At 45.2% G+C, this 133,670-nt stretch overlaps 1 protein-coding gene and 2 long non-coding RNA genes across 4 annotated transcripts; 2 read left to right on the forward strand and 1 right to left on the reverse strand.

Moving 5' to 3' along the window:
- Positions 1–52,707: 52,707 nt before the first annotated feature.
- On the reverse strand, positions 52,708–74,327 carry GATA6 (GATA binding protein 6). Its single transcript, XM_042798193.1, has 7 exons — positions 74,265–74,327; positions 71,965–72,905; positions 68,163–68,329; positions 64,733–64,858; positions 63,189–63,276; positions 62,988–63,094; positions 52,708–54,429 (listed from the first exon to the last, which is right to left on the reverse strand). Exons 2-7 carry the CDS (start codon positions 72,884–72,886, stop codon positions 54,262–54,264), a joined length of 1,578 nt encoding a protein of 525 aa, XP_042654127.1. The 5' UTR covers positions 72,887–72,905; positions 74,265–74,327; the 3' UTR covers positions 52,708–54,261.
- Positions 74,328–74,622: 295 nt separating this feature from the next.
- LOC116960392 lies at positions 74,623–107,837 on the forward strand. 2 transcript variants are annotated; one of them, XR_004406356.2, is made up of 5 exons: positions 74,623–74,793; positions 74,987–75,086; positions 87,734–87,800; positions 102,758–102,931; positions 107,554–107,837. It is a non-coding gene; the product is annotated as an uncharacterized LOC116960392 (long non-coding RNA). The 2 variants fall into 2 exon arrangements; XR_004406357.2 differs by lacking the exon at positions 102,758–102,931.
- Positions 107,838–115,297: 7,460 nt separating this feature from the next.
- Positions 115,298–120,308, forward strand: LOC122153945. Its single transcript, XR_006165803.1, has 2 exons — positions 115,298–115,757; positions 117,462–120,308. It is a non-coding gene; the product is annotated as an uncharacterized LOC122153945 (long non-coding RNA).
- The last annotated feature ends 13,362 nt before the right edge of the window (positions 120,309–133,670 follow it).

Consider the following 133,670-nt stretch of genomic DNA (forward strand, 5'->3'; position numbering starts at 1 on the left):
CCGACCAGTACTGAGAGGTTAGGAAGAATGTGAAAGTGCATCTTAAACTGATTTAGGTTCTGTTAAGCAAATCCTGCTTGGAAGTATTGACTACCCAGAGGAAACTTGCTTACACAAGTTATTAGCAGCTGAAACCACAGTGAGGGTCCATAATCTGATGTCCAAAAGACTCTCTGGGACTAGAAGCATCATGCTACTGAACTTCTAAATATGTAAAGAAGGATGTTTCATAGACTGGAGAACCAGAGATGATGCAGTGAGGCTGGTGGAAGATAGAAACAGGTCATTATTGGTCTCTGCAAAAATAAGTCGCAGGAGCTGACTTCTGGGTCATATGCATACTTTATTTTCTCACATCCATTCATTTTTAACATATCATTTTCAGTCTTGAAAACTCTGAAGTAAAATTGCCTTGTGAAACATCACTAACACAGTTCCTTAGATGCTGCATTTGAAAGGCAGCCCTTACACGCACTTTGGGGAAAATCACCAGTTCAGTTGACATCTGGTGCTGAAGACGTTGAAGTCCTGCTTCCCTCTCTGTCCTCACAGAGGAGGAGAGGAGAAGCATGAGAGCTATGGAAGAAGGAAGAAAGGTGAGCGGAAGACCAGGAAGGCTTCAGTAAACTTCTGAAACTCCCTTCTTAGGGCAAGAAACTCACTGTTCATGGGCACAATGAAAACATCAAAAATGTTGGCATCTCACCTGTCTGCTTTGTTCTCCATGTTGTGGAATGACATATGAAGTTGCAGCCATGGGTCCACATAGCCAGAGTATGTGAAGAGGAAAAAGCAGTGAGTACTTCTGGGTACTGTCCCTTACAGCAAGCAAATCCTTTCAGGTGTTAACTCTATCCTGAATGGAGGACTGACCTGGATTTGTCCCACAGTCACTTTCTAAATATACAGTGTTGACAAGATTTTATTTTCAGTGTCTTATCTATGAGTAATTCATTTTCTGTGTCTTGGAAAAAGCATATTATTAATAGGCAACAATAATGTGGGAGTGAATCATAGGGCACCAGACTAGAGCCAAGTTTGGTCTATCAGCAGTCTAGTCTCTGCTCTTAGTTTCTGTTCTACCCCAACATAGTCATGTAGGCACGACTATCACTGAAAGAGTGATGATGACAGCTAGCTAAGGGACACTGAAAGGTGTCAGCTGTAGAAGTGGTGAGGGTAGACTTTAGCAGGAGCCAGAGCTTGTGATACCCACTTGCTTTTCATTCTTGTTGCTGTCTGTAGCCTGGGTCCACTCCACGTCACTGCATTTTGCTGGGCTTAGCAGCAGTTGAGGTCAGGCCATGGGCTGGAAGACTGGGCTATAAAGCCTGGTGGAGCTAAGCTGTTTGAGAATTGCGTAAATTCAACCCTAATACATCAAGCAGACTTGGGCTCTCTCTTTTGCAGACTTTGGAAGTTGGTGGTTTCTTAGCATAATCTTGAAGACTCAGAATGATAAGGGTGGTTGAATCTAATGTTGAGAATGATCTTAGAAATACACCAAGCTAACACAGTGGACATGTTCTTGCAGTTTATTTTGTCAGGGACCAAAATTATAGCTGGTGTGAATCCATAAAACTCTATATCCTCCAGATAGGGAGGAGTTTCAAAATGATATGAGCATATTTAGTTCTCCTAATGAGTTTTTAATCATTAGACATTAAAGTCCTGGCAAGTGGAAGACTGTTTGCCTGACAAACTACCAGGTCTGTGACATCAGCATGACCAAAGATACTGAATGAACTGGTCTATCAAAACACATTTATAGAGTTATGAATAGCTTGCTATATATTACTTGGCAGACTGAGAAATAGAATACAAAACCACGGGGAAGTGTTAGCTCTTGAGGAAAAGAAACCAATGAACATGAGCCAGTAGAGACCTCCATATGTGAGATAAGATATAGTCAGTCTCAGGAGCAAGAAGCAGGAATCCCAATTCCAATTGGGAATCCAAGCAAGAGTTTAGGACTCAATGAGGAATAACTTCATTTTTTAAAAGGGAAAAAAGGAAGATCTGGGGAACTACAGGTCAGTCAGTCTCACTCCTGTGCCTGTCAAGATCATGGAGTGGATCCTCCTGGAAACTATGCTAGGTCACATAGAAAATAAGGAGGTGATTGGTGACAGCCAACATGACTTCACTAATGACAAATCATGCCTGACAAATTTGGTGGCCTTCTATGATAGGGTTACAGCATTGGTGGATAAGGGAAGAGCAACAGATGTTGTCTACCTGGATTTGTACAAAGCATTTGACATTGTCCCACACGACATCCTTGTCTCTAAATTGGAGAGATGTGGATTTGACAGATGGGCCACTCAGCGGAGAAGGAATTGGCTGGATGGTCACACTCTAAGAGTTGCGGTCAACTGCTCAATGTCCAAGTAGAAAGCAGTGATGATTGGCATTCCTCAGGGGTCAGTATTGGGACTGGTGCTGTTTAACATCTTTGTTGGCAATAAGGGCAGTGGGATTCAGTGCACCCTCAACAAGTTTTCTGATGGCATCAAGCTGTGTGGTGCAGTTGACATGCTGGAGGGAAGGAATGCAATCCAGAGGGACCTTGACAGGCTTGAGAGGTGGGCCTCTGCAAACCTCATGAAGTTCAACAAGTCCAAATGCAAGGTCCTTCACGTGGGTTGAGGAAATCTCATGCACAAATACAGACTGGGTGAAGATTAGATTGAGAGCAGCCCTGTGGAGAAGGACTTGGGGGTGGTAGTGGATGGAAAACTGACTAAGAGCCAGCAATATGTGCTCACAGTCTGGAAAGACAACCATATCCTGGACTGCATCAAGGGAAGTGTGGCCAGAAGGTCAAGGGAGGTGATTCTCCCCATTTACTCTGATCTTGTGAGATACCACGTATTGTGTTCGGTTCTGGGCCCCCCAGCGCAAGGAAGACATGGACCTGCTCAAGAGAGTGCAGAGGAGGCCATGAAGATGATCAGTGGGTTGGAGCACCTCCCCTATGAGGATTGGTGAGAGAGTTGGGACTGTTCATCCTGGAGAAGAAAAGGCTCCAGGGAGACCTTATAGCGGCCTTCCAGTATGTAAAGGGGGCTACAGGAAAGGTGGGGAGGGACACTTTATCACGACTGTAGGGATAGGATGAGGGGTAATGGTTATAAACTGAAGGAGGGTAGATTTATATTAGATATAAGGAAGAAATACTTTCCTGTGAGGGTGGTGTGAACCTGGCACAGGTTGCCCAGAGAAGCTGTGGCTGCCCCCTCCCTGGAAGTGTTCAAGGCCAGGTTGGACGGGGCTTGGAGCAACCGGTCTGGTGGAAGGTGTCCCTGCCCATGGCCAGGGTGTGAAACTAGCTGATCTTTAAGGTCTCTTCCAACCCAAACCATTCTATGATACTATGAACTCCATTAGGAGCTATGCATAAGAAATTTTAGATCCAGAAAACTTTGGAAGGCCCCCAGAAAAGCAAGGGGGAGTCATCACATTTCAGATTCAAGATGGGAGCCTGAATCATGGTGTAGTTTTCAGCTTGAAAAGGAAGCAGCTGAACCAAGAAGGAATTTCAAATTTCCTGTTAACCGAATGGTTAACCGAATGCTAAGCTCCAAGAGTCCTGAGAATTTTTCAGAATCTCTGATTTCTTTGGTTTGGGGTTTGTTTGTTTTTTTAAGGTCCTGGAAGCATAAATTCAGTTCATTCTAAGGCTCCAAAACCAAAAGACTAAATGAAAAACTCATTATATTCTTCAAATAAGTATCATGACTACGGAGTGGGACAGAGCCGGGAGTGTATGCCTCAAGATGTTTTTTGTCATTTAGAGCTGGCAGTCCTGACATTGAGACAGGAGTTGCAGGTGAATGAAAATTATCAAAGCTTTTTAAATGCATGCTAAAAAAAGTCTGGGTGCATTTGAGTCATCAGGGAGCTAAACTTTTAGGTCAGAGAAAAGAAGAGCTTGAGCCATCTGGGAATTTCAGATTTGGGGTCAGAGCTGCATGAACCGTGGTGTATTGTTGGGAATTTCTAGCTCAGCAAACTGGCTGGAGCCTGGAGGGAGTATTGGGGCCAGCAGCAGAGAGGGCGTGAGGAGAGCATGAGTCATCTGGGACTGCAGACAGGAGAGGGCAGCTGCCAAGTGAGTGGGTGCCCTTGGGGAGGTTTGCATTTTGCAGGTCTCCCACAGCTGAAGTCAGCGGTGCTTGGTACAAGCAAGAGCACTTTCCTGTGCCTGAATGTTAATATTTCCCAGACACACAATAGGAACTGCACCGAAAAGCTCCCCACCTTGCCAGCTATTAGGGCCTCATCCTGCAAACATTCCTGTGGAAGACACTATTTACTGAGGCCACTGGGATTAGTAAGGCAACTCCCTTGTCCATAGGAGGTGAGGTCTCCCAGCAAACCACATTAATTCCTGGTGGACTCCACTGGCTTCATGGCTGTTTAAATCACAGATAAACGTTCCCCCTCTCTTCTGTGCTCAAAGATGCTTGTGATGAGCCGGAACAACTGCATCCATTAAAGATGGCATAAAGAGCTTCCGCTTTGAATATTTTTCCCTTATTTTCTATTTTAATACTTGATTATCTTTGCCTGGCCATCAGCGTGATAACAGTATACCAGTTTATTCAGTAAATATCTTTTCATCTTCCCGAAGAGCACTCATTATTTATGACTAGCAAGAAAACCTTTGCCTCCAATGGCAGAAAGAGAATGTCTCTTTGTTTAATTACCATGTATAGTTAGCTGCATGGTGATTGGGATAAAATAATTCACTTTCTATTCCCAGAAGATTCTTCCTAAGTGCCTTGGGAGGAGAGGGGGAGGCTGGCAGATGAGTGTAATCTTAAGAAGCACGCTGTAGTGGAATCCAGCACTAGGAGCCAGATGGCAAGTTTGCACTGAATAGCACATTTTTTTAAATAGCTGTGAAAGTTCTCTGTCTGCACATGGTTTTGCTGAATGACAGCAGAGAGCACTTTTAATTTATCTGGTGTTACACTTAGGTTATTCCTTCAGAAGGTTTCCCTTGTTTTTCACATAAGATCAGGGCCCAGTTTCAGTACCAAAGCCAATGTTTAAATATCTGTGAGAGTTCAGAAAGCAAAGAGGGCAAAGGTGTGGGAGGAGAAATACTAAAAAAAAAAAAAATGAAAAGAGAAAAAATTAATTTAAGAGAGTGCTAACAGCAAGCAGCACCCTGACCTTGCTCTGTACAATCCTCTGCAAAGCGGGTGTGCTGTATAGCTACCCTGCAACATCCATTGAGTGTGTTGGGATCTGCACACACGTTTCTAAGGATGGGGATGAGAACCTGAGGTAGTTAATCATTTCCCATCTTGCTATAAAATATAGTTGCAGTAAAAAATGCTGTGTAAAGAATGCTGCCATAGCAGTATATACACAGGGGCTTTATGTTAGCTTAGTTCTGAGAGCTTCCACTTGAGATCTAAAATATGTTTTCCATCCATGGAATGATAACAGGACCCCAGATTTCTGACTCCATTCAGACGTACAAAGTCTCAAGAAACCCATGAATGAAGACGGTCTGTGTAAGTCCACAAATGCCCCTTTGAGCACGTAGACTCACCTGAGGCAATAAATGGAAGACGAGACAAAACCTGCCCGTGTCTTCAGACACTCAAGTAACTGGTATTGCTCTTCTGGGCAGAGGTGATGGCAGAATTTGCAGAGACCATGGAGGAAACACACAATTTGAGAAGCATGGGGCAGTCCTGTGGGATTTCACAGTGTGCTGTAAAGCAGTGAAAAAGGACTAGTCTGAGACCTTGTAAGAATCAACTGATACATTAAATCTCCCCTGGAGTGGACTTATGTGCCATGCACTCCTGGAAATTTGGCCTGCTGTGGTGGTTGTGTTGCTCTGAATGCTTCTGGTGCACATGGCGAGTTCCTCTGCTTGAAGTCAGACAGTCCATGCAGCTCCTATGCTTTTGGCCACAAAAAGCATAGGAGGCACTGGAGCAAAGCTCTGGGTTCTGTCTTGCTCATGTAACTTGGAGACCTGGTAACAGAGGTGTGACTCTAAATCACATTGTTTACTGTGCGCCAAGCACACTTGTCAGCATGAACCACTATGTCTGGGAGAATTCAGAAACTTCTGAAATGCAGTTTTGGAGTTGCAGCAGCTAAAACAAAATCTATGTGTTACCTATTGTCTAACTCTGTGGCCTTTTATTCTGTCATTGAATACTCATTGCCCTGATCTTACAGAGAAGGACAGAAAAGATGAATGTAATTCTTCCATACTGTCCACATATTTAAACCTTTCCTACTTTATAAGCATAAGGGTCATTAAAAACCTGCAAGGAAAGCTTTGCTTCATTGGTATGCTTTGCACAGTACCTAACACAATGGGCCACAAATCAAACCCATGATAAATACCCCAAAATAGGAAAGCACATGTTCAGCCATAACATTGCTGCTTAGACAGCGCTGTGATGTCTGTCTCATCTTAAGGCTGTCTGCATCTATTTGAACAACGGAATTCATCCTTTGCAAAAGGCTACCTTCAAAATAGGACTTCTTGTGTCTTATCTGACCCACATACGTTGCTTTGGCTTTCTACATGGGGGTCAATCCTACAAAGTCATCTCTAGAACAAGCTAAAATTTTTTTGTATTATTTTTGCAGAATAGTGCCTGGGGAGAATGGGGAGTAAAATATTTGTTTCTTCCAACATTTCAGGGTATTTTTCAATTACACGTATCACTTCTGCTTTCTCTTTTCACTTTTTTCAGTTTCTGTAGTTTGTGCACATCTTTGCTTCTCATCTTTTGCACATTTCCCATGGGAATGTGGAGGAAAGAGTTAAACAAAAGGCAAAATTCACTTTCTGTGATGTTTCCAGCAGTCCTTTTTCTTATCTGAGTCAACATTTTATTTTCCAGGATGATATTTAATTCTTCTAAATTAAAAAAAAAAAAATCTTTAACAACAACAATGGAAGAGATAAATGGCTCAGTTCGTCACAGATGCACACAGTGATAGCCAGACCGATGATGATGTAAAACCATCTTTTTCCTCCTCTAACTGTTTGAAGACTGCTTATTCAATTCATACTTCACTGACAATCAATAAACAAGTTTTTTAGTGCTGTCAGCGCTATGTAGCCGATGCAGCGCTGAGAGAGAGAGCCGATAGCTGTACTGACTCAGCCACTCTTCAGGCAACACTCAATTCATTTCTGAGCCCAAAATCATTCTGACTATCACACTGAGAGATGAAATAAGGAACCCCACTAACTTGCTTTCACAGATTTTCATCACATTTTCAGGTTCCTTGTCAGACATTCCCACTTTGGATGTACAAATAATCACAAGCTGGGCTCAATAACTTCTCTTGTCTGACACACAACCTTCCTGAAAGATGTCCAGCTTTGATCTAATGACATCAAGCTTTGGACCATTCGCCATTTCCCAGAGTAAAGTGTTCCAGTGACTAATCACCCATACTCTTGATACTTTGCTTCAATAACTCAGGATGATTTTAAAGCACACTTTTTTCTGATTCCCCAGCCTAGCACAAAACCAAGCCAAATTGTATGAAATAGCCCGGCTCTATCTGAAGGTGCATTTCTTAGGATTCTGACTTGAAAGGATCTTCTCTTGCACATCTGAAATTCTGCATTTGAGGCAGAATTTTTTATTTATAAATTGTCAGCTGCTTAGCTAGCTGATTATACCTACGGCTCAGGTCTGTTTGCTTTCATTCTGCTCAGAGGCACAAAAAATTGCATCAAGATAAGTACCCTAGGAAATGTTTAAATGATCCTAAAGCCTATGGTCAGAACTGCCCCACTTTCAGACAGAGATAATCTAGCTGCCATAGACTAATGAACTGTAACCTGGAATTCTGGTTGATCCTGTCACCCTTGGCCAAAATAATCCAAGGAGGGACGTGACGCATGTTGAAATCTTGTTTTGAGAACTGGACATTCAGATATCTTCCAGGACTTCTCTCAAGGTTGTATTGTACTAGCAAAAAAATTGTTTGGGTGAATTTAGAAAAACTTCATGATGGAGAACTATTGCCTGGGCTCTGCTGCAAACAAAAAAAAATGCTAACTGCAGAGGCATTTCATACCCCTCGCAAAGAATCCACTTAGTCCAGGGCATCACTGCTGCAGTGTGAGATACCCTGTTGTTTTACAGCTTACAGCCCTTCTACAGGGCTAATTTTTTGCTTAAAATTAAGCATATGCTTTCGTTTCATCTCTTTTTCCATTGTCTGTGTAATTGAATGTGGCAGATTTTAGTGTTTGTTTGCCTGAAAGTGTTTGTTTTATTAAAGAAACATTTTCCATTTATTTTAGTATTTCTTCCCCCAGGAAGCAACATTTGGAACCATACAGGAAATGATATTTTAACAAGCATTAAGTTGCCATCTTTAAGAGCATAGAGAGAAGCTGATGCAGGAGGGAGAAAAAGTGGCTGCGATGCACCATCCTCCAGCGCAGTTTGTAACAACACCTATCCTGTCCCCCCTGAAAGAACAATTCTTGTGTTTCTGTAAATGAAAACCCAGGGAACGATGAGTTCAAATCAAACAAACAGTCATTCAAATCACTAGAAACCACTGAAAATGAGTGAAAACTGAGTCTAAGTCTAAATTCCCACACAGGGAATCGGCAGTGTGCTGTCCTTCCATCAGACACCACTTCTGACCAGCTTACCTTATGTGTGAGGGAATGTGTGACCTGAGAGCTATGATGTGAAGCAGTAAGAGAAGCTTTCAGTTTTGTAGGAAATAGCCCCAGAGCCAATTCTGGGGCATTTTTCTGCCTCCTGGGGCTGCAGGTTTGTTCTTCTGCCCAGACTACCTGCCACGTGAAAGAAGTTCCACAGGAGGAGACATCACCTCTGAGTGTGGCTGGCATATGACATTTACCTGCTTTCCATGATAGAATGAAAAAACACCTTAGCTTGTTAAAATGCTAAAACAGCTTCAGATGTGAGGGAAATAATTTTACAGGAGAAAAAAAAAAGAGTTTTATGAGCTTGGGAAAGGAAGGGTGACCACAGAGCAGTGCTCCACACGCTGGCACTTGCAGCCAGCAGCCCAGATAACAGCGCAAAGGGGAGGATAGGAGCAGTTTCAGTGAGTAACTTACCATCTCTGGCAGGGCAGCTAACTCAGAAGTCACACCTCCCCAAGCAGGGCTGTCTTTTAGAATGGAGCAGCACCAGGCAGTGCTGCCCGGGGCTGCTGCAGGCATGTGCATTGCCTGCACGCTGAAGGAATCAGCCAGCAGCTGGTTTTTCAGGTGCTTGAGAGCTGCCTGCCCTGAAAAGTACCTATTATCACCATATAATGGAGAAAACTGGGGTGTCTAACAACTGTTGGGCCCATGATTGGTTCTTGCCAGGTGTTTTGAAGTAGAAGACCCAGACCTGGGCCCAAAGGACTGACTTCAGACAATGCTGTCACCAATCCCAAATAATGATTGCCCTGCCAGCTGATGCTAATGGAAAGTAACCTGTTCACCACCTCCAAAATATACCGGAGTTTTTCCTAGAACCAACAATGACACTACCACCTTATGTTTCCATTCTGATCCTGATGAGTCTGGCACCAGAGCAGAGGGTCAGTTAGGGGCATGACGTGTAAATGTTAGGAAGAAAACTGTATTTAGCAATTGCACCAAAGTGGTGAATTCAGCAATTCGCCAAAAAGTCAAACTGAAATTAATGCTTGAGCATGCCTCTAAGCATCATTTGAAGGTAGGAGCAAGTAAGCAGGTCTGTCTTTGAGAGAAAAACACCATAAGTAAGATATGCTGACTGCAGAGAGCAGGTAAACACGAAGAAAGTCTCATCTGGATCTGCAAAGCTCCCACAGGTAGTATGGATGATGCACTGTTTCCTCCTGTTTAAAGAGGAACATACTTGATCTCAGATGCTGCTCTAGATGTCAATAGGCAGATACAGAAAAGTGTAATTTTTCTCTTCCTGTAATTTGCTTTTTTTTAACTTACAGGTGAGATATACCACATGATATTCCTAAGGTTTGCATTTGATACCTGCTGAATAAACACAATGCAATGATGCTATTTCAGCAATATAAAAGGCCATTGTCACAGGTGCTGATTGCAGCTAATGATGTTATATATTATATAGCCTAGCAATGCCTTACTATGTGGTTTCTTCTGGGTTTAAATTCTAGACATAGTTCAAATTGTTTTGTCCCCTTCCCTGTTAGAAAGAAACTGCATCTCGGAGTCTTCAAAGCACACATTTTTAAACTATGTTTGGCTGCACCTCAGCAGCTGCTGAGTCAGGCCTTCAGTCCTTTTGTTCTTAGACGTGTCTATACCTCACATGGCACCTATAGGTCTGTGGTGCCATGGCCGCACCGTGCAAGGAGAGCTCTGTGCTGCCCTGGGCTCCTTCTGCCAGCTCTGCAGCCATGGGTTGCACAGCACTGGGGACCCCAGCCTGGAGGCACCCCCACATCTGGGTGCCAGGTAGTGCAGATGCAAGGAGATGCAAAGTCTTGGGCATCCTCAGGAAGCATGTTAGAGCATCCAGGGCCATGGGAAAGTCAGAGTTTTTCTGTCCATAAATCAGTGCTCTCACTGATCGTGCCATGCCAAGCAAGCTGTTAAACAGCATATGACTTGGCTTTCAGGGCCACAGCACACATGCTTGTAGGATTGGGGCTCAGTATGGGCAATGCCCTCGCTTGGAGCAACGTAAAAGGAAAAAGAGGGAGGTGGGATCACAGTGTAGGCACGGCTGAAAATGGTGGGGATGCTCAGCAGTTCATGTTACCAAAGCATAATAAAGCTGTTAGACTGTTTACATGAGTAAAATTGGGCTTTTTGTTGGGTCACTATGAAACACAACAATCAGAGGAGCAGTTCAAAACCAGTAGTTATATTGAATAACTTAGTGCCAGGAAGAAATATCCTGAAACTAAACAGTTTATGTAGTTGTAATCAGGAAATGTTAAAATAAAATGTACATGCAGCAAACCTCAAGATATCTGGTGATTTTGCAATTACCAAAGGTTTTCAAAGAATACAAAGAACACAAGAAAATGGTACTACAACCCCTCTGCAATTGACATTGGTGTGAAGGAATGTGTCACGGGAAAACAACTCTCTAAACATTTTTGTAGTTTTTCATATATCCATAGAAAAATATATCATAGTTCATATTTTACATACATTCATATATTTTTTTTTTAAAAATATCACAGTTTAAGCTTTCCATTTTAGTTTTTGAATGTTCCATAATTTTTGTGTTCCTTTAAGCTATGTGCTGGTAGCTAGCCCTGGGAAAAGCCTTCTCGCTTCTTTACAATTTGCTTTGTGGCCAGCACAATAAGTCTACCCACAAGACTTTCCACTGCCTGAAGAGTTCACACTGGTGACCCTTTCAGGAGAAACAGCCAGCAGTTACTAATTTAGGGACAGAAGCGATAGATGCTCTGCCTGATGAGCCCTGTTCAATCACAATTCAGAGCAGGCATGTTTGTGTTATACTGGAATTCAGATTAATGGACAAAATGAAGGGGGGAAAAGAACACTCATATTTGTGAAGTTTTTTCCTTCCAAATCTCTGGAGCTGAAAATCCAAGTAATCCGTGACTGTTCACTTTAAAAATACTGCTTGAGGAGGAGGAGAACTATATCTGAGCAAAGAATTCATTGCAAATAATTTATCTAGAAGGCCTGGGTTATTCTGTTTGTGAGCTGTCAGCAAACAAGTTATGAGATTTTTAAGAGCATTTATTCAAAATTATTTTCTGTATGATTTTAAGAAACTTTGGTCAGTGGAAATGTTAACAAATGGTTGCTTATATGTGATTCTACTGAAGGTCCGAGATTAGATCTCATTAGTTCTGGCTGGAGTTGTACATCTCATTTCACTGAGCCCAGGTTAGGAAAAGCTAAATATTATTGCCTTGTTTTTATGTGTTTGTCAGCTTACGTGAATTAAAATTTGTCTTTCCATCAAGATTATCTTAAAAAATTTACTGTTTCAATATAGACTTCTACTAATTAACTATTTGTTAAGCTATTAACATTGAATAAATGCAGAAGCCACAAAAATGATGAACACAGGTAACCCCTCTTTTTATTTACTCGAGATAATTTTTAGGTACTCAGGCAGCTCCAGTGATAAAAATAAAGGCACATTGTTTCTGTACGATGTCATTCATGGATGCCCAGCACTGAAAAACTGACATCGTTGCTGCAAGAACGTTCAGACTGTGGGATCACTCAGTGGGCTGAGCGCTCTGACACCACCAATGGAATGTGCAATGACCAGGTTAGTAAAGTCACTCTGCATGCCCTAGCAGGGAAGAAAACCATCTGTTCTTGTAAACCAGATGTTTTAAAATTATACAATCTAGTAATTTCAGCATTATCTACATAATTAATGTATTAGAGATGCTGGAATTACTACATTTATCCTTTAGGAAAACCTTACACCAAAGAAATCACAAGTTTGGCTGCATGAGGACAGATCCTCCAAACTTGGAAATGGGCATTTCCTCCTCTGCATCTAGAGAACTAAATTTTGAGATGTCCACTTCTACTTATTTGGATAAAATTCAACACAGACCTTTGGATTCAGGATGGTTTTTTCTGCCTAATCGATGCATTTTTTTCATAATTTATTTTTTTCTATGCAGACTGAAAAGCCCCAGGTTTTAAATTCTAGCTGAGAAATGTGGATTCCTAACTCCTTCACTGTTTGGTCATGATTTGGGCTCCAGGCCTATTGATTCCTCGAATGCAATCACATGACATACAAATGTAATCAAAGAATGAGAGCTAGATTCTCAGATACTGGAAAAATTATAACTCGGTTTGACCTCTGACTTTTGACACCTATTAAGCAAAATGCTCTCCTTGGTTACCCAGCTGTCTTTCTAAGACAGAGGGCTTGAAAGCCGTGAAATAACTCCAGATACATACATAGAGTCGAAAGCAAAAGTCATTCACGGTAGTAGCCTGCTATCTCGCAGTCATGGATTTTCCACTTCACAGACCCATGTTAAAAATCTCCTAGGACTTGCGCTTGATACAAATTACTTCAGTTTGCCTGGGAAAAGACAGCATTCTAGATGAACAAAGCTCCCTGATTGAGCCCTTGATGATTAATCACCATAAGAGCGAGTGGGAGGAAAGAGCCAAATGCTCTGACACAACCCTACCAGGCTACTGAGCCGATGAACTGGGGAAACTGGCTGGGGAGCAAGGGGGGTTCTGCCCACACCTTAGTCCTGGAGATTTATGGAAAGTAGGTTTGAGGTACAAAAAGAAAATGCCGAAGGACAAAAAGGAAAGATTACCCAATGCAGTCTGACTAATGGGTTTGCACTGCAGCACACACCATGCGTGCGTTTGGAAGGGGACCAGCCTTGCAGAGGGGAAGAGGCTGATGTTTGGTGTTTGCCAGCTTTGTGTTAGCAACTGAACCAGCACCTCTGAGCACGGTGGCCCTGCGTCAGGGCTGCCTGCTCATGCGAGGGGGGACGGCTGGGAACAAAAGGGTCTGTACCAGCATCCGCACGCTTGGCCGCCATGAATGGCCTTAATTACATGGGCTCTGGTTGTCCCTGTGAGTTAGTACACAGACACCACTAGAAAGAGAAAAAAGCAAATGTTACTGAAACCAAAAAGGGGGAGCCTGGGATCTGGGTGGGTCCCTGGACCAAAACTGCCTTTGGGACGGAGGCCTTATCAAAATTGGCTGAAGTCTCTCCAGAAAGGTCCTCATACTGTGTGGAGATTGCTGCCTTCTCCTGGTGATCTGGGCAAAGCATGAGCTGGAGAAAGCACAAAAGCCCAGTGCATCTGAGAGTCTTGTTTTGAAAGTCCTGCCTCTCTCAGACTCCCTTGCCCTTAACATTATCCCATTTTTATGTTTTGTGTAAAAAAAGGAATACCCCCAAACCTGTAGTGCTAAAATCAGTTGCAGGGACCTGACTGGTTCTATTGTTGTTACACAGAGAATACCCCACCAAGTTTCCTCCCCTCTCCCCCTCTGCCCCCCCCCAAAAAAACAGCTAAGAAGAGGGAAGCAAGTAATACCTACCAAGGCATCAAGGCAAGAAAAATGAAGTGGGCTTTGGAAGAAGAAGAAGGGTGTGGACATCTGTTGGTTACTAAAGTGCTGTCTTTCCGCCAGGGCAAACAGACAGAAGGGGGAAGTGGATGAGGGAAGTTTCTCTGCCGGAGCTCCCTGCTTGCCACGACTGCTCCCAGAGATAAGGAGTGGATCAAGGGAGATAGCACGCTTGGCTCAGCTCTGCTGGGCTCTGCGGGGCTTTGCTCTGCTCTGCGGAGCTCGGCCAAGCTGAGCGCGTGCACAGCTCCCTGCGTGGAGTAACCCCACTGGCAGCCAGACACCCCAGAGACCAGAGAATTTAGGGGAAAAAAAAAAAAAGAAAAAAAAGAAAAAAAACCGCAATTTTTCCCATATGTACTCTGGAGATGAGATTTTCTTCATGAGCAGCCTTGCCTCACTCAGACCATCTGGGATCCCCTGGAGAGCCCTGCAGAAGTCCAAGGCCTCTCGGCTGGCCTGGCTGGAGTGCGGGATGGTGCCCCAGGGCAGCGCTGCCACATCCTCTCTTCCTCGCACCTCTGGCTCATCCCATCGTGCCCACGGCGAGGCCACCGGGCCTGCTCTCACACCACAGCCCACAGGCGTGCCCAGCCACCCTCGGGGAGACCCTCACCCTCTCCTGTCTCCGGTGGTATTCTTCTGCCGAGACCATTTTTTGCTTTGCGAGAGATCAAAGGCAGCGAGAATAAACATCTCCATCTTCCCTCTGAACATATCCAGCCTAATATGCGTGGTATTTTTATTGTGGAAGGGAGCGATTTGTAAGAAGAAATGAAAATCTCCAGCGTGTCAGCTCATAGGAGCTAATGATGTTTACACAGACATACCACACTGATGGAATAGTCCCAACATCCCCTTCTCTGGGAGGAAGGGGGGAGGGGAAAAAAAAAAAAAAAAAAAAAAAAAAAAAAGAGGGTGGGGGGTGGGAAAAAAAGAAAAAAAAAAAAAAAAAAAGGAAAAAGAGAAAGAGAGACAGCGGAGAGAGGAGTGACCCAGGCTCCCCTCCCCCGGCTCTTTCCTGCGCAGCAACCTGTACTTGACCCTCCCGAGCCTGGCTCTGCTCAGCCTCCATCCCGCCCCGCCGGAGCCGCAGCGCTGATACCAGGCAGCTGATGCGCTGCCTCTTCCAAAACACACACTTGGGGGAGGCGCACGCCCACGCCGGGCTTCGGGGGGGCGCCGGGGGCCGGGGGGGGACCGGCACCCACCTTCCCCCCGCCCGCCCGGGACGGGACGGGACGGGATGTGCCGGGCCGCTGCTGCCGCCGCTGTTTGCCAAGCACTACAAGTGGCGGGAGAAACTGGTCCACTTCAGGGTGGAAATATTTCAAATGCTTCGCGGGATGGAGGGGGGGAGCGGGGAGGGGGAAAGGGGGGGGAGGCCGCCCTGCCAAAATTTGCGGGAGGAGAGACCGCCTTCCTACAGCCCCTCCCAGCACGTCCCCCCGCACCCTTTTGAAGGCCAAATTCACGCATATTTGGGTGGGGGGAAATGGCTAGCTCACCCTGGGGACTACGAGTCCTCAGTGGCACTGGTCCCTTTGCTTTCCCATCCCTTCACCCCTCCGTGCACCCTATGGACGTATGAGCCCAGCTCTGCTGGAGGCACAGCCCAGCGGGCTCCCGGCTGCCCGGGGGCGAGGAGCACTGGAAGGGGTCGGTAGAAGACCATACACAGTTATAAAAGCCAAAGGAAACAGAAGGTGAAAGGTCTCCGAGCTTAAAAAATCCTTCATGAGTCAAATTTTCACGTTGTCAGAGTCTTTCAGCCTTGCTAGTTCCAAGCTGTTGCAGCGTTGTCTGATCCCTGATACCCATGTTACTGCTGCTGCTCAAGTGTGTTAGGAGCTGAAAGGGCTGAGTCGAGCAGCAGCCACTCTCTACCTGCCCTGACTGTGTGCTTTCCTCTGTCTTTGTGCTGGAGAAAAACTATTAAAATGCATTTCCATGAGTCACAAATTCCACTGTTAAATATTTATTTTTAAATGCCTGTGAGGTACACAGTTTCCTTGAGTTTTGCCACAGATTTAACAGAGAAACCTAAAGCAAAGCTGCCTTTTTTTTTTTTTTTTTTTTTTTTTTTTTTTTTCAGTCTGGTTGTTTCCTGAAGTACAGCCTTGCTTTTAGCAACAGACCAGGTTGCTCTGGACTGTCCTATTTCCTACAGAGCTGATTCAAAGCCTCTGGCTGGGTCAGGGCACCAATGGAAATTTCAGACTGTGCACAAAACAGAAAGGCTGCAGGGAAGCCAAAGGGACAATTAGTTTATTTTTAAAACAACACTATAGGTAAAACTGCCTGTAGTAGTTCCTCGGCTGCAGAACTGCCAAGCCCTTACACAGCTAAGGTGGCACTGCTGCTCTAAGCAGCTCACTTTGGAAGCCTCTATCGCTGTTCACAGGCCCACCTTTTGAATGGCACTGCTGGTAGAGAAATCGATCCCAGAGCCGTTGAGGATCACAGGGGACATGTTTATACACAAACCTGTGATGATTTTGTCCAGAAAGCCTCTTTTATCTGAGCCTGCTTGCAGGATGCATCGTAAGAGCATTGGCTGTGCGGCTGGGAGATAGTTGCTTCTCCACACTGAGAGCTGAGGCAGTTGCCAGTCTTCTGAGCTTTGGAGCTGGGCGTTAGTTAATATTTTTCTCTCTCTCAGCTTCTATAGAAAACACAGATTTTAAACCCACTGTCTGTCTTGAGTTACTATTGTCTCAGTGCATCCCTAGAGAGAGCACAAGAGAGATGTGATGGAACAAATGGCTGCAGAGACTCCTGCCATGGTGTACCCCAGCCAGTCCTCTCGCATGGCTACATGTGAAAATAGCTATTGAGGGAAACATGTATTGCCCAATTCACCTAGTTTTCAGGATAAGGTTGAATGATTTAATTTTCTCTGAAATCAAGAAATTGTCCTCAGAATTCAAGCATGTGTTACACGTTTAAAACAGTGTTGCTGAAGGCTGGTAACCGCATATTGTCGCTCAGTTCTGAAACACCACGGAGTCACAGGGTGCTGAGTTTCAACTGCGTAGGGGATGCGACCATGGTGGCTTTACCCCGTAGGCTGTCCATTACTTTCTCTGATTTACCTGAGCCAGTGCCCCTGCATGCATTTGCTAAAGAAAAGCCTCCAGAGACTGTCTCGGGACAACAGAGCAAACTCATCTGGCACTGCAAAAGAACAGCACTATTATTTTTCTGCTCAGGAAATGTAAGCAAATGCATGCCAAATGCCCAATTCTGTGATTGTAACCATTATGCTCATGAATGTTCTTACAGAACTAATGCAGTTACTGGTGTCCAGACCTCTGTCTGTGATTTAGTGTCCCGGAGCTGGGCTTTGCACTTCTCTACAGTTCCCCTTATGCAGAAGCCTTCCAGTTTTTCAGATTTCTAAGCAAATACACTCCAGAGTAAAAAAATGTTAAGTAGCCTTATTTTTAAGGCAGCCCCTCAGTAAAACTCAATCTGCATCAAATAAATTAAAGTGCTCTGATTTAAATCAATACCCAAGGCTCCTGATTCTCTCATCTTTAAGCATGCTGTAGAGCTTCTACTAATGTGCTGTGTCCCAGTGTTGTTCACCTCACCGATGAATAGCCTTGATTTTCTGCTCCACCTGGAAGCAGATAAAATCACTACACCTTTTCTCATGTAAGACGACATCATCCTGAACAAGGTATAAGGAAACAGACAGACAAAAACCTCCTTATTATAGGAAAATACACGCATATCTAGTTTCTCTCACATTTAAGACCTTTCTTTCAGTGTGTAACTTGATGCTGTATGCTGCATGGATTATTGCAATGACTGCATGCACAGGTTGAGGAGTGCCTTGTTTCTCCCCTCCCTCTCCCCCAATTTTCCCCTATTTTTACCTTTGTCTTCTACTCCTTTCACTGCAAGTTCAGAAGCTTGGTTGTAACTTATGTTGTTGACATTACATGTTTGCCAAGTTTTGGTATTTCAGCATTCATGCAGCTCCAGTTTCATTCAGCTTCTCCTGTGTGCTTTATTCCTTTTGTCTTTGGCCTTATTAATGTGATTGCCCTGTGACAACAGATGCTGGAAGACATACAGGAGGGCTGAAGCAACCCGTGCTTCCCGGTGGCTGCTGAACGCTGCCTTTGCAGCAATACCCTACCCCAGCAGGAGAGAGCAGGAGAGCCCGTGCTGCTGGCCTGCCCTTTCCCCATGCAGTTATCCAGCTCAGCTCTGCTCCTGGCAGGGAGGTGGGTGTCTTTCCTGGGGAACTCAGCTAGCCCTGCTAAGGATGCCCCAAAACAGCCCAGCAAAGCAGACTTTTGCTGTTCATTAAACAGCAAATTGGCAGGTTTGTCTTCTATTTATTTCTCCTTTTATCCTGCTAGCAAGGGGTCATCAATATGCAGACAGTATTTAACACTCCCAGATAAACTGCATCTGTACAGACTCATTCAGACACAGGCTATAAATACCCGCCGCCTGTGCACAGACTGCCGCCACACTCCCTGGGTGCCTGTTCCAGGGCAGACTTTCCAAAAGGCTCTTGGAAAGATCCCCCCTAGACCCTTGTGTGGTGCCCAGACCGTCCTGAGAGCTGCGATTAGCAGCATGTGAATGCAACTACAGCAGGGGCACTGACCACTTACCTTCTCCATTTTATACCTACATGGTTTCAGTGCTGTGATTTAAGTAGGTCCCTCGTCAACCGGGACATAAATTACAGGCAGCACTCTGGCGTGGGACTCTGGGAGACATTCAGGGCATTTCCCTTTCCAGAGATTTGTTTCCTCCAGAGCAACTTGCTAAAGTAATGCCTTCCTCCTTCCCACTGCCCTCGGCTTCATGTTAAAGACACTGTTAACCTGGTGCTGCCCTTTTCTAAATCCTGACATAGGAAAATGGAGCACGACATGAAGGAAGAGTTAAATAATTAATTTAAAGGTATCTAATTTTCAAAATCTTGCCTAATCCAGCTTTCCAGTTTAGCATTCATTTTCCCCACCCTTTGTATATACCAGTTTCAGTCCTTTATCTCTCCCACTTCTAAATATTTTACTGGGGTTTTGTTTTATACAGCTGAGAGGAATGCTGTTCTGATAAAACAGGGCTATAATCTCCTCAGGCTGCATTTCCTTAGTTCCCACTCTTCATCTGTAGCTTTTAAACAAAAAATCTTTACTAGATGAAAATAAAGACGGTGAATTTCAGTGGTACATTTAATAATTCATAAATCAAATGAAGTTCAAACAGGTTCAAAGTTTAAAAGTTTAAAAGTTTTGCTGAAGCTTTAAAGTTTAAACTGTCAGAGACTTTGACAAAAAACTTTTCCTGTCTGGAATATTTAAGATTGTTAAACTATATTACATGCAAGGCTATTGCTACATCTTTTCAACCAAAAAGTTGTCTTCTAAAAGAATACTGATATTATGTTTTCTTTAAACAACTATTACATATGCAGTATAAAGAAGTATATTATTAGGGTAAAGAAGATCACAGCTACATAACCTGCATATTATACAAATTTTTTTCAGGCCAACTTACTTTGGCCTTCTAGAAATCACTTGATTTATTAATGTTGCTACATGCTAGAGGGGTAGAAAAGGTCTCCTTTTAATGGCTTGGCCATTATAAAAGAAGAATTCAGACGAATGTATGCAGCTACAAAGTCTGAAAAGCATTAAGTTTTAAGCATGATGTGTCCTTCGAAACTTTGGAAAATATTGAGGACCCGATTCTGTTCTTGCTTATACCAGTATCAATATCAAAGTCAAAAATAATGCAACCAAAACCAGTGAATTTGTATGTGATCTTGTTTATGTTGACTTAATTTTATTAATGTATTCAAGGATCTCTTTATTCATATTTTTACAACTCCCAAAGCATTTCAAGTATTTTCAGAAATGTATTCATTTAATTCATTGCATTTCTGAATGCAATTATAGCTCTAAATGAGATTCTGTTAAATAAATATATTAAAAATAGCACATTAGGCTGATGCTCGTACCTAAAAAGAGGAACAAATTTCCCTTGGGGAAAAACTGGCATGGCATCAGAGGAACCTCACCAGCATCCAGTGGCTGTGGCCCAGTCACAGCTCAGACGTAAGCACCACGAGTGGGCTTAGAATTAGATGTCTTTCCTTCAGTAAAAATATCACACGCTCTATCTGTCATTATTAGCCTCTAAAATTAATTTTGTTTTCATGAATGAGCTCACAAAGCAAGCTGTTTATTATGGTAAAAGCAGAAACATTAATGGCTTTAAATGGCTTTAACTGATAATAATCTGATAGATGGGTTAAATGGAAATAGGCATTATACGTCCCTTAGTTTCTCAGAGAAATCAGGATTGGAGTGAACAAAGTAAGGGAGAAGGGCAATCTCTGGTTCCTGATGTAGCATATGGTGACAGTAAGAAATGTATGTCTCAGGCCACTTCTGAAACAGAGTTATTTTTGACTCTCAAACGCAGACCAGTTGCAATGCTGAGAGTTCAAGAGAGAGCAGAGTCATGTTCTTCCATCAGTCAGGAATCCCTTACTCCTTCTAATAAGTGCAGATTTTTTCCAGCGAGCAGCAGGGAATGTTATGCACATGTCACAAGACTTTTTTCCAGCCTCTTGGACTGTCTCACCCTCGCTGAAGTTAACAGTGAATAAAGGACAGTTTCCCAGCATCCTACTCTAGTGGATTTTTTTTCCCCCTAGGGCCCATTGGAATAGCGTGTGAATTGTGGTGTGAATAATCTGCAATATATGCTTACAATGTGTCATTTTGCCTGCCAGGAGATCATTTGCAAAAAGTCAATAAAGGAGAGATACCAAACTGGTCAAATAAAGTTATTTAAAAACATGTATTTGTGTGATAGCATTCACTCAATGAAGTTAAGAAACCTTAGAATACATCCAGTGAAGGGCTAGGTGCCCACAAGTTATGAACATGTAATGGGTAATAGTGGCAGAACACTGAATGCGGCATTAAGAGTTAAGACTGAACCTATCTTGAAGGAAGAGAGAGAGGTATTTCCAAAGGGCAGTCCAAAAATACCTCCATGTTGAGCTCAAAGCCATCTGTGAGCAGCAAGCACTCACACAGGTTGGATCTAAACCCTAATTCACCACCTCCCCCAGCCCAGGAAGCTTAGATATTTGACTTAAGGTTGGTAATGTGATGCTGCTACCCCCACAAGGACCTCTTGAAGATGGGTGCCTGCAGATCTTCAGTTACGGATTTCTAGGCATCTGAATACGTGTTTTCCATTTCACAATTTTGGGTTTAAAAGCTTGAGGTCCCTCTATGTTCATTTCGGAGCTGTCACTTAAGCATAATAACATGACTTGGAAGTGTCTTGCCCATAATAGTTTTATCTCATTTCAGTGATAGTTTAGCATCATCAACTTAGAACTGACTTACTTTGCTATCCTACATACCAATGAATTGCTGAATGACTCTTTTATAACTTGCTGCCTGGGAAGAGGCAGTGGTCATCTTATGACAAGAGTATAAATAAATTGCAATTCATGATTTCTGTCAGCTAAAGCAGTCAACATAAATAGGTTGTATGGAGCTTTTTATTTCAGGGGCTGCTAACTGGTATGGCCACTGCCCCAGCTGCTCCTTGCCGGTTGTGCTAAATGAAAAGCCGCCACAAGCCCTGCGGTGAAAGGAAATCCAGCAGCCATACAAAACAAACAATGCTACAAGATATCTTCTGCCTAATTTCCAGGCCACAGCTCTTTGGGGACCGCTCTGTATTCTTCTGGTGCCTTGCCCCTTTGGTACCCTCCCTGCTCCGCTTCTCTGGGGAGAAAAAGGGCTTGTTCCTACACAAAAAAGTGGGTAGGGCCACACCAGAAGAGTCATTTTCACTAAGGAGCTCTACAGACATCTTTCCTTGGTGGAAGAGGGAACCCTTATATTCCTTTCCCAGATTATAGCTTATTTGATTCCCGTGTTTTGAAGTTTTAGGCATCTTGTGTCCAAGCCTGAACCAGGAAAGGGGCCAGTTAGTCCTGTGACAGGTCCAGTACCAGAAAGCATAGAAAGCATGAAAATAGCTCTAATCATGGAGAAGTTCTGACAAAATTATTTGCAATGTCTAGGCCTTTTCCTTGTGTACTTGTTACCAGCCCAGACGGGGCTCTCAGACAGGTTGGGATGCAGATCCAGTCAGGCCTGGGTTAACAGTTTAGGGATGAATAAAAGGTTGACCCCAAGAACTGTTGCACAAATTACTTTCCTTTAGGATGTTGAATGAGAAGAGTAATCTGGTCAAGCTTAGAGGAACAAATAAGAAAAATGGCTTCTTGTGTGCTAGTCAGCACCATGGCACCAGGCTGCAGAAAAGAAAAAGCAAACACCTGCCTACTACCCTCAGAAGCACTTGGTTTCCTCTGGGAGATGTTCTTCAAGAAGCCTGAAAGCTCCTTAATCACATACTTACTGCTTTTAACGCCAGTTGCATCTGTCTAACAGAACATGATGCTGAAGAGCATACAGGAGGACACAACTCAGCCATCCTTCTGGGCTACTTACTGTTCCCTGTCTATCTGCAAGGCAACCTTCAGACCTGACAGCTTCCAGCAGATCCCTTGCCTACATGCAGTAATGGTTTTGCAGTGCTCCTCTGTTGCTGCCATAGCAGAAACGCAGGAGCAGCAGGAGACCAAGGAGCCAAAGTGGCCCTTGAGTGGATGTTTTAGAGGAATTCTCCTCAATGCTACTCTACTCACAGTCATTGCCACTGGAGTGAACCTGGGAATGTTCCCTGTGCCCAGGCGAGGAGCAGGAGGAGTTCAGCTTCGCGCTCACTGCTGGAAAACTTCACAACACCCAACTTGTAGCTAACTTCTGGCATTTAAGAGTTTAAGGATGGGACTATCCAAAACTAATGAGGTTACTTTGAATGTCCCATGAATGGGTCCTGTTACTCTAATGCGCTAACAGATGTTGGCAATCTGACATTAACTAACCAGTTTATGTGATACGGGCTTTGGAGCATTATTGTCTTTTTTGCACCGCATGTTGAGATAGAGCTGTGCCTTCTGACTACTTTTAATGAAGCAAATGTCTGAGATCCTGTTTTGAAAATGCTTAGCCTATTTTAATATAGCACAGTAACATGGTTGGAGCCTCTGGGTTTTGAAGACAAAAAGATAGGTTTCCTGGGAACAGTTTTGATTTTACTGGCCTTCTGAAAGGAAATAAATTCTGCAATTTGTAACAATCATCACCACTATACTTAGGTGACAAAGCCAAGCAAAAACAAAACCCACAAATATTCAGAAAAATCCATCAAATCTGAGACAAAGAAGAATGCAGTGACAGAGAGTTTTACTGATGTGGCCCTCAATTACAGTAAAACATGGAGTGCCTTATCATACCAGCTTACACCATTGTATTTTAGCAAGGGAATTGTACTGTAATGTTGTTAGGTTAAGGGTTTTTTTTATACTGCAGTGAAACCCTACACATACCCAAAGACCCCTATGTCATGAGACATAGGATAAAGCTGAATTAAGGAAGGAGGAAGAAACTGCAGAAAAGGAAGCCATTCTTCTGATACAGTGAATTTCTGAGCATGCTTTACTAGGCTGAGCCATCAGAGTGAATAAGGAGAAGGTGCTGCTGATCACGGCAGTGTCTGAGTTGTCCCACCAGCAGTGCCCTGGCCTGTCACCAAAAGGGCTCGGCGGTGGTGCACAGGGAACTGCAGATCTCTTATGAAACCATCCTTTCTCAGCAGAACTTCAGCTTTCAGAAGCTGGCTGCTGGATGTGTCGTTCCTGAATTTCACTAACTCCTCCCCAGACTTGTAGACTTCATCCATCCATTATATCCTGTGGGGAACAAGTGCCATCATTTAATTCTGCATTTCTACAGGAGTAAAGGATGTCCTTGTGTTTGTTTGATGCGGGACTTTACAATGGGTGTGTTTGACAAGGGGTTTGCACTGCTGGCTGCCTGGGGGTTTCACTGCCTGCTGTGGAAGGGTGGGCAGGTCCCGCCAGTGTCAAGGGGACAGGCACCAGAGCTGTGACATCCTGCCCTTCTGCCTGGCCCGGGCTCAGCCACATACAAGCTCAGGAGCTCCTCATCCAGCTCCAGGCTAAGATGCTTCATGGAGCTAGACCGGCAGGATACTATTCACTTAATTTGATTTCCAACCTAGTGGGAAAAGACAGGATGGCCAAGGCCTGTCTTAGGTCAGTTTAGGCTGATGTGGAAATGTAACTTTCACTCTAGAAATGTGATAGTTGTTCACTATTCACATTTTTCACGCCAGTCACTTTTCTGAAGACTAATATAATCTCTCTCTCACTTGCCTGTGTTCCCACTGGATGCAAATAGATTTCCAAACAAAATTCTTCTGGAGGGACATCGCTGGTTTAACCTCAGTGCAGTGCTGCCAATTTTAATGACCTTCGGTCCCACATGCTGAAAATAGCCTCCTGAAATCAATGGGATTCCCTGCAGAGCTGCACTCGTTCCAGTGTTAATCAAGATCTTGCTTGCAAAGTGCCACAAGCAACGCCAGACGTCTGGCTGCGTGACCTCACTGAAGCCGGTGACACAAAACCAAGGGTGAGCCCTGGAGTATGCTGCAGCCTTTTCTGCCGTCGCTGGTGCTGTGCTGCAAGGCCGCATCGCTGCTGCTCCAGGGAAAATTTGAAGGTGGTGCTGCCACACACGTGTGTAAGAAGCTTCTGGGCAGTAGACTCTCCATTTCCAGGGGTAGGGAATAGAAAGAGTCCAGATGGCTGTCAGGCTCATTTTGAGCCCTCAACAGCTTTCCTATCGTCCCCTCCATCTTTTAAATTATCAAAAGAAAAAAGCTGCTGTGGCGGTAACGCCTTTTCAAATTGACAGGGTGGTCTTCCAGATCTCCCAATCTTTCTCTGCAGTAAATTTGTGCCCCAGTGCTCAGGGCAGCTGGTTGGAGAGGAACTTCATGAACACCAGGTATCAGAGACCCCCCCTAAGTCTGTTGTGTCCCCACAGTCTATCCCCTGTTTTTTTTCAGGAGAGTTTTGCCAGATCTTCTGGGCCAGGGCCTGTGGTTTTGGAAGAGGAAACATTATTTGTCTCATAATACAGACATCAAATACAAACAAGGGAGCTGCAGTTCCTGGCATGAAAGCTTTTTTGTAGCAATTTACTATCTAACATCCTCATAATTAATGAGGGCTATAACCACTATTTTTAGTGCAGCTAAAATGAGCTATAAGTTATTAGAGAAAGACATGTTGTGTAATATGTGACTAATGTATCATTTTACCAAGAATTTGTATTAGATTGCTGAAAATTGCAGGGAAATGATTTCCAGAGTATTCCAACTGCTCTGGATGCTCTTTGAACGTACAGTAGAAAGCAATCTGCAGCTTAGCTGGCCTGACTGGCTAATTATGTCAAAACTTTCAACAAACTGAATTACTATAGTTTAAATCCAGTCTACATATTGCAAGAAAGATGTGACCAAATGTATTTCAGGTGTGAGGAGACTGAAGTAATTGAAATTAATTGCTGCAAGAGGTGGAAAAGGGAAATGGGAGAAGATTGCTGATGGCAGAATTGATGGAATAAGATGTTGTTTTTAATGGAGGGGATGAGATTCGCTGTTAAAGCCTGTCTAGGGCATGGAGGAGATGGAGGGGCTAGCTGGAGGGGCTGGGAAGGGCAGGGGGGTGCAGGCAGGACAGGGCAGGGCAGGGGGGTGCGGGAGGTGAGGTGCGGGGCCCCGGGGCGGAGCAGGGGCCAGTGGGGCTGGTGCGGGCGTCGGGGCGGGCATCGCACCCCGCGATCCGGGTGGAAGGGGAGGGAGGTGCCAGGAGGGGCCCGGGGGCGGGAGGTGGGTGAAGCCCGGGTGGGTACTGGGGGAAAGCCACTCTCTGGGGGTGCTTTTGGTTTGTTCAATGTAGGGTGTCCTCTCTCTGCCGCTGCTGAGGTAGCCGAGTATCTTTGCCTCTTCACCTGCTTTTGCTCAACTGCATTGTCACACGTTACTCAGCATCAAGTGCCCATCCTGGAAAATGGAGATCCAGAATCCAACTTTCTGGGTGTTTGATCAGCCGTTTCAGCATCAACTGCCCCGATGCGTGCCAAAAAAACCCGACCAAAAAAACAATGCCCCCACACCAGGTAACACCCTTCTTTTAAAAGAAGTAGTGTACAACTTTTTTTGCTCTTCTCTTGAGATGGGGCACATTCTTCCCTACATAAAGATGTTGTTTTCTTGTCTGGCAATGTTGTACACACTGTCACAGCTATTTGCTATGCAATTCATAAAAGTCAGCAACCTGTTGAAGTGATTAGCCATATTTGCTTAAGAGACGCCCAGTACTGGAATTGCTGGGAGAGGGCATTACAGGTCAGAGTTACAATATTGACCAGGATCTGGGGGAAGCTTGTATAATCACATTAGCCATTCCTATTTATGACACCTAGCCTAGTTAACCTAAATACAGCTACTCTTAAGAGATACAGGTGGGAAGTCTTTCTATATAAACTTTATACCATATAAACTTTATGTGCAGCCAAGTTGAAAGTGGAAAGATGGGGGAGTGGAGCCTTGAGATGCAGATTACTCCAGCTGCTAGACAAAAGCACTGGTGCTGGCTGGAGCATCAAGTGTCCCAGGCCAGACATCGACATGTTCTTGAGGGAGTGCTTCAGCAAGGAGTGTAAGGTCACCAGCGCTGGCTTGGTGCCTCACTGACTGGAGGATTTCTGTCTGTGCCTGGAGAATTTTCATCTGCATCTTCCAGGCACTTCCCAGCTAGGTGGCACAATGTGAGGCTGGAGCACATTTGGCACAGGTGTAAGAGGCAAAACATGCAGGGAATCTACATTACTCTTTACCTTTACCAGAAAGTAAGTCAAAGGTAAAGAGAGCAGGTATTCATTATGGGAGGAAAAAAAAACCTCTGTGATGGAGCACAGCCCTCAGAACACAAACTGGACAATGGAAACGGCAACGGGATTTTTCAAAGCATGCAAGTAGCTTAGCAACATGTATTTATTTCCTGTTTTAGAAAAGGTGTTATGCAGGCATGAATTCCTAGGAGATGAATCATATATAAAAGACACGCATTCTTTAGCTTTGAAATTGCATGCAGAATACCAGTGAGATAATTCAGCATATAGTGTCCTCCATTCATAAAGACCTGGCATGTTGATCACCTAACACATGTGCATCCAAACACAGGATGAAGCTGAAAAGTCCTTGTGAAAGATATTTTAATGTCGTTCCCCTCGCATTTCTGTTAGTGGCACAATAAGTAGCAGTTATAGATGCATCTTACAGGAAAGTAAATCCTGTCTGAGAGATTATATTGGTACATGAGAAAAATTAAGTATGAAATTTCATCTGTGTTCCTGGTTTAGTAAGTAATCAGGTAATAACTTAGTTCCAGGAGTCCAAAATATAAAGAAGATGCTTCTTACAGTGTTGTTTAGGTTTGGAAAAGTGTAAAACTCAGTGATTCAGTGAAATCAAAAAACCCCCAAACTTTACTAAGATAATTGCCAGTTTTTAATTCACCTTAAAACCTTTCTGCTTTCACAGTGACCTTCAATTTTCAAAACAAGCAATGCTGTTTCTGAAAAAATCAAGTCCAAGAGGGCATAGTTTTACAGGTTGCATTGATGACATTTATTATTCAGCTGTAAGCATGAGATCTTTAATGGTCTTGAGCAAGCTAAACTCTATAGTTCTGTCCATAACCATACAAACATGGTTTCACCTGTGTTGAAAGATATTTATTGACACTTAGCAATTTATATGAGATCATCAACCTTTCAAGCAGGTCTCTTGTTGAAAATTTTATTGCCATGTTACATTGCTTGACAAAAAATAATTAGCTTTCTACAACATTATTTAATGACACTGCCAAACTACCAACAACAAGGTGGAACAGGAATGGGAGACCTTAGAAAACTCTAGCTCCTGCACATGGAGCTTTTTTTTTGAAAAATAAAAGCAATTTTTGAAAAATCCATGAAGGTATAAAAATATCCTGGTTCTATTCCTGAGGGATTTGTATAGTCCAGTAAATGCAGTATCCACACTGCCTCGTAATCTTCAACATATTTGTCCTCCCAACACATTTGTGAGAAAGTGAAAGGACTTTTCTTCTTTCAACAGATGGATATGGAGACTTGGAATAAATAGGAGTGGACATGGCATGGGCATGGACTGAATCGTGAGATACTGCAGGCATTAGTATAAATAAGCAGGAAAACATTCTAGAAAACAATTCTTGCAGCAAAATTCCCAGGTATGTAACAAATTTTTCACCCCACAGACAATATTCAAATCAGCTCTTGATAACTGCTCAATGCTAAGTGGCTTGCTTTCCCTGTCATGGAGATCATTTTAAAAATGGACCTATCTACATCTGCAGCTGTCTATACCTGGGTGTATCTGGGCATACATTTAGTCCTCACAAAATCTGCTGTCCGTGGCATCATGATGGGAAACTTCACTGTGGCAAGCACTTGCTGGAGCTTTGCAGGAAGAACCAGATGCTGCTTATGGATAAATTACGAAGGAAGGAAGCACAGCCAGCAATAAAATTACACTAGGGAATTTTAGCAATTGATAAAAAATAAATACAGTACCTTACAGCTGACTGAGGGTGTGGAATAATGCTCTTTTCAAGATCTCCCAGATGGCTCAGTCTCATTAGCTGTGTTGAAACACATGAGAAAATGAGGTCTTTACATGTTCTCCCACTCCTCATAGTTTTCCTCGATAAACCTGTACTTAAAATGGAAATAGGAATTCAGCCTGTCTTTTGTATTGACCTTCTCACTTGTAGAATTAATAGCCCAGTCTTAAGTAACAAAGATTCATTCCTCCCCAACACCTTCAGTCTCTCCTGGCGCCGGGTGGGAGGTGGGAGACGGTTCAGCCTAGGGCAGAGCTGCGAACTAGGGCTTGGGCAAGAGAACTGACTGTTTCTTTTGTGTCTTACCTTGCCCCAGGGCCCACACCAGCCATGTATGTCCATGGTTCTGTAACCAGTAAGAGAGCTCAACAGCCATTTAGAAAATCAATTCCCAGGTTTACTGGCTTGGTCAGTTCTCTGCAAGTTAATGTGCACACAATTTCACAGCTGATTTCAAGCCAAGACACTAATGATGGTAATAAATGTCTTCCAATTGTATGAAGCCAGATGTAATCGGGTATTTCAAAGAAACAAAGGACAGATTAAATCTATGAAGATATGAGATTAAACTCCTCTTTCACTTGTAGCAGCCTTATTTGAGTGGCAGAATTGGTATCTGTGTACTACTGATTTACATATATCTGTATTTACCAATAAACTAAATATCTGTGCATGTATATAATAGACCTTGTTATTTTTAAAAGCAGAGTTTGCCTTGTTCTTGAAGGAAATGGGAATTCGCCGCTCTGTTCGCACATGTCCCCGAGGCAGCGGCAAGCACCTGGGAGGTGTTCCTCACTCTGCCTGTGCCCATCACCGGGAGAGCATTTCAAAGTGGAAGTTCTTCTTTTTGGCTGAGTTTAAGGGAAAGCAAATCCAACCGCAGTCTTCACACATGTTCACAGGAGATGGACAGCATTGCTCTGGCTGCAAAGCATGCTCTGAATGAAGAAGGCAGCATGAGTGTTTTGTGGTGGGTATTAAAACTGACTTTTGGGTGTTCTGAAGACACTGTGCTTCCTTACCCTGCCTGCCTATGCCAAGAGCCCCTTCCCAGTGACCAGTCACTATCTACAGAATAAGTACTGCAGATACCTCAAAGCATGCATTTCTCCCAAGGAATAAAGCATTACTGACGTGAGAAACAGAAACAAGAACAAATGCATGTTAACTTCAGGGCTGGCAGGATTTTGCCATAACTTTACAGAGACAGCAGTCACAGAAATAAAAGCATGAAACATTTATAATATGTTAATAGCAGTATTTCTCCACACAAGCCAAGTCAGGTGATGTGATTGCATTTTGAAGGGGATGGCTAATTTGACAGGCTTCAAAAACATTGATAGCTGTGCAAATGGAGAAAAGGTCATGCTCTGTAATCCCACTCAGATGTCAGGAAAGCCCTGCGTAGTGCCTCATGCCTATGTACATTGAAAGTTAGTCACTTCTTAAACTCACAGAGCCAACCAGACTGGAAGGGATCCCTGGAGGCTGCCTGGCCTACTGCCCAGCGCAGGACCACTAAAGTGCAGAACTGTAGGTAGGAATAAAGATGTGGCAGAGCAATAGCTTATTCTACTGAGGGTCCTAGAAGAATTAATATAAATGGCAACTACAGCATGATAATAAACTATATTCTTTATTAGAATCATTTAAATTATTCAAAATCAATGAAAGTTGGGAATTATTGAGATTTATTAGGCTGAAAAATAAATGGAGTAGTCAGCCTAGCTGGTGCTTGAACAGAGATGTTGTACAACAGGGTTACAGATATCATATGCCCATCCACACCAGATCCTGCCCAGGTCTGAGTCTCTGCTGCCTCTGAAAAAAAACATGAAAGATGAAAATGCCCAAGCAAGCACCCAGCGTAACTGCTGCAGAAGTCTACATGACAGTGAGTCACAGCAATTGCTTTCAAACGAACTGGCTGTTTCATCTAAAGGTAAGTCACAACATCATCAAGCTACTTTAACGTCAAGACTTAATTATTTGAAATAGTGTCACAGAATAAAGGCAGGCTCCTGCAATGGAGTCTGGACCATCCCTATCAAATCCATTTTAGCACCTTGAGTGGCAAAGACTTACCATCACCTACATTTTCCTTCAAACAAGGACACAGGCTGAGGACTCCAGGTAAAGTTCAGCAAAAAATCTGAATGGCTCTAAAGGAAATTTCTCCCAGGGAGTCTGGTAGCCAATCAATACACTATTTTTAATATCTGTCCAGCCCCTTGTAAGTTATTATTAATTCAAATATATTTTACAAGTATCTTTTTCTTTTTTTTTTTTTTCCCCACCTTGCTTCATTTTGACCACTGATTTGATATGGCATATGCACCAATTTGTAATACTGAAGTTCCAGAGTGAATTGATTTGTTTGTGCCCAGGATACAAATCTTGCAAGGTCCTATGCTGAATGCAGACTAGGTAAAATTTTTGCAGTGCAAGAAAAAAAAGCAACTATAAGGCTGATCGCTTAAAAGTCTGAATGTTTTGTTCCTCTTCCTTCAGCATGAGCTGCTCTAGCCAAGAATATTAACCCGAGTAACAAAAGGGATGGCTGAAGGGGAAGTGCAAGATGAGGCTTAACATCCTCCAGGCCTGAACTTTCTGCAGCCAAAGCTGCTATTGTTGCTAAAGAGCCTGTTGTCAGTTCAGGGACACTAGAACAAGCCTGCCTATATTGCTTGAAATTCAAGGAAAGTAAATTACTGGAGTTGCAGTGTGAAAAGAGTGTCTTGTCACCCAGGAAGACCCAGAAGATGGTCTCATATGCACCTTTATGAAGGTCCGTATTTTTCTAGATGTTAAAGATTCACTCCTTAGCAGTGAGTATCCTTTGAAAGACCTGAAAATGTCTGAAGTTCATGCAGTCAGACAGCTCTGCTGTCTGGAAGAGTGGAAAGGAGTGGTGCGGCCAGCCTTGCTGGCTTGCTGTGCCAGGGACAGCTGAGCCTCGGGACACTGCAGAAGAAAGAAAAAGTCGCAGCTTGCACCCCTCTTCATCCCCATGGGACAGGTGCATCTTTCCATTTCCCATGGGTAAACTCAGAGCCTTTGCTCGAGCCCAGTTACAGCTTCATTGATGTTAGATGAAGTACCAAGACAGGAACTAGCTGAAGACCTGCCCTGTGTAATTGCCCTGGCGTCAGACCGCAGGGGCGTTTGTCCCGGTGCGTGCCCACGGCGGGCGGGCCGGGACCCGCTCCACCCTGGCTGCAATGCTGAACACTTCTGGGGCTGCTCACCGACCTGCAGAAATGGCAAAAATGGTGACTCCTGCAAAGAGTAGCTGGCCCTCCAGTCAGAAAAGCTTGATGGTTGCCGGGCACAAATAAACAACCTAATGCATGCACTTTTGTTTCTTACTGCCCGCCATGCACCAAAGAAGTGATTTAAGGCTCAGAGAGCATTTCCCACGAAGGCAGAGGGTGGTGGGTTAGCCGCTTCCTTCCTTCCTGGGCCACGGGGCTCCCTCGGCTGTGCCGTGGCGGGGAGCAACGGAAGGAAGCAGATAACACAACACAACACACGGCCCTCCTGCACACACCGGGGGGGCGCGGAGGAAGAGTTAGAGGTTGTGAGCTGTGAATATCTGGGTTGGGGAAGAAAAGCCAGGTGATACTAATCTCCAGATGGGGCCAGAGCTCCGCCCCAGTGCTGCTTCTGGGTCTATGGGCGCAGCTCAGGAGCTGAGACCCTCCTGCCCCTCCAGGGCAGCACCTGCCATCCTGCTGTCCTGCTGTCCTGCCGTCCTGCTGTCCTGCCGTCCTGCCGTCCTGCTGTCCTGCCGTCCTGCTGTCCTGCCTCTGACCCAAGCCATGGGGACAGGCCGTTCAGGGAAAAACAGCATGGCGAGTCCAGGCCAGGCTTTAGCAGACCCCTGGATGCAGAAGGGTAGTTGCTTCATTTGGTGTCACAACAGGAAAAACACAAGCAGGAGACAGGAGAAAATTCAAAATTAAGTTAATTAGACAAAAGATGCTCCCACAAAAAAAAAACAATAACAAAACAAAACAAAAAAAAAACCACAAAACAGGACACTAGTCATATCCACAGTTTTTCACTTTATCTGTGGTGATATACCTATTATCTGTCCTAAAAACAAGTAGAGTTGCCACGTCAAAGTATTATTTATTATCTTCTATACATAACCTAGCTTCTATATTCAGCCTTACTATTAAACGAGCAGGGAGGCAGCAACAGTCATTGGTTTTGATGGCAGGCATAGAGATTCCCAGTATTACAGATAGTCTTATATTTTAAATAATACAGAGAATAGGAGAAACATAATGCCCCAAAATGCAGTGAAAATTTCAACCTAAGAATTATTCCAGTATCCAGTTATACTGAATTAAAAAGGAAATGAGGTAACATCTGGGTCAGGTGAATTCATCCCCAAGACTCTCATTTACTCTGGTGGCAGGTCTTTCCCCCAAAATATACCAGATTAATTGCAGATACCCCTTAAAAGAAAGGACGAGGAACAAAAGAAAGTGGATAGAAGTGGCAGCAAATAAATAAAAAAAGGAAAGCTACTAAGGTCTTGTACTTAACACAGCCCTCCACTGGGCCTTAGTTTGGTGCAAGAGAGATCGAGAATACTTTATTTTTTTCATGTAGTTCATGGTTCAAAGATGAAACACTGGAAACATCTGTGGTCTGCTCTGCCCTATTTAAATCACTTCAGGATAAATCCAGCTCTGTTGTAAGTGGGTGTAACTCTGTTCAAGCCAGTGGAGTTGCACCTGCTTACACTAAGGCAAAATTTGGCTCAGTTGGGATCCAAATTAACTCAACATTTGGAAATAAAAATGAGAAGCTTGGCATATTCCAACATTTCATCTGGAATCTCATAATGCCTGAGATTAGTTTATCTAATAGATTTACAGCTTGAAAAATATTTTATTCTGCTATCAACTCAGTCCAAAAATCTCCCTCTCCCTGCTCCCTTCATCCTTCTTCCCCCCTCTCCCTAGGCAGGAGGATCAGTCCTGCCTTGGCCCATGTTGGCGGGCTGCAGCCGGTGGGGAGCACAACTAATAACAGCACATCCTTTTTGATCTCCAAAGTGCTCCACAGGAGGCAGATAGATGGTTCCTGTTGGTAAGGCTGGCCCTGCTGCACTCATCTGCCAGCTTCTCCTCAGACCACAAGGATGTGAGTGCCTGAGGATGAGGGACGCTTCCTGCACTGACACTGCCAAGCACTGGGCCGGCAACGTCTGGCATCACTGTGAAGGAGGAAGTCTGGTTTCCTCCCTTAATTACTAAAGAACTGGTACAGAGGCTTGTGTGGGGAGGAAAGTAATTTCTCTCTCTCTCTTTTTTTTTTTTTTTTTTTTTTTTTTTTAATTATTTTTGCAGCTTTGTACATTTATCACTTTTCTTTAGGCATCAAAAGGGACAAGTAGTTAATCCTGGAAACCAGTAAGCATTTAATTGGGTATCTCTCAAAGAAATGAAAGCGTGAGGAAATGTCGAAGATCCTCCACACCAAACCCACCCGTTCAGAAAAAGCCTGAGTAAATAGATAGCCTGTGCAATGTGTTGGGAAAGTCAACAAACTCAGACTCTCTCACACGAAGAGGGAAGTGAATTCCTGAATCAAGGATTCTCTCCTGAGGACACCCTACCAGCAACCCTGGGAAGTACAGAGTTACAGCTTGTTAATGCAATTTCTTGCTTAATCTTCTGGAAAGAGTAGTCCAAGAAAGCACCCTGGAGCCTAAGAGAATTTGGCTCAACATAGCAGAGTCACTTGCATTATGCATGGAAATGAGCTACAAGACCGATTAGTCTTTACATTACACATCAGTTATGTTTGAGCATTGCTATATGTGCATAGATATGTATATGGTACCCCAACCTTTCAGGAACAACCAGGTAAACACACTGTCATGATCCAGGAAGGGCTGTAGAAACACCAGTAGCATTTGCAAAATTGGTAGGTGGTATGAAACGCTGCTTGGAGAAGAGGAAAAACATATATGGCTCATCTGGGAAGGTAGTGATCTCTTGGATTAAGTATTTGCACAGTCACAAAGTGACTGAGGTTGGACAGGACCTCTGGAGGTCACCTGGTCCAACCCCTTTGCTCAATCAGGGCCACCCCTAGAGCAGGCTGCCCAGGACCATGTCCAGACGGCTTTTGATATCTCCAAGGTGAGAGATTACACAATCTCTCTGGGCAAACTGTGTCAGCGCTTCATCAATACTGCCCTGGTAGAACCTCACAGCACAGCATCACTCCATCTTTCAATCACAGGATTGCCATTTCAGCCCCGCCTCAGACTGGCAAGGGAACTGAGCTGCTGCCCTGTCTGTGTGGGATAGCAAGGTGCTGATGCCACCACAGGGCACACGTCCCATTGCTTCCCTTTTCAGCTTCATATTGACATGGGTATACAGGTTAGATCCATCCAGAAGACAGCACAAACCACAAAACAATTAATAATCCAGACTTTCTCCAAGTGAAAAGAAAGAAGCAACTCAAACAGAGCTTTATCTGACTTTCATTAATAGTCATGCTTCTGTCACCTCAGGCTTCAGAGCAGTGTCTCCTGGTAGATGTTTGAGAATTGGCATTCCCACCACACCTTCATCTCTTAAGGGAGGGAAAATAAGCACATGCTACAGCAACATTCCTCATCTACCCCAATCTCCAGCCAAACGATCTACCTTGGCTTAGTTTATATGCTTCTTTTGTCACTATGTTTTTTACAAAGACTGTTTTATTAAGCCTTTTTTATCTAGCTGAAGACAGAAGCTTGTTGATAATATTGTCCATGTCGGGATAAGACTGAACACATTATTTGTAAAATGGTGAGGCTTGGCTTTTCTGAAGGAAACTGTCAACAGTTGCCATGGAAGCTGTTCGAAAGAAATTGCTATTCACCTATAACTGTTTCATCATCAGCAAAGAACCTACTTTCAAACCACAAATAACAATCAGCTCACCTTCCAGTTCCTTCTTGAGTTTTCCTATTTAAAGTACACTGGATTATTTCCTAACAGTGTGCAAATAACAGAGCTTGGATCAACAAAGAGCTAAAGAAGAGCACTAGGAAACAGAAGTCTACACCACCCAGACAAAGGTAGCAAGAACCAAGAAACCTTTATTAAAGCAGATATAAATTCCTGTTTTGTGAAAATCAGTGGGAAATTTGCCACTCATATCAAACAGCTGTCATTTGATCCATAAGATTTTGAATCTAAACACAAAAAATATCGTACTGACAATTTGGACACTGAGAACAAGATAAATTAGATGGTCAGCAGAAATGAGATATTAGAAATTTTTTGGCTCTGTTTGGGATCTTACAAAGGTGAGAAATTTTATAAATATACTTACTGTTATATTTTACTTTGTGCAGGAAACAATCTAGCCTTTCATTTCTCCTTCAAATGTTCAGAAGTGGTTTTTACACCCAGTAAGTCTGCAGTAAGAAGGGATGAAAAGTCAAGTTGTAGTGTGCCTGAGACAGAAGATTATCAAGGATCAGGAAAAAATTTAAAGAGCATCATCAGATTGTTAATTCCATGGTAAATCATAACTGGGAGCTAACTCCTGCCTTCAAGAAATCAAGAAGTACCTCTTCTTGTCAGTTATTGTAGTATCTCTGATTTTTCTCCCTATCACATGGACTGGTATCAAGATCCAGCCAGTGTAACTTGCAACAGTGACTACTTGTGTCACATTTCTTTACTGAGTAAAATCTAGAAAAGAATTTGTTCATGTTGGCTTCTGATGACAGTTGTGTTGGTCATGTCATCTAACTTAAGTTTAGAGTTTTTTAATATTTCATCAAAATGTGAAATAGAGCCACAAAGTTTCTCCTGTCATTGGAGTCCAGGTTCCATTGAAACCACATATTTCCAAGTCTGGAATTTACCCAGAAAACAGGAGTATTTTTGTCTTTCCTGCAGATGTCTGTGGGACAAGCCTATCAATCTGTACAGTTGCTTGTGATTCCACAAGCTTGTAAAAATGCTCAATTCTCATAGTTGCATATGGTAGTTACTTTGTTTGTTGTGACCTCCTCTGTTACTTATTTTCTTTTGTCTCCCAGTCAGAGAAAAATAAAATTGCTTAGAAACAATACTACTATGTGACATAAAGTATTCAGAATTGTGAATGAAAGAAGCTAGCAGGGAGGGAGAAATAACAGAGAGTAATTTTATCATATCTCTTTGACCTGAAGCAATAATAAATGTGAAGTCTGTATGATCATGGGTGATGTTTTTATATACGTATCATATTTTAGATTGGTTTGAGAGAGAAACACATAAAATTGATTGACTGGTGATGTGGCAGTAATTATGCAAATAGAGCAGCTTGACCATAAAACACTTTAAAGGGAAGAAGGTAGCTCAGTAACAAGTAAGCATAAAAAATGTAGTTATTGTATCTATTCTAAAGCCCTTACATCTCTCCTGTCAAAGCATGAAAGGAATGGATCTTGTGTAACAAAATTAAAACTTTATAAAATGTCAGATGAAACTCATAAATAACTTGTCCTTATAAAAAACGTGTCTTTAATTGTCGACTGTGTCTTTGTTACAATTTTGTTCAGTCTTGGGCAAAGTTCAGTTTTATGAGACCAACCTTATGCAGCAAACACACCTTTGCTCTGCTGCTTTACTGCAGCATTTAATGATTCGTTTGCCTTTGGGGGTAGGGGAAGGTAAGCGCTGCTGTTCTAGCCTTTACCTTATGCTGCTCAAATTCAGTAATACTAGCTCACTGAATCATTCCATGGATTATTCTCAGTTGCTGTGATAGCAAGTAACGGCCCACTCCACAGTCCCTGTATTTTTGCAGCTGCATGAATAGTAAGTGAAGCAAAATGGTAGATACTTGAGAAGGGGAAAAGAAAAGGAATTATGCACATTTTCATCCTGACTCACAATGAAGCCTGAATAGAAGTACTGTCTGTTCATTTTTTGCTTTCTTGCCAGTTGCTTTCTTGAGTCCAAGATATTTTGACACTACCCCAGGCCATACGTGACTCTATACGTCATCATGACCCCAAGCAAGTCAACCCTGGTCTGCAGTGCATGCACCAAATCCCCACAGCCCTTCCAGCCTTCCTCAACATCAGCCATGTGTTAGTGGCATTCCCCTTGGGGAGGAAGGTTTAGCCAGCAGCCACCTCTCCAGCAAGTCCCTGGCTGATCCATACTGATACCTACAGTTAAATAGTTACTTAATTTCTATGGGCTTACTATATTTGTATTTGCCCTAGTCCTACAGGTCAGGGCCTGAGGCATCTCTACCCTTTAGCAAAGAGCCTGGACCCTGGAAACCACGGGTCAGGGATGGATGAACACTCATCTGAGCACATATTTGGCCTTAATTTGGCCTAGATTTGGGATGTGGGTGAAGAACTCTCTAATACCTATGAAATCAGAGATGTTTGTCCAGGGGTATTCATTTTATCAAAGCAGAAATTGCCCACAGGGACAGACTTGTGAACAGTAATCCATAAAGGACACACAGAAACATGCAACACAACAGAGAGGGTTGAGAGCATCTCCCAACACAGACTTCTACCTAACGAGAGCTGTCAGCAGATAACTGGAGATCCTGGAGAGATATTTTTTCAGCTGATGTTTTATCCAGACAGAGTTTGAACTCCTCCCACATCAGCTCTGGCATGCCCTTGGCCAACCGTTCTCCTCAGCAGCAAGTCCAGTGCCTTTGGGCAGGTTCCGTGTGTCAGGCAGTCTCATTGTGCCTGTGTTCTTGGCCTGATGTTTTTGGATGTCCCTGGGAGATCTGCTGTACACAAAGAGGCCAGTTCAGCAGCACAGACTTCTTTATGGACAAAATCACTTCTCTCCACTTTCTATCAACTAACTCTTCCAAGCTGAACACAGCCTTTGTGTGTACCCCTCTGGAGGATGACCTAACACTGCACAAAGGCAATTATAGTTCTCTCAAATACCAATAAGCAGTGTCAACATGATGTGGACAGCATGCTGTTGGGAGACCCCGGTTCTGAGATATTAGAGACAGTCATTTATGAGAAATGGCTTGACAGGGATCAGCTGTCCACAGTATCTTCAAAAGATGACCTAGGAACCATCAGATGAAGCTAATAGGAATGGGGTTCATGACAAGCCGAAGAGGGTGGTTCTTCTTGAAGCAGGTGTTAGATCTGTGCAGTCTCTTGTTGAAGGACCCTGTGGATGCACACAATTTACACAGACTTAAGAGTGCAGAGGACCAGCACTGGGCAAGAAATCCACTGAAAGCTACCATGTAAATAAACTGCAGCACCTAGGAAAGTCCAATATGTTCTGAGCTGAAAATGGTCAGAGTGTGCAAAGGAATTAAAGGAAAACATTATACATACATGTCCTGTTCTCATGCTCCCTAAGCATGTAGCCAATTCTTTGTAACCAGTTTTAGAGACAAAGTATTGGGCTAGAAGGATCCTTGGTCTGAACCAGTACATTCACACAGGTATTTTCCCTACAATTAAACTGCTAAATGTTTTTTTTTGTCACCTAGGTAGGACATAATAAAAATACAAAAACAACAAAAGAGGGCTTAAATCTTGAGCCTTTTACTCTCTTAAGTACAAAGTCACTCCCACCCCCATTATTTCACAACTAGTTATGGAGACTAGCTGAAGCCAAGGCTGAAAAGGTGAAGGTGAAGAATCTCAGCTGCTCTCAACAGTGTTATAAGGTGAGATCATAACCATGCTCAAAATGTTTCATGATCATACATTCCAATATTCAGCATGAAATTAACAGATGTTGATTTCTCCCATGTGAAGAAACAGTGATTTTCACACTATATGATGAGGTCAATAGGTCATCAAGCAGCAAACACCATGTGAAGGTCTATCTGCTCTGGGAAACCAGGAGCTCCTGCCCTGTACAGCTTTCATGGTTACTGTGGACATATACTTTTTTTTTTTTTTTCTTATTTGGTTATTGTGCAGGTTTCTGAAGCTCTTGTCAGGCATGAAGTCTCACAGATAGACAGCCACAATGATAACAACTTCCATGGCTCCAATAAAGACAGTAGCTTAGTGCTACCAAGTGAGACTTGGCAAGGCCATGCTTTTTAGCCCTAGTGTTGGCATCTGAATTTAGTCCAGTGTCCAGCTGGACTAACACAGAATTAGCTAGAGATAGGAGAGAAGTATTTATTCTCTAGCATTAACAGCCAGTATACCCAGGCCATGGTTCTTCATCAGAGGACACATCAGACACCAAAGAAAAGGCAACATTTCAACCCATGTCCTGCAGCTAGTACAAACACAGAAGCATAATTCCTGCTGGGGTCATTTAGCACTTGAGGGTAACTAGTAGGCAAGTGAGAAAAAAAATGTCCATCTCTGATTTAAAAGCAGTGCTTGAACCCAGCACAGCAGAAACAATAGGCTGTTTCCCAAGTGGAGATCAGGTGTATTTATTTTACTGAAATATATGGGTTTGTGACAATCAAAAGCAGATGTTCATTAACAGGCAGAGATGTAGGTAAGTTTCCAAAGCATAAAGCATGAGGAGGAGGGCAAAGAGGCAACACATTCAATCTCCTGCCTTGCACCTGAATCTACCCAACCCCTTAAATCAGTTTTCAACAATGTTTCTTGATTTTCATGTTTTTAAATAACAGCTATGGAGATGCTGCTCCTGCTAGCCTTGCAGAACAAGTACTTTGGAGATCATTTTGATTCCTATTTCAGGATATTTCCCCTTTGCTTGCCTTTAACTTGACCTGGGAACTGGAACTAAGTTTGAAATCCGATGTCTAAGAGGCCTCTTTTATAAACCCACCACAGCCTTCAGTCTGTAACTGAGTTCCTGCAGAGCCTGTGTGTGCTCAGATCCCATGTTCCATACAGAGGGATCCCTGTGGACATGTTACTCCTTACATAGCTCCTACCTGCCTCCTAACAGTTTGAAACTCCTTTGCTGGAGGTGAGTGATGTTGCACCAGACCAGGGCAACCTTATTCAAGCAGGAACTGTCAGCAGAATCAGTGCAAGGTCAGCCACACTCGTTGTTCCTTTCAGGAAACTACTCCTCCCACAGACACCCTTACACTAAACAAACCCCCTTAAATACGTGTGCTGTAGCATTTCTCCATTCACTGGCGTCATGAAGACTGGCAAAAAATGCCATGGCAGCAAATGTTAGCAGGCTGCCAGACCAAATCAAGCCCCATTTTCCCTTGTACAAGGACAACTCCAAGATAACTTAGCAGTTGGCTGAGTTTCTCTTTCCAAACAGCATGGCGGAGTATGAGAAAAAGAAAGTCTTGGGAGCGTTTCTGCCAGGGAAATTGAGGAATGGAACCTGTAACTGGATTCAACACACCAGCAAAATAATGATTTTCATCAGCTGACCCTGAGCATGCTGGTAAGATCATGGTTTTTGTCTACAAGAGCATCTGGACTGCAGTTCCAAACCAAACTGAGGTCTACACATTGCAGATCAGCTTTAAAAATTAAAAACAGACAAAAGAAACAGGGTGGATTTTGACTCATAAAAATTTCCCAAATGGCACTCTGCATTCACTTTCCTTTATCAAAAAGCCTGAGACACCTCTGTCCCATGTGGTTCACACTCCCAGAACACATGCTCTCAGACCAAGGTGTATGGCTGCCCACCAGCCTTTGTGACCCCCGAGTTATCCTCAGTGGAAATGCTCATGAACCCACACTGCAAAACAGCTCTGAAGCAGAGGGGACACAGCTCCTCAGCTGCTGCATTTCAGGGATAATGGTCACAGTAGCAGAATCCGAGTCCTAACTCCTGCAAAAACCTTCCAGCTAGACAGTTATATAACATACGATACCTCGGACATAAAAGGTAATAATGTTGGATATCTGAAGTGGTAATGCCTAATTAGAGTTCTCATCAGCAGAGGCTCCTGGGTCCCTGCTACCCTGAGAGGGAAGTGGCAGAAATTAGCTTGAGGACAGCCTGGAGAAGGACTCCAGGGACAGCAGTGGGCCAAGGAGCTCCTCGATGTCCCCCTACACATAGTGCAGAGAAGCATGTTTTGTCAAGGTCAGGGAGCAATGGGCACGTAGGTTGTTTGCCCACACCTGGCACAGACCTCAAGGCCATATGAGTGGCAGGTACGTCGTCCACATCCACAAGGGATGTAGGAGCTCAAGTCTGAGCTGTGGGGAGGTCTCTGTATCCCCCTGTTATGCTCTGCTTCCATTGCCTAATCCCTGCACTGCAGACCATGGGAGGGCGATAACAAAGTTAAAACAGGTATTTAACACCACAAACCTTATTTCACCGTGTTATTAAAAGTCACACAGGGCAGTCTTTATTTCCCAGCTCAGTATTCAGAGCAAACATGCTGCTGTAATCTTTAGCAAATACATTTTTGCTTGCACAATAAATCTGTTCAGAAATCACACATTTCCATTCAAACTAGTCACTAAAGAGTCACGTGTTGGGGCCTATCTCTGCTTTGTGCTGACACTGCATAGGCAGAGAATCACGTGCCTTCATGAAAAAATATCCCCAGTCTTAAGACAGGACTTGGCTCAGGGTCACATAAGACTCATCCACATTTCATATCATGTTTCCTCTTCTTTCTTCTCCAGCCAGTCTTGAAATATGTCACTTCCGTGAAAGCAGACCGACATGCACCACAAATACAACCAAGAGACTATCTATGCTGGGAAATAAAATGGGCCAGGGAACAGTCAAAGGAGGAGTACTGCAAATCACAGCCTATATCACTGCAGCTAAACTCCTCCACCCTCCAAAGCAGGGAGGGGCAGCAATCCAAGCTGGGAGCAGTCCCTGGCCCAGCTGCAATTCCCTAACCATGGGCAGGAGCTGGGAAAATGCTAGGTAGTCCTGACCAGAACCATGCCAGGAAGTCACCAATATGAGCTGTCACACACTATTGTCCATGTCCTGGTGCTGGTGAGATACTGCCAGAGTCCACCAGCTGGGACATCGCCTGGGACATGGAGGATACTCAGTAAATATTTTCTCTATGAATGACTCCTGCGAGATTTCAGGAACACTATAGAGGCTTTCTCATCCCTGTTGATCCATAAAATGAGAATAATAAGCCCCACTATATATCTCAGCAGTGGAGGGAGGGCAGAGCATTTTCCACCTTGGATAGTAACAGGAAAGTGTGTGAATTCCCTGGTTGTACAACTGAGTTTATCCCATTGTGTCTGATAATTTTAGTTTGAACAGAGAGTAAGTACTGATTGCAGTGGGTCTGACTCCTGATCAGAACAGAATTTTGGCCACTGATTTCAATTACAAAAGAAGGCAGTCATTGGAAACAGGCATATTTGAGATAAACAGAAATACATAGTTAAAAATATTTTGCCATATTCTGAAATGAAGTGTTTTGCATTTTATTTCTTATTGGTATATATATTATTTTCTTCTTTCATTTGTGTAAGTGAACGATAATTACCCATTCTATTTTTATGACCTACTTATTGCTATTACCTGGAATGATACCACTACCCAAGCTTCAGTAAAGAGAGAATACCACTTCCTTATACTGAGGAACCTAATAAATGGAGTGGAAAAATATCAGGAAGTGGTTTCATTCAGTGCTGTGGATTTAAAGATTTTTCTAATCCCTCAGTTATTCAGAAATACATGGGAGACAGCCCTGTAGTTGGAAAGAAACAAAACAAAATGCTCAAAATAAAAGAGGGAGAGGGACAAAAAGAGAAAGAGGGAAAGAGAGAAAGAAGGAAGGAGGGAAAGCAAGCAAGAAGGAGACACTTGGGCCGATGCCCCCTTGCTCGCTCATGAACCCACATGCCACTACAGCATTTACAAGCCTACAGCTCTGCTGGATGCAAAGCACCCCTGATTTTCAGACTGCAGTGCTGAAGATCCTCCAAATTTTGCAGCTTATATGTAGAGTGACATGGAGATAGCACGCTTGAAATGCATAGTTTAACTACAGTTCCTCCGATCTAGCTGGCCTTCCCCTTATGCATACAGTAGATCTCCATTTAAAACCTGAAAGGCGTATACCATCTATGTTGCCCAGCCAGGGGCTGTATTTCCACCTTCAGGGAAGCTGTAAGTGGAAGGGAAGTGTGGTGGAAAACTATTTTCTGAGGAGTTCACCACCCTCAGCAGGGCTTTACCTCAGGGTAATGTAGGCTATATAGGTGTAGGCTCTCCTTTGAAACTCACACACAAGACCATTCTGCAAAAAAGCTTCTGTGCGGTGGCAAGGCTTTTGCAAAGGTTGGTGTATGAAAGACTTTCAAATGCATATACTGCATGGTCATGGGAAGCCATAAAGGCAGGACTACATCCTTTGCTGCCACAGGTCCACAGAACTGCAGTGGTGCTGGTAGATGAAGAATGCTCGACACCAGGTGAGGGTCAGCTGCAAAATATCTGTTTTTCCATGTGGAAGATTTAACTGGAAAGACGGTTAAAGAACAATATTCCATGACGTCAGTGGTGTTTATGACATGCCCTTTAATTACCCTTACCAGTAAATCAGCGTGTGCACTTTAGTACCGCAGAGTGGGGCATACTTCAAAGAAAATTATAGCTCTGTTGATTAGCTAATGAATATGCTATCAGAGAACTCAAGGAGCCTTTTCACTATTGCTCACTTTAAATAATAACGCTAATTAAAAACATAGTGCCTGCCTCAGGTCCACCACTAAACTTTTGAAACAATTAAACTCTCGTATTCATTCTTTCAATATTCTGCTCAGTATTTATTAATAGAAGGATGCTGTCCTGTTCCCTGGCTACATGTTTTAGTCATAGAAGCACAATAGTATACACAGAACACAGGAGTGAATCTAATCCTATCTGTGGTTGGAAAATTAACCCCCCCATCTCCCTAGGGCCGGGGAAGCCCTCTCCATACGCACTCTGTCCAAGCCTTCTGGCTGAGGCACAGCCTTGGAGTTCACGTATCAGGTGCCATCCTGAAGCTGAGGGTGACACCTCAGAAATCCAGTGTCAGTGGCTTCCTTTTCCCCATTCATCTTCTATTGAGTCTGAAGACAATGTGGTTAATGAGGTTAGGTGATTAAGGGAGCTCATATAGCCACTGTTGCCTCTTCCCACTACTTTTACCTTGTTTGCTTACATAGCAAAGCCCCTTCTCTGCTTAGAGTGATTTTACCTAAAAGATCCATTTAATCCAGGTTCATTTTCCTCTGCACATCTCTAAACTCATATAGACTTTACGAGCCAAGTTCTGCCCTTCTGGAGGACTCTTTCTTGGAGGCAGCTGTCTTCAGGACAGCATATAGCCACAGTGTCTGTGGGTGCCTATAAGTATTCTCTGATGCAAGGAGGGCAAGTGCAGACCATGCCAGAATTCCCTTAGCTCCACTGGGAAGTTTGCCATTGGAAAATGTACAATGCAAGATACAACCAAAAATTCTAGAGCATTTTCTCAGTCAAAGAGGCTCTGCAAAATGTTTGTATTCCTATCAAATGAGCCTGGTCATGATGGAAATTCAATTTTTTTGAAAACCAGATACTTTCAACTCATAAAATGAAAACAGCAAACGGAATTTCTTCAAAAACCTTTGCTGAAAAGACTTGATTTTCTGAACACACTATAGCTTCTGGTTCATCCTGCTTTTCTCTTGTACTGCAGCTGTCCTTAATCTTAAATCTTATTCGTAAAGAGGTATATTCCTACTGCCTTCTATTGCAATGTCTTTTATTATCAGAGCTCCATCTGACTGTTTCTACTCTGCTTCCCACTCATCCATGCTGAGTAGGTAGCACACACTGATTTTTTTAACCACAGGGAGTATTCATTCTCCTTTAAACAGGCCATTTTTGCTCAGGACAGAATTTCTGGGCCCAAAGTACATGCTCTCTCAGCAGCAACCCAGGGGGGCACTGCTCTCCTGCACCATTTCTTGGGTGGTAGAGGTGGAAGCATGATGCCTGATACCCCAATGGCAAGGGGTTGATGTGGCCTCCCCCAGGTACGGGTGGTATCCTGGGCTTTAGATGACCGAGATTGCCTGATAGCTCCGGCACCTGGCAAGCCCCCGAAACACAGACTGCCCCACTCAGACTGTCTGGAAAAGCTAGCTGAAGCCTGTCCTGAATTCCTCTGCCTTTTACGAGGCTCCTCCCAAAGACTGGGGCTTGATCTAGGTGACTGCCTTAGGTAGTCTCATTAATTACAAAGGTGTCAAATACATACTCCTTGCCTTTGTTGCTAACACACCTTTTACATCGAACCAGACAGCTTGCCTCCTCCTGTGTGCTTGCCTGCTTTAGCTGGCCACAATTTAGGGCTGGGCTCATGTCTTTAAAAGGTCCTTATAAATCAGAGTTCACCTCTGCCACTGAGCTGTGAGGAGTTTCACTCCTGCCTGCAAGGGGAACAGGAGCAAGACTGGGGCTGGGAGAGATATGGAAGATCTCAGTGCAAATCTGTGGGAATAGAGGCAAGGTTAAGATTTCTCAGAACCATGTATGGCTGAAACCTCAGAGTTAATATTTCACTCCCATAGGTTTCCCCATTAATGCAGTACCTCAAATCACGAGTGAAGCATCCTGACCACCTTTTAGGTTACTTGGAACAGGGAAAGCAGGGTGTACATCAATATCATAGTGCCTCAGTACACAACAAGTGTGAAATACAAGTTTCAGCTTTCCTGAGTTTTTGATATGTGGCTCATTTCAGAAGTGCTAATCCTTTGCTTTAGATAAGAAAGGGTTTTGCAGTGTGACAGATTTGACCCTGTCGCACAATGCTGAAGCAACCAGTCCAGTTCACACCCCCTACCTACTTGCACAAGGGAAAACTGCATGCACCATTAAAGGCAGTGGGATCAGGACTGGTTTACACTGGAGAAGGGGTACAGCACATGGCTATCAGTGCCTATCCATGTCTTCTCTGATGAACTCAGCCACAGAGAAATAGTAAGATATCAGTGAATTTTTTATAAAGCCTGAGTCTGCTGGGATCTGTGCTTGGAGTTTCTTATTTTTGCTGAAAGCTGATCGTGGAGACTTAGAAAGACAAGCTGTTTTTCCTGAATTTCCTGCTTATACAAAGCCTTCATTTAGTCCCAGGAATTTTATCACTACTCTAAGCAAAGCATAAGACTGGGCAATAAAGCGGGAGCTCTAACTTTAAAGACACCACTGGCCTCCTTCTGCCTAGTGCACAGTTAATCCTAACAATACTTTGAGAAAAGTCACTTTTTTCAATTTTCTGAGAGTCGCTAAATTGGACAGAGTATAATTTCTCCATGCCTATTCTGAGTGTAGCCACAGTTCTTTTAAAAACCTTGAAGGAATCACTTGGTGATTGCAATAAAGAATAAACATTTTGTCAGTCAAACTTTTAAGCAACACCTTTTTTCCCATTGGGTAAAATAGTAAAGTTATTTTCCAGTCTCCAGGCCCTCACCTTGATCTCAAAAAAAAAAAAAAAAAAAGGCAAGTCAAAGTTACTGGAAACTACAGGACATCATCTTGTTATAAGGAAGGGAATATTGCTGTCTTTGGGACCCTGTTCCAGGCTGAAATGTCCCTACTAGTTTAAAATAAAATAAAATAAAATTAGCCTTGTGACATACTTCAATGATTCCGTGAAGAACAGAGGGTATGGCTCATTGCTTGTCCAAGCCATGGAAACTCCAAGAGGTCCCCCTGCCCTGGTGTGTGCAGTGCCAGGGCAGGTGGGTCTGCCCAGTCCTCACAGGCGTTGCTCCTCACCTCTGTCACGGATCTGGAGATGGCCCATCGTCCCAGGGCTTCATTTTGTAATAAACTTGGATTCAGGAAAAACGGAACAACTACAGGCAAGTGTGGGTTATGGTGGAAGAAAGACAGAAGAGTAAATCTCATTTTAAGAAAATGAAGGCATGTGCACAGACACATATAGACACACATGTAGAAGAGGGGTGTTCCCAGCCTGCCAGAGGTCCTTGCAGGCTTGGTGAAGGCCAATTTCAGTTTCTTGATCCTCAGGCACCTCGAGTCAGACCGAGCAGAGGCTGCCCAGAAGCAGATCCTCATGATGCTGCTATGGCCCCGTTGCTGAAGTTGAAGCATAGTAGGTCTCCCCTACACTTGGCCTCCTTCCCCCTCCCCTCCCCAGCCTCCTGGCCAAATACCCACACCCACTCCTGTCAGCAAGGCTGCTCCTGCCTCTGGTGCAGGAGACAGAGGAGGCACGTCTGTCAAGCTTATGCAAAACCTCTTCAGTGTGTGAACGCTCACTGGGATCTGCCCAGCTGGCTTGGGGCTCCTCTGTACTGCAGAGGGGTTGGATAAATGACCAGTCAAATAGACAAGGCACATCCTCTCCTTCTCCCTCTCATGCCACAAGACTGGGTCCTCTGCAAGCAGGGGACAAACAGCAGCATTATATTTTTTTAAATGTTATTTATTCCCATTTTTAACCCACTGAGGTTCAGTGCACTACAGAAACCTACCATTTCTCCCTCTTTTTTAAAATTGCCACATTTGCAAGATGATCCACACACCTCTGTTCATTCTTCAGGCTGTGGTCTTCACAACATCAAAAGGTCACAGACAGAAGACCTCCAGACCGCAACCTTCAGAGAAGGTTTCCTTCCTGTTTCTCCAAGAGCAGCAAGCTGCTTAGCAGCCCCTACCCATGTGCCATGCCGTAAGAGGTGACAGATATTCAAGTCATGTTTGTTCAACTTTGAAACACAGCCTTTTCTTCTGTGAAACTCAGGATGTATTTAACAGGAAACAATAAAGATGCAGGACGGTTTTGGAGAGGAAGTAGGACATTTTGGGTAGGCAAAAAATAATTACTTATGCTGAAACTGGGTCAAAACACCACAGTGTTTACCACGTCTCTCAGGAAGAGTGCCATGGGGTTTTTAATAACGACAAAAATTCAAGATCTCAGCATTGGGTCTCATCCCAAAAAGCAATACGGTTTCAGACCAAATGGAAACTAATCCGACCTATAAATCACAATGCAGCAGATGTAACCCGCTCAGTCCGAACCCAGTCACTTTTGGTCATCTAAAGCTGATTTTCCAGGCAGCTTTGTTGCAAAGGCATCAAGAGATTGAGAACTCATCTTTGTCCCTTGCTGTCACTCCCATTGCTAATTATGTTCATTGTTTCAGCTGAAGCTGGAAATATCTTTTGAGATTAATCTGGCTTTACCTTCTGGCCACTAGATCTTGTTATGTCTTTGTCTGCAAAATCCTGTTAGTGCCTACCATTTTCTCCCCGTGAGGGGACTTATTACACCACTCACCTTTTAGTCTTCTTTTGGATACTCTAAGCGGACTGTGGTCTTTAAATTTGTTTAAGGCCAGATGTTTTAAATAATTTCTGTGGTTCTTTTCCCTACCCTTGCCAATTTTTCAACATCCTTTTCAAATGTGGATGCCAGGTCTGGATGCAGCATCCCAAAATAAAATTACCTCCTTACTTCTACTCAGTATTTTCCTGATTATTTGTTCAAGGAGTACATTATCACTCCTGGTTACAACATTGCTCTGACAAGTCTTGTTTGACTGCATGTCCACCCAAGCACCTAAATCCTACTCCCCTCTTCTATACATTATACCAACTTTCATCAGATATCTTTAAGGAAAGATTAAGAAGTGATTCCAAAGCATATTACAAACATGTAACAAAGACCTCAAGCCTTTTGCAACATGTGGAGCAGAAGGCACTTGAAACTACTCTTCAAGCCCCCAGTTTCCTTCTCGATGGCCCACTGCAATGACCCTTGCCCTGTATTTTAATACTGAATTCAGTGTGTTTGACAGAACCCTAGAACGTCCAGTGTATACAGATTTAGGAACTGGAGGATCTGTGAGGAATGAAGTTCAGGACAGTTGGATAAGGAAGAGCTGGAGCTGTGAGCACATGGGAAGAGTTGAAGTCCATTTGGGGTTTCTGCAGCCAGTGCTCAGCTAAGGCTTGTGGTAACAGGGACAGGGTGTCACTCCTAAATCCCTTCTTCTCTTGGAAAGAAACAGAAACTATACTATTTTTATGCAGGAACAGACAGTAAATTTCCCAAGTTCTATAAGGCATTGCTACAGGGCTGGCACATGGCTCTGTCTATCTTCGCAGCAAGAAAAGCAAAATAAATCAGCTACTTTGGCTCCTCACTTCACACCCAGGTCTGTGTCCTCTGATCATCCACGTGTAACAAAGGCCACCTGCGGCTCTGGAAACAGCCAGGCACCTCTTACTCCCATTGGGCAACCTGTCCAAGGCTTGTTCTCTCCTCTTTACCCAGATCACCAACCCAAGCCCAGCAGCTGTTGCACCTTCACGTACCTCCACAGCACTCGTGCCACACCAGTACACACCCTCAACGTCATGCTGAAATATACCACTCTGGACCACAGTAGGGATCTCTACTTAATATTTCGAGTGCTTTGAACATAAATAATATGATTATGGGTGAGGATGACAAGAACACTTCTAAAACAAAACCTGGGACCTAGGGAAGACTGAAGCCCAGGGTAAAATATGTGGCCAGGAGCAGTCTGCTCTTGAGGGGCCACAAAAGCAAATATGAGCCCTCTAGTATTACTTAGTGGGGGATCCTGAAGCAGGTGCCTTGAGACATTGGCTATTTGACTTCAAATGTTTCCAGAGAAAAGGTGCTAAGGTGAGAAATAACCATATATGCTTTTTTCCCCCAGATGTCAAACCTGAAGCTTCATTCTGGTACTAGAGAAATGCTCTGGGATCAATATGGCTCATTCAGCATCACTAGCAACCAAGACTTATGGTCGAACTCTTTCTTTGCTCTTTCTCAGCCCATCCAAGGTCCTGTCACTGAAGAGAAACAGGGATGAATAAGGAAAGCATCTGGCCAGCCTGTCCATCAGTATCAGTGCTATTGATGATGTATGAGACAGAGCAAAATCCAGCTCACATATTCAGAGTCATGCTGGCTCAGCAGGACTAAAAGGCAATTTTATTATTTTTATTTTTTTTTAAAAGAAACCTTTATTTTGTTGAGCAGAAGCAGCTCCAGCAATCAGTACACATGGAGAGTAGTTTTGGCGAGTAGCAGGGCACTGTTCTCTACAGTCTTTTTCTATGTAAAATCATAATACAGAACCTGTCTTTGAGCTGCTTGGCATCTATACAGTAAGGCAACATGGTACTGCAACCCCTCTGCTTCTTGCAGTGGGATGAAAACCAGATGAATCCCTGCTTCTGTTCCAAGGAGACAAAGTATTTAATTCCTGATATTTTTGCTGATAAGAAATAGTGGGAAACACCTTCCCTACAAAATACTGTTTTTTCTATTTTTTTTTCTTTCTTTTTTTCCTGATATCACCTAAAAGAACATTTCCAGCCTCAGATCCAAGAGGAGTCTTTTCATGTAGGACATCTTTTTACAGCCCCTGCAAGACTTGCTATCTGCAGGAACAACCCTAAACCAGATCCTGGGTTAAGGTGGTGCTGAGAAGGGAGCACAGCCTCACAGAAGCCCTCTTAAAGTGTGCCACAGGGTTTCAAAGCAATGTGGCCTTCCACAGGCTGCTGGCAAGAGCGTCAGCAACCAGCTGACTTCTTCTGCTGGGTCAGCAGCCCAAAACTGGGACATGCTGGTCTAAATCTCCTGTTTTATGATAACTCTGAGCAACACAGCTCTGGCATACCCAGCAATGAGTTTTGTATCAGGATTTTCAGAAGTGGAACACCAAACTTCACCCCTGTGAGAAAACAGGAAGAAAAAGGATGCTGACCTTTTTCTGAAGGCTGAACACCCTTCAACAGCAGTTAGCGACAGCTTTTTTATCCATTTTAGCATCAACACTGGAAAACCACAGAAAATGGCATTTTAACCAATAAATGCTTCAAAAGGAAAGATATTCACCCTCTTCTCCACACCTTTTGTTTTTTAAACCCAGTGTTTCTCTGCATGGCTCACTTTGCACTTAGATAAGCATTTATTTTTGTAGATCACAAGATCCAAGCCCACATGACCCCAAGGCTAACAAAGCTGGGGTACCCAGCCACGTTAACTCCCAGGGAGCGAGGACATGAGGTGGCCCAGCACCAAGCCTGGCGTGATAGCCCCACCAGGAAGGGTGAAGGGTCCCCACTCCTGGCTGGCCAGAGCAGCCCAAACCCCAGACGAGGCTTGGCCTGACCCCTTTTTGATAGAAGATGTTCCCCTCCAAGGGCTGTGCTTCAGCATTCACCCTGCGGTCCTCACAACACCCTCAGCATAAGGAGGTGGCCTCAGCTGTCAGAGTTGGAAAACCAAGGGACAGATTCTCAGCTGGTACAAATCAGCATGGCTTCACTGGAGGCCAAGAAGCTATCCCAGTTCACCCCAAATGAAGGTTTGGCTCAGAGATGCGAGGAGACACATTGCAGCCACTCCACGGGTCATTGGGTATGGAGGTTGGGCACCCCAGCTTCCCAGTTCGACAGTACTGCCGATGTAGCTGGAAATCACACCCAGCAGTAAATCTTGCACTAATCAGCCAAGCAATGCAGAGGACCCATCCTCAGAGCCAGCGAAAGGTTTTCCACTCCATTCAGTACCTAAAATTTACCGTCTTCTCTTTTCAGCAGCAGCACCTTCAGTTTTTGCTGCCCTTTACCTTCGGCTACCAGAGGATGCCAGCAGGCACACGATGGCTCTGCCACCCAGTTGGCCTTATGCAGTTATGTCTGCAGTGGGTGACAGACAATTTGCATACACAGGGGACCTGGGTGAGTCCATTTAGCTATGGTGTGAAGGCCAAGCAAAACCACGACAGTCCTCACAAGGCATGGGTTCAGTTCCCCAGACTTTCATCAGAAAAACCTCTCATGTGCCTGCGAGGGGCTTGTGTTGGTAACTGGAGACTCTAGTTTTACATATCATCAGAAGACAGAGTGAGAGGAGCTGCAGAGAAGCCACATGCGATGCAGACTTAGCTAGCCAGAGCAGGCACTTCAGCTGGAGACATTCCTTGCAGCCATCAGACACACGGGCCATATCAGGTACATTTCCATAGCTTTTAATGCAGCTTAACAATTGCGTTGGAGACAAAGGAGAAGGCACAGTGTACAGGAAAAAAAAATAAATCCCAAAATGATACCCTTTTATTTGTAAAGCTCTGATGAAACAACTTTCCAAATGACATCCCACTTAAAAACCAATGGAAACCAACCTAACTATGCATCAGTCACACTATACAGATCGCATCCTACATTTTCAAGATGCCTAAATATCTTATGGAGTATTTACATATGTATCAGTTAGGTAGTAAAGTTTCATTGCGATTTGTTTCTTTCCAGCACATACTTATTCAATGGCAAAAAAAAAAAAACGGGGATTCATTTGCATTTTTGTACAACACTTCCAAGCAAACAGCTAGGGCAATTTTCCTGAGAGAAGGCTTGTTCTTTGAAACTCTTGCTTTAATAACTGGAAATACAGAAAGTGGATGGGGTTTTTGTTGTGCTAAAAAGCCTAAGGATGCCTAGTTAAGTTTTTATTTTAAATTATTTACGTACCATTAAGTTAAAATGTTTACATTCATTCATTCGTATAAAAACTGTTGTTAAATCTTATGCAAATGATTTAACACTGATTGCTGCAACGCAAATTGCACTTCTTTAAAAAAATTATTGTATATATGGAAGAAAAATATCTGATTGCTACCCTGTTTACAAATTTCGACTGACTCTATACAGTTCAGCCAGAAAATATGAACTTTCATAAACCTCAGTCACAGTGTACTTTAAAAAGTTATATTGCAGTCTTGCAAAGTGAGTAAATATTTTAAACCAAAAAAAAAAAAACCAACCCCAAAATCTCCTTCACAAGCTGGACCTTGTGAGACTTGTACCAAACATCGTGATTTCTTCCAGGGGCATAGCTGGGCTCTGAATAGCAGAGCAAGGCACACTGAAGATGGAGGGAGGCAGAGGAGAGAACCTTCAGGGCAAAGACATCAAATGTTCAGTGTGAGACGTCTGGGCTTACTCAAGCCATATGCACTTCTGATGCTTGTTAAAAAGTATCACACTATCTCTAGTAATTAAAGCTTTTGGTACTCCCTCTCCGACACCGACGACTTCCGCCAAATTCTTGGAGGAGAAGGCAATGAGAGAATGAAAACAACTATACAATCAGAAAGGCAGCGCTGCTGGGTAGGTCGAGGATGTATTTCTGGAATCTATTAATAGGCCTAGGTTTATTTCTTCTTTTTTTTTCTCCTTTTTCCTTTTTTTCTTTTTTTTTTTTTTTATGTTTTCCTTTTGTTTTGGTTTGGTTTTGGTTTCGTTTTGAGAGTGTAAGGCTGCATTAGCTATCCCCCGGTAGGCATTTGCTTTCCCTATATTTTTCTTGCATAGATGAGGAACTGGATGCTTCGGCAGAGCCTCTTTCAGAGGTTGAATAACACCTCTGCCGCCAAGGCACGAAAACAATTTCAGAGGAATGGTCTATGCCAGCACTCTCGCTGCCGCCGCGACCGCTCGCAGAAGAAACTGTGCGCAGACGTCTGGGGGCTGCCACGCAGCGCCAGGATCCAGCCTCCCTCGCGCTGGGTCACGCCAGAGCCAGGGCACACCAGGGATCCTGTCTCACGGATGCCGTCACTTCGGCCGTGGAGGTCAGGCTGACTCCTGTGTACAGCCCATCTTGACCTGAATACTTAAGGTTGCTGCTTTCGGGACTGGTGCTCTCTCCCGGGCCAGACATCACCGACGAGCTCGTCTGGAGAGGGGGGAAGAACAAAGAGAGATTTAATTGAGCAGGTGAGCTTTGCACGCACCGGGGTGTGAGTGGGAGCGTGGCGGGCTCACAATACAGCCGCTATCCCAGGATTTCTGTGGAAGGCCAGGGTTTTCCCTCTGCTTGCCCCTGTGCCTCAAAATCCTGAAACTGAAAAAATGTCTCAGGGTCAGCCCGCTCATTAAGCCCTGCTGATGGGAGTGATATCTGCATTTGGAGATCTGCACATGGTTATCTTCACAGCAAGGTGGGAAAGAAAGCGTGTGATGTGCAGAAAAACCTGGAAATCAGACCATGATGAAGGTAACATGTGTGTGTGTCCCGCTGCCCCCTGCTGAAGGGACACAGATGCCAACAACAAAAATGCCATCCAGGAGTGCTGGCACCTATAGTTTTGCTTCCCCAGTGGGAGAAGCCTGATACATCCCAATTCTCCAGCAGCAGAAGTCAAGCACCTCCTGGAAATCAGCCTTCTTTGGATCCCTCAGACCTTGAAACACCTAAAATCATTCCTCAGCCTTCAAAATGCTAGCGACAACCATTTCATCCCTGTAAAACTGGCCACACGCTTTTCATCTCAAGTGGAGAAACACTATGCCTTTGAAGAAGAAGTCTTTTTCTTCCACCATTTACATGCACAAGATAACATGCAGAGGAGCCCTGGGAGGCATGAAGATGAATCTCTGAACTACACTGGAACCAGTCCATTTATTTTAATAGAGAAACGAAGAGTTACAAAGACAAAGAAACAATCATTTTTTCCATGAGGCTGAGCAGATCCGCCAAAGAGGAAAAATTCGCAGTGCCAGACAGAGAAGGGGCAACGTTTTCACCTGATAAAGGAAATATTTAAGAGCTGACTTCATGCAAAATTAACTCTTGGATATGTCAACTTTAAAACCTTAATTTACTTGTTAATGGATAGTCTTCAGACTTTTCTTAAAAAGAAAAAAAAATACTATCCTAAACTGTGACTGCAAAAGCTTCCTGCCTGCTGTTTAAGTGAAAATTATACATCTTTAATCATTTTACAAGAGTAGAGCTCTTGGCTCTCCTGGAGTTATGCCAAGCTAGCAGTCCTGACATAGAAAAGCAAGGCTTCATTTATTCAAAGGTAATTTCCAAATGGTAAAATGGTGCTGTGCAAGGTTCTTGTTGCCATGCTTAACCGAGGGAAAACCTCACCTTCTGAAAGAGATGCTCTTTGCCAGCAGTCACTTTTGTCTGAAATAACTCAAACTCTGACATTTTCTTTAGCTTTTATTAAAATGGCTGATTGCCGCTATTCTTCCACCCAGTCACTGACCAGGATCCCACTCTGTCAATCGCTACCCAGAAATGCAGTGAACAACTGCTTGACCCCAAAAACCAGCCAAAATAGCTCTAAACCTAAGAACTGTGTTTTATCACTCCCTCAAATACACAATTACCAAACAGTAACAACAAATCTCTGTACCTTCTTTCCCTGTGACTATGCACAGACATTTCAGTGAGGCAGGCTTCAAACTAATCTTTGGGTCCTGTTTTGGTCTTGCATCAGCTTAGTTTTACAAAAAGGTTTTTTTATTACTAATACATCAAATAGAGTCCTGCTAGCACAAAAGACTTCATTTTTAACAGCCTGAATCTCCCCACAGTGAAAGAAGGATTTAAATTAGAGTTGAGCAGTGTTTGCTCAACCTGGGCTAAAATTACCAGGAGCTGCTTTGAAAGGTTGCCGTTTGCCCATATTTGCTGCTGTTGTTCCGGTAGGCAAATATCTTATCACTACCTGTTTTTTCCGGGCTTGGAAAGTGTAATTCACCCTTTTCCTGATTCAGCCCTACAAAGGTGGGGCGCAGGGACCCACAGTTTCCATGTGGGGTTATCAGCTACCCCTCCCTCGGGCACCCCAGAAGGGAGGATGCAGAGGCACGTCCTGTTTGAAGACTGCCCATCCCTGTCCGACCAAGGCGGGATCCCGGCCCCATTGAGCCAGGGCGGGCAGGACCTGGGCAGGACTGCCGGGCCTGGAAACCCCACCCCGGTAATGGCATGACAAATCCAGGCAGCTCGGGCAGCTCCCAAAGTGAGGCATGGAAAACAAACTTTAGCTCATGAAAAGGATGCGGCTGAATCACGGCTCTGCTCCTGAGCCTGTCTACCTCTGCTCTTACTTCTCCAGCTTTAAGGGACGAAAGATAGAAGTTACGATTAGTTATTACAAGTCATTTGTCAGCTGGAATAAATAAGCTGAACAATGCTGCCGAAGTCAACAAGCTCTTCTAATTCACAACGGCTGGCTCTATCAATAAAAAGGTAATGGATTTATTTTTATTGATGAAATCTGATAATAGAGTAGATAATCAACTGAAGGTCAGCTTACTGAGGAAAAAATAAATGAAGCCTACTGAGAAGATCCCGCCTCCCAAACAAACAAAGGAAGGTTGTGTTTATATCTACAAAGGGTTTTTTTACCCAAATCAGCAGGAGCTGTTCCTGGGGCAGTCCCTGGGCAGATTGTCTGGATCAGAGGTGGCCTTTCTATAGAGGACCTGCCTACCACGTTCACAGGGAGACCTCAGCCAGAGCCACGGAGGCCCTTAGACACCTACACCATACCAAAACTTGCCATCACCACCTTGGAGCCAAATTTACCCCTACTAAAGCTGGCCCAGATCAAAACCAGGCTGCTCAGTCTGTGCCAGCCAGCACTTGGGGCACAGCACCAGCATCTCTGGCTGAAGGACTCCTGCTTTCTTCTACCCACTCCTTCCTGCACCATCTGCCCACCACAGAGAGCAGGGAGAGGGGAGGGACACCCCCACCCCATCCTTCCCCCACTCCTCTGCAGCCAATAGCCAAAAGCTCTGGGCAAGGAGTTGTGCTAACAGCTGGAAGGGTTGGCAGAGGGCCTTGATCTAGACCTTTGCTCTATCAGATAGACCTTTGCTCTACCCACTTCACAGGTTCAACATGCTCCATGAATTTTGGACATTACACCAAGTCTGTAGTAAGCTGAGTCTCAGTTGACACTCTCTTCCTTTTCAGTTAACCTAGTTTAGTTTTGCTACGCTTAAATGATAACCATAATCAGCTGAAACACACTTGCAAAAAACTTATTTTGCATGTAATGTGTTGTGGCGAACTGTGGTCAAATTCTTAATTTTCCAGCCTCAGCCTCGCTGCAATAACTGCCATCCCCACCAAGAGCACTTTCTCCCAATACTGTCTCTCTTTGGTTTCTGAAGAGCAAGTCTTGGCACTGCAAAACCACAGCTTTTTTTTCTGATTTAGTGACCCTCTTAGTACGCAAAGTTTCAATGTCTTGCTAGTCCCATTGATCCTTTTGTTTATATTGCAAATGTGTAAGTTTACGTATCTTCTAATCTTTCCTTTGTATTATAGCAACATAAATCAGTGGTTAATACCTCATTTATTTCCTATGGGAGGCAACATCCAGTGTGGCTTGGGAAAGCTGACGACCCCACTGCTGTCGAAGGCTGTATGAGTAATTGGCTTTATTGCTTTGGCAATAAAACAAAACCAAGCAAAATGTATGTGTCTGTATGCGTATAGAAGTTTTGGGTAGAACAAAATATACTTTTTCCTTGTTTTTCCCTACTGAAACAAAAAATCTGGATTTCTTGATTCTGATCAATACAAAATGAAATGCTCTCTTTCAGATACATGTACACGGAGCAAAGAAAATGGATGGCTGAATGTATGAAACTAAGTGAAGAGAAGAAAGCAGCATCCTATTTTGTCCCGGAGTGAGGACTAATGCGGAAGAGTTAGGAGACCAAGAGAAGGTTTAAACTGGAGTATCAGATCTCCCATCATAATGCCCTGGCTACTAGACTATTCGGTATTTTAGGTTGCCATGTTCCTCATGACTCCTGTTGATCTTTTCCACCTGGTTTAGATAAATATTTACTCATACCAGAACTGAGGCACAGTGTTCCCATTTTCCAAGTGAAAGTCCTGCCAACCATGCTGGTGAGCCTTTCTCATGGAAACTCTGTCCTGACAGCTACAAAATTATTCTATACCAACTGAAATCTTATCATCAGATATCCTGAAGGACCCTCAGACATTCAAATTTCTGATATCCAAGTGGTTAGGAGATTTTTTTTAAGAAGTCGAGTCTCTGGTTCATCCAGACTCTGGGAGATACTGTATGGAGGATGGTTCCCCCCATACCTGCAAGAACGTCCTACCAACCTGCTGCCTAAAAAGGAGCGAAGAACACCACCTCTAACCATCTCACAAACCCTCTTCTGAAAACAGAAGAAAGCAAATGCAGGAGAAGCTGTACAGATAATTCAGCCCAGGTTGTCAGGGATTTTGGGGACAGTTGGAACTGCATTTTCCTGATAACTCACCACCTGCTGAGGCCATTTCAATCAGCTCTCTCACTTTCCACTCTCAACACTGAAGAGTCAGTCCTGAACCACTTCTCAAAGTAAACCTCCAAGGGAAGTAAGAGTTTTACCTGCAAGGCAACTGTCCTAAGATGTTCTATGGTGTGTGGTTACAGTCCTTCTGAGAAAGCTCCAGACTGGAGGCAAAGGGCGCAGTAGAGTCTTCCGAAAGAAGAGCTCCCCTGGTGCTGCTGAGCCTTTACTGACATCAGCCCTGGCTCAATGAGCCTCCATGTCCTGCCATAAAAAGCAGATTTTACAGCAGTTTTCATACTGCCTTTTATCCTAATAAGGGAATAAAGTCCTTCTGGTAATCACAGTAGTTGGAGCCCCTGCATGGAAATGGACGGGTGTGCGCTACAGCCCATGCCCTTCATTTAGCAACTTATTCTGCATAGCTTTCCTCTGTATGGTTTCAGCAGCATCAAAGGGAGAGCAGGTATAGATGCAGATTCAGGCTGTCTGAAACCCTCAGATCTTCTTTTTATGGGGACATAAGGCAACTTCATATATCATGCAGCTGGACCTTTTCCATATTAGTAACACAGGACACCCAGCACTTATACTGCTTAGGAAAACAGAAATAGGCCTAAATCCTAGAACCAGATGTGAATTTGGCAAATAGCCGCTTTACAATGGGACAACGAAATATCTCCGATCCAAACATTTCTATATTTTGAGATGTTTGAAATCAACTTTGCACCCACAGCAATTCATTAATCACATCTTTCAAATGTTTAAACTTCAGCTAGAATCTAAAATCAACATTTAAGGTTCTTGTTAATTTGTCTCAAAATTGGCATCATACAAGATTCCCTTCATGAAATGGATAGTCTCAAAGACATTTCCAAGAGTAATTGCTGCCCTTCTCTTTCTCTGCCCTCCCCTCTCTATTTTACTTTAAAAGAGATAAAGAAAGATAGGGCAAAAAGTGAATATTACTGACACAAATGAATTCTGCTGAATTTCATTTCCATTAGATTTCTACATAACTGGAAACTCTTTTGGCAGCCTCCCATAAAAGGCATAATAAATCGCTTTTGTACCAGTAGAGGAATTAATTTTCTGTTTCATTTAGCAACAACATTACTGTGAATTTCACACAACAGTTTCTAAAACGTCACCAGATTTCTCTGCCTAATGTCAATTTGGCATTTTTTCCCTCTTCACAGAATAAAGGCTGGAGAAGTAAAAACAGAGCAAAACAAAAACAAGTTGCCATGCCAGTTGTATAACACGTGGGGAATGAGCCAGGTTCACTCCTCCAGCAGGTGCCCGTGTTTCGGCAACGTCACCAGCGCCGCTGGCAAGAATCGACACCATTCTTGTTAAAGCAAAGAAAGCAAAGGCAGGAGAAGCTATTCAGGTAACTCAGCCCAGGTCGTCAGGCTTGTTAAAGTGACCAAACATTACAGAGCCTGGATTCATCCATCTGGGGTTTTTTCCCCTCCTGACATGGCCCAGTGAAGCTTATTCTCCTTATGCAAAGCCATTACCAGTTTTAAGAATAAATACAAATCCTTGGGCTATTGATGGGTCAACTCAAATGGGGAAAAAAAAATAATTACGGAAAATAGAAGTCTAGTAGAGTATCTTTGCTTCAGCATGTGATCAGATCACAAGCTACCTTGCTCTAAAGTGCTGACATCTCTTCACTCCCGACAACTTCAATGGCCTATACGAGTGCTCAGCCCCTCCCATGGGATTTAGGCCCATAAGAAATTGTTTCATTTCCTTCACAGCTAGTGATCATGTTCCCAAATGATGTCTGGGGCAACAGCAGCCAGTCTCAACAGCCACCACTTTCTACTTTCAGCCTCCATCCTCCCCCATCCCCATCCCATTGAACTGCTGATGCTTGGGCAAAGCCAGGAGCCCATGGGAAGGATGTGGCCATACCCACGACATGCCCCACCAACAGTTCCCCTGCAAATCCCATCCTCATTTATGTACATCTGGGGCTGGAATGCAGGCGTGGGAGATCACTAGCCCTTCATGTAAGGTGGGGGAGAGTCAAGGGGATGCCCATGTTTGGTTGCTGCTGCAACCTCCCTGCTTCAGCGCATTTCACAGCCTCTCTCCATCATTTGCTTTTATTGAAATTTTTCACGAGAGGTAATTTGCAAGTGCTTTGCATATGCAGGGTACATCTGATTGAACCACAGTGGGTGGGGAAAAAGGCTGTGCAGATCTTACTGTGCTGCTTGCTGGACACAGGCGAACAGATGTCCCTGGCCCTCACGCAGCTGTCCTCTCCCAGCCTGATCTACTATGGAAAAACCAGAGAACTGAAGTCCTGGCACTGGGGAATACCTGCCTTCGTGTAATTAAGAGCAGCCCGAGGGTCCCTGGGAGTTGCCCTTAGTTGCTCTCAACTAGTTTTCTGGCTCGTGCACTGTGTCCCCACCCCGCTCTCCTCCGGTACCCACACAACTCCACCTGCCAAAATTATATTACAAAGGGTACTATTAAAATTATAACATACAAGTTATTAATATCAGGTTTTATATACTGTCCTAGGGAAAAGGGCTACAGAAATGAAGGCAGACTTTAGCCAACCAAGAAAGCAACGGCACAGGGGAAATGGGATCTCATCTATATGGCCTCTCCCTGCCCGAGCAGCACACGGCTACGCTGCCTACAGCCTACACCACTGCCCTGGCCGCAGCTGGGACTGTGCTTCTAATGCAGTCCTTTATATAAATCTCATTACATTCCTCAGGTAGGTAGTCCTGCTTAAGGCAATTTAAGAAAAATTTAAGGAAAATTTGGTTGCAGTTTTTTCCTTTGCAAATATTAGGGGAGAGCCTAAAACAGTGCCTAGTAGTTCACTGGGGGGAGCCTGAAACCCAGTAACAGCTCACTTTTGGTTGGTGTTTTTATTTTTTTGATGTGATCTGTTTATTTTATTGGACTGACAGGGTTTTCTCATGTCAAAGCCCTTTTAGTAATATCCTTGTCTGGCAGCATCCAAACCCAAAACCCAGTGCCTCTGAAACTGGGTGGCCCTGTCAGTCCATGAACAATCGCGTTTGCTAAAAATGTTTTTTTTCCTCCTCTTGTACAATGAAACTTTGTACGTCAGGAATTAAACTATTGAAAGGAATTTGGATGTGGGAACACCGAGACATATTGAAAAATAGTTATTATAAACAATGTCTTCTTTTTATTAATAAAGGAGTAGAGAAAGACACATTAGGAAAGCTTTTCAAAGAAATGATGTGGCAGATTAAAGGATACAGAAGTCCCGAGGAGTAAGTGTGGATATGGATATGTTTAGCCAAGGGGTTAGGAATTAATCTACATTAAGCTTCCCAACTTTAGCGGTAGCATTTGTTATCACACATGCTAACCGAGTGAAGAAAGGAAGTTTGAGGTGGTTTGATTACGTGATGTAAAATAAGGATCAAAACTAACGCAGGAGATGATCAGCACTCCTCTGGTGCTCCGCTGGAGCTCGGTGCTGCCAGATGCTGAGCATCTGGCCCCTGAAGAGCCCTCTGCGGGGCGAGGGCAGATCCCCTTCGCCCTGCTATCAGCAGAGCACCCCAGCCTGCTTTCAGATGAGTCTGGATCAGGGTTTAGGTGCACATCTTAGTTTAAAAGAAAAGCCTTTCCCTTCATGCACCAGGACAATATTTTGCTGGGGTTTACCAGTCATTTGGGATAATGCGTAAAAATTCATATGTATATTAAACAGCTTTTGAAAAAGGTGAGAGCAGAAGTGCCTTGAATAAATTATTATCAGATCATTTCAGAAAAAGAAAAAAAGGGGTATATGCACAACTGTTTCTTGAAAGGATCAGTTGGGTATGATTCATTGTCTTTGCTCCAGAAGAAAACCTTTGAAATGGAAGAACCTGAACATTTCAAAACAAAATGTCTGGGGTTAAGCCATGGTTAGTTAACTTAATCATAAAAATTATATGGATCTTAATTAAGAGGTTTGTAAAGTACTTCAACTTGTCGTTCTGTTTATAGCTATATGTAATATCCTCCGAAAATCTTGTTCTGGTATCAGCTAACAAAACTGGAAAGTTTGTTTAGATTATTGTTCTACTAGATAAGATAAAAGCTGTGATAACATTGCACAGTGATCAGCCTGCTTACAGATATGGACACCAGCTTTTGGCTTACCCCGGAGGCTGCAGGCTGTGTGTTCGGAGAAGCGGTTTTGCTACAGTCATCTGAGTTAGTAGAAGACGTGGATGTTGGAGTCATAGGAACCGCAGTAGTACTGTTACCTGAAAGATCAGGAACTGATATTAAAAACAAATATTTTCCAGACAGGGGAAAAAAATCTGTTGCAGCTCAGCTGTCTTATCTTTTTATATTTACCAGAGCATGCCTTTGATTTATTTATGTTCTTAGGTTTTCGCTTCCTGGTCTGAATTCCTTCTTTTTTCATAGCAAGGGGTCGGGGAACCTGAAAAAATTAAATTTCCACACCAATCACAGAGCTGTACATGTACCCCAATATCAGATATAAAAATATACTGCAAGATCAAATGGTGATGTTGAAAATGCCTGTATAGAGAGTCAATTTTTCCTGTGTCACAACACCAATTCCAAAAAATCTTTTTGCCTTTTATTTGGGCAAAGCAATGGACTGTTTGAAGGGGAGTTTAAGCTGAATGAAGAAAGCAGAAAAACTTTTTTCTTGATGTTTACTAAACATTTTTTGTAACACCTCAGTCAGTCCACAGATAGCACGCACTTAGGGAAAACCAGCCTCATTCGGTCATATATCACACAAAATTAAATTGGGCAGAGTATATCTGATCTCTGACTCCTTATTCCAGTCAGATAGGAATTATCTTCAGTGACTGACTCTGGAAAGCAAGAATGCATATGAGGGGAAAAAATACTCCTCTTCCTGTGGACCAGCTACGCAAACCAGATCAGCTCCTGTAAGTGTCTTAGGTCAGAAGCTTTAGGCCATAATTGATTTAGTATTTGTCTTATAAGCAGCTCTGCCTGTAATACAGCTTTATAGTATCCAAATTTATATTTATAGGGAAAACATGCTCAAAAATCACCTGTGTTCTGTGTCATCGCAACAATAATCATACAGAAAACATTGGTTTGAAATATATTTTAACTTAGTGATAACATGAGTTTTGGAAAAGACAATTCAGGCATATGCTTACTATCATTATGATGTTTAAACCTGTGATATAATTTACTTTTTTACTGAGGTCTAGACCAACTCCCAATCACTCCTAATGCCCCATTCTTCAAACACTTGTGCTTTACTGTAACTTAATCCACATGGGCATAACAGGCTCCAAGTCTCACCTAGAACATACTCCATCACATTCAGGATAGAGCTATTTTCTTCCTCTGTTATTACCTAGCAAAGGCTGAAATGACATTTAAAGATTTTCTGGCATAGTTATGGCTTGAAATACATTTAGAGTTTTGATGGTGCAGCTATGTCTGACCATGAAAAACAGTCTTACTAAAGGTATAAGGTTGGTTTTTGTTTTTTTTTTTTTCTGCTGAAGAGCTGGTTTAAATCCCGGTGGCAAAAAGACCTGTGCCACTCACCCAGAGGTGCTTTCTTTGTACAAATCTGCCGGGAGAGCTGCAGTGGCAAACACATGACTTGTCAAAAGAATAACTTGCTAAAATGGTATAACCGTTTTGTAATGGCACGCATTTCTCAGTCATTTTACACATTTTGTTCATCGTTTTTTAACTCCGGGGTCCAAACGGTGAGCCGAGACCATTAATATCCACAGAAAGGTCACCCCGACTTGAGGAAGCCCAGTGCCACCCCCCCCAGGTCACCGGGCGCCCGCCAGCGGGAGGAGCACCCCTTCCCCAGAGGAGCATCAGAGCCGGCGGGGGGAATCTCCCTCGGCGAAGCGGCCGCTTACCCCGTGGAGCTTCATGTAGAGGCCGCAGGCGTTGCAGACGGGCTCGCCCTCGGCGTTCCTGCGCCACAGGGTGGTGGTCGTGGTGTGGCAGTTGGCACAGGACAAGCCCAGCCGCCGGGACGAGGGCTGGAGGCAAGCGAGGGCAAACACAGGCGTAAACAGGCAGGCAGGAGCAAATGATTTATGTCTTTACGGTTTATAAAAAGTACTTCTAACACGCAGCGGGGACAGTAGGAGGGTTGTTTTGTTTTGTTTTGTTTTGTTTTTCAATAACATCTATCAGCGACATCGCAGAATTAAAACACGATTATTCTCATTTCAGAGACTGGAAAGCTGATGTGAAACAGTACTGTGAGTCTGCAACTCTGGGCAGTCGTGGAAGAGGCAAAATTCACACTGGGGAAGCTCTGTTCAGGCCACCGGGCACTGGCTGTCCTCCAGCAGGACACCTAGGAAATATCTCCACTGCAGCTCCATCCAGCTGAGGAGAAGACACATCACGCCTCTGGCCAGTTCAACGCCCTCACCCCTGCCTGGTGGGCAAAGAAGCAGCTCTGAACCTGACACCAATAATCCCAACTCGTCGGAAGAATCAGCCACTTTAATCACCTGCCCTTGGTGGCACCGTGGCTGGGGAGAACTTTCCCGAGCGTCCCAAGGGTAACGTGTAACAATAGCGGCATCTTTGTAAAAAAGATCTTTTTATCATCACCCATTTTATACTTGAGGGAAAAACAACGTGCCTCGGGAGTGTGTTTTACAGAGCAGGGCTTCCCCTCGGCTAGCAGAAAAGCTGGTGGATGACAACAAGGTCCCCACCGCAAACAAGCCATTTATGACACTCTTCCGTGGAGTTTGGAGCCAAGATGAAGCAACCTTGTATCAGAAATAACCGTATAACCTGGAGCTTTATGGCTGCAGGCTGTATATCATAAGTGAAGGCAGTCCTCATAAACATGTGAAATGAAGGTGAATGGGTTATAAAAGTCCCTGTAACAAGTGGTCTCTTTTGCATTCATCACAAGCAAAGAATTCCAGCTACATCATAAATCTAGTCTTTTTCAAAGTATTGCATTGTCAAAAAAAGTATAAAAAAGTCTGTGCCTCACTCTCTGTCTGGCAGCTGAACAAGTTTACATGCAGAAGTCAGTTTTAGAGGATTGCATTAATCTTATTCTGACTATAAAGCACCCATAACTGAAATTACTAACTTAAGGGTACAATGCCCTTTCTCTTGAATCATTTACTGCTGGGTTGTTAGATGTAACTCGGTCGTCTTTGATACTGCAGAGCTGCCTGCCACTTGGGAAACCAATAGAAGTGTTTTGAGAATGAAGAATATTCCAGAGAAATAACCCGGTTTCTTGAATTTTATCTGAATCTCTTTAGCAGTAAACTGTCATTTTACACCACAGCTCAGAAAGAACTCCAGATTAAATACTAATTTTGCAACTTTGAATCAGTAATCCATTATTAATTGCACAGCAAAAATCCCCCAGCCAAGTGTAATATAGGCTGAAGTACACACATATACTTGTTAATCTTAAAAATACAGGTCTTGTGAAAACAGAATTTGTGATCCCATTATTAAATACGCATGCACACAGAGACTAAATCACACCCCTTGATTCATTCTGAGTTTTACATGGATCGGGTAAAAAAAAGCTGGTCTTAACACATATGCTTTGGGGTTTTTTTCCGTTGCAAGTGAAATGCTGTCAGACGTTTCACTCTGTTAGATCTTTCTTTCTTTTGTATGCAGTCTGGTATAAAACTTCATATATTCTATTTCAATAGTTTTTTCTCATTCCCGTATGTAAACAAAAGGGGATTTTTTTGGCATGTTTTGAAGCTAAAATGACTTTTCTGCTGCAGGAATTTTATCAGAAACTTTGGGGCAATCTAAACATGTTTAGCATTTTCAAAACATTTTCCCTTCTCACCTACATATTTCCAACTGTATGAACACACAGTCATGGTTGATTTATAGTTATGGCCAGGGTACTCGGTAGGGATTGTTACGCAGAGCTATTTCAGAGTTATTTCACTGAGGTGTCAGGCTGAGATCGGGCTGCAGTTTGACTCTGTTTTAGACACCTCACCCCCACCCCTCTTTCAAAAAAAAATAAGAAACAGAGAAATGCCGGAGCTGGGTATCAGCTACTTGAAATCTGCATTGCGCCAGACAAGCGGCAGATCTGACCCGTCTGCTGCGTTTGTCCCTGGCAATGAGATAACACTTTGTGTCATGCAATTTAGTGGATGACCAGCTAGAAAGAACGGGAACCCAGCAGTAATTAACCTCTGGCTTAAAGTTAAATTAACTCTACTTTTTAAAAAAAGGTCTTTACACAGAGGTGGGGTTGGCTCATGAGTGCTCACTGTCTGCTCTGATCATCCCGTATTTGGTTCTTGGTTTTGTTTGGTTTGGTTTTTTTTTTTTTGTTTCCCCCCACTCCCGTTAGGGTATTAAATTCAAACGGTTGCAAAATAAAAGAATGGGATGTGTTTTAACGCTAGGAAAACAGTCACGGATCGAAGCAGCTGGCGTGATTGAAAGGGGCTTGTAAGGCTGATGGGTTTGATACGCTGTCTCCATACACAAGGGTCCAAACATCAGCTTGGATTATACGGGTGTGATTTATTGTGGCTTGTTCAGCAACAGCCATTACTGAAGAGCGTATTCTTTCTCTCTGCTGACCTCCACCCAGATTTGCTAAACATAACATGCAGTCCCTGCTTGTTAATTTTCTCCTTGCCTATTCAGTGCTAGTCTGAGTTATAAACAGGGGTTCTGGTTTGTACTATTTATTTCCCCCCCCCCCCTAGTTTTAGGAGTATATTTTTAGAAAAATTGCCGCTCATTTCTTAAGAGTAAAACAAAACAAAGGCTATTATCATTGTTTAAACAATTGGTTTTCTTTGAATTATATACAAAACTTGCTTACATTCCCAAGGATCGAGCTCTCAGCAAACAAAGCAGGTCTGGAGAAATTCCTAACTCTCCGAACAAACACTTTCCAACCTTGATTTTTTTTTTCTTTTTTTTTTTTTCTGTTGGAAACATCCAACAGCAGCAGCATAAATTTCTTCCAAGCTGCCAGTGTCCCCTCACTGACAGGGTCCAAAAAGCCAGGCCAGCCCTGCCCGGTGCACGTCTCACGGGGGGGGGGGCAGAGGACAATTTCGCCAGCATAGGGCCCGGAGGTGGGCCCGAAGCGGTGCCCAGAGGGCTGCCGGGCCTGCTGCCCCTCACCGTGGCCTCCAAACCTGGCCAGGAGCCCCGCTTTGGTTTTGCAGCAGGGGGGATGACCGGGCTAACACACTCTGACTGCGTCCTTGCCCCCGCTTTCCCCTTGGCTAGCGCTGCCTGGGGGTCTGTCGGGGCGCAGCTCCTTTTGCCCCCCTCTTTCCCTCCATCCCCACTCACCACTCGCTTCTGGGGCTTGATGAGGGGCCGGCTGAGGCCGTTCATTTTGGTGTAGAGCCCGCAGGCGTTGCACAGGTAGTTGCCGGTGCCGTCCCTCCTCCACAGCGGGGTCTGGATGGAACCGCAGTTGACGCACTCCCGGCTCTCGGACAGGTCCTCCAGCAGCTCTGGGGGGGCAGGAGCGGAGCGGAGAGGCGGTGGGGCAGGGCCGCCGGTGGGCGCGGAGCTCCGCGGAGGCCCGCGGAGCGCTGCCCCGGCCCCGCCGCGCCGGGACACCGGCCCGGCCGAGCAGGCGCCCGGCGCCGTTCAGCCCTCGGAAAAGCAATTCCCCGGCACCCATCGCGGCCGTGCGGTGGGTTTTTACAAAATCCTGTTTCTCTTTTTTTCCTTTTTTTTTTTTTTTTTTTTTAATGTATTCGCTGCCGGCCCCGGCTCAACCTTTGCTTTACAAAGCGGAGCGGAGCCGGTGCTCCCCGGGACGGGCTGGGGGGCACCGGCCAGACGGAGCAGCGACCCCCGGCAACCCTGCAACCACGTCGGGATTTGGCCCTTCGGAAATCTGGCTGGAGCCCGACTCCCCCTGCCCACCGGCAGGAGAAGGGGGGCACTTGCCTTTTGGAGGGGGACAAGGGGAATTAGGTGCCCGCTTCCAAAGCCGCCCTGGGAGCCGGGCCGCAGGGGCAGGGTATAAGGAGAGGGGGTTTTGCCCAATATTCCCTCGAGTGGAATCTGGGCAAGGAGTTTTTACCCCGGCTCTCATTCCAAATGCCTCGTAACTAGTAAAAACTTCAAATTTAGAGACAGCGTTTGGGACTCTGCTGTGCCAAGGGAGTGACCGGCAGCAACAGCTTCGCCTCGGCTATTCAGTCAAATTCGAGCAGGCTGGTAGGAAACGGAGGAAATGGGAAAATAAGCCGTATTCTGCCTCCTGCTCTCATGGCTACTGAATACTGGGTGGGGGGAAAGGGTCTAAAAGCATCGCAAAAAGTAAAGAGAACCCATCTATAAAAGCAAAAGCCTTCACCCCTGCAAATCCTTATATTCTTGTTCTGACTCACCTCTTCATTTTTCGGGGGGGGGGGGGAATAAATAAGGATTTTATATATACCGTGACACGTTGAGCAGAAATAATAAAAGGGGGTGTCTGGATTTCTGCAGCAGCTTTCGAGTCGAGGCTGGGAAAGTCTGTCTCAGACTCAGAGATTTTTTTGCTCCCTCCATCCCCTCCGCTACCTGCCTTAATTCATCACTGGGTTATTCTTTTACCTTTCGCTTAACACCTTTGCGCTGTAAAGCGAAAGAGAGCTTGTAAATGTCAGGCAGCTTTGGGAAGAGGGGCTGCGACGACACGGCGGGCGTTGAGCTGAGAAACGAACGGCCTTTTGGCCCGCACCCACCGAAACACATTTCTCTCCTCCCTTCGTTTGCAAATTATTAGGAGCTAAACAGGAACGGGCACACGGCAGAGTCCAGAGAGCACAGTTCAACTTACGTTGTCAGCTTATAGCTCTTAGCACATCGCTAAGATTTATTAATCTTTGCACTAAAAGCGCCATTGAAGACTGCAATCAGGAAAATGCTTAAGGCTTCAAGGACGCTGGAAGTTAAACAGTTATTTGTCTCAGCTATTTACTTGATAACGCTACCTTCGTGCCTGCAGACAGAAATTCTGCCGTGACAATATTTCTCGGGCATTTAAAAATATTTCCCCCTTTAGAACGTGAGAAATATATTTATCTCAAATGAAAGCAAAATAAAGTTTTCATTTCAGATATTGTTTCAGTAACTCTACGAGTAACGTTACGAAAGCTGGATCGAACTGTCCGATATTTCGTTATAAAATTATATCGCGGCAACCATGTGCAGCTCCCGACCGCTGCCGCGACTATTTGAAGCGGGAACACGCGTGGCTCCGGCTTCGTTGCCGCATTTTGTCCTGCAGGAGCAGAAACCTCGCGTGGGCCGGGGGCTGCGGGCGGCTGCTTCGCCCCCGCGTTACAACGCGCTGGGGCTCCCCCGCCACCCGCCCTTCCCCTCCCTGAAACACCAACCCCTGCCCCTCCGCTCCCCAGCCCGGGGGGCCGGAGGCACCGTCCAAGGAAAGGTGGGGAAGGCGGGACAGCGCCGTGGCTGCCCGCGCCTTCCCCGGCGGCACCAGAGCGGGCGAGAGCCCCCGGGAGCCGGGCGAGAGCCCCCGGGAGCCGGGCGAGAGCCCCCGGGAGCCGGGCGAGCTGCCGTGCCCCCCCTCGGCTGGCCCGGAGCTCCTGCCCCGGCCTTCTCCGTCGCCCTGCTCCTTCCCTCCTCGGGCCCTTCTCCCTCGACCCTCTCCCATCCGAGAGATGCTCCAACTCTTTCCCGAAAAAAAAAAAGAAACAAACAAGCCAACCAAAACAAAAAACAAGCAACAACAAAACAAACAAAAAACCACACACACACAAAAAAAAAAAAACCAAAAACAAAAACAAAAACAAACAAACAAAACAAACAAACACCCACGAATTTTTCCTCTTCATCATCTAGTTTTACACTGTAACTTTTGAAAACTGCGTTAGAAACGCCTCAACTTTCAGATTGCACTGAGACACGGCTTCTCGGCTTTGCTCTGCCCTTCTCCTACCACCACTACTACTGAGTGAGTCTTCTCCCCCCTGTCATGCTAGCAAACACCAAGTGGGAGGCTTAAAAAGTCTAAATCTACCGGGAGGCAGGAGGAGCATCCTCTGCACCCCTATAGAAAGATGAAAAGCCATCGAGCAATTTTCTGCAACACTGCACTGAAAGAGAAAATCACAGTGTGTATAAAATATACCTACCTGGTGGGTAGCTTATGATTATATGATTAAAGCACATGCTGATCAAATGTGTGAGTGAGCGTGTGTATACATACATATATATATTTTAAAAAGATAAATATACACAAATACATAAATATACATGAATGTATATAAATATACATATATACACACACATAGCCACACACACACCTTCCTACATCTGTATTTATAAATACATACATATATTCTAAGGCTGAAGAGACTGCGGTAATCGTTAATCTTTCTACCTCTGACTAAATCATCGCGGCTCAGCCTCCACTTCTACAATTAATTTAATGACACCGAGAATTTCCTAAACTAAAAAACAAGGACGAGACACCTCGGAAGCGAAAGTAAAATCCGATCAGGAGGTGCCGTATTTTAACGGCGGTTTACAAACGGGCTTTCTCGTTCATACCCGAGGTCTAGCTTTGCTGCTTTTCTCTTTTAACGAAGCAGCGAAATTGAAACAATCCAGTAAAGGTTAAGCGAGCCGCTGCGATTTTCCTCTACGCTACAGGAAGGTTAATTCACAGTGAATTTGTCACCATTTCGAGGCCAGATTATCGCATTTGGGGGCAGCAGAAACGTACCGAGACGGGAAGCTGAAAAGCGGCGCTTACACCGGGACGTTCGTTTGGGGAATGGCCGGTCTGCAACCCCGACTGCCCTACTCCAAATCACGCCGCTTTTGGGGGGAGGGTCATTTGTTGTTTCTTCCCCCCCCCCCCCCCCCCCAGCACGTCCAACGCGAACGACGAGAGCCACCCCCGCTCCACACTAGCCACGGGCCCGGGCCCGCCGTCCTGCCACCGGCACCGGAGCCGCCCCCTCGGAGCCCGCTCCGGGGTAGCCCCGCAGCCGCCTCCCCTCGCCCCCCGGCACCCCCGGGGCCCCTCCAGCGGGCAGCCCCGGTATGCGGCGGCCTCCATGCCCTGCCCGGCCCCCCCCGGCCCCCCTCCGCGCCCCCGGTGTGCGGCGGCTCCTACCTGCGCTGGGTGCCCGGACGGGGATGGGGGCGGCCCGGCCCTGGAGGCAGTGCAGCATGGAATTCTCGAAGGGCGCCGTGGGCCAGGCAGGGGTGAGCTGCGGCCCCACGTAGGACGTGTAGGGCCCCGGGTAGGAGCCGTTGAGCGGCCGGGCCAGGGGGCTGTACTGGTCCCTGGCGCCCAGGCTGTTGCTGTAGGCGCCGGGCTCCCGGGAGGCCCCGTTGGCCACCGGCGGGCTGGGGGAGTAGGGGAAGCGGCCCGAGGGGTGGGACCCGCCGCCGGTGCCGTACGAGGGGCTCTCCGCGGCCGGCTGGGACCAGACGGCGTGGCCGCCGCCCGGGTGGCTGGGCTGGGCCGCCCCGCTGCCCTGCAGGTACGGCAGCGTGGGCAGCATGGAGCCCACGCGGGTCGTGGGCACGTAGACGGGCGAGCTAGGCGTGGAGTGCATGAAGCCACCCGGAGATCCGTCGTAAGGCGTGGGGCCCTGGGCGGCCGAGATGGCCAGGGTCTGGTACATCTCCTCGGGCTGCTCGGCGCCGAGGGCGCTCAGCTTGGGGCCGCGGCTGGACCAGATCAGCTTGTTGGTTTGGTCTAAATCCGCGAAGAACAGGATGTCCTCCCAGCTGGGCAGGCCGGAGGGGTGGGGGGCCCCGAAGTGCACGTAGGGGGCGAGCAGCGACCTGCCCTCGGCGGCGGGGGGCGGCGGCGGGGCCGGCCGGTGGCTGCCGTCGGGCTCCGGCAGCGGAGTCTTGGAGGAGCCGCGCTCGCCCGGGGAGCCGCCGCAGGAGGAGGAGGAGGAGGAGGAGGAGGAGGGCGAAGGAGGAGACGGGCGCGGCTCCCTGGTCGCGAAGGGGCAGGAGGAACCGCCGGCGTCCGCAGCGCACCGCTTCACCGCGCACCAGCCGCCTTCAGCCACGGCCATCCAGGTCCCCTTCTAGCCGCTGGGTGTGGATGGGGAAGGGGGAGGAGGAGGAGGAGTGGAGGGGGGGGGTCCGCAGGGCAGGGCGGGGAGGGAGGACACAAAAGAGGGGGGGAGGGGTTGGGGGGAGAGAGAGAAATAATAATAACGAAGTTAGCAAACAGGACAGCCCGTCTCCCTCCCTTAATGAGATTCATCAGGGCTTATCTGGACCCTCTGAGCGCTTAATCAGTCATGTCGCCTCGGCGCTGCTGTCCCTCGCCCCGGCGGTGGGATCAGGCGGCCCAGGTCAACACGGGCCGGCAGCCGGCGGCCGCGCAGCGCCCCGCGGAGCGCGTTCCCGCGGGGGCAGGGCTGAGCGCTCCGGCCACGCTCCCCGCGACCCCAGCCGGCTGCGCCCCTCTCCCTCCGCACCCCGGGCTGAGGATCTGAACGCGAAGCACGCCGGCAGGAAGGTGGACGGGAGGGAGAGAGGGGGGCGAGGGGGGAAGAGGGGCATTTTCCCTGGTTTGTGCCAAAGCCCCTTCCTTGGCTCCTGTCGTTGTTGTTGTTATGATGATTATTTCAATGAATGAGTCATTTGACTCGGTTCCACCAAGAAAACAATTAGTAAGGCGATCCCTTTAAGTTTACTTCTCCGGGGAGAGATGTTAGCTTTTCCGCGCATCGCCTCGCTTGTTTGCTTATTTCCAGCCCAAGGTCACGGAAAGGAGGAGGAGGAGGCGGAGGAGGGAAAGGCACCCGGGAGCCGGGAGATGCGAACGGGCCGGGCTCCGACGTGTGCGCCGGGGCCGGGGGGGCTGTGCCTGCCGCATCGGCCGGTGCCAGCCGGCGGCCCTGGCTGGGGGCCTGCCCCGAGCCCGAGCACACCTCTGCGGGGTGGCATCCATCCCGCTGCCAGCCCCCCCGTGACCGGAGCTGCCAGCATGAGAGAGGCCGGACAGCCAGGCAGACAGACAGACAGAGAGCCGCCAGTGCCCAGCCTCTTGGAGAAGGGGCAGAAAGCGAAAGGGGACGCAGAGGAGTGACAGCAAGAGAAGCGGGCGGCGAGGCTCTCCGCTCTCAGCCCACCTCGGGGCTCTCCAGATAACCGTAGGCACATGCACACAGGACACACACACAGCCCCCCTCGCAGATAGGCACCAAACACGTCTCTCCCTCCTGCGAGATAACTGGGAGATAAGGCTCCGGCAGATAAGGGCTCCAGGCACCGGCATCGGATGTTTGCCCACAAAGCCTCCCTCGGGCTCCCCCCGCCAGGCGCAGCCGCCGCTTTCCTCCCGGCGCGGCAGAGAGGCAGGAGCAGAAGAGCGGGGAAGAAAACGGGGAATCGCGGCGGAGGAGGAGGGGTGGAGAAAGAAGGAGAAGCGAGGAGCCAAACCTGCTGCCGGTGCCCGGCATGGGGCCGGGGCGCGGGGCCGCGGCGGGCGGTAAATCCGGTGCGACGGGGGCGAGAGGCGGCGGCGAGTCCGGCGGCTGCTGCCGGCGGCTCATGTATAAAAAGGAGAGAGGAGGCGCCTCTCGCAGCCCTGCCGGAAAACTGCAGGCAGCCGGCCCTGATTGGGCTCGGCGAGCCCTAAACAAACACGGAGCTCCGCAGGGGTGCCAGTCCCGGCGGGCGGCCGGCCCGCAGCGCGGCCGCGCCGGGGGCGGGAGCGGGAGCAGCCCCGGGAGGGGGGCGGGGGGGGTACCTCGGGGTGCCCGCAGAAAGGAGGGGGGGGTACCGCACGCCCTGCTCGGTGAGCTGGGTAGAGCAGCGGTGGTCTCGCCCTCCCAGTTGCCCGCGTCTTTTCCCTTCTTTTGTCTTTGTTTTTTTTTTTTTTTTTTTTAAACCCAGAAATAATACACAGTTCCCCCCCCCCCCACCCCGTCCTGGATAATACCTTCTTTAGGATGCATACTCACCTTTTGTAAGTTGTTTTGGTTTATGTTGTGGGGTTTTGGTTTTTTTTTTTTTTTTTTTTTTTCTCCGCGCCTCCCGGCCTCGCAGCGGAGGGTCCCTGCCGGCGGCCCGGGAGGATGTGTGCCTGGCTCTCGCCCTAAGCAACCAGGTGAACGTCTCACCCCCCTCAGTCCCCTTATTTTTTTGTTCATTAAAATCAGAGCTATCCGAGGGGAAGAAATGTGGCTCCTCCTTAAGTTACCCCAACCGTCAGGTGAAGCCAAAGCAAGCTGTGGGATGCGTCCACCCCAGCAGCAGGCGGTAGGCATTTTTCCTCTATTTCTTTCTTATTCTTCTTCCCCCCCCGCCACCTCCCCCCCCCCCCCCCCCCCCCCCGGCCCTCTTATCTCAGCTGTGTACAAACTGATATGGTACTTAGCAGGAAAGTGACTGGAAATTAAAATAACTTCGTTCACCAGAGGTTATCAGCTGGATATCTGTCATCATCAGTTTGTACAGAAAGAGTCATCTGCGGCAAAGGGCTGGACTAGAGCAGAGCCCGGCTCTCGGCAGCCGCCAGGCATGAGCCCGCCCGACAGAAACCGAGCCCAAACCTGCTGATGCGCGGTGCTGTCGCTCCTGGGGTAGGCACGGTTTTTCTTTCCGTCTTTCCAGGCAAGGTGATCGGGAGGTGCAGTATTTGCAGTGCTGGGGGTACGGTAAAATTCTGGCTGTAGCCATCCGCTCTGCCGGCGTGGGTGAACTGATTGCGACCTCGAAGTTTTATGGTGCTCGTTAATTTTTGTGGTATAGGGCGGCACAGGGGTTTGATCGGAAAATAACCACGTTCCCGGTAAACCGTTTCTCTATTAAATTGTATAATTAAAGGCGATGCGTCTTTCTTCTCAGTTCTCTCTAAATAATATTGGTCTTTTGGTCACCCTGCCAGGTTGAAGTGATTTTTTTTTTTCTTTTTCCTTTTCGATGTATTTTCTTGGTCGTAACATTAAAGAGAAAATAAGCTTTTGCAAGCGAAGGCAGCGCTTCGTTGCCTGTAAACGTGCGCCGTGTTTTCCAACCCGAATTTGCAACGTAAAACGCTTTCCTGTGTTTTTTACCTGCAAAAGCGCGACAAGAGCAGGGGAAGCCAAGGGTATCGATGCCCACGGCGCTTCTTCCCTGCGTGGGTGCTGCCACAGCACATTTCTGCGCTGAAAAGCGACGAGCTATCGGCTTTAAACCCCGCGTTTCGTTTAAATCTTTTGGGTGTCCCTTCTCGAGTGAAACCCGAGGGTATTTCAAACACGTGTAAGGGTGGATGTAATGCGAGAGATGCCGTGTTTTTTGTTTTTTGTTTTTTGTTTTTTTTTTTTTTTTTCCAAGCGACGGACTTTACTCACTGGGAGTGGGGTTTCCGCTCCCCTGTTCCCCCAGGGTGGGGGGCAGAGCCCCTGCCCGGTCCGGGGGGTGCCCTCCCGAGAGGTGAGGATGGCGGGGAGGAAGAACGGCCGCGCTGGCCTGGCAGGCGCCTCTTTCCCTGTCTCCAAAGTGACCTGTGTTTTACACTTCAGGCGCCTCGGGTTTTTTCTCCGCTGATTAGCCTGTTTACGTTATAGCCGGGCTACAAGTTTCATTTTATTTCCTCCGATAGACCCGATAAGAAAATCCGGCTTGAACTGGGACCGGCATGGGAAACCATTCCCAATCATCCCTTTCCTCTCCACTCCTTTTCGTTTCAGGTTTGCTCTCGAACCGTTCAAATCATACAGCCCTCGGTTCCCAACTCTTCATGACGTCACTCCCTTCCCAAATCCCACTCTTCTGACGTGTCTTTCACCCCGGGGCTCCGGGAGCCTCTCGGGTACCTCCTGCCCCGGGGCTGGGAGAGTGCAGAGGCATTTTTGCAGAGAAAAGCCGGGCGGGGGGATGCTGACGGGGTGGTGCCAGCGAGGTAACCGCCGCTCCCGCTGGCTGTGGCCAAAGAGGGAAGGAGGCAGATTGTGGGGAAAAAAAAAAAAAAAAAAAAAAAAAAAAAAAAAAAAATATCCCACCAAAAAGGTTTTTTATCCAATTAAGGCAAATCCCCTCATAGGCACTTCAACGTCCCAAAAAAGGGTTGGGGGAAAGCCGTGTGCAGGCACGGTGTGGTTGCTCCTTCCCCTACTCCCGGGTCTCTGCAAATCTGATCCCGTACGAGGGGTGCATTAGGGAGAGGAGGAAGGCTCCGGTCCGGCCGCATCCCCGCCGCGCCCCCCCCCAGCCCAGGCAGCCCCGGGAGCCGCGGGCATTGCCCGCCGGGCCGGGCCCCGGTGCCCCCGGTGCCCCCGGGGCGCTGCTGCCGTCGGGGCGAGGCGGTACGGGGGGTCACTTTGGTGACTATCGCAGGATGGAGTGTATTCTTTTCCGAGCCGTGTTTATGTAACTTAATGTACTTTAGAGGCTGCTGGGGAGTTTAGGCCGGGCTGATAAGCGCAGCGGCTATTTCAGGCGACGTGTCGGCAGCTCGCTCCCTCTCTTCTCCTGTTCGCTTATCCGCGCTACTTAAAATACACTTTTATCAAGGCCACCTCACGATACGGAGTGTTTCCATTCCCCAGTGGCTGTGACATTGAAGCGGAGTTATCGACCGGGGGCACCGGGGAGCTGCCGGCCGTGCGGCTCGGCGCTTTCCCCGCCGCGCGGGACCCGACCCCACGCCACAGGCACGGCGGGGCAATCCGCACCAGCCGGGGAAAATGGGATTTCAGCGGCAGCCGAGGGAGAGGGGCCTTTACCACCGCCCATCACCTCTTTCTCGGGCCGGACGGGACAGCCGCGGGAGCTGGGGCAGCGCTTCGTGAAACTCGACCCCCAAAGCAGCAGGGTCCTGTGTACACCAGACCAAGAGGGGAGAGGGGGCACGGTGGGTGTCCCCTTTGCCAGCGATCAGATGAGTCCCACGGCGAGGGGGGAGCCCCCAGTTCACAAGGATGATAAGGGATTGTTTTTTCTTTCCCCGAAACTCCTAGCGGAGGGCTGCCCGGGTGCCCAGAGGCCGGGCTTGAGCTCCAGCCTTGCTTGCTGGTTGCAGACAGCAGGCTCCGGGCCCCCCCGGCTGCCCCCGCCCGGGGCAGGACACCCTGCCCCAGCCTCGGGGAGCCCCCCCCGCTCCCGCCCGCTGGCTCCCTATCCCCCCGGTTGGAGCGGGGAGGGGGCAGGAGGTTATTTCTCCCATGCAATGAGCGGCCTCCCCGTCATTGGTGACCTGCCGCCGCCGTGATTTTGGGTGATTTCCACGGTGTATTTCAACCCTTGACGCTCAAACAAGCCGCAGGCAGCAGAGAGCCCTTACGGACTTTTATGCAATAGGTGGCTAAGAGTGTGGAGGGTTTTTTTTGTTTTGGTTTGGTTTTGGTTTGTCTTTCTTAAATAATGATCTGCAGCTTCTTTTTATCTCTCCTTCGTCCATTATTCGAGGTCCGCCTGGTTAATGATTTCAGCCTTTTTTTTTTTAAAAAAAAAAAAAAAAAGTTTTAAATCAATCAAACGCCCGGAGGAGAGGCTCCTCTTTGCCGCATAACGTGACTCCCGGAGCTGGCGCTCCGCGGTCCCCGCACCGGGTGGGTGAGCCCCGGCGGGAGGGGCAGGGCGAGGACGGTGCCCTCCGGCTCTCGGGGTGACCGGGGGGCGGCCGGGACCCACACAGCACCCTAAGAAACACGGTTATGACTTAGGTGCCTCTGTCCAACGGGCGTGTACGCACTTTGTCTCTTTTCAACACGTACAGAGAAGCTTTGAAAATGAGGAGCTAAGGTTTGGATTTATTGCTTCTCTGAGTTTTATTGATTCTCTGAGTTTTTAAAGGTTTTTACGGGCCAGCCTTAAATGGCCCAATTTTGATGCTTTTATCAACGGGTACCTCATTGCCCTTGCTACGAAGCAGTGGGGCGGTGTTTAATGTATTCCTTGCGGTGATGAATATTATATTATCTATTATTTCTAATTGCAGGGTGAGGCCAGAAGGAAAGCCCCCTCGCCTCCCTCGGGGCCCCGCCGCCTCGCCGCGGGGGACAGGGCCACGGGGTGGGTGGGAGCCGCCGCCGAGGGGGGAGCCCGGCGCCCCCCCAGGCTCCCTCCCCGCTCCTGCCTGTGTGTCGGGCAAGGCTTTCAGGGGTCTCTTCTGCTGGATGGGACGCGGAAAGCCCGGGGGAAAGTTTCTCGGGCTTCTTACTGCGACAGCCGGTTGTGGGAGAGGGCTGGGGCCGCTCCCCCTCCCCACCGCCTCAGAGCAGCGCTTCGCCCCGGCCCCCCCCGGCCCTTAGCTCGAATGATAGGCAATATCAAATCCCATCTGCTATTAGCTATTCTGCCTCCGCCCCCGTCCCCACAGCAAAGATTCCAGAGACTTCATTCTTTTTCACTTAAAAAAAAAAAACTAAAAAAAAAAAAAAAAACCAAACCAAAACAACAACAACAACAAAAAAAAAAAACAACAAAAAAACGAACCACAACAACCCAAAGCCCAAACCATACCCGAACCCCCACAGGCAAAATCCCCCATCATCGAGTATTCCCTGGGCCGGTGGTTGCCACTACCGTGCACCGTGAAGGAAATACCGTTTTTTTCATCGAAACCTGCCTGACAAACCACCCCCGCGCATCGTTGCCTTCTTATTTCTCTGACTAGGAAACAAAATAAATCATAGGAACTGGTCAAAACCTTCCAGCGAAATATTTTCCACAGGACAAAAACGAATCCGTCCTCCTGGAGGCATTTTGCGGGAGGAGCTCCGTTTCACTCGTGTCCGCTGAGCTCCGGTGGAGCCGCTCCGTTTCTCTTGGCATCGTGGCAACCCCTCGCCTTCCCTTTTGGAACCGTTTCCCCCCGCCATTTACCTGCCTTACTGAAACGTCTGAGACCAAATAAAAAAGTCAAAAAGCAAAAACGAAATTCGCAATCTTAGCTAAGCAAAACGCTTCACTCGATTCGAATTTGCGATGTTTTCAGTTGCTGCTTTCGTAAGAAATGTCAAAACTTGGGGACTTTGGTCCCGCTTGGAATGAAAGTTGATTTTTAAAAGTTAAAATAATATCTTCTAGAGCGAGTCTGACCAGTTCTGTAAATGCAAGTCCTACTGGATTGGAAAAACAAATCAAAACAACCACATCACAGAATTAGAGACTTCAGCATGAACAGCTCGGAGTAATTAGGTAGCCTATTAATAGCCTCGCTCCTCTCTGCTATAAGAAGTAGGTGGCTGGCTCCCGCCTCGGCAGGTATGCGCAAGGAGCCCACGGGAGACAGGGATAGAGACCGGGGAGATGGCAGCAAGGTTCCGACGAGACGTGTGGGGCCCCACCGACGGGCAAAATGCGTGTCCCACCCCAAACCCCTCTTCCTCTCCCCGCACCCCCCCCTCATTTTTTTTTTTTTTGTTGCCCCCTCCCGCGCCTGCAGACACCGGCTTTTCCCTTCGTTTGAGCTCCCGGGGAAGGTCCCGGCCAGGCGGGACCCAGCCCCGCCGGCCCACAGATAAGAGATGCTGCTGATTCACCTCCGAGGAGGCGACACCTCTCTTTCCCTTTTGCTTTTCTTACCCTTTATGTTTGGGTTGGGTTTGATTGGTTTTTTTTTTGTGGTTTTTTTTTTTTTCTTCCCCCCCCCCCCCCCCCCCCCGTGTTAATGGCTTCGTGGACACAGCCCTCTGTTTGCAGTTAAAAGTATAAATATATACGTTCGCCGTGTGAATACCGCAATTTCCATTTCGTTTATGTAATCACTAGCAGTGTTTAGCCATTTCGCTTAAGCCTCCAGGACCAAAGAGGCTGTGCAAATAATTCGCGCTTTTCGATTACTTTAGGGAAAGGTTGGTTTTGGAAAGCCGTTATTGCTGCCTATGTTGAACTGATAATTTGTTATTAAAGGACACAGGTATTTTCAAACATTAAAAAGAAAATTACAAAGCCGATTGTCCCAAAAGATGCTTAAAACTAGGTGGCTATATTATGTTGTTTCACTGTTGTTACTGATCTATTTTAAAAGGTCATAGATGACTGAATTTAATGAGTCAAACGACTTTATTTTAATTCCAATTAGATGAATACGAGCAAGAAGTAGTGTGGTCTGATATACACAAGGATTGTTTTCTAACAATGTAATAATTTCTTATATTTTTTATGTACATACATTTTATATACATAATTTCTTAATTTATTGTCCTTGATGGGTGCAATAGTTTTAGTATTTAAAGATGTAACACAGTAGTAGTAAAGTAGATGGGAATAATACAAATGTTACTGGGTTTGGGTTTGTTTTTTTTTTTTTTCAGTAGAGTTAGCAGCCTTTTTCTGATGTAACCAGTTCTCAGAGTAAATCAGTGTAATGTCAGGCTGTACAGTGACTACTATTTTAAAGGGAGAAAAAAAAAAAAAAAAAAGAAAGCCTAGGCATTTTTCAATAAACTCTGAACATAATACCATGCAACAGTATTACAGGATAAATTAAAGGAATTACTGCTAATATCCATCAGAAACCAGGATGGTATGTGGATCATGCATTTAGCACTTTCTGCTGACAATCAAACATAAGTTTAGCCACACACAACTGTGATCACTTGTGAAATAATGCCAAAAAAAAGAGTTTCACTATAAACTTACATCTCTTATTTACTTTGCAGCAGTGCATTTTCATTGCGACACTGCTGTAAGCTGGTTTTCCTAATAGTGAATTATACACTGGTTTGAGTGCATGTGAATAAGTGCTTAGAAAGAAGCCCTGCTTTTGTGTCTCCACTCATTTATCCAGATCTTAAAATGCTCTAAGCCTACTCATTCAGCTGGAATTCGTCCTCGTTCATGATGACCAAAGCATGAAGAGTGAGTTCCACAGACCTCCATGGAAGTACCTGTTGAAGCAATAAACCTTGCTAATGGATCAGTTCTGAGGTTAGCAACAAGAATTACCACTCAGCCCTTCAAGTCATGGTTGCAGCTTAACCAAGCTGGCTTTAAGCAGATCCTGTCCCAAAACCCAGATGAATATTTGGACAGAAAACGCAAAACTTTCTGCTGTCACAGCATGGAAGCCATTGGTCCCAAACAAACCCAGTCAGCACTGACTCAGCAGCTACCATAGCTCCTGTAATGAACTTAACAAGGGTAAGGGTGCTGTAAATGCTCTTTGTGTTTTGTGTCAGGCTCTGTCAGGTTTAACAGCATCTCTTTACAATGCAAATTCCATGTCATTGACACTAAAGATGGCATATCCCAGCACCATGGCCACCACAGCCCTATAAACCTACATTGCCCTTACTTCTGGAGGCCAGTGGCCCCAGCAGAAAGACAGCCATGAGCAGTTACAGCACTAGCATCTCATGGCATTGCAGCTAAATCGAACAGAGGCAGACTATCAGAGCCATGGGAGTGTTGGGAGATGAAAACTCAGAAGTGCTCAGCTGGCTTGAGGGCTTTTCTCTAGCTATTTTTGGCTTTCCCTCCAAATGCCCCTAATGTCACCCCCAACGCAGTGCCACTCCCCACAGACCACCAGCCAGGCTGGAGTGACCACAGCTTTAGGTAACATTACATAAATCAAAGTGTTTCAGCTTCTACAGTAAGACAAACTCTTTTCCTCCAAAAAAGTTCATATCTGTCAAATCATTTCCTTTTATCCAACATCAAGTTTTCCATGCCGTTTTTGAATTAATTAACCCTTTAAAGGAAAAGATCAACTTGGACACAAATTAGCAACTAGATTCACCTTGAGAGAGCAGACAAAGTGTCTTGCATTTTCCTCAGTCTCTCAGTTTGGTAATGGGGTCACACCTGGCATGGCAGCACTGGTCTGCCATGCCTGGACCAGAAGCTAAGGTCTCAGCACCTCATCCCTGCTCAGCTGCCAGAAACTGCAGCAAAACTTTTTGTTTTCTGCCTGGTCAGCAGGGTACAGAGAAAGCAACATCCCCTGAACTGTCTTAAACTGCTGTCTGTGCTTTGGGTTTAAGGCTTTAAACTTTTTCTACTGGAAAAGGTAAGGGCTAACATGAATATGGTCCAAGATATTTCACTTATGGAACTGGAGGGGCGTGTAATTCAGCCTAAAACTAGAATTTAAGCTATACTCTTATTCTAGTTCTTAGTCCTACATGAATAGTTACTACTCACCTCACAAACTGTGTCTGTGACCTGTTCTAAGTTTTTAAATCTATTCGGTTTTGCTTTCAATAGCTTCAATAGAATTGTTGAATGACATTTCCTTTAGCAGGGATTTTCCAAACAAATTAACTTAATTTCTGCTCGCAAGAAATGGAAAAAAACATATTTTGCTAGTGACTGCTTAGAACTATGTGTGCCTCTGAGGTCCAGAAGGTGACACATCTTCCACAAGTGTTTCCTCTAATAAGCGTAGAAAGGAGTAACTAATGATTGTGAGCTGTAGCTATTAGAAGGTTAAAAATATTCTGTACAGAAATGTGCTAACCATAGCTCAGCATTTGGACTTGTGGAACATAGAGCTGAGTAGGATGAATCTACAGAGAGAATTAAAAAGCAAGCAATTAAACCTCAGCTGAAAAAGGAGACCCCTGAATTTAGTGGGATTGGACCAAATGAGCAGGACCAGCCCTAGAAAAGATTGGCTGGATGTTAAATGTGAGCATTTTGGCTGAATTCTTCACGTCATCTGGGCATTTTGGATACAGCCAGAATTATTACAGCAAAAGCAGAATATGTTGACCATTTTGTTATGATTAAGGATAGAATTGGAGAGAACTGTTAAGCAGATGGGGAAGGGTAGGCTGATGGGGACAACCTCACTCAGGGCTCCATGACTGTTTTTAAGTCAACAGAAGAAATGCAAGTCTGGAGTCAGCAAGTCGATGCAGCAAGCCAGAGCTGCAGTGACAAGGGGGGTGCCATTGCCTGGGAGCAATGCGAGGGGAGAAGGACCTACCCACCTCCCTGGAGCCTGGGAGGCAGGGTACGCACCCCTGTCCCCACGCCCTAGCGCGGCGGCAGGGACCAGGAGGCAACAAGGCCCCCAGATCATTATTCCAGATCAGACTTCTTCCTCCACATGAGGAAGAAGCGCTGCCCTGGGGCCATACCCCCAGAGCAGGCATGGGGCTATGGCCATCCACCCCATGGGGTTTCAGAAACTGGGACTGGCTCACAAGCTGCCTTGAACCCACCCAACTCCTTGCATAAAAGCAGAATCCATCACACCTAGAATTACACTAAAAGGAGTAACAACATATATTCTTTATTGTATTCAGCATTACAATGTTTCCCAGTATCTGTCAGTTGGCATGTCAAAAATACACCATCGAATGGATTAAATTATTTTATCAGTCCTCTATTTGGAAAGCAGAAACCTGCTGTCTAAAGCTCAAGAAGTAAATAAAGCCTAACGACGAAGGACCAAACTCCAGTGGGAGTTTTGCTGGAGAAAGGCCTGCACAAGTTGGCCTAATTAATTAAAATGCAATAAAATACAATTTCCTTTACATCATTACACTCTAGTGTCAACCTTAGAGTCACAAATTTGTTAAAAGCTGAGCAAGTGATTCATCTGTGGTTACCTCTTGGTTAAAAAAAAAATGCAAAAGGATGCCTTTAAGGAAGTGTGTTAATAATTAAAAATTAATGGTCTAAATGAAGAGTACTGACAGTATTAAAAAGGGTAATTTTGTTGATGCCAGTTATTCATTTGTGGGCCATCAAGCTATAAACTGGGTTAATTTATTGACTGCAATATAAACTGGCTATGTGCCATATTATTCAAGAAAAAACAATACACTGCAAAAACAATACAGAGAAGAGGTAATTTGTACAGAGTTCATGAGACAATTATATCATCTAATTACGAAACTGAATCACTATGCCCTTGGCTCTATTTATTAGAAAAGAATTGAAGGACATATTAAACATACTGAAAATCTAGTAATTTAAATTTAAATCCTGCCTGTACACCCAAGCATCCAGGATCTGGTGCAGTCCAGCACATGGATCAGGAGTCCTGAAGGAGGATGCTTCAGTTTGGGACTGAGGATACTACTTCACATTTCTGTGCACTAGAAATGAAACTACTGCCCCATTTTGCTGAAAATTGTTTTGAGGTTCAATCAAGGTAACAGAAAACATTTAATAATGTTAATACACCAAAAAAAAAAAAGAAGTAATTAATTACTTATTTCACGACTTGGCAGCAGTTTGAAAACTGTCTGTATTTTACGTGCTTCACTGGTGTGGTGCATCTCTGGAATAATCCAGCAGAAGCATTTGGGTGCAGGTGGATGCATTTCATGTTCAAACACAAGCAAATCACTGAGGTGCCTGAGCCGTCAGACATAACCAAGGCTCTGTGATATAACTCATTCGCTCACAGCAAAGCTCATCAAAGCACAGAAATGACCAAGACCAAAACAAAAGCAAGTTGCTGAATTATTCTGCGAATTTCCAAATCGCATTGTGCTGCAACCTTTTGAACTCTTTTCAGATGTTTTTCCTTGAACTTTTAATCTTATTTAAGGAACGTGCAAACATTTTCTTTGTTGATTATGTAATGAACTTCATTAAACTATTTTTTTTGCATCTCTTCTGATGTTTTTTATTCTCAGTTTACTGTGCATTTTGTATTTGAATAGATTTTAATGGGTCACATCTAGACATACTATAGCAAATTGTGGAGGAGGCTAATATTCAGAATGATTATAAGGAGTATTTGTTTATAAAACAGGAAAAAAACTCAGTGTCTCTTTATTTGTTTTTATTAATAATAATGCTGGCATGCACACAATACTTTTAAAAATGAATGCTATGAGGATCTAGGAGACAGAATAGCAAATGGAGAGCCTGGCAGACCTGGGTCTGACTTTGACCCAGGTAGGGAAAGCATAATTATGCATGTTGGAAGGTGCAATTCTACATCACATTGGCCCTGGTACAATCCCGACTTAAGAAATCCGCTCCCTCTGACAGGAGGGACTATTCTGCCTGAGGGAGTCACCCTGGTGCCAGCACAGCAATCCACTGTCTTCTCCCAGTAGTGTTAATGAAATTCCTTGTGGGACCACACTGGAAGAAAGACCACTGAAACGATTACAATCAAAAATAACTCTCCCTTTCCTCCTCCCGTGAACAGTTTATTTTTAACTTCCATCACTTTGGTGCTCTGATTTAAGCAGTGCTCTACACGCAGTTGTTTTGGCATGACCGAGGAGGTGACAAACTGCAGGCCAGAGGTGGGAACAAGCATCTGGGCAGGAGCTGGTTGCAGCAGCTTAGCTGCCAAAGGCATCATGTCATGGGACTATGATGTGATAGTTCATTGTATGAATGTAAACTTTGCCTTTCCTGACTTTTCTTGTAGTCATGTAGCATCTCTGCCACAAATCCCTAGTACAGAGATGCTGGACCAGTGTTGCTTTCCTACCCTATCCTGGTTTGTTTACATTAGAGATTTGCAGTCACGTGAGTTATATCATGGAGAAACACAGTATAGGCAAAGCCTCGGCCAAATCACAAGGCCTATATCCTTAAAGGCGTTTATTTATCTGGTTAAGTTTCAGTCAGTAAAAAGCTTAAATGGACAGGATTAGGAGCAGGCATACAGTTGGGGATAATGCCTTGGCCATAGGGCAACAGCCACCTACATGCCTCAGCTGTGTTCCCTGGCGGGTCTCTGGTCGCAGCCTTATGTGTTCTGCTTACAGGATAAGCATCAAGTTGTATATGTGATTCAGAACTGAGTAAGAACTTCTGCTGGGTCACTTTGGCCGGGATTTGGGGTTCTTCCATCTTTTCTTTAAAGCACAGATCATGAGTCAGTTGCTGAAATCTCCTTTCTTATCTCTCCAACTTCCTGCCATTTCATGGACCTCAGGTGATGGTGACCCTTTGATTTCTTCTGTCCTCTGCCTGTGATTTTTGTCTCCCAAGGACTCAGAAGCTACAACCTAATTTGAACTTTTGGATACAGCTATGTAAGCACTTGGGCAAACTTGCATGCATAGCCTTTAGCATACAGGAGGTCAGATAACATCTAATCTTCTCCCCATTAGGGTAAAAGTATGTCCCTAACACATTATTCACCAATAATGTCAGAGCAGACAACACAGGATATTATATAACACATCCTACAGTTCCCTATACTAAAAGCAATCATCTGACTTGTTCATGTGTGACAGTGTCACAACATGACATCATCCAGAACACACCAAAGTCAATGGAAAAAATACCAGTTCAGGCAGATTTCAATCTCTCCTTTAATACCTCAGGTAACTCACCTTACACATCACAGTCTGGGTTTTGAGCCTCCAGCATGGTCATCAGACATTACTTTTCCTTCCATTCTTGACCTGTTCTAGGCACCCAGGAGATTTTACTACTCATGACTGGTACTTTAGGCAGATTTAAGACTTCAGTGTCTAATTTTTCAATAAGAAGACCTTGTTTGCCTGTACAGGCATATTGCTTCTCTTTTGCTCCACACACACAGTTCCAGCACTCCTTGAGGTTAGTAGGCCTTCTTGTAATGCAAACAGATTTAAAACAAAATAATGTTGTGATGGTTATAAAAGAGAATTTCCACGGGACTCTACTGTATCTTGATGGCATAAACAAAATACCTAATGAAAAGTGACCCTTGAAAATCATCTGGCGCACAAAAGTGTGATTTTGTGATGGAATAGGGTGGTCCAAGCTTGGCTGGATCAGGTTGGTCCACAAGGACCTGCAATCCTTCAAGATATCTGTGGAGCTTTAGTTCATCATGGTCTGCAGAATTAGCCTGGGAATCATTTCTTCAAACTATGGTGAGATATAAACTTCCTTACATGTTCAGCTAATTCATGTTTATCTGCCATTTCTAAACTCTTTTCCATCATGCAGGGAGGATAGGGTCTCACTGAATTCAGTGACTTTACCTGTACTGGAGTATTTTTCTCTTTCTCTGGAACCTCATTCATGTCTTTTCTGTCCTCATTTCCCAGATATGAAGCATCAACCTATACAGAGGATACAGAATCTACACACTCACTCTGGAGACCACAATATATGGTACGTAAACATTTTTTTGAAAAAATAATGTATATTCCTAGCAACCTTTTCATATCCATCAAGCTGCCAGTAATTTCAGAGAAGACTCATGCTACTTACAAAATCCATTACCAAAGTCAGCCAAAATTCCCAGAAAAGGAAATCGAAGGGCAGGCAGGTAACTAATCCAGTTTGGAGCCGTCAGGGTGTGACCTGAGTCATGCTTTCAGAGGAAAGGCAAAATCAGATTCTTTCCCAAAGAGGAACAATACAATGATTTAAATAGAGAAGGCTAGATGATGAGCAAGCAGTTGCTGCCTGTGCAGAAAACATTCCCAAGAAGAGGACTGATGTAGTTGTAGTGGATAGTTACACAAAGCCAGACAGGCAGTATTGACCCAGATATCCCGCTCCTGCACTCCCTTTCCTGGCTGTAGCTTATGTAAAAGAGTAGAAAGAAGGAAAACCCATGGAATAATGAAGATGAATGCAATAAGTGTACCCGAGCCTGTCTGCTTGTTTTAGTGGTTAATGCCACTAGAGAAACCCTGCAGGGCTTTAAGCAATTATTAGTGATGAAGATTTATGAAGCCCTTTTAAAAACTTCATTAAGGGGTCAGAGAGATTTAAGTGGCCTCGCAAGCTCTGCACTGAGCCAAGAGATTCACTTTGCAGAAACTCGGCCAAAGGCAGCGAGGGGAGAACTGGCTTGCAAGGACTCTTCACACACTCTGGCCTGGGAGGAACGATGCCAGGTACCCTATGGATCTGGGCAGTACGACATGCTGCCAAAGTCCCAAGCAGGGTTATGGTGTGTAAGGTAGTTAAAGGAAGCTGCTTAGCAAAAGTAATTGCTCTGAATATTGTTAAGGCCAGCATACTCTGGTAAGCAAGCCAAGTCTGTATATACTGCTTGCACATCTCTCTTCTTCCAGCTTCCTTCGGTTTGTCCAAAATACAGTAGAGCATTTTTGTAGTTCGGATGTGATGTGTTTTCTTCCTTCTGATGACAAGCACTGCCTGAATTCCTTCAAATCATAGCCCAGAATCTTACCTTTCATACTGATGCCTTTAAGCAGTTGTTTAGGTCTGTGATTATTTAGATATAAATAGCAGTGCTCATTAATCTGCCAGTCACTTACTCCCAGCTATGAAAATGCAAATTGGGTTGGCTTGTTTGTGTTTTCAAGAGAGAAGGTGGTGTCGGTAGGCGGGAAGGGGAAAGTTCCCTGGGTGCTGCTGTTATCACCCTTTTGTCTCACAGGGAACGTTTCATCTGCACCCCGGAGAGCTTTGCTGGGCTCTGTTCTACCGCCACCGAGGTGGGTGTGCATCATGAGCATCTTGTAAAGGTGGTTCATGGACTGACGGATTGGGTCAACCCCATAAAAAAACAGCTCCTGGGCTTTTTTTTTTTTTTTTTTCAGTAGGTGTGTAGCAGAATAAGCTCTGGTAACTGGCAAAGCCAGCAAACCTTGACAGAAGAGATGAAGGCTGCTCTTGTAGTGTCACAGGTAAAACTACCATTCCCTTTGGCTTGCTGAAGCTCCCCAGTCATTAGGAAACAGCCATGATGGAGCAGACATCATGATCTGTTATAAAATTCAGTATAAACCAAAGCAGTGGTGTTTCAGCTTAACTGTCCACCTGAAGCAAACACCCTTCACTAGATGGCTTACAACCCAATACAGGGCACTTCAGATGAGGTGTGGGAGGTGTTACACAGCCTCAGTGCCTATGGAGGAGGTGAGGGCCTGCCCTGGAGCTGGAAGGAAGGTGAAAAGAGAAAGATAGTAGAGGATTCAGAAAGAGAGGGACCTGAGAAATCTGCAATATGAAGATAAATGCTGGATGGAGCCCTCAAAGACTTCCCTCAGCTCACATCCCATCCCTAACAGCTACCAGAAGGCACCTACAGAAACCTACCAAAAATGACTATATAAAGCAGTCCCTCTCCTGTTTTTTCCTCCAAACCCCAGCATGTTAAATACCTTCAAATCTAGATGCCTTCAGCATGAATTGAAGTAGGCTCCTGAGTTTTAGTGGTGCATTAGTAGAAGGAGGATCTCACAATGGAGTCAGTTTAACAATTAATCTTAATTATTTTGGGGGTGTTTGTTCATATAAGCCCTCATTTAGGATCACACTTTTTACATTTGCAGAGCTTAAAGTACCCGCTTTACACTAAATGAGAGGGATGGAGGGAACCACACACTTGTGGACGGGGTTCCTCAATCAGGTTTCATGGCAGAATGGCTCAAGCCTGGGGTAGCCTCCAGTAAGGGCTGAATTTCTGAGTGATGCAACAGGCAGCTCTCAGTCACCTCTCTGGGTGACAGCACTATCTGGCACTACTTTAGCATCTGTTAGACACACAACACTGGCTATAGAGTCTCCAAATTAAGCCGTGACAATACTTCCCAAACAGTTATGAGGTAAACAATTCAATATTAATGAATAACATAAGGAAGCTTATCTACCATTACCTCCATCCTGCAGAGTTTCTTAAAGGAGAAAAGGGCCTTGCCTTGCTACCTTCATTTGAATACAATCATTTCTGATGCATTCCTGAAGTTGGCAACAAACACAAGAGGTGTCCTCCCATCTGCAGGAGCAAGCAGAGCCCCTGTAGTGAGCAGATTCCGGCTGGCAGGGGCTGGCAGGAAGGAGAAGCCTCCCGCATGACAGTGAGTCATGAGATCTTGGTGTTGACAAGGAGAACAACTACAGAAGAACCAATTGCATAATATCCCAAAGAAGAGCAATTAAGTGGCTTCATTGATACAAGTTTTGCATGAGCTATACACTACAAATAGCAGCTTCATTCAGGCCATTTCAATGACACACGCCAGAGATAAGAAGAGCCAAGATAATAATGTTTTGCCATGGCATTTTGAGAAATTGAGATGAAGAATTTTTCCAGAGCAGGAAGCTTGTTATTCTCACTTTGTTTTGATTTTAAGCGCTGCTGACTATGCACTGTTGACACACTTTTTTAGATATTTTTTTTTATTGCTCCCTAGATTATAGGGCACAGGGAGATTTCTGCAGTAGGCAAAGACACTTCTGAGGCATATGCTATAAGAGTGGAAGGAATCTGCTCCAGACCTTCCATAAACACAGGGTTAGCTCACCGTATCTAAGTGCCTCTATATCAGGAGCATTGCTCTTGCATATCCTGTGGAGACTGGGGATATAGGGTGACAAAGAGAAGTGGTGGGTGGCTCGGGCACCCAGTGCCTGAGTCCCTGGGTGCCGGTGTCAGCCCTTGGTGCCTGTAGTTGCCTCCACAGCCCCGAGGTGCGGCACATTGTGTCTCTGATGTTCCTGTCCAGCTGCCACTCCTTGTGAGGTGTTGCAATGGCTCAGCTAGGAGAGTAAAGCAGTCCTGGGGGCTGCTATACATAAGCCCATGTCACTCCAGAAGGCAAAACCCTGGCCTGTATGGCTTAGGGTGTTAGCAATTGCAGAAAGTAAAAGCACTTGGAGGGCTTAATAACAGCTCCAGAAAAAAAAAACATTCACAGTAAAGTGCACCCTGATCCTTCATCTGGAACCATATTTATAGGCTGCCAAAGTAGGAAACATCTGAGGTGGCAGGAATCCATGAATCAGGGCCCATTTACCATTGTTGTTTGGTGTTTGTCTGTTTGTTTGTTTGTTTCCATTTTCCACATGCAGAACAATGCAGGTCATCATAAAATTATTTAGGGACTTGTGCTGATCCCCAGTTAGCACTCCTAAACCTTCTACTTGCCTCAGGTTTGTGAGTGAAATAAAAGATAAACCAGAGCAGAATTCAGCCCTGCTTTTCCTTGAGCTAGTGGGAACTTTGCCAGCATTTGATTTTTTAAATCTGGTTTCCTCAGCTAATTTATTAATGCAAAATTAGCAACCTCAAGAACGAAAGTGTAACTATGAGTTTGTTACTACTGTTATACCCAAAAGTGGGTTACATTTCCCATCAGTTCCCCCAAGCAAAACCCGTACACCTGTGAAGCACAATAATTACTTTTTTCTCTCTCTGTGGTGAGACTTTAGCAAGAAGTGAGCAGCAATGTTTGTTGCAAACCTTCTTCTTTTGGGCTCTGGCTGCTGTCCTGGCTCTTACCTGGGGGCTGCCAGCCCGGATGCCACATCCTCTTTCTACAAAGGGGAAGGAGAGCATTTTTCTTTCCTTTCCCTCCACATTGTAAAAAGCCATCGGGAACCACAGACCTGTGTCATCCTGAATTGCTGTGACCAGATTTGCCAGGCAGCTTTTCCTACTGGAAACCAAAAGCCCTGCGCGCGTTCGTCTGCCTGAGCAGGTACCCTGGGCTGTGCGTAGGAAATGGGGGTGGGCAGAACGGCTCCTGCCCAGTACAGTGCTGTGTGTGGTCTCCCAGTGCCATCCCGGCTCTGGGGGAGCACGGAGCACAAGCAGCAGCGAGGGCATCAGGCAGCCACTGCAAAACTGCCGCACGGGCTCAGATCCCACCTGCTGCTTCATCTGGAATGAAATTGAGTATTTCAGGGCCACTTCATCCAATGAAGGAAGAAGTAAGTGGGGTCTTCAGGTAATGGACTTCAAATATATAAATTAGGCTGCTGCAAAGAGAAAAGGAATGGATTTTTTCTCTGTTGGTAGACAGAAGTGATGGGCTGCCCGTTTAGCAAAGGAACAGGCAATGTTAAAGGTCTGCCAGAGAAGAGTGGCAAATCACCAAGACATGTACTTTTAAGAGCAGGTTAAACACCTTTGGGGAAGGCAAGACAAAGGAAAAAAAAAAAAGACTGGGTAGCCCTCTGAGATCTCCCCCAACAGAATACTTCTCTGGCTCTGAAAATGGATGATGATCCACGACTGCCAGTGGACAGTGTGGTTGCGAGGGAGAAAAGTTACATTCCTCAAATAAATGATTCATTAAAAATCAGTGACCAGCTCCAGGAACACTCTGCTATCAGTGTTTTGCCTCACATTTAGTCATGAAACCAAGAGGAGTTAAAAAAGACATGGCTGTGGCTCAGCAATGAAACCCTTTCAGCAATTACACCCTACCAATAAATACTCATGAGTGCTGGAACAAGCCTTTATTTCTAGAAATGGTTTTAGTTGTGGAAAATATAAACTGTGTCTTCACTGCAGACACAGCCAAAACTAATCAAAATACTCCTCATAACACAAAGGAAATACCTTTGAGCTGTGATAAGGAATATGAATGTACTTCTTTTACGTCTCCACTAGCTAATAACAATAAGATGGACTGGTGGCACCCTTTTCAGCACGGAGATTAATAGTCAGGGAGAAACTGAGAAGGAGAAAGTACACTTTCAGTTTTCTTTCCGATGGCTAATTAAAAAGCCCATATCTGAGAGGAAATGTTGTGGAAATGAGAGCTATTTGGATGTGCCTTCCCCCGTATACTATCATTCTGCTTTGTGAGGAATGCTTTATTAATGCTAATCTCATCCCTGTGCTTTGACAGAAGTTACGGTTTCCTTCCTTTGTAGCCACTAAGGCTCAGTTCTATTACAGGGTTTGTTTAATGGGAGCTTTATTATTTTACTAAATTACCTCATCTTCTGGGAACAAACTTAACCTTGAACTATGAAGCTAAATGGCTTTTTAATGATGCAAGTCTGTTTGGAAATTGTGCTTTGATGACTCTAAATTTTCTTCATTCTGCATGTTTAATATGTGCTATATACATAAAATAGTGACTCATTTCCGCAGATTTTCCTGATTCACTATTTAAAAATCAATTTGCTGCAATTATTAGGGTTAAGACAAGTGGAAACATTCTTAATGGTATTCATGCACCAGACAGGAGCCCCTTGCATCACTAGGGAACCCATCTTCAGTAAGCTGTGAAATTATACCAACATTGATGCTTAAATATCCAATATTGAAATGTTTAAGTTCTAAGATGATTTAAATATCACTCCTAGGTGCATTCTGGGATGGTGCCTTCTTGTGCTGCCATGACATTCAATGAGAAACTATCAGAAACAATGAGAAACTTCCATTAACCCAAATGAGACAGTGATTTGATCCGGAGTTTGTAGTTAGGCCAAATGAATGTGATTTTCTAGAACAACCTGTGAGATGGTGGATCTCTCTGACCCCAGAGAAACTAGGCTTTTGCTCACAGGGTGATTGTCTGAGTGCAGAGGGTGAAACACAGTACGGGGCTATTTTGTTAAGATCTGATGTACACTAAAGGAATTACTGTCTTGGTTCCTGGTTGATTCCTTCCCAAATGCCTGCAAGTCACTGCAAACCCACACAAAAGACTTCTTGACTCTAGAAAAATGTGTGTCTATGTTTAGGGTGTGTGCAGTTCGGATACTTCTGAGACTGTATTGCCCAGAGGTCACCTTTGGGCTAAGCTGGGGGCAGTGTTTTTCCTTTGTGTCAGACTTGAGTGGGAAGAAATACATGAAAATCAAACAGAAATATGCTGTTTGCAAATGGGTTAGCTACACTGTGACGACCTATCTATTAAGGAATATTGTTGAAGCTTGTGAACTTCTTTCCATGTCTCCATTCAGAAGAACCCTGCATCTTCCTGCATTACGAGCAGAGGTCTGGGCACTGACTCCCCTTCCTCATCAAACTGCCAGACCCACACAGCCAGGCACAGTCTGTCCCATGCTTCCTGGGGACACCGAGGTGCTCCAGACCCGCTGCATGTACGCACACACGCGTCCCTTGCCTGTCACCTGGGAAAAATGGTGCAGCCATCTGGGATAGTTAGGGAACCAGCATTGGAAAGGTTGACCCCTTTGGGGAGCAACAATTTCTTCCCAACTCCTACATCTCTGAGTGAAAGGGGCCCTGAAAGAAACGGCAGCTGTGGGCAGATTGCAGCACTGGAATAGCTCATCCAGACTGCCAAGGGATTCCCAGGAGAAAAAGATACTAGTGCTGGGGGACAGCCTGTATAAATTGCTCCAAGGGCTCCAGGCATACCCTTGCCTACATCAAGCTTCCAGTTTTGCCCCACGCTGTTGAATTAAAAGCACAGTGGTCATGACCAGGTCACTTCTAGCACATTTTTCCTTCTGCCTTTCCCATCCTACAAAACAGTCCTTGCACATCGTGTGAAAAGAGGTGTCTGTAATGACAGTGTCAGAATTGGCACCAGTTATTTCATGTGTTGTTAGACACCTAAAGTCAGCTAAAAATATTTCAGAAGAGAAACCAACAGTTTTGGTATCTGATTTTCCAGTCCGTAGAAATTACTAAGCTTCTGTCTGAGTTTTGCACTCAAACTTAAGAGCAGAGCCTCTTTCCCTGGATGCTCTCATCAGATGACCCACTTCTAACATAATGCATCCAAGTCACGCCAGGACAAACTCTCCATCCTTTTTTGGTGTCATCTCAGTAAAATCACCTCTCATTCTCTTATTGTAGCTTTTTATACAGAGACCTCTCCATTTGCCACAGGGAAAGGTAGTTATTTCACCTAAAGAGACCACAGACAGCCAAGTGCCCCCCACCCACAAACTTTTATTCCCTCCAGCACCCTCATTCCTGTAGTAGTCCTGGGCTCCCACATTATTATGAGTCTTTGTGAAAACTCTTGCCCTACAAAGCAGGATGGCCAACTTTCCCCCAGGCAAACCTTCATTGTTATGTGCCATAATCTTTTCCAGGCGAGAACTGTGGGACAACACAACACTGCCAGCATCAGAGAGCTGAGGGAGGCGTTCTGGCAGGTCATTATTTGGGTGTAGGAGAGATTCCCCACTGCTTTCCTATGGCGTGGGGATGATCTGGATGTGGACTGGGTTACGAGGTGATTTAGCCATGTTAGTCCCAGTATACTCTGCCTGTTTGCTTCCCCCCAGCACCTGGGATTGCCCAGGAGCCCCTGTGCCAGTGCAGCCCCAGTGTGCCTCCAGTGAAACAGCTGAGCATGGAAAGAGCATCTGCCTTGCACAAGGGCTCCTCATGCCTTAAAACCTGCAGCTTGACCACCTCTGCTTTATTCCATCTTTATTGCCTGTACTGTGAAAACAAAATGCCCTGCAAGAAGCTACTGAAAGTGAAAAGTCTGTGTTTTCTGCAGATCCTTTACATGTTAAAGAATATATTTTCATACTTCCTTCCCCCCAGCCCTCTGGTTCGGTACAAGTTCTACCACCATAAATTTATGGCACTGCTTGGAAATCCAGTTGACAGACAAGGTCCTGCTGTGCTACTAAACATAAATATTTCACCTTCTTGTTGTGTTAAGCCTTGGCTGGATTTTTTTGTTCACCAATATTTTTTTTCCAAATGGGAATGCAAGCAGCTGAAGCCCAGTGAGAAAACATGGAAATAGATTTCTAGGAAAGTAACCAAAAGGGCTTTACCAGCAGGACAAGTTACTTATCAAGAACTATTTTAGGAACGTGAGGAAATGAAACTTTGATGAGAGAGTTCCAAGAGGGAAGATTTACTGAGGAGCTGAGGGTTCAAAGCAGGATGACAGCACAGATATCAGGAAACCTTCTCTGCACCTGTTTCTCCACCAGCTGTCTTACTATACTCCCCCTGCTTTCTGCTGGCAGCTGAACGGCCGAGATCTGCATCCTCTTTTGTACTAATCCGCTCCACCGTCTGTCTGGAAATGTTTGCCAGTTACTTCATCCCCTCCTCTTCCTGAGCAGAGACATAAGACACAGTTTCTGATTTTAATACCCAGCTGTGCTCCAGAGACCTTGTATAAATCCAAGTCACGCTCTCAGAAAAGAGGGTTACAGCATGCCTCAGTTTCCCATCTGTACAAGGGAAATACATTACAGCTTTCCTTCCTTCTTGTGTATATTATCTAGTGAGGCTTCGGGCTCCTTAGGCTGGGAGCTGCTTCTTTCAGAGTCTATATCCAGCATTTAATACCAAGGGACCCACCTCAGTTTCAGCTTGCAGGTGCTGCTGTGCCTTTAACGGTGCTTGAAGCATTTCTATTACGGTGCATTCATGCAAATTTACTGTAAAACAAAGACCTTTTATGCATAGAGATTAAGTGCAGTCTTCCCCTGTGCCACTGCTCTGCACATGGGCATTTTCTGCAGGTCTCCTCGAAGCTGTGTGTCTGAACTGTTGGTTTCACAAGCAGGAGTCTCGCCTTCTTCCTCCACGCTCTGCCCCTGGAGACATGCTCCAAAGCTCTCACTTGTTGCGCCAGATCCCAAGATCCTTGAACATCACAATTCTGCCCCCGTGCTGTGGTGAGACAGCAGGAATGGGTGGCTTTGCTGAAGCCGGCAGAATATCGTACAACGTCTTGGTTTTACACGTGATTTTGGAGTCAGTTTAGGATGATGAAGCTAGACACATCAGCACACAGACACCAAAGTAGACTTACATCCTCTTTTTGTGTCCACAAGTGCTTCTATGTGTAGATGAGAGAGACTGGGAGCACTTCCCAGCTCAGCCATGCCCCAGTTCTACTCCCAAATGAATTGCTGGCTTGCACCAGCTACAGCACCAGCCATCTTTGCCCACTTTTTGGCTTTCCAGGAAGGGAGGATTTGTGGAGCAAACATATTCCCAACAGGCTTCTTTCCTACAAGCTCAGGGCAGGGTAACACAGCCTGGTGTTCCTCAGCAGGCAGGTCCAGGGACATCCTCAGATGCTTTCCCCACAGCTGCACAGCAGTGGCCCGGGCTGCATCACAGGGTGGATGTGGTCAGCAAAGCTTCGGACTGTAAAACCTGCTAAGCAAACACAGCCACAGATGCCGCCTGCATCCCTTGCGGGGAAGCCATCTCTCTGATCTCTCACACCAGCATGTCTCCACTTTGGGTCCCAACAACCCTGTGGAGACCTTTCTTTGAGGCACAGGCCTGCTGTTTTCATGCCATGCATTGCAGCAGGCAGAGGGTGGATTTGGCTCCCGGCTAAGCTTGGCCCAGAGAATCAAGGAAAAGGCCGATGAGACTTCTCTCAGAAAAGTGCTATCCTCCCTGAACTTGAACTGTATCCCATAATGATGGATTTCAAATAAAGGACAGCCCATTTAGCATGTAGCTGAGGAGCCCATATCAAGTTTCCAAGCTTCTCCTACTCCCTGACAATGAGAAAGTCGGTTTTAATGTCTCTTATATATCACGTTCATGACCCACTTAAAGAAAATAACTCTCAGTTTAACATCTGTGGCTGAAATGTCTTTAGCAGCATGTGACCAGTACTGAGGACAGAGCTGTTGCCACATTAAGCTCCACTTTACATCATTTCTTTTCTTCTTTTCCACCCATGCCCTCCCTCTGATCACAGGCCTTGCCCTGGTTGTTGGTTACTGTAGGGATGGTACAAGCGGGAGGAGCAGCTGATGGCAGAAGTGCGGCAAGACACGGGCTATGCACTTGGAAACTTTGGTAAGATGTGAATCCTGGAGGATTCATCACAAGTCACAGGCCTTCTGAGTTAGGGAGAGAGGTACAGGGAGAGTGCTACAAGAGTTTCTAATTTGAATTAGATGCATAGTGCACAGAAATTTGTACCAGTTAGGTGTATATAGATATATACACACACATGTTTTTTTATGCATATGTATTTTACATATGAGCATGTGTGTGTGTGTGTATATCTATCTATATATACATGTATGGATGTCTCCTACCACGCACTGTGCAGCCCTCTAGGAAGCAGCACTGTGCTCTCAGTGCTTGGCCACAGTGAACATGCTTTCAGTGTCCCAATTGCATTTACAGCCAGAAGCAGGCGTCCTGGGGACTCCCCAAATTTTGGGGCTCTCATGACCAGTCTCCCCATATCTGATTGCACATCCAATGGCTGATAGCAGTAGCTGATCTCTACTTTGGGCCTCTTTTTTGCCTGAGCAGGGAGCTCAGCCTGGGCTACAGCCTGACCCAGGCACCACAGTGACGTCTTCGACTGCAGTGAAGTCATAAGCAGCGGGGCTGTGTTTCAAGCTGAAGTGGCAGACAGCACAGAGTAGATGTTATCACACCCTTTGTAAAAAAATCCTGGGAGAGTGGGACCAAGCTTTGAAGCTTTCACCCAACAAGCTTTGACCCCTTTGGAAAAGTCTGCTTCTTCTGTCTTTCCTTCCCTCGCTCTCAGCACAGTGGCTGAGCCTACACCAGCCCTGTGGCATCAGAGCACCACGCCACGCCGCCGCGGCCACCCCGTGATGGCCTGGCGGGGTCAGTAGGTGTTCGGGGCCAAGAGGAAACCCAGCACCTTTGCACATTGGAGCCGTTTACAATGACTTTTGTTGCTGATGGCGCATGTTTGGTTGTACTTGTTAAATCTTGTTAAACAGGAAACAGGTTTCGAGGCGAGAGGGTCCCTTAGAGTTCAAGCTCCTGCTTTCAAATGTTCTTACAAGATGCACAATTGGCACTGACTTACAGGAAATATTTAATTGGAGTCGGAAGGCGCTGGCTCCACTGACCTTGTATTACATTCCTCTGCGTGCTCCTTTCACAATGATTTTCACCTATAGCTTAAATCAGTGATTTATTTATACCATCCAATGGTGAGTTCAGCAGCATCAAGGGGACGAGTGGATCCTGGAGATGCAGCAAGTGAAAGGGAGGAGCGAGCAGCAAGGAAGAGTCTTACAAAGCAGAAGGGGCTGCCGCAAACCTGAGAGTGACATATTTATGAGTCCAGTATCGGTTGCCTGCACTGATAAGCCACAGTCATTAAAGGAAGGAAAAGTCACCTTTGTGTATATAAAATATACAAGATTCATAGTCTGAAAAGACTCGACAGGAAAGCATTAGGTAAATAAAGGATATCCCATAAAGCATAATGTGAAAATTAAATTACCTCATAAGGGAGGAAGGCTGTCTGTCCCAGCAGTGAAAGTGAGGAAAAATGAAATTCCTCTATTCCATCCCAAAGCTGATTTGGCTTTGGGGTTTTGGGTGGATCTAGACACATTGTTACTGATGTCTATAAAAAAAGGCATTAAAGTCCATTACATTGGACTGGAAATGCTGCAGCTTCCCATAAATTTTCAATGTATGCTCACAAGGTGGTGAGAAGCATCCTATACATCGCTGCTCATGGTGGCCAAATAACAGAAGTGCCATTTTAGGGGCAAGCTGGACTTTCAACGTTATTTCCAGTTTTCAGGTCTCACCAGATTTTCTTTTCAACTGATTTTGGGAGCTGTACTTGTGAAACACTTGGAAAAGTTTTCTTCCCTCTTCCCAGGACTTTTCTCTTCTGGTGAAACGTATCCAGGATCCACCTATTTTTGCTTTAACTGTCTCCAAAGCCAAGGAAATGTTGAAATGTCAGGGAGAGGCTAAAGGAGGGACATTGAAGGAGTTCGCTTATTACACTATCCAGCAGAAGAGATAATGGGAAAAAAAGAAAAGAGAAAGAGAAAACCACAAAGATAATATTTTCAAAGCTTTATAATCAAATTTCAAAGCTTTATAATAAAAAAAGCAAATAAAAAAAAATCCTTTTGTTTTTTACAGAATGAACAATTTCACAAGTAAGCGGTCTGCTAGCGGCTGTCCCGGTGGAAGGCATGCACAGCCCCTGCCTTGCATACAGGTGGCTAACTCGTGAGCAATGTGTAACTTTGCAGCCTCAGCAGCGAGTCCCTGTGGATACAGCCCTCAGACCCTCCAAAAGCTGTTAACTAAAAGCCTCACTGATGCCTAGTGTCTCAGCACAGTGTTTTTGCTGAGGAGGAGCTGATTTGACCTGAATCAAGCCAATCTCCTTGTTATTGCAGACTTTGATCCTAAAGACACAATCCCCACAGTGGTTAGGTAGATGCAAATAGCAGCTTGTAGCCACTATTAAGGTCAGATTTTTTTTTTTTCCCCAGCAGAATTCACTGATTAACATCTATTTAAAAATGTGTCTGTCTACTTTGGTGCTCTCTCTGCATGCCAGAAGCCTGGGGGAAGCCACTTCCCCAACTTGCCATGGGATTTTGGAAGGATAACTTAAGCAAAGAGCTCAGCACCAGTTCCTTGGGTCTTGATTCCCAGGAACATGTGCCAGAGTTGCTGATCCAACAGAAAAACATATCTGACTTCTCTGGTGCCTCACATAAGCAAATCAAGTTGTTCTCGTGCCCAGGCAGGGGCCCGGGAGATGGACTTACTCAGCATAGCCTGCTTTTTGCCCTGCAGTTTGCATCAACACTTCTTCCCACCCACTCTTCCACTCCAGATCTTTACAGATCTGGGTCATATTGCTGCTACATTTCGTTCTGCCTGTGAAGCCCTTTGCTCCTCAGGAGCTGACAGTTTCCTCTCCAGAGCATCTCTGCACCTTCAGGCCTCTATATCAGACAAATGTACCAAGCATTAATATGGGCGACCACCAAGCAACAGAAGGGAAGAAAGCAAGCAAGCAAGAAACCTATTCTGAGCAAATGGAATTGAATCAGGGGGGGTGAAAGTTAGTTATCTTTGCAGACCAATAATCTAATGGCATTGCTCTTGCACATCAGTACAGCCACTAAAGGGTCACCATAAACAGCTCTTCTCCCATTATAGACCCATGATGATAAACTTAGAAGATCCTTTTTCAAGTCAAAACAAATATAGGGCCTGGCTCTCTGTTCTCGGCAGTCAACATTGCTCCAGTGACCTCCATTGACCTGTTTTTTACCAGACAGGGCCCTCACTCTTCTGGAGCTGCCTTCTCCTTTCAAGTGCATGGGAAGGGAAGAGTGCCTCTGAGCAAGGCAATCAATATTGCAGCCAGGTTTATGCCTAGGAAACTGTGACTAAAGAAACATTAAACTACTGATTTGCCACCTCTGGAAATGCAGTTTAGTCCAACTCTGTCATCTTTATCCATAGCCCTTGGGGACATTTCTTTATTTGTAAGGGGTTTACTTTAAAAACTCTGCATGTGATCCCCCATTAGATAAATAAAGTGTGATCTAGAAGCGAGAAATGAGAGATTAGTTTTGTGAAAAGCCTGTTAGACGAAACAGCTTCATTTCATTTGATTTGGGATTTTTCCTTTATTCACTCTTTCACCCTTTTCTGGTGTCTCAGCTCCTCCTCTAATAAATAACTAGTCCACATCACTAAACCACTGCACATAACTCAGAGCAATTTGTTACTGTTGGCAATGTCTGTGCAGTGGGGGCCCAGGAACAGGCCAGCATGGAAGCAGTAATACCTCCCACTCTTCAGGAGCATGATTTCTGCCTGATTACAGAAGGGGTCATTGGTAGGACAATGTAGAGAAGGTCGTATACAATTGCCTCCACACAAATTGTATGTGCTGCATGATCCTTGCACAAGCTCCTTTACCCAGGAGTATCTGTCAGGAGAAATAGGTCCTGTGATATCAACACTGCAGATGTGAAAGGACATTAAAAAAATTAATACATATTCATAATCACCAGCATACAATGAAAGTGTCTGAGTATTTTATATAGCCCTGGGCCCAGAGGATAGTTTAAAATACAGAAATTCCTCTAGAAACAATGATATAATAAATCCACTAGGCCTAAGGTCCTTCCAAAGGTAAGACTATAAACACAGTCCAAATACTTGGCGAGGCTGTAACATTAAGAGTCATGTACAGTTTTAAAAGGAAATGAGAAAGGACTATACATGTTTTTTCCCTTGACCCCCATCTATCTATCCTTCATCAACACTGAGTGGTACAAAGAGGACACCTTCTCATGGTATGGTTATTTTGATGGTACCTACTACAAGATATTACCTGGGAGTCAAGCTGCAGGCAAAGAAGGAGTTTCAGGGTCCTGCCAGGACAGGAGAGCTCAGCTGTCCCCTGCGTGCAAAAAGGTTTGAGGGTTAGCTAAGGGCATGTGGCACTTTGCAGAAGGGGCACCCAATTTTCTTCTTCCCAGAAATCTCATGAGGGCTGAGGGAGGAGAAATAGAAGCTCCTCATCTTTGGAAAAAAACCCCTCATCCTAGTACATGCTGGTTGCTTCAGCTTAGTGGGATCTTTCTCAGCCTCCCTTTGTCTATACGCTTATGAGCATATAGTGTCTAATAAACCTTTCTCATTATAGCCACCTTCCTCGAGAGACCTTTTAGATAGCAACATGGAGAGAGGAAGCAGAGGAAACATCATTTCTATACACATTCCCATCTCTCACTGCCAATTAGCTGGTCTCTGTGGATGTTGGTACTTAAGCCTGGAAACCTTGGGGCTCAATGGAAGAGCATCAAATGGAAAGTAAAAAGTAAGTCAGCAGAGCATCTGGAGGGCAACTGCGGTTTACCTGGGCTGTAACATCTGGTCTCAGCAGCACCATGTGCCAGTGCTTTCCAATTTCAAAGTCATCTTATTTGTTTCTGTGGGGATTTGGGGGAAGTTTGTTATTTGCTGTTGGTTTTGTGTTTTTGTTTTGCTTTTTAACAAAGCAGGTCTAGAAAGAGTACGCTTTCCAAAAAAGGCATTGTTTAAAGTAATAATACAAGAGGGAAAATGGGGGATGTGGGGGAAGGCGAGAGAGAAGCAATGAAGAAAGAAAATCTCCTCAGTTGCTCTCAGTAGAAAAATACTGTGTCTGTAGGATGTGATGAGTTAAAAAAGAGAGAGCCTCCTGGAATTTCTCAGATACATTTAATGGAAGACAATATATTCTGGGAAAAAAAAAAAAAAAACAAAAAAAACAAAAAAAAAACAAAAAAAACCCCAAACAAACCCTCAGTTTTTTCTTGAAATGTTATTTTGTCATTTAAGTCCATCTAAGAGCTAAGCAAGGCAGAATATCAAACTTCCAGAGCTCTCATGCAAAAAGCAGAAAGGGCTGTGGCAAATTGGGTTTTTGCTACAGCCACGCTAATGACCAAAATAAAAGCCATGATGACCATTTTCCCAAGGGAGTTATAGGAGCCTTGAATAAGAGCTCTAGGCTGTCCAGGACCTTCACAGACTCCACCACTTGCTCTTTGACAGAACTGTGTTGCCCACTTCTGAGGAGGCAAAATCAACTGGAAGAGGAAAGTGATATAACTTGGATTGGGGAAATGAAGGTGATTTGAACTGCTTGGCTCCAAATGCAACAGGAGACAGCAAAGAGACGATGAGGGTCCAAGGAGAAAGGTTGGGATGCAGAGGAGCATCCCACAGCCCTGCTTTGTGGGCACAAGACCAGATTTCCTGGCCTGTATGCCACCACTTTGGCAGATTTTGGGACGGGCGAGAGCATAAAAGTTGGCTGTGCTGGTGATGTGCACTGCTTACCTCACTCATCTGTGAGAGACAACAAAAAGTGAGTCTGCTATCTTTGGCATCAAGCAGAAAGATAAACTTAATACCAGAAGGAACAGGTAGAGGAAGATTTTCACTTTCTCCATCCCTTTTAAGATTTGCCTTGGTCAGTTGATGATTAATACTAATATGCAGGTACTTCAAGTAATGTACAATGTTCAGATAGCCCTGTTAGTTACCAATTAATTGTTTGAAGGCAATAACATACTATGTTATTTTTATATGCATAATTCACATTAGTGGCATCTTATTGGCCAAAATGGAGAACCCAGGCAGCTTGCAGTGATAACAAACTTCACAAGATGGTGGCATCCACTTCATTCTGGATGTTTCACAAATGCCTGGATACCTAGTAAGATCACATGAAGCAAGGATTTTGTGGGGTATATCTCTACCTGTGTAATACCTTCTGTAACACTGAGCCTCTGCATTAGTCTCCCAGAAATAACGGAGCCACTCATACACTTAGAAGTCAGACACAGCTACTTGTCTTGCTGGATCAAGACCAAATCTCTTGTGTTTCCAGAATGGAGCTAAGTATCCACCACAAGTTCTCATGCGATTTCCAGTATTTCCATTTCAAGGCAGGCTACAAATCTTGCCTGAACACTTCACAGTGCTACATCTTGCAAGTCAATTCTGGTCAGACCCAGCAATGACACCCCTTCCATAAAATGGAAAATAGTTCATATATGATATCTATGCACATTCAAACTTCAAATTTCGATGTGAGGTTGGTTGAAGTCTGGGCTTTTAGATTAACTCTGCTTGCTTACTTATTTTTAAGATGTATTAATTTGCCTCCTCTTAACATGTTTTCTGTCATGCTTATCCTTCCCTGCTCTTGCCTAGCATTTCCAGACCTGATAAATCTGCACCTTTTACGTGACTTTTTTTGCTGGAAAGAATGAGTCCCTCTTCCTGACTCCCCCCTTATCCCTGTGTAAGTAACATCCATCATTGTATCAGCACCTGTCTGAGCAGCACTAGGGAAGGGTCAAGGTATTATTTCCTACCCTTGACAGGTGTTATAACAACTCTGAACCACCCCAACATATAAAAGTTTCCATTCTGCAAAGTGCTGCATGTACTTTTCTTCCTGCTATTCCATCCTCCCTGGAGGCTTCTCAGCTCTGCTCATGCCAAGGCAAAAAGGCCACTCACACTTCCACAAATGAAAAAGCAAAAGACAGACTTTACCCATATTTCATGGTGTTGAGAAGAGCCAGTGCACATGAGCACAGCCTCAGAGGTCTTCTGCAACTGCCACGGCTGGCATTGCCCCTCAGGTCAGGCTCTGTCTGAGACATGGTGCTGGGAAAATGTCCCGCCAGGCAGGGTCATGCTTGGGCTGAAATAGGAGACCCAGAGGAGCAAAATAACCACACAGAGGCACAGAAATTAATCTCAGACACCAAATAGTTAACCCTTGTCCAGGGAGTCAGTCAACCCATGCATGCACCTACATAGCTTACACAAGCAACACTATAAACAGACCTAGGAAGCCAGGACAAGGACTGGGCCTTACTGTAACAGAGACTAGGCAGATAACACAGAATTTGAACTCTTGGGATGCCAGCTGGGTTGCAGCAGGTAAAAAAGCCAGAGGAGATAACAAAATGCCAGTGCTGAGTAGAAGCAGTAGTGCAGGCACGCACAGCACAAGCACTCTGGAGTGCTCTTCAGAGAGATGCTGCATCCTCTTCTCTCCACATTCCTCACTCTCCTTTTCTGGACAGATGCACACACATGCACAGTCATACCCACTGTACGCGCATAAGCCTTCTGCTCTCTCCCTCCTGTAATATGCAGAAAGTGAGATAGTGAGAACAGTTTAAGGAACGAATGATCTATTAAAGCCACACAATGTGTGAGAAATGTGAAATATTTGGAGAGTGGATTCTCGGCCAAGCAGAAGTTACACACCTAGCCAAATTATCTGTCTTTTTTATGGGGAAATAGACATCTCTGCAAGATGACCTGTTTCATCCTGGCATAAGTGTTCAGACTAAACTAGGTTAAATCATTCCTTGCCATTAAATCTGGACAATTAGCTGAAATTAAACATCTAACTTTCAATTAAGTGGGATGAACTCCCTCCCTTGGGTTCCAGCTGCTCAGCTGTGGCTCAGAATTTCTCATCTTCTACACGATGCATTTCCCATTAGCTTGAAGTTCAGAGAGACAACACATCAGGTCATTCATCCAAGGAAAAGAGGAGCTCCCTGAAGAGGCTGCTTTTTGGGACCCTCAACTCTCCACCTTGTGTACACCCTTCCCTTTAGCAATGACATATTCCATCTTCATGCAAATCAAACAATTACTGCTGAGTGCACCAATGTCCAGGCACAAAGATTATGCCTGGTCTTCCCTGAGTTACTCCAGGAAATGCAAGGAAATTTGTATATTCAGATAAAAGTGCAGGGGGAGGGCATAATAGAAGGCTACAGGGGAGGGGAGAAACTTTATTTTTACTAAAACTGTTAATATTATTATATATTAGTCTACATCCTCCATTTTTACATGGTTTTTGGTTGTTTTGTTTGTTTGTTTTTCTTTCCCCCACAAAGAAGCACTGTACTTTAGGAGTAACTAACTACATTTTCCTGCATTCAGTTGCTGATAACTGTTGTGGAAAAGCTGCAGACTTCCAGTCTTAGAGGCACCTGAATAGTTAAAGATTGATTGAACCTATTCAGAGGTAGATTGACAATATTTCTGGCATCCTGAGGCTGGCAAGCCAATGGAAAGGACCACAGCACAGTGCCAAGCATTAGTTATTTCTACTCTCCACTTAGATTCCTGCAGACTGAGAGGTAGAATAAGAGACATTACAGCAGCCTTTGTCCATCAGAGGCATCCCAGAAGCAGTGAAATCCTTGCAAAGACTGAATTTTTTTAAAAAAATCTAATTAATTCCTTAATTATGATTAATTGTTTAACTTAGTTTGCCTATAAATCATAACGCAAGCTCGGGTATTTATCCAGCAGAGACACGCACTTCTTCTTTGACACACCACTGGCACCGAATATCCTGATTCAATGGCAAAAGTGTTTTCAATAAAACCCAGAAAAAGAAACTGCAAAAACAAACAAGAGCAATAAAATAATACCCTATGCAGAGGATAAAGAAAAGGCTAAAGTCAGCATTTTATCTGATAGTCTGTCTTCAGGAAATGCCTGTGAAAACAGTTTTGGAAAGTAATAGCTGATCTGGCTGCAGATATTCCCTGAAATAAGAAAGGTGAAAAATCCCGGTGCTGTTTTTTTTTTTAAAGGAAACAAAATAGTTCTCACCAGAAGAGAAGAATTCTGCCATCCCACAAAAGGAAGAGTGCCTTATTAAGGGTAAAGTATTAGAAGATACAAAGCTGCCAGAAGAAGGATTCATATACTTGTAAGAGCAAAAGGAAACAGCTCTGCATGAAAATGAGTGAATGGAAAGGGATAGACAAACACAGAGGAGGCCACTGTGGTGATGAAGTGTTTACCTAGCTGGGCTCTCTCTGAATCTCTGAGTGCCATCATCACAGTTTTCCTCATTCTCAGAATTTTATATGTGCTTTTTTTTTTTTTTTTAATTGACAGGCAATTGCACCCATGAAAATCTGAACCCTGCTCTGCTTTGCTTCATACCTTCTCTTCTCCACTCGCATGATGGCATATGTTCTGCAGGAGAGAGAAACAGACGGAGAGCTGGCAGGTGTCATACTCCCATTAAAGACAAGAAATGTAGCCGCAAAGATTTCCCTACTGTTTTAACATCTTGCCTAACCACTCCAGTTAAGCAAGGCACTGTAAGTGTTGCTTCTATGAGCATGCTTCTGTTCTTTCCTCACATTCACACTTACTCAAAACATACATGCCTCTTGCAACGTCAGTGGAATTAATCTCACTGTGTCAATACCTTTTTCCGGGGACAGAAGTTGAGGGCAATGCAGGGAAGCCACACATCTGCAAGGCAAATGATATCCTAAACGTGTCACCAGCGAACAAATGCACAACACATGGGAGCCATGGCAGATGTACTCTCCTGAAACCTGGTAGCCACATAAATAACGATCAACCTCACCTTCATCACCCAAAGTCCTGGGGCAACACTACTGCAGGGGCACATTTGATTGGGGGGGAATGCTTCCCAGACTGACACATAAGTGGGTATCGTCGACTTCAGTTTATGGTTTATTCTCCACTTCTTTAAAGACAGCGGGAGGCTCCTGAGGATGAGGTGTGGAGAGGTGGCCCCATGCCTGGAGCTGGAGGAGGGGTTCGCAGCGGGGATGGCTGGAGGATGCTGCACCTCCTGGCCTACTTGGCTGAAATGGAAGCTCAAACCTCTGTGCTTCCCCTCAGTTGTAGTTTATGGTTCTTTGGGAGGAGGGGCTCTCGAGGGGGAATGGAGGAACTGATATTATAAAACAGGCCATAAGTCAAATGTTAGCTTTTCTGGCCAACGTGAGTATTTGTAGAAGCAGCTTCCAGATTGCCCAGACTGTTGGGCGGTGGGATGGCTCTTATTGAACTGGGCAATACTAGGATCAGGCAAGCAGCGTAGTGAAGCAGGAGATCAGACACATGACAGAGAATATTAGGGTTGGGATCAGAGGGGGTCAGACTAAGATGGGTGTTTGCGGGGCTGTAGAAGCATTTTAGCCAGCTGTGACTAGCTGCCAGTCATCGTCATTTGTAACTACTGGGTCGCAGGTGAGGGAACCTGGAGCAGTGCTCAATAGCTTTGGGGAAAAAAAAAGACAATCAGTAGGATCCTTATACCTGAGCCCCTGAAAGTGTCTGGTATATTAAATAATAGTAAACTCAGGTACTGGATGCAGCATGCCTGGAAATCGTACGATAGAAATTAAGTGGCAGCCTGCCATCCAAGCCAGCCTCTGCAGAGTCCACGTCTTCCTCACATCTAGTGCCAGAATCAATCAGCCGATCCTGATCAGATATAGCTGTTCCTGGCATGGAAATGGGAAGGAAACCATCCCAAACAATAACAGCAAAATTAGTATCTCTTTAGAAACTGCCTAAGCAAACAGACACAATAACCTAATCCAACCAAAAATAAAAAATGATGCCTCTGAACAGCAGCAAGTGGAAGATAAGAACTAGTCTTTTATCAAGTACAGAGTCCTCCTGGACAGAAGAAAAAACAAGTGGAAGATCAAATGGATTGTGGGTCAAGTAAAGCACTAGGCAGAGAGGTTTGAAGCCAAACCACAGGACACATTTGTCAAGCTCTTAAAAAAATAGAAATGCAGGATCAAAGCAGAAGCACTTTGCAAATATTAACATTTGTCACCTACTTTTACTTTTGATGTACTTCATTTTGAAGACATTTCTCCCTTTTCTCTTTTTTTTTAAAAAAAACAGGATAACCTAATCTTTCAGTACACACACTTGCCTCCTTCAAAAGAAACACAATGACAATATTACTGAAACATGGAAGACTTTAATAAGAACAGATTAAAAGAACCAACATATGGAAAACAAATAATAAAAATATATTAAGCAGCAGTCCGGAGAAATGTTGTTGACACTGTTGTCAAATGTTCTAATATAAAGGTTTTGGTAGTTTTCCCAACAAAATATAAATGAAACAATAACTCTTTGTATTCCCTCACATTTGAGTGGAGGAAGAGCATTCCTGTAGTGCTTGAGTCAGCAACAACATAATTAAAGAAAATCACATTAGCACCAAATGGATCACATTATTTACTGATGTGTATGCGTGGGTTTGGAGATGCTACTTCATTGATTAACAGGATCGAACTATGGATTAAAAAAGTGAGATAAAAAAAAAAGCTTGAAAACTTTTTCTGGAGCATTTTAAGCTGTGTGTTTGCCCCTGCTACACCAGCTCTGCAGCTCATGTCCTTCAGACAAAGACAGTGAGATGAGTCCCAACTCAATGGTGGGCTGATAGTCCTGCAAGACTGGGTGGCAGTTTTGTTTTCTTCCTCCCTTCAGTCAGAAGGTTTTCGCGTCTCCACTGACACCCCAAGCTGCAGGACTGTAGGGGGAAGCAGCATTCGAGGACCTTCAGCATGCATTGAGAGCAACCTTCTGCACGCTGAGAGATTTACAGCTCTGCAGCCGAGGTATTGCTTTGCACAGTGCAAGATACATAACAACAACAATACCTCAGGCTGAATTTAGGAAATTCGGTAATTGTCAAGTGTGGTAAATCATCTTTAAAGCAAACACTTTTAAAAGCAGAGAGATAAAGTTCATTCCCCCGCGACAAGGCAGTAGTGAGGAATACAGCAAGGCTGTGGGCAGGTTTTCAAAGCAGCCCAGTCACGTTGGGCGAGATACTGCCGCCTGCTCCTGACGGGATTTCTGAGACTGCTGGCACCAGGGTGACAGGCCAGTAATCGTTAACAGGGGAAGTCTGTCTGGTGCCTGCTCTTTGTTCCAGCCCCACTTTCATATTTGAGAACCCTTATGGTATACCTTCTATTCACAGCAGCGTTTTAGCCTGTCGCAAGTGTGGCCCCAGTGATTATAGTTAGGCAAATACAGTAAGAACCCACACATGCTTGAGCCCTTCAAAGTATCTTTTTTTTTTTTCCTCAGTTTCCACTTGTTAATATTTGACTGAGTCTGTAGTTTGAACAAGTACTTCCCAAATATATTTCAGCTTTCAAAAAAAAAAAAGAGAAAAGCCACCGAACTTTTACGGAGCTCAGAGCATTTATGGCTGAAACTTGTTCTGCAGGTTCAGCCATCTGTCCTGCCTGTTCTTGCACAACTGTACTCTTGTAAAATGCATTTGGTCATCTTATTGGGGAACTTGCAATGCCCCAGGCACCATGTTTGGTTCCTGGATATCTCACGAGGATGACTTCTTGGAAACAGTAAAAATAAGGAAGATGCTAGGAAGATGTGGCTCGAAATGCTTACAGCTGCAAGGGGGAAGTAGGGATTGAAATGCAGATAACTGTCTCTCAAGGGATCCACCTGAAGGAAGAACATACCCAAAATGAGGGACTGTGGTCATCTCCATAGAAAAATTATGATGGGACACATGCTTCTGACTACATTAAAGTGAATTGTGGTACCAGTAGGAACATCAGAGCTGGACCAGCGTGATTATTACTCAGATTACCAAGTGCAGTGATTACCATTACTATTATCCACATAAAAGAGCTTGTCAAAAGGATCCATTCTTGCTATTCACCGTTGGGGAAATGTAACCTGTATTTCACAGAAGTTGAAATAAACAGAGTCCCATCAACTCCAGTACCTGTTCTTCTGAGCACTTCATGAAGGTCTATGCAGTCTTAGCGCAGGTGATGCGATGTGAAGTTACACAAAGGCTTCTTCATTCTGCTTCTGGCAATCTAAACCATTTTAAAGAGGATATCAATTATGCCATTCTGATGGAAGTTACAACAATTGATCTTATGTGAACCTGTTCATCTGTTTTAAATCTTCTTAATCCTATGCCGGGACAAATGTGAAATCAGAGAATTTTACATACCTAGCTTCTTTTTTCAGCCGTGCATATATACTGGTCCTGGATTTTGTATTTCTGTACACAAGAGTATTCCATGTATGGTGATATTGTTTGTACACCAAGATGAGGAAACAAGGACACTGCAATAATAACAAGGAAGCCCATTTTCCCTTTGAAGAAAAGGTCTTTGTTTTTTTAAGGCTTTATGATGGATGTAAACAACTGTGTGTTCTTAGAAACAATAGGTATTTTTTAACATGCCAATATAGCATTATTGTAATAACCTTCAGCAAACCTGAAAGGCTTTCGCATGAGCAAAGAAGGAGATTGTGGGGTTCATCTCAAAGCTTGTCTAGTTAAACAGATGTACAGGAATTGAGAAAATAGGGTGGAAACTGCACTGCATGATAGCAGTTCCACTTTCATTATGCCTTGCTTGTAACTGGAACAAAGTTATTATAGGTGAAGCTCTGGTCTGCTATGGTAATCAAAAAAGTCTGATCTCACCTGGTCACAGGGGGGAAAAAAAGTGTTGGGAAGGCTGAAAAAGGGAGAGAATGTTTTCCTAACAGGTTGACTTTCAATAAATACATAATTAAGGTTAATAACATTTATTAGAGGTGCAGAATAAGTGTTGGAATCGAGTAAATTTTTTTTACCAGATCTGTCTCACTTTATCGTAAGAAACCTCAGAATCAAAGAAACCCCTGAATCGAAGAACAAAAATTAAAAACCACTGCTGTCCTGCCTGATGCTGTTTCAGTGCTGATGAAACCATACCATCACAGTCTACCCCTTGCAGATGTCCTGGGTGAAGTCCCAGTTCTGTTGCGCTGGGTTTTACATGGACACTTAAATGTCAGATTTTCCATTGGTTTCTTCCCATTCTTCTCTAAGGAGCTGTGTCTCCACCTCTGGCATTTCCTGGACTGTAGATGTTAATGCAACATCTCCATCACCTCTCCTCTGTTAGCCCTTTTTCCACGTGTCATTTTACCTTCATAGGTGTTTGTTCCACTGTATCTTCTAATCTTCTTCTAATTTTCCACTGGGAAATCACAGTTGGAGCTGTCTTGTCATTTTCTCCCTGGAAGACATCACTTTTGCTGAGGCACATGAAAAGATCACAGCTTTTCTTTCAGTAATAACATCTCACCAGCTCAAGCAGGTAAGCAGAGGCAACCTGTCCGCTCTTGTCTATAGAGTCTATGGCTGCTGCCAAACACCCCTCTTCATAGCACTTCTTCCTCCTGGAAATGCAGCCATGGAGCAGTTCACATTTTCAAAGTGTAAATCAGGCTCATATCCTGGATGCAAATGGTACAGTTAGAGTACGGTCTGTTTAAATCAGCTCAGAAAGTGAAAACCAAATAATGAATGAGCACAGAAAATTAGCTTGGCAAAACTCCACTGCGATGATTTGTTTTCCGGAGTGCAGCTGATTCACAGATTTGAGGCCTCCATTGGTGCTGTCTAGGTTTAAAGCAAGATATTTCAACAAAAATTATAGCTGAAGAGCAGTTCTGCTGATGCAGGAAATGTTGTGAGGGTGACAGTGAACACTTGAGGTATGTGCAAGAGGGGTATAACCCAACCAGTACTGTTACATCTCTGCACGAAGCAGCCAAGCCAGCGGAGTTCCTGAATTTACTGGCTTTCCAGACCCCTGCCCTGCCCACAGCCCCACAATCACCCCACTACCCCAAACCCCAGAAGTGGGTTTAGCCAGATTCCTGTAAATTCCCACCAAAAAAGGCACTCTCTGGCTGGAACGGGCATGAGGAGGCTTGGCTGACCCTGCGTAGCTTCCAGCTACCCACCACCGAAACCATTCCTTTCCACGGGGGCAAGCTGATACCCCAAATAGTTTTGGGTGCTGGGGTCGCATTTGCTGCTCAGCCTGGCCCACAAAGGGTGAGGACCAGAGCATCTGATTTTAAAGTGGCCTTTTTTTACCCAGCGGCTTTGCTTGTCATCATTACTGCTCGCTAGCGGGATGGCTGCTGCGAGCCAGGGCACCGGTGACTGTGTGCAGACCCTGCGACAGGTCCCTCACTGCTGCCACACCAAAGAGGGCACAGGAAAGCCTTCAAGAGCTAAACTATACATAACAGCCCTCGGAGGAAACAAATGCTAAACAAACCGCTTCTTCGGGCTTGCTGCCGTTTTTCTTACACTGATAATAAAGGGAGAACAAGATCTCCGTGTGCTCGCTTCTATCTGCTTTCCACACCAAACGTTTAACATCCATCACATTCCTGAGAAAGGAACCAGCAGTTCTCAGAGAGATTGACCTGCATGCGTAGGTAGGTCGTAATGGAAGTTCTATCCCTTAATAAACTGGAAAGTGACTCTTTTTTTGAAGACAGAGGCATCAATAGCTGACATCAAGTGGAATACCCGATGGCATGCCTGCCAGCTGTGGGAACCTGCCCACAAGCATTTAGGAGCTCTCCAGGATGGATCTTTCGTTGTTTTGTTGTTGTTGTTGTTTGGTTGGTTGGTTGGTTTGGTTTGTTTTTTTTTTTTTTTACTGCAGCATGGAAATAGACAATGGAGATTTAAACTATCTTAAGACACAACAAAGTGCCCATCAGAGATTATATCAGCAGTACAACCCTATTAATTTCAGTGTCCTGAACATAAGGATTTATACCCACCATGTCTATTCAAAAAGCAAAACCAAAGCACAATGCGAACTCAAAAGGATAGATTGTGTCCTCACTTCAACTCCTATACAGTAATTAGGTCATCTGGCTTATGGACATGATGAAGGGGGATGATCTGTCTTTTAGATGATGTGGCATATTGGCTAGGAAAGCACTATGGATGTTTACTAACAGATTCCTCACAAATAAAAAATGGGGAAAAGGCTTCATTAAATTTTTAAGCTTTCAAAATTAAGATGACAAATGCAAACCATTATTTCATGATGTAAAGAATGAAAAGAGAGAGCTCTTTGACCATGGGAAGAAAGATGGCTTTGTTTCTGGCACACTTGAACTCTAGAAGTTATGAAGCAACAGAATGGCAGGTGATATTTCAAACTATTAATTTACCTGGGTCTACGGAAAGAGAAGTTAAAAAGTTCTGCCACAATATTTGCATGAGCAGAAATACCAATAGTTGTCAAACCATCCTCAGGAAGCTGGGGGAGGCTTTAAGAAGAAGAGCTTCGACAGGACAAAAATTGGAAGGAGACACGCTCAAATTACCCAGAAATGACTTGGCTGCAAGAGGGGCTAGTCAGAAATGTAAATTCAGAGTTAAAGGCATAAGATTTTCAAAGTGGCATCATGACGCCTTGCACAACACTGCCTGGACCCCTGTGACATGCAGATTTTAGTGGTGCAAAATGAGCAGTGCATGGGGAACCCTCTGCAATGAGGCGATACAGAGGTGGGTGTTGCAGAAAGCCCTGTCCTGACGCGGGGACGTCCCTGCTGAGTGGACAGGGGGCAGGAACGCTCAGGGGCAGCCGGCAAACGTGCACAGCACCGGCCCACCTGGGCAAACAGGGCCTGACCCGCACCCTGCCTGCCACCCAGCACCCGCACAGAGAGGTATTGGGGGGTTAGGAGAGGTTTTTTGTCTTTTTCTTAGTAAAAAAGAAAACACTGCACATTTTTAGTTTTTTGGTTTTTTTTTGTTTTTTTTTTTTCTTGCTTCACTCTCCAGCCCTGGCTACTTTCATGCTACAAGTTCTTCCTCTTTATACCATCTCCACGACTTTCTTTTTCTCACAAACAGAAGTGGAAAAAATTAAAGAAATAGAAGGGAGCAGGGAAAGGTGATAAATTAAAAGTGAGAAAAAACCCATCAAAACCCCTCTATTTTTCAGTGTCAGATTTACTAGCATAGAAAAATGTTTGGGGAATAATAGAGATTTCTCCAATCATTTTTTTTTTCTGAAGATATTCTGAAGTTTCTTTTTCTCTTTATTTTCATTTTCAAATTTTCAGCCTGGCTGTTTCCTATATCTGCAAAGTAGCATTGGAAAGACCCAATAGCTACTAAGGGCCTGTGAAACCAAACTCACAGCCCTGAGTCTTAAAATCCTCAGGACAGCATTCAGCAATGCAAAGCATGAGACTATTACTTCTTATATTTGCACATCATCATCACCTAATTGAAACTGTAGCTGAAGGAGGGGGAGGGAAAACCACAGAGCTGACTTCATGTGGTTACCAGAGAACATTTTTAATTGCCTTTATGTGGATAATACTATTTTTTCATTAATGCTTCCAGGACAGATTAAGGGGACGGCTCGACACTGTACGCGCCATTCACACAGCGTGGCATGTTGGTGGCATGAACAGACGTTTGGGTAGGTTTGGGGTTTTTTTTTTTTGCAAGTGCTTCACTTTTTTTCCAATAGACGTGGGCAAAGTTTTGTGTAATTTTCCACCGACCTTGATTATGCAATTGTGTATGACTGCTGCCCTCGACAACATCAAAGATGCCACTCTTGTTATCAGGTGGCCAGCAGCTCTGGCCAAGCGAGGGACACCCTGAGGGCACCCAGCAGTGCCAGGGGCAGATGGCCCTCCAGCCTGCCTTGATTAATGAGCTTCTCCTGGGGAAGCTCTTATTCCTCCCCCTCCAATTTTCTGAGGAGGGTAGGTGACAGTCATAGAATGCACAGAGGCATCATCAGGTAGATGATGATAAACCACAAAGAAACTGAATATTTATTTCCCCTTCTAAATAGAGAGAAGATGGTCCCAACCCGGCAACAGCACATGCTTAGCTCCACCCAGGGGCTCAAACTCCACTGAAGTCAAACGGTTAAATTCAGCCCTCTGAAGTCAGCAAGGGCAGCCCTTCATCTCAGTAGGGCTAGTTCCTCCTCCCAGTGCTAAGTGCTTTGATGAATCACGATGTAACACCCAAAGGAGGTGCAAAGCATCATCTCTTCCAGGGGCCATCCCTGATGCAGGCACAACTCTTTTGAGTGAGGCTGGAGCGGGGGCCAAGGCATGGCCCTTCCACCCTTCCTCCTACAGACCATCCCGAGTATCAGTGGGAAACACCGCCTGAATGAAGTCTCTGCTCCTCTCCACAGCCTGGACATGAGCAGACAGCAAAGGGTGATGGCCCTGCAGAGGCAATGGGGAGAATGAAGCAGAAATAGCATTCCCTGGGCCTCTCTTTGCCGAGGGAGTCCCTGATCTTGCTCAATAAACCTCCCCGCCAACCTCACAGGTACAAGGAAACCAACTACAGACCCAAAGTGCAAAAATGTGGCTAACATTATCCCCAAACCCTCCCATCACAGCCAGATTCTCTTTCAGCGTTACCATAATTTATCCCTCCCCCCAAAAACAGATGAAAGCCACTTACACCCGACGTTTCAGGTGGTTGAATATTAGTTATTTTTCCAGGTAGGACCTGGAAAACCAACCTATGAGAGGTTTCTACCTGCTCCTCTTTGAATACTCTTCTCTTTTTGGTCCCTTTTCGACAATTGCTTTTCTCTGCAAGCCTGGGAGGGAGGTTTTAGCAACCAGGTGATCTGTCTACCAAGTGCTCTTGACACAGTGAGGCAGAGGAATGAAAATTGCCCATTAATCCCTGGTTTTCAGAATTATTTTGCATCACATTTCCTGCAATACTGGGTAAGAATTTTCTGATCAAAGCAAGTCCTTTCCAAAGCATCTTTTTTTCTCTTTTTTTTTTTTTTTTTTTTTTTTTTTTTTAAACAAAAAAAGCAGAAAATTGAGTGAAAAATAAGGAGGAAGAAAAAGAAAAGATAAGCTCTGGTCAATCAAGCCCCAGGTCTCTTGTCTCCAGTTTGTGATATGTTTTATGATCTCAGACACAACAGATTGTGAGCCTGCAATGTTTGGAAATAGTAGATGATTAAACCTTCTGGCCAGGTGTAAATGCAACCTTTGTCTTCTGATGACTGTGTGAGAATTACCTTCCTTCTCAAAGTCCCCTGCTGGCCCTGCTCTCTTCACTGTTACAAATATCCCCTGCTTGGAGCTGCAACCACAGTGTGCTTCCACTTTATTTCTTTTCTATCCAGGCACCAATGCAATCCATATCACTCCAACTGTCCTGAGATATAACAAAAAAAAAAAAAAAATCTGAGCAAGATACCAAAAATTTGAAAGAACATGGCCTGTGAGTTTTTCTACTGCTTCTCCTGGGGGATTTTGTACCAGGTAAATAATAAAAAATGTGTAATGATTGACTAGGCTTTTAAGCCTCAGCTGAAGGTAAGTTTGCCTTGCTGTTCCAGTTAAATATTCTCACTAGCCCCCTTCTCTTTCTCCAGTTGATCATGCCACAAAGCCCCCTTCAGCCTGATTCATTCTTTATTCTTTAGAAATTTGGGCAACAGTCAAATCTGACCTTTAGAGTCATAAACAAATTAAATTGTTTCACAACCAAATAATACAAAACAATATTGAATAGCTAGACTTCCGCTGAGTTTCCTCTTAAAGAGAAAGAAGCCCCGAAACAGCACAGACATGGGAGATAGAGGAAGATAGGTGGAGGACAAGGCGTGCTGATACTCTGCATGGCAACGAGATGGTGAAGCACCGGGGTCTGGCTCCAGACTGACAGGTATCGGCACTTTGGAAGATGCTGTGAGAAGTGTTTATTAATTATTTACCTTTCTGGGAGCGGAGTGCTCCCCAAAAGGCATACCCCACTGCAAGCCTGTTGCTGCAGAGTCACCGGTGCCAGCAGCACCCTGCGCTCTGGCGACGGTTCAAGGTGAAACCCAAAGGTGGCCGAAGTGGCCTTGGTGCCGCCGGGTTGGAAACCGTTTCTCCTCTCCCCTCTGTTTGCCTGAACTTTGGCTGCGTGCGGCCCGGCCTCCCTGCACCCGCTGCTGCCACACGCGGTCCCGCTGACACGGGCGAGGGGCAGGGCGGTGTCACCCGCCGAGGGCTCTGCGGGGACATCCTTGGGCGCAGGGCTGTTCCCTTCCCCTCGGCTTGGGTGCGTGCCTGGAGGCTGCCAGCCGGGGAGGTGGCGAGCCGTGAGCCCTCTTTGGCGAGATGTGGTGGGGTTCAGCACATTTGTGGAGTGTTGCTGGAATGTGAAGCATCTGGGGCAGATGTGGAGACGTGATAAGGCTCCTTGTTGTCCTTAAAAACACTATGAAGTGGCCAGGTAGGGATTCCCCTGGAAAAGGGGGATTCCCTGCCTGGCACCCAGCTGGGTCCAGTTGCCATCGACGCTCTGGGACCATAGAATGAATCCCAGCCTCGGGCCCCTGGGGAGATCCCCAGTGCCCCCCCCTCTGCTGTGGGTGGCAGGGTGACACCTGGGCACCTGCTCACCCCATCCCCTTTGCAAGGGGACACCCCAGCTGGGGACAGGACACCCCTCCTCCCTCGCCTGCGCAGTCAGTGATGCAGTTTTTGCATAAAAGCACCAGACAGGGAAAGAAACAGAACAATAAACCAGCCAGCTGCGCGGCCTAGCAGCTCTATTGGGAACTTGCTCCTGCGCCGTGGCCAGCCCCTTGGCACGACGCCGGCCCATCCGCAGGGCACCAGCACCGGGAGCCCCCAGGGACGGTGTGTTTCTGTGCCACGCCAGCACTGAGCCTGGGGAAATTCACTGTCCTGGGCCCAGCTGCACGGGGCAGCTGCGGGCGGGAGAAGGGGTCGCGGGCTGGGCGCCAGGGACACGCGCCGCGCCGGTACGACCCGCGCTTAAACAGCGACGCTCTGACAACGGTGTGCCCGCTTACGCTTAATATAAAGAGACCCCAAACCGCCATTAATTCTTCCCGTACGTCATGTCACAAGCAACGATCAGTTTATATCAGACGTACAAACAGCACCCAGAGCTGCAGCTTTTCTCCCAGGCTGGACACTCGGCTACAGATGTGCTGTGGACAACCGTCCATGGCCCGAACTGCCGTTACTGTCACTGGTATGCAAAGCCTTTAATTATCTATGGAGCCCAACAGATGTGAAGCACATTTAGATGCTTTAATTAACTTGAAGAATTATGAAGTCGTGCCTGTAACTGAAATACAGTTTTGCCTTTTGTAAACCATTTGACATAAGAATGATGAGGCTAAGAATTAGATATAAGAATACATGTAAATATTTATACTACATTCATTACAGCAGTATCTGAGCGTATGTTTATGTTGTAACCTCCACTTCTACAACTGTTAATTTTGCTTTGCTGTATAACCCCCTGCGCTGCCTATTGCGTGGTGCCACGGGCACCCTCCTGCAGGGACTGCTTGGGTCTGGGACAATTCACGTAAAATCCCTTTCTCTGGGCAATATATTTCCCATGCTCTCAGTGCAAGACTTGCTGAGGCTTCAAAACCAGGACACTGGATGGAGAAGACTGCTGACCTAAACCAGGCTGACAACCCCTACCTTGTATAGCCCCAACAAACTAAACCACCTCATGTCATATTTCAAAGTCCTCTGAAACAGAGATCCAGCCACCTCATTTCACTACGGCAAGAAAATTCTGTGGCAGGGATCCAGTAGCTGCTGTCATCAAAATGCTGACAGAAACTGAGGTTAAGGGTACTAAATGTTTCGCTGTTAACAGAGCCAATGCAATGTGGTTTTTTGAAGATGGCGAAAGGAGGACTGAGGACTGCTGGTGATGGTGCTGAGATACATGCAAAGCTGTGAAAATAACTTTGAATAAGATTTTAGAAGTCTTCTAACTAAATAAAATACATGTGTATTTCAATCTAATGTTTTGTTCTAGCTTTAATGATTTTTTTTTTCATTGAAAATATTAGCCAATAGAGTGAAAAAAACTAATTTGGGGAAAAAATGTCAAAAGGCTTGATTTTGAAAAGTTCAAAACAGAACTTGTTGTGCCTTGGCATTTTCCTCCTACATTTTCTAGTAAATAAACTGTTTATCCAAAATAACCCATCTAGTTCTACACTTATTATAGTGAAAAGCAATGTTAGTAATTACATATGCACACACACTCACACAGGAATTTACCTTTTTTTTTTTTTTTCCCCGTGGAATAGAACTGCAAGCGCTGCAGGCAGAAGTTTTGACCAAAGGGTGTTTTGGAGCTTTTGTATTAGAAAATTAAACAATCTGACAGAGTATTTCTGATTTTTCCTACTGAACCCCATGACACTTGCCTCTTATCCCATTCCAGAAGATCTCTTTTGCAGTCAGCATCTTCCAGGAGGTGGTCCCAGCAAAGACTTTCCCTCAGCATCCCCCATTCTGCCTTCCCAGCCCGTCTCTTCTGCTGCCCCAAGCACCAGGCACAGTCATCAGAGGTCTCAGTGTGTGATGGTTCCTGAACTGGACTGACACTAGTCATTTAACACTGTCACTTTGTTTCTCCTAAGCTAATAAAAAAACAGGTTTTGTCATTTCCGTGAACACATTTCTTCTCCGCGCCATTAATTTCACCAGTCAGTGCCCTCAGCGTGACACTGGGCAGTAGCAGTTCCCTTGCTGTCCTCCTTGAAGAATGAGTTTTGCTTTGCAAGGGACAATTAAATTTTTCTGGCAGGATGGAGAGGAGGAGCACCATCGTGCTCTCAGCAGTCGCATCCCTTGGGGAGCAGGTGGGAGATGCTGGCCACTGCCAGGAGCAGAGCCTGGGAGAGCCAGCTTGCATGGGACAGGGATTTGCCCCCTCAACAGGCATTGTCAGGCTGCTGGGGAGCCCAGCACAGGGAGCCCGGGCTCCTCGCGCGGGGCAGTTTCGCGTTTACACTGCAGGGACATCTCTCACCTCCATCCCCATAGCTAATAGCAATTCTGGTTACTGGGTCTCAGCCACAGACTGTTTCGTGCTATGCCTGCTTCATTCACCTGCTATTATCCTCTGCTGTTCTTCAGAAATTACTGCCAAATTATGCTGCTCTTTTTTTTTTTTTTTTTTTTCTTCTCCATCATTAATTTATTTTCTAGGGTGGAGAGCTTCCCAGATCACCCTCCACCCACTTACACACATGCGTGCACACACACTTTATAGAAAGTGTTTACTTATGCGGGGGCAATAGTTTAAAAGGTAAATGAAATAGAGGACGCAGCCTGGATTGGCTTAGCAACACAAACAGTGCCAGCAGGTAAAGGGCCCAGGCCTGTTCTTTCCCACCTCAGAATTGTTTTAAAATGACACCCCTTCATAATTAATTGTACAGCACCTGATTAGTCACTATTGACAGACCTAGAGCCAATTGACTCTTTTTTCTTCTTCTTCTTCTTTTTTTTTTTTTTTTTTTTTAATCTGGCTGAGGAGAAAATATGAAGTGCTTGTAACTACACATACAATATACCTCCTGGTGATTACATCAGGCAGCTGAGCAATTACAGCCAGTAGTATCAGCTCAGGAGCTGGAGGCTACAACAGCAGGATCACAGCGCAGCCTTAGCCTTTAATATGAAAATGAAGAAGGGAAGCAACAAATCCAATAAAACCTAGAAGTCAAACAAAGCCAACTGGGAGTTTGTTTGTTGATAAGTTGAAGGAAGAAATGCGGCTGATAAAGCCAGGCGCTTCTTCTGTTTCTCCGGTCTCTCTGGTGGATGAGGAGGATTGAACTACTCAGGAGGCAGCCGGAATCCACCCAAGTGAGAAGGCAACCCCAGTGGCAGAAAACACGTGTGTGTGCTTCATTAGCAATAGAGTTGGTTCAGAAGGGGTGGGTTTGTACCCATTTCCACTTCCAGGCATCTGTGAGTGCTTTGCAAAGCAAATAAATTTGCTCTGGGACAGGACAAGGACACACCACACCAGGGGAAGGTACTGGCAGCTTTTGCTCACCTTGATCTAAAATAGCATTATCGTGCTGGAAGCTTTGAAAGAACAAAGTCAGTCTCCATTACCAAGAAAACAGTTGAGGTCCTCCATCTCCAAATCTCCAGCAGCCCGCTTCCAGACATGCTGCTTTCGTGCACCTCAACGCTGTATCAGTTTAACTCAACCATTGTACAACCCAGTAAAGCTGAGTCCTGCCACTGTGCAAACACTCTACACTCTAAGAGGATCCGTACAAGACCTTAGCCAACTTCAGAGTACTTCTGAGTAAGGTATTAAGCCAATATCAGTACCTACATAGGCGCTTGCTCCACTGTGAGTTAATCAGTTTAAACCCATACCTTTAGATAAATACTTGTGTACAGGCAGACAATGACTTGGGATTTGACCAAAGCTCAGTGAATACAATGTTAATGAATGTGTGCTCTGAATAAATAAATAATTAAAGAGCCACTTAATTAAGGCTCCTCTGCAGCCATTCTTCTTGCAGAAGAGGCACTATATGCAGAAAACCTCAGGGTCAGCTCTAAAGCAGATTACATGAATTTGGCAACAGATCTGCTGTTCTGAAAGCTGAGGACCTCATCAGGAATATGTTGCTCTGGAAAAGATCTCCTGCATGGAAAGGCCTCTGCATGGCCCGTATCTAAACTCCTTTGACACAGGTGATTGTACATCCCAGCTGTAGTGACTTCCAAATGTAGGCCCAGAAGCACAGGATACTGCAGAGCTGAGATCCCACAGCTGACTGACACGAACCATCTTCGCTCCAGGAGGAGTCCAAGCCACGTTGGGTCCAAGGTGACAACCACTTCTAAACATGTCTAGCCCTGGATTGGGTTAGCATGCATGGTCCAAATGTGTGTAGAGTTATGTTCTCAGTTTAAACCAGTATAAAAGGTAGCATATGGTTAGTAGAAATTCCACCAGTTAAACTAGAACCAAATCACAGCTATTAATAGTTACAGTTTAGGACCCAGTTCTCCTTGGAAGAACGTACATTCTGCACCAGTTGATGTCCACACAGCCCGTAGATGAACCCTGGGATCCAGACCATATGTGTCCTTCTGCACTTGTTCACAGCTATTCCATAGAGAATCAACATTTATGGCTCAAAAGAATGCTGCAGGGACTTTGGAAAGAATAAACTGAGCCACACCCTCACTTTTAACTGGAATCAAAATGGTTTTATTTCTGTAAAACCATTATTAGCCTTAACCATCGTTTGTTTACAGGAACCATGACACAGGCTCTGTTTGAAAATGCAGTTTTCTGAAGAAACACTCTGGAAACGTGATTGAACTCAAACCCCTGTATATTTGCAGAACAAGGGCCTATGCAGAGGCAAGGAGTCACAAGAAGAAGAAACGGCTAGAGAATAGAAAACCTACAGGGTGAAGCAGTATATTGGGATTATAGTGGCAAGAAAACACAGCAGCAAGACAACACAGCTTCAGAAAAGAGTGCAGGAATCTCACTTCAGTTGCAAAATTTTTCTTCTGGTTAATTTTTAGGTCATAAAGCTTCTTTCAGTCTTTCTTTACCTCCTGTTTTTCAGGGAGGAATCTTACACCAGTTCTTCATTCCTGTTTTCTCATTCCCTTTCTGAGTTTCTGCAAGAAGCAGGTTTTCTGCGTTTTCCATTCCAGAATTCTCATGGAATTTGGCCCTACAGTTATAACCAACACTCACATCTCATATTTTATCCTACACCTGCTGAAACAAACCACGGAGCTCCTGCTCCAGTAAAGGGTACATATACTTGGATGACACCTCAAAAGTTGGGCATCTGAAGCTACGTATGGAACGAATACCTGAACTAATTTTCCATGAAGGAGGGGTATAAAATTCAAAATGCCCTTTTGGTAACACATACAGGTACTCACACTGAAATTCAGTTTCAACTCACAACCCATTTAACACAGCACTATTTAAACGCTGAGCCAGAAGTCTACAACCGGTTTCCTCTGATCCACCACTAAGCCATGCAGCTGATGTCTAACTCACAGCCTATACCTCCAAAATGAACATTTATACTCTTTCACTCAATCAAGTCTTGCTCTCCAGGTCCTTGCCTAACTTCTGCAGATGCATTTCAGAAGTAGCTTATATCTTCAGCAGAAAACAACACTCACAGAACCCAGTAGCTACCTTGATCGCCTGGCCTTAGTGACAGATGACTTTTGACAACAAAACAGAGTCCATTCCAGTGGAATAAGAAAGGTAGGGTAGTCTTTGAGGCGTTTCAGTCCCCAGATTTTGTTAAGAAAGCAGCGCTCTTGCCTGTACATCTCTATACATCACCTCAAGATTTCTCCTGCATGTCTTCAAAGACACGTAACTTTACACGCAGGCTTTGTCCTCCTGATTTGAAATAATTTCCCTGACCTGTTACTCAGCCACAGCCAATCTTCTTTCCCTCCTCATCCACATGCAGAGACTTTCCTCTCTGACTCCCACAGCTGCTTCTCTTTTGCAAGACCTGTTTCTATGCAGCTGTGCTAACAGGTCTCTGCAGGATCCTGCCCGGTCCCCAGGGTCCCTCACCAGCTCTCCAGCTGCCTCGTGTCAAGAGGTTAATCCTAGCGCATGCAGGCAGGCAGGTCCCACATGACCTGTTTAGGCACCCCTTGTCACCCCTCCCTTCACCCCACTCCATTTTGCTCTGCTCTGGTCCCACTCAGCCCAAGGGTGACTTAGCAGGGATTGGATTTCCCACCTCATGCCCTCCCAACCTCCCCTCAGGAGCCACCCACTGCCGAGCCCGCTCCATCAGGACCCCCCTGTGTTCTCTGTTTCCAATCAGAAACACGGGGTTCTCTTCTCACCTCTTCCATCTTCCTTGTGAAAATGAAAACCATGCCTCATAGCTGCAGTTCCAGTCTCCAGCACTCTGGTTGCAGGAGTGGACAACGTAAGCAAGGAAAAGCCATTGTTCTCGCAGCCTGAGACACCAGCTCAGGGCTTGAGAGCCCAGGATTCTGCTCTACTTAGTTCTTCTCCTTGCCTTAATCCTGAGCTCTCATTTCCCAACCCCTAAATTAGGTTCTTGGTCTAAAAGTGTTTTTGGGATATTCAGTTCAGCTGGAAAGTGCACCCTGCATTCATGGATCAGCTATTACCCCAGAAAGAGCGCTCTGGGCTTCCCCATCTGAAAGGCACCGGCATAGGTGGGGAGCAAGGACAGGCACAAGGAGCTATGGGTACTCTCAGGTACAAGCATAGGACACAGGGTTGCCAGACAATGGAAATTTCTACTAACAATGATGGTGTCTCTGCCCTCAGCAATGACAGAATAAAATAAAGAAGACGTTCATTTCTGGAAGGCACACTTTGTATCTTTGCAAAGTTTGCAGTGATCTCATTGACATCTCTTCTAACCCATCAAAACCACTCCACGACATGGTCCTGAGCTCTCTTAGGATGTAACAACCCTTCGTCACAGTGCCTAGTTTGGATATCAATGCTGAGCCGGGAAGCATTACAAATGGACCATTGCATGAGATTAGTCCTGCTCAGGATGTAAGTTTCTGCAGCCCCCGAGTGACAGCCAGCTCTGCATCACTACAGCTTCTGAACAAGGGGGAGAGCCTCCCCAGGAGCAAGCTACAGACTGCAAATCCTTGTTAAGAGTTCACAGGTGAGGTAGTCAATGGTGGGTTATATAATGAATGTTATCTTTAGTAGAACCACCTTCTTGTTGCTTTGCAAGAAACACCTCGAGAAGGGCTGAAGGTGAAAGTGGAAGGAGAAGGGAGGCGGGGGGGACGTGAAATCTGCAGGCGCAGTAGTGTTTGGTGCTGCTCGAGAGGAGGCTCCAGTTACAAATGCCTCAGGCAATGCTAAGAGGTGAAGATCTGAATGCAGGTCAGAGGAGGAAGCAACCAAAAGTCAACGTCTTCTGTGTTGTTTTAGACCATGTGGGTGCAGACTGGAGATGGGTGTTGGGAAGGCACTAAGGATGGGAAAGCTGGGCCAGATGACTCAGGCACTGGCATGGGACCATGGAAACTCTGGTCCTGTTGCTCATCTTTACATCTGACCTGCCATGAGGACTTCACATCACCTCACTTGCCTCTAACCTGTGGTGTCTACTTAGATAACAAGCATCCTAGGAGTTGCTGTGTCGCCTTTCTGTGTGTGTGTGTGTGACAGATCAACAGATCCACAGATCTCAAGGTGTTTCAGCAACATGAATGATCCTAACACAAGGAGAAGTAAGAGGCTGTGGAGTCCTGATTCCTCTTGCAGGCAGCTGTAATCCATTACAGACAACATCATTGCAATAAATGCTGATCATTACTTGCTAGTGGGGGAGAAGTGTTTGGGGGTGGGCGAGCAACGTGTTCAGGCTGAGCACTTCAAGCCAGACACCAAGGAAATGCTGGCAAAGCTGGATGGTCTGAGCATGGTGGACACCTTTCAAATCTTCATGAGAGTCCCACCGTGTTCATCAGGAAAGACCTACCAGTGAGTTCGTACTCCTAGGGTTATTTATCCCTGACACTCTCATGCTTGCTCTGTCTGTATTTTCCCGGATTTTGAATTTGGAGGAATGTGAGGCAGAGAGAAGGGAAGGAGACTAAGAGTCCTGCATATCAGGGTGGCTTTGCCTCCACAGGTTTGAAGCTATACATATGTAAGAGATGTGTCTATCCATATCAGCAGATATTCATTAGCCCTAGGTTTATCTAAGGGATATTCTGTGTATAACAGCTCTGACAGACTTGAATTATCATTCCTTCTCATTAGTAGCAGTTAGGAATGATCGTTTCTATTCTGAAGATTATTTTACTATTACAGAATTTTGCACCATTTTGACACCAAAGTATAAACCTGAATTGCTATCTTCTTTTAAACTACAGAATGGATATTCTGGAGAGCTTTGTTGGGATAATTCCAGGAAACTTCACTGCACCAAAGATGATTCAGTAGTTGAATAGAACCCACACAACTGAGAGAAAAATGCTGAAGTAACAGATTTCAACTTCATCCTCTACATGAAATGCAGAAGACTTAATGGTTTATTTCAATACATTCAGTGCCATCAGAACTGGAAAATGTGTGCATGAAAAGTTTAGAAGTTTCAAAAGGAATAATCATTCCATTCCGGCTTTATTATATCCTGCAGTTATGCCAAGTATCACTGTCACTAGTTTGCATATTTTTTATTCTTCTGTTTCTCCCTTGCCTGTGGGTGTTAGTCAACAGGTACTACCGTTCAAGAAGCAGGGCCCAGAGAAAGATCATTAAAAAGACTGAGTAATAAACTATCTCTGTCTAGAAGAAGCCACCAATTTTGCCACAGTGGTCCAGCTCTGACTGTGAGGATGCTCCACAGTACTGCCACCAGTACATCATTATTCCAGAGGACCATTCAGTCCCACCAACTTTTGCTCATTTTTCAGTACATATGTGGCCAAGGTTTTGTTCAGATTATGGAGTGATACCCAGATGATACCTGCACATTAGCAACATCTGTTGTTTACTGTTTGCAGTGTCATTTTCTATCGTCTTCAAGCAACTGAGTAAAGATACAGGAACTGCACCATGGGACCAGGGCAATGTGCCACAAGTTGGCTTTGATAAATGTTTTATCAGATAAGCAGCATGTTGATCTAAGAATCTGTCACAAAGAGAAAATTTGCTAGATATCTTATGTACAAGAAAAAGACAATCAGCTTGAAACTTTGGCAGTCTCCTTCCAGCAGCAGTCAAAACTGAGTGTTTAAAGAAAATGGGGTTGAAAAAAATCCCACCATAACGTACCTGGAGAATTGTACATGATTGTTACAGGAAAAATCTCTACCTCTGTCCCTCCTGCTTCTGGTAGGTTGCTAAAGTTGTAATGGGGTCCCACCAAGTAGAGGCAGGGGAGTGGAGAGGGCACTAGTGGGCTACTGGCTCTTGATCTGGTGTCCACACTTCCAAAAATGCCAAAACCAGTGGAGAATGTGCAGGAAAATACAGGTCAAAGGCAGCATCTCTCAGTATTCTGCTTTTTAAAAGAAGGCTGAGTTGACTTGCTGATGGTACAAATTCATACAGAAGGAAATGGTGCCACAAAGCAAAAACTATTTAATTTTAGTAGTGAAACACAACATAAATAGCTGGAAGTTAAAACCAGATTTAAAAAAAAAAAAAAAAAAAAAAAAAGACTATGTGAGAACTAAGAACTATATTTACACCAGTAAGTATGAACAGCACGCCAGCAAAGGGCGGCAGCCTTGCTGGTAGATGTGTTTCAGCCAAAGGCAAGCTGCTGGGCTCACCACAGGGACGAAATGCAGGGAGGAGCTGTGAGGCTGCCACTGGGCGGGAGGCCCACAGACCTGCACTGCTGGTGCCTCCAACCTTTCATAAATAACATAGGAAGGACTAAAACTACTAACATTTGTATTTAGCTGCTGCTGTCAGTAGCCACCTGTTACACAACTTTTCCTGATTTTCTTCCTTCACAAACATTTCCATTCCTGTAGGAAAAGCTTTGGAACCTCACGAGCATCTTTATCCACTTACTTCAGTGCACATATAATTTTTCGCAGTGCAGACCACCCCCATACACTTGCTAACCCCTTAGTTTTCCCAGAGTGTTGCATTCCCAGATGCTAAACACTAATCATCAAGCAAGGAGGCGTGTACGTCCACCAGAAATAGATCTTCTACATCCTACATTATGTCATGACAAGTGATTTGCCATTAATTAATTTCACCGGCACTAGCAGGGTGGTGGTCACAGGTGTGGTTTTCAGAAATCAGAGGCAGCTGTTTGAGGTACAGCAGCCACAGAGAAACCAGCAAGGGTGTGTGCAATGGTTGGACCTGAGAAGTGACTGTCTGAAAGACAGAGAAGTGGAGAGATGCAAGAGATAGAGGGGTCTGAGGTCAGATTAAGCTGGCATTACTTGAACAAATCCAAGCTATATGAGAGACTTGTTGATTTAGGGTACTTTTTCCTCCTTTTCTGCTTTCTTTTTTAATGCATCCTCACCCATAACATGCCTTATCCTTTGGTTTTCCACAGTTCTCCCAGTCCCTAGTTCCCCTTCCCATCCCTGGCCTATTATTTCTTCACTGCTAATGAAGCAAACCTCAAGCAGAGGCAGCACTGGTGGGGTCATGACAAATCAGCACTCCACAAAGTCAGTTCTGCGCTGGCCCTGCATTTTCCAAGGGTGGGAAGGGGTCACATCCCAGTGCTTTCAGTGGTACCATCCATGGCATCACAGTCCCCTGGCTGCACATCCTGCAGCTTCTCAGCCCAAGGGACAGTGGCAGAGGCAAGGCTTCCCACTGCGTTTGCACAGAGCTGCTTATTTTTTCAGCCCCTTCACTCAGACTCGCCAAGAAACATCTTCCCTGGCCAGACATCCCATATTATGACTAAGGCAGAAGGCCACAGGTTTAGTCAGTTTGTGTACAGTTTGCAATTATTCAGCTGTTTTAATGAGAAGAAAGACCTTGAGGCCTGTGATGTCAGAGATAAGAAAGTGTGGAAAGCAGCAGATGTGTGACCTTGCTGCTCTCCTATTGCTTTCTCCTTTGTTCTGTGTGCTGCAGCTCTTCAAGGTTTTAGTACCAGGAAGGGGTGAGGGAAAGGCGAGATGCAGGTTTCACAGTAACTCAGACTCCCAACTCGTGGAGCAACCCACCAGCTTTGAATACAAGCCACTAAAGGTAACTGAAATCCAGCAGCTGCTTGAGAGTTGGGATCTTGCAGGCTGCAGCCCTTTCCAGTATCTGGATATTTGTTCTCGTTGGTAAATCGGGACAAAAGTTCTCAGTACTCAGTATTTTCCTGGACAGAGAAGTTTTCCAAAAGAAAAATTTCAGTTCAGGGCCACTGAAAGCCTTTTTCCTACAGAACAACATCTTCAAACACATAAACATGATTGAAACATTTCAGCTTGAGGTACGCTTGTGCGCTTCGGCCTAACAGGGCTAGATGCACTACAAGAACTGGAGCCAGTGAACAGGCATGGGTACCTAAACCAAACCTTAAAGGTACCAGAGGCACCAAAGGAAAAAGATTGGGTGCTCCACTTCTCTGCCTAGGTGCCGCTACACCCTTCAGATGCCTGAGATATACCTGGCTTCTTAAGGCATGACCAAGCTGAGTTGCAAAACACCTAAGCCCTACGTGCGTCTGTGCCAAGGTCCTCCCAGCTCTCTTGCCAGCAGCATCTTCTCTGCTCAGCACAGTCTGGACGTGGGGTTGGCACTGTCTCATGTGCCTTCAAAGCTGCCTCACGTATCTTCAAGCAAAACAGAAAAATACAGTTTTGATGCAAAACTAGTTGGATAGTCCAGTCTGAGGAGCAGCTGTTGGTGGTTCGTTGTCAAAAAGGGGAGAGACATGGAGAGGGACACAGGGCTGATGCCAAGCTCTATTTGTTATCATATTTGTCACAGCATGAGGGAACATAGACTGTGACAGCAAACCTGGCGGGTACAGGTATGTGGGAGAGAGGATCAGAATTTAAAATTTTTTAAAAGGGAAAAAAGGAAAAAAAAAAGATATTGTTTTGAAAATTCAGAGAAATGGTGCAACCAAACTCAGTGGGGAAGAGTGCAAGGAACTACAATTAGGCAGGAATAATCAGCTGAACAAATACCAAATGAAAACAGCTGGTTAAGCAGCAGTTCTATAGAAAAGACTAAATCACACTATTAAACCAAAACCAAAACCAATAAAGCAAACATCATGTTGGAAGGAATAACAAGCAGCATTGCCCATACAACGAATTTACCCTTTTGTTCAGTGAAGTCCTGATATGCTACTGCTGTTAAAACGTGGCCAGTTCTGGGCAATGCACCTCAGGAAAGATGTGGACCCTTTGGAGAGAGTCCAGGGACAGCAGAGGTCTGGGAAATGTGGACTGCATGGGAGGGCTGAAAGGACTGGATGACTTAGGACAAAAAAAAAGACGACTGATGGGGATGCGGTAACAATCCTCAGCTACATAAAACAGTTCATAGATGAAGAGGGGACAAATCTGCTCCCCCGTTCATAATGGACAGGGTGAAAAACCTTTCTATGATAATAGAGGTCCTTAAGAATAATGTAAGAACATCTTTCACAACACAGCGTGTGCGCAGCTGGTCACTTCTTGGGCAGAGAGATGCTTTTGGAGACCTCTTCCAATCCCTCTGTCCATTTCTGTGCTCCAGGCACAGGATTTGCCATCGCATGCACACAGGCTGGCGGCCACCCTCGCGTACCCAGCGCTAAATAAACATCCTCACCTCCAGCCTTCAGGCACGGCTCCTTTTGAAATTATTCCACTTTGCAGAGAAGGACGAGGGAGACATTTGTCCGTAGACGGAGATCACGCTTGCCCGGCCCAGTCTTTGCAGGTCTGGTCGGAGCAGTGTGGATTGGAAAAGGTCATCACAGCTGCTGGTCCCTGATGTGGCTGGGCAGCTACTCCCCCTGGGGCATTGATAGGAAAGATAGGTCTATTTGAAGAGTATTTAGAGCATCTGTGTTACCCCCGAAAATACTACCTGAGGTAGTTTCTGTCACTTTCTTGTCTATAGATGTAGCTAGGGTGGTCAGGAGGCTAGATAAAAAAACTAGGTACATCGGCTTATATGATCTCTTCCCCCCCCAAAATGCCCTGCTTGGAAAAAGCGGCATTTTTGCATGCATTTCCTAGGATGTTTAATTATGTTGTCACCATTTCTCTAAGTAAGATGCAGACCCTTGAACTGCGAGGGGGAAAACCAGATATCAAAGAACATTTGCCAGACGTGATATTTATTTCTCAAATTAAAATCCCACAACAGCGCCTTATTGATTGCAGCTGGAAATCACCACGACAGGCCATCCCTACTTGCAAATATTTTGCCTGACACGTCAGCACACAACAGCTCTGAACAAGCAGAGTCAGCCACAACACTGGGGCAAACTGTGTCGGCTCCCAGAGCTCGTCCCGTGCTGGTGAGGGGGCCAGCACCCCACCCCCAGCCCTGGCGCTGCCGAGGGGATGAAGCAGAGTGAGAGGAGCCACCCTCAGGCCACGATATTGGGAACTGTGCTCGTCCCTATTTTTACTCAGCTGCTATGCTCCTCAAGACAACTTTTTGGGACAAGATGCTGTGTTCACATCACCTGGAGCAACATGGTGCCCAGCAAATATCCCTGTTCCAGTCATGCAACAGCTTTTTTCCACTTAACTTCCATGGCTTCCCCAGGAACCCCTCCTGCTATACCTTTAAACACATACAAGAGGCCAGGGATGGTTGCATTAAGCCGTTCTGCACAGCAGGGCATGGGACGTGGGTTGCGGGCAGCCCCACGGCCACCCTCCCTCACCCCACAGAGCAGGTAGGCAGGCGGCAGGGCACTCCCCACTCACAGCCCCCGAGCACCCCATTGTAATTCTTATCGGGCCGATGCACATTTTTCGCTCAAGGTGGCAAAATGCCCAGGGGCTGCCAGGCTGCCAAGCTTTCCACTAAAAATACCTACCGTTCAGACACATTTCAGCCTGGGTCCATTAAAAAAAAAAAAAAAAAAAAAAAAGTGTGAGTGTATTCTGGTTGCAGTGGAAATGACGTGGGATAAGGCAGGGGAAGAGAGAAAGGGATGGGGAGACAGAGGGAATGAGATGGGACGAAGGCTGGAGAGCTGCCCACAGCAAGTCAAAGGCAGGCTGAGGTTGTTGGGAGGTGTTGGCTGTCCCTGGGGTGATGCGCGATGCCACTGATGCGCCATCCCGCTCCCCCTTCTCATGCTGTAGAAAATGCTTGTTCTTGCCATGCTTGCTACATGTGGTGCCACCGCCATGGCAGTGGAAGAGAGAGCACACACTGGGCTGTCCCCCTGCAATGCCACGGACGGGCAGGGACCTGGCATGAGGGAGGGGGGGTCCGGGGTGAGGGCAGGAGAGAGCCCGAGAGACTAAAGGGAGCCTGGACAGAGTCAGGACAAAGGTGGCCTGGCATGGAAATGGAGGAGGCTTGGAGAAAAGGGTTGGGAGAACACACATAGAGGTGGGGACAGAGCATGGGAGAGGACTAAAAGCAAAGGGAGGGTGATGCCAAGTGGGTGACAGGAGAAAGGGAGAAGGAAAAAATAAAAAAGAGAAAAAGGAAAAAAAGAACAGAGGATGGTAAAACACTCTTACCATGAAAATTCTCTGGCCTCATTCTCTGTCAAGCAGGATGGCTTTTAGCTGGCAATATGTTTTGGGAGCCCTGTGTGGCAGCAGGTTGTTCATTGACTTTCCTGGCCCTCGTCACAGCTAACCTCCATTAAACATAGCTGATTATGTTTTATCAATGTTGCAAATGGAAGGAGTGATTGGGGGGGGGGCGTTAGGAAGGGGTTTAGGCTTGTGAGAGTCAGGTCTGACTAACACATTTTACTTCTTGTTTTTAAGACTCTGTGTTTAAACTGCATGAGAACTGAAGAACCTTCACTAACACAGGCTGTACTTCTCTCTGACCTTGCAGATAACCGTGAACTAAAACACGCAGCTCCCTAATT

This window comes from Tyto alba, unplaced genomic scaffold (genome assembly GCF_018691265.1).
Source record: "Tyto alba isolate M040663 unplaced genomic scaffold, T.alba_DEE_v4.0 Super-Scaffold_27, whole genome shotgun sequence".
NCBI lineage: Eukaryota > Metazoa > Chordata > Aves > Strigiformes > Tytonidae > Tyto > Tyto alba.

Bases quoted from the DNA above. Each gene is read 5' to 3' on its own strand.
- GATA6 (XM_042798193.1), bottom strand. From the start codon at position 72,886: ATGGCCGTGGCTGAAGGCGGCTGGTGCGCGGTGAAGCGGTGCGCTGCG. The intron at 68,330-71,964 runs GTAGGAGCCGCC...CTGCCCCCCCAG, and splicing joins CGTCCGGGCACCCAGCGCAG to AGCTGCTGGAGGACCTGTCC. The intron at 63,277-64,732 runs GTAAGCGGCCGC...TAATTTTTTCAG, and splicing joins TCTACATGAAGCTCCACGGG to GTTCCCCGACCCCTTGCTAT.